Source organism: Rattus norvegicus, chromosome 4, assembly GCF_036323735.1.
Source record: "Rattus norvegicus strain BN/NHsdMcwi chromosome 4, GRCr8, whole genome shotgun sequence".
In the NCBI taxonomy this organism is placed as follows: domain Eukaryota; kingdom Metazoa; phylum Chordata; class Mammalia; order Rodentia; family Muridae; genus Rattus; species Rattus norvegicus.
In genome coordinates, this window is record NC_086022.1 from 95986011 (window position 1) to 96130189 (window position 144179).

At 40.4% G+C, this 144179-nt stretch overlaps 1 protein-coding gene and 1 long non-coding RNA gene across 2 annotated transcripts; both read left to right on the top strand.

The window, feature by feature from the left end:
- Positions 1 to 22123: 22123 nt before the first annotated feature.
- On the top strand, positions 22124 to 100790 carry Qrfprl (pyroglutamylated RFamide peptide receptor like). The gene is made up of 6 exons (NM_001109239.1): positions 22124 to 22624; positions 81987 to 82145; positions 90117 to 90178; positions 95874 to 96109; positions 97345 to 97442; positions 98588 to 100790. The coding sequence occupies exons 1-6, from the start codon at positions 22288 to 22290 to the stop codon at positions 98941 to 98943; spliced, it is 1248 nt and encodes a 415-aa protein (NP_001102709.1). The 5' UTR covers positions 22124 to 22287; the 3' UTR covers positions 98944 to 100790.
- Positions 100791 to 131873: 31083 nt separating this feature from the next.
- On the top strand, positions 131874 to 140032 carry LOC134486777 (uncharacterized). Its single transcript, XR_010066170.1, has 2 exons — positions 131874 to 136246; positions 137994 to 140032. It is a non-coding gene; the product is annotated as an uncharacterized LOC134486777 (long non-coding RNA).
- The last annotated feature ends 4147 nt before the right edge of the window (positions 140033 to 144179 follow it).

A 144179-nucleotide genomic window follows, 5' to 3' on the forward strand; every position in this document is an offset into this window, starting at 1 on the left:
CTCCTTTCTAATTATACCACACACACACACACACACACACACACACACACACACGCACGCACGCACGCACGCACGCACGCACACAAACACATACACACACATACACAGATACATACACATGTGCAGACACCAACACACACACCCGACACACCCCATGCGATTGTAGATAATTGTAGACTAATTTTAACTCTAGGTTCCACACATAAGGGGGAAATATTTTAGTTATCCTTCTGAATCCAACTCTTTCACTTGACATTGTGATCTCCAGTTCTAGCCATTTTCCTGTAAATGTCATGGTTTTATTTTCGTTTACCTACTCACAGTTATCTACTGATGACTGTCTAGGTTGGTTCTATTTCCTGGCCTATGCAGATGTGTAAGTGTGTGCTATATTGTCTTGTGGGTATACTCAAGAGTAGCACAGGATGAGACTGATGGCCTGCCTGGCTGCCTGCCTTCCTCACTGCCTCACTGCCTGCCTGCCTTCAATCCATCCATCCATCCATCCATCCATCCATCCATCCATCCATCCACCCATCCATCCATCCATCCATCCATCCACCCATCCATCCATCCATCCATCCATCATCCTTCCTTTCTGCCTGCCTGCTTGCCTTCTTTTCTTCCCTTCTTCCTTTCTTCTTTCCTTCCTTCCCTCCTTCCTCGCTTTCTTCCTTCTTTCTGTAAGGAACTTCCATCCTGATTTCCTCAGAGGCTGCAGCTGTTCACGTCTCTCCTCACAGAGAACATAGATTCCTTTCGGCTCACATTCTCACCAACCTTTGTTGTCATTTGTTTTCTTAATGATAGCTCTTCTGATTGGAGTGGGATAGTATTTCAAAGAGGTTTGAATAGGTAGAATGATGCCATGCTGAAACCCACTACTCTGTGTGCTAACCTAAAACTTAATTTAAAAAGGAAAATGAATTCTCCAGCAATTTGAAAAGTATTAAGTGATTTGCAGGTCTAGATTTGTTTAAACTATAAACATCACTTGAGAGAAAGAAGTTTAACACTCTTTATGTGTAAAAGACTCTTGGTATAATCCTATTGGCCAAAGGAGGTTTCCCTCCTGTTTAGTGAATGCAGTGGTAACTCACTTCACACTTAATGAAAACAAATTATAGAAGATTTTCTGCTCATTGTCTGCTCATTGGTCTTTAAGCAGTATATAATTTCTTGACAGTTGTTTCTATCCAAAACGCTGCAACAGATTCTGGCTGTGTGCCTAGCTAAACTCAGAGGATATGCTGGTATGTGCTCTACATGGAACATGGGTTATAGGGCTAATCAGTGATGGTGGTCTCTTTCTCAGATTCAGCTGTGATAATGGGCGAAACATTTTTCCTTCCATTGGACAATAGAACTGTTCACTATCTAGACTCCAAATTGGAGACAGATTTCTTATTTCATGACATTCAACATTTTCAGGAAAATGTAGCATTAATAACTATTTTTATAGTGGTGCCTCCAAAATGGCAGTGGGGAAGAATTTCTGAATAAGCCAATAGTATTTAGGCTATGCTATCCTAGGGATATCAGCAGTTATGTGGTGCCCTCATGATAAGCCAACCCAGAGGAATAATAACAGCTTATGATTATAATCTTTACATGGGGCATATACATTCTGAATAGAGCAGACTTACCGTTGTGGTTTCAACTGATCTTTTGTCCTGGTGCAGTGGCCATTATCTATTAGTTTACGTGGTTTTGTGGATATTCCCATAGGATGAGAATCCATCAAACAAGCATCATGGATTCAATTCTATCACAACCTAAATTGAAGCCTCTGATTTCTCCCACTTAGGAGTATATCTGAGGTTTGTTTAGGTGTCATTAGTGGATTAAACTCATCTATGACTTTGTTATATAATTGCCTGTTTAATCAACAATACCCCATTATTACTAAAATCAAGGGAGTCATTGTATAAGTGTTTCTCAAACTTGATTACCCATATGTCTTCAGGGGGAACCTGATGCCCACACTCATCCAAATTGACTACATTAGTATCTCAGAGGATGGGAGCCCAATTTCATATGCATTAACATTTCCCAGGTGATTCTAACATGTAGCTGAAGTTGAGAAGTACTTGAAACAAACAGACTGTTAAATGAAAGTGTAATTTAATAATATTTACAATAATAAGGAATCACCGTGTCCCTGCTTTGTATCATGCAACAGTCTCTGGTTCTCATAAATTATTTTGCTATTATCTGTTTTTTACCAATATTATTCATATCCCTCTGATACTATGCAGATCTCTATGTCAAAGCTGCCAAAATAAGGCACAGAAATGAGCTTGATTGAAGTGGCACACATTTTAAGTGAGTCATGATTCTTATTTTTGCTCCATCAGTTTGTCTGTGAAGCTCTATTATTGTCCCTCTGTTCGTATATCTCCAGGAGTGTAGTTGTGGCTGGGGTGACAGCAGGCACTCCTGAAACGCTTACATTAAAGGTTAATTCCTTGTTGCTTCAAACACAGAAATGAGTGGCAGATACGGGAATCCATCTGCAACAAGCAGCTCTGATTAGAAACTGCTTGGCCTAATACCATTTAGAAACTGTTATGCTCTGTGAATAAACCTCTTTACTCCTCACCTACAATCTTGGGGTAAATTGTAAATTGCTTCCTAGGAAATCTCTTTGACACTACTAGCATGTTTTGTCATACACTAATTGAACATTGCTTTCCAGCATTCTCCATGGGCCTCCCATCTGTTTCCTTGACCACTGGACCTTAAGACACTGAGAAGAGATCTGGTTTAAAAAAACCCAGATGTGTGGAATGAAACAGAAAGGGGCTCTCCTAGTTGTAGACTAATAAGTGGGCACTCTGACTGCCATTTCTGCTACGAATCTATAGACTTCTTTATTCTAGAAAGACACTGAATTCCTATAAGTTCATTGTAAGTTTACAACATTGCATTCAATATGCCTACTAGATGCCACTGGTTAGCAATGCAGCACACTGTAAAGAAAGGGTTGCTAATTTCCTAGATTATGAATCTCATGAGGAACCTTGACTAACTGCACTTCCTGAGATCCTGGGAAGACAGCACCACATGTTGTGCGTCTGGAAATTAAAATACTGTCTTATCTGATTGGGGCTTGCTTTCTCACATCAGGGCAACCATGTGCAGGGACTAACTGTCTATTCACAATGTCTTGAGTGACTGACTGGCTCCCTGATGTGGAGTCCCCTCTGAGGACTTCAGCTGATGTCACTGAGATGCTGCTGAACTGTTGCCAGCTGTGATAACCTGGAGTCAGTCTTCCGTGAGGCACACAGAGCAGTTCCTCCATGTAAAGCTGCACGTACACTATGTCATTCTTGATTGACCTTTTCCTGTATTTCCAAGTAGCTTGTTAACTTGTTTCATTGCTATACTTTATATTTCAGTTTTACGAACTGGGCCTCTGTTTCCATTTTCTTTATACTTACCTTCATAGCCAAGAATATGACATACCCCTAACTCAAGGCAATGGTCCTTTCCAATTTTCTTAAGTCCCATTGGATTCTGTCATGCCTAATGCTAGCTCCCACTCTGAACTTTCCTCCTGCTGCCTGAGGCCTATAATATCCATTGCTTCATGGTCCCATGTAGGACTATCACCAGGAAAGCCATTGTCCTACGGCCATCTTTCTATTGCTGTCAATGGCATTGTTTCATGATCCCACATCTATTACCAGGCTGCTGTGATCATCTGAGACCTTCTGGAGAGTTTTTACTTTATTATTTCCTGCTGTGTTTTCTTGCTCTGACTTAGTCTACTTTGAGATTCTGGGGTATTTCCAAATGTCATTGTTCTCTATCCAGACCTATCCTGTGGGTCACTTCAGTCCGAGGTTCGGTAGATTTCTCTGCACTTACACTAAGCTTTGTAATAAATTATTTATATTCATATAGAATTTGGTTTCCACTGAGCTATGTTACATACTTTTATTTCTTCTGCTTCCATGGGGGGGCAATAGATGTAGCTGATTCCTTTATTCAAGGGTCCAGATATTATTTATAAGTCATACAAGCACCTTATTTAAAATAAAAAAAAAACCTGAGAAGCTAAAATGTCTCAGTGGGTAAAAGAACTACCAGAAAAAACAAAAAACAAAATGCAAACATGACAACCTTGGGTTTAGTAACCAGAACCTGAAACCCACTGTAGAAGGACAAAACCAACTCATGACGCTGTCCTCCATATGCACTGTCTGTGGCATGCTCAAGTTCATGTGAAAGAAAAATTTAAAGAGCAAATCTTCAGGCATACATTAATCCTTAGGGCACCAATAGCACAGATTGTCATTTTTCATGCACGCTGCAGTCCTTATCCTCTCTCCAGGATCACTGATGAGTCTTCAATATAATACAGATTCATTATTTACTTTACCATATAATACCCCCACTCTTTGTCACGGCTTTGTCAATGCCACTTGCTAAGCAGTATTCATTCTTCAGGCTGTGGCAGAGAACTGGGGTTGCACTTGGTTCATTCTAAATTAAATCCAAATGCAGCAGGAGAGATTGGACATTGATTGAATAATTCTAATGAAACTTTCAGCTTGGTAATCTTGGACTTAGAAACATTCAGACTTCTTCATTTCACAAGAATGTTAAAAAAAAAGGCTCAGCCACCTAGAATTAGCTACTGTATCCTGTTATTCCTAACACATAACATTCTATGTACCATATTTAGGGAGTACTAATAAAGGACAAAAAATTCACTACAGGTCCATGGAGAGGGGCTTTAACAGGAGCAGAGATAGAATACATGGATATGGGGAATTAACAGTGAGGCATAAAGTGTGGTACAGGAGTAGAATGCTGGGAAAAGAGAGGGACTAGGAAGGATAAACAGAGCTCTCTCACTCTCTCTCCCCCTCCCCCTCTCTCTTTGTGTGTGTGTGTGTGTGTGTGTGTGTGTGTGTGTGTGTGTGTGTGTGTGTAGTCTCTGCAAACACCGGGACAATACATCTCAGTAGCCAGTGTTGGTTCAAACTTCAAAATGTGAAAATAGACAGTTTATTTTAGGCATACTTAAGCATAGCACAATTCTGGAGAAGTTTCCTGATGAGAACACAAACCTGTTTGTACAACAGTGCTTGAGCATTTACATTGAAACTCTTTATAAACTGCATATGAGCTCTCCCATAAAGATGGATTCTATTGACTGAGAAACAATTCTCAAGATAAGATTCTAGGGGAAAGTGACCAAGATAAACCTAAACGTTTGTGGGAGTTAGGTATAGCCTGGCCCCACAAATAGCAGAGAGGGAATCCGGACTCTGTTTCATTTGGAAAGTATGTGTGATATATCCCATAAAGATGTGTTCTATTCACTGAAAAACAATATTCAAGATAAAGGTCTAGGATGCAAAAATCTGGGATAAATATAAAGGTCTGGGGGAATTCAGGTGTTGCCTGGCCCCACAGATAGCATAGGTCACCAGGCCACTAACTGTACCTTCAGTGCCTTCTGGGTAGAGAGCAGGTTATAAACCTCTTCTGTTGAAGAGATGACTCTTGCATGTTTAACATTTTTTTTCTCTAAGAGCTTGTCTGTGAGAACAAGGATGTTGTGCCCTCTGCATAGAGATTTTTCAAAAGAGCTGTATGGGGACACACACTGAAGAAGCTTCCTAAAATATATCTATACATATATAAAAATATTAAAAATGAAATTAGCCAATAGTGAAGTAATAATGTCCCCACCAGAGACCAGAGACTAACAAGTATAGGGCCCAATACCTGAAATGCATTACTTCTTTTGGATTTACTGGCCAATAAGGTCCCACTGACCTCTAAATATTTGAGGCAATGGCCAGTGCTTCTGGCTGCCCTCCAGAATTTGACAGTAAGTTAACCTCTTCCTGAAGATCTCACATACTTGAGTGACAGAACATGGAGAAATCAAGCTGCAACTGACATAGAGGCTTCATCCTTACTACGAGGTCTCATGGTAGTAGCAGGTGTTGTGTGCACTAATGGAGAGGGGGAGGAAGGAAAGGGAGAGAAGGAGGGGGAAAGCCAGAGAGGCATGGAGAGGGTGAGGGAGAGGGAGGGGAGAGGGATAGAAGAAGGGGAAGAAGGAAAGGAAAAGGGAGTGGAGAGGAAGAAGGAGAGTTGGAAGAAAAGGGAGGATGGAGGGTCAGGGAGAGGCGCAGGGGGAAAGGGAGGGGGAGGAAGAGGGCAGAGAGGGGGGAGGAGAGACAGGGATGGAGGAAAAGAAGGTGATGGGTAGAGGGAGAGAGGGAGGGAAGGGGGAGAGAGAAATGGGGGAGAGGGAGAGCAGGAGTAGAGCTAGAGAACAAGATCAAGAGCAAGGGAGAGGGAGGAGAGGGAGATCTCTGGGGAAAATGTCACTTGGTCCTTCAGTTAATGTGATGGATCAGTCTATTAGAGTTGAATTCAAAGTCATTGTTTTAAAATACCCGTTTTAATTTTTTTTAGGGGAATTTAAAATTTGGGAATATGTGCACACCTGGTTATTCTGGACTTCTTATTGCCAGAAGATTTTTAGAGATAGCTCTTCAATTGTATAAATTTTCTTTATGCTTTACTGTTTCCCAACCTATTTCCATCTCAATGTAGAATCAAGAGTTTACTTACACAATAGGCCAACCAAGCTTACTCTCTTAATTCAGCAGCAAATCTACTCACTGCTGGACAAATCTTGCACAGAATACAAGGATCTCATTTTAGTAATCAGCGGAGCTTATGTCACTTATCTCAGATAGAACACAATTCTTGGGTCAAAACCTGGGAATGACAATTCATATTCGGGGCTGGTAGTTTGGGACGTGAATGGTTTCATGTGTTCTAAATTTTCTCTAAATGTGTCAAACCATCAGAAAGCAGCACGGCCGCTGTAGTTTGACTTTGAAAAGTCCCACTCACATATTTGAACACTTAATTTCCAGCTGGTGGCAGTGCTTTGGAAGGTTATACAACGTTTAGGAGGCAGAGCCTTATTGGAGAAAGTAAGTCTTTAGAAGTAGGCATGGAGGTTTTATAGCCTGACTTCTTCTTTTAAGTTGCTACTGGTTTGCTATTTATTTATTCCCTGGGACAGGGAAGTAATTATTGCACATTCTTCATGTTATTCTGCTTCTCCACAGAAATATTTTTTTTCAGAAGTATGATTTGAATTAGGCCATCAGCTTACAAAACAGAATGTTTAATCTTAGAAATAACCACTATAGAATCTTTACTCCCATTATGTACTTCATAGTTTCTTATACAAAAAAATAACAAGGTAAATTCTTTCCCGAGGTCAGAGCTAGAAAAGCTGGCCTCTTCTGGCATGCTGGTTTGTCTCCGCGGTTTTCACATAGTGAAACCTGTGCTGTTTCTTTATATTTCCCTTTTGGTCAGAGGTTGGAAGCTGTTGTATGCTATGTCCCCCCAGTTTGTAATAATGTCCCCCCTAAACTTCCTCTGTGAGGGAAGGAGATGCTATGCTACTCTCAGGAGGTAAGCAAAAGGAGAAAACTTGGAAGAATCTCAAAGGGCCCTACCAACACGGTAAAAACAAGTTAAACAGTTGCTTGGGGTGGAAACTCTGACCAGCTGAATTTCAGGAAGAAGAGACGTTGGGAGAGCTGAGCTTCCTGCATGCTGTATACATAGCTCCATGGTTGCAGTTTTCAGTCTGCAGGTTGCAGTCATTGGTGTTGGGTGGGTTTTCTGGTGATGCCTGCTCCTGATAAGTAACAAGGCACCCGTGCTCCTGTTAGTAATCATAAAATAAACATGGATTCACAAAATTGGACATTAGCAAAAATCATTACTGTGGTCTGTCACAGGTTCCCTTTCAGGGGGAGAGTAGGCTGTGTATTGTGCTGCCCCAGGAAAGGTCTGTTCCAATGATAGTTAAGCCCATTACTCAGTTGCTATAGCTCCCTGTAATCTACATTTACAGGTGCAGTTGCCTACTTCGCTTTTGGACCAATCTTAAGTCATCTTCCTCTTTTTCTCTTGTTTTGTCCTTTTATGTTTTTAAAGTACTTTGCTAGAAGTCAAGATTGGCTGCAATCTTAAAGGATGGATTACTGCTCTTCCATGTGTAATCTGAAGTAAAATCCAGTTGAACCATGTGTTTATCTGTAAGATGAAACCTTTTCATCTGTAAGGTAAGATGGTAAAAGCTCATTCCCCCTAATGTTTCTCTTTTTCTTTTATTTACTTCCTTCCTCAGTGTTAGATTGTTTCCATTTTTACTCCAATTAAATATTCTTATAATTACTCTTTTGAATTCATCTTGGATTTCACCTAAGTCAGTCTCCTCAGAATTCATTTCTATGGAGATGGTATTTGGTGTGGTTTTTGCTTGTTTGTTTCTTGTGTCTCCTCCCTGGGGCTTGCATGTCTGGGATCATCTCACTGGGTTGTTTTTATATCCAACAGTCTCATATCATTGACGTACTTGTAATTCTCGTTTTAGATTATATTGCAGTGGGGTTGAAGTGTCACCCCCTCCAAATAATCTAGAATATTGAAGAAAGAAAACTGAATCAAAGGATGAATTTGAGATATTGTTATGATCAACAGTGATTAAAGAATATGAAAGTTAACGACTCTGGAATCAGTCTGGAGGTTCCTCAGAAAATTGGACATTGCACTATTTGAGGACCCAGCTATACCGCTCCTGGGCATATACCCAAAAGATGCTCCAGCATACAACAAAGACACATGCTTCATTATGTTCATAGCAGCCTTATTTATAATAGCCAGAAGTTGAAAAGAATCCAGGTGCCCTTCAACAGAGGAATGGATACAGAAAATGTGGTACATCTACATGATGGAATACTACTCAGCTATCAAAAACAATGACTATGTAAAATCCATAGGCAAATGGATGGAACTAGAAAATATCCTGAGTGAGGTAACCCAATCGCAGAAAAACACACATGGTATGCACTCACTGGTAAGTGGATATTAGCCCCAGAGCTCAGATTACCCAAGATACAATCAACAGACCAGATGAAGCTCAAGAAGAAGGATGACCAAAGTGCGGATGCTTCACTCCTTCTTAAAAGGGGAAACAAAAATATTCATGGGGGTTATGGAGGCAAAGTTTGGAGCAGAGACTGAAGGAATGGCCATTCAAAACCTGCCCCAAATAGGTATGTAGCATATATATATATACATATATATATATATATATATGTATATATATATATATATATAGAGAGAGAGAGAGAGAGAGAGCGCCACCAAAACTAGATAAGATTAATGAAGCTAGGAAGTGCATGCTGACAGGAGACGGATATAGCTCTTTTCTGAGAGTCACAGTCAGAGCACGTCAAATACATAGGTGAATGCTAGCAGCAAACCATTGAACTGAGAATGGGATCCTCATTGAAGGAATGAGCAAAAGGATTGAAAGAGCCATAAGAACAACAGTGCCAACCAACAGAGATCTCAGGGACTAAATCACTATCCAGAGACTACACATGGACAGACCCATGGCTCCAGTTGCATATGTAGCAGAGGATGGCCTTGTTGGGCACTAAGGGAAGGAGAAACCCTTAGTCCTACCAAGGCTGGAACCCTTAGTCCTACCAAGGGGAATGTCAGGGTGGGGGATGGTGGGAAGGGGGGTTGGTTAGGGAAGGGAACATTCTTATAGAAGGAGGGGAGGGGGATGGGATAGGGGGCTTATGTCCGGGAAACCGGGAAAGGGAATAATATTTGAAATGTAAATAAAAATATCCAATAAAAATAATATGAAAGTTATTAAAAGTCATATTTTTGTAAGAAATGTTCATTTTCACAAGGCTGTTTGGTGGTCTCTCTCTGTTTTCATATCCTCAATCTTCATTTGTCTAGTTTCAGATCAGGTCCATTTCGATGCAATGTAATATCATGAACCTATTTCTTAGTTTCTACATTGTTTTTGTCACTAGTTCAAGCCAATGTGGGGATTCCTGGGGTATCACTTCAGGTGGCTGGGGAGAATCTCCCTCCAGGCTCATGGGTCACACTTTCAGTGTCACCTCTACACTGGTGCTGATCCTGTGTTTCTCTGAAGACAGTGTCTTATATGTGTAGAACCAGATCCCTCTCTCCCTAGCACTTCCTGTTACCCTCAACCTGAGCTCTGTAATGCACATGGACACTGGTTTCCTCCTTGACCAGTCTCTTCCTTTGTGGACATGTTACCTGGCCTATGCTTGGTTTTCAGTTATTTCTTACAGGACCCTAGAGACAGCTCTGCCTTATGCTGACAGTTTTATTCATGGCATCATGGCATGTGGGGGCTTCTACCCTACCATCTTACCCACAAGTCCTATTTTAACCTGTTGGCAATTGTAAATCTAACCCATGAATACAAAGTGTCCTCTCACTTGTCTCTTTAATGTCTTTCAATAAAAGTTCGTACTTATCTGAACGAATCACCGTGTTCTTGGTAAAATATAGCCTTAAGTATTTTATCCTTCCTGGTGTCTTTGTGCAAAGAACTACTTTTCTGTTCAGATTGTTCATTGTCAACACACAGATATGCAGTTGATTTTTGAATTGCTTTTGTATCCTCCAACTTGCAGAACCTACATATCAGTTCTACGACTTCATCCAGTAGTTAGATACAATTATTTTTAAGCAAAAACCACCTCCAGTTATCTTGGGGGCAAACTAAAATCCTCACTATATACGATTGAACAGTCTTCTTTCCCCCTCTTCTGTAGGCACTTTCACTCACTCAAACATACAAATTATTTTATACTATCCGGAAGTCTTTATTTCTAGATATTTCTGTATTTGCATATGTGTTTATAAGTATAACTCTCTTATATTGGAATAAATATTTGTTCTCCAGCAGTATTGATGATGATTTTATAAACTTTTCAAGTGCCAGTGGATATAATGTCATCATTGTTTTTCATTGTGTTCTACTATGCTGTCAGTAATCTAAATGCCCGTGCCCTTGTATCCTCATTTGTCAACTTCCATTGTGGAAACTGCAGCCAAGGAACCACTTATTCTTTTCTTTGTCACCAGTTTGGCTCCTTGAAGCTGGAAACTCCTATCTGGAAATGTGTGGTGCGATCCATTTGATACTTTCTTGGGCTTCTATCAGTCTCACTTTGTCACTGAAAACTGGACTTCCTACGACCTCACAGTACATGTGATCTTTACTGAAAGAGTTCACATAAAACACACAGAGTATAAGTAGTTAATTACATAATAAAATGCAACAGCTTACAACCATCTGTAGCTCCAATTTCAGAGGATCCGATAGTGTCTCTTGGCCTCCTCAGGCATCAGGGCCATGTGTGGTACACAGAAACATGTGCAGGCAAAACACCCATATTTGAGAGTGGGGCAGGAGCTATCTCTAGCTTAACTGATGTGCTGCTTGAGTTGACTTCAGGATCCTCCTTAAAGAAGAGTTAGACACTGTGAAAGTCCAAAAGTACTTACTGGAAGAGGTTAGCAATTAACAATGCAACAATTGCCTTTCTTAGTGTTTAGGGCACAGTATTGGGCCCATAAAAATAAATAATTCTTATGCTGAGCATAAAAAGGCCGAAATAAAAGGCTGGCCAGAAGCAGTTACAGAGAATAAAGCATGGTTTCTTAATGAGGGAAGAACAAACATTAATACATCATTTAACTGCTCATTTAATCATGTATTTAAGGTTGCTTCTGTGTTAATTTCCCCAAAGGTTTGTGGGATGTATTTCTAGGGTATTTTCCTTCTAAATTCTAACAGAGGATTGATAAATTCAGCCCACAAGTCCTAGTATGGACTTGTACAGATGCCAGGAAGGGATCCTTACACAGAATAATTAGTTGTTCCTGAGGGCCTTCCTGTGAATTCTAACTAGCATCTGTCTTCTCTTTACAAAAACAATCTTCATGCTCACCAAGTGAGTAACACATTCTCTGTTAATATCAACTTTGATGGCCTGTTAGAATCCACTGAATCTATTGGCAAATTGGTTTAAAGATGGATTGATCACATCAGGGAAGAGACTGCATTTACAAAAGGACATCCATTAAGCACCTCAACAGGTGTTAGGCTGAGATTCAAATGAAAGCTAGTATGGACTCTAAGGGGAGGTAGGAAGAATTGCTTGACTAGGCTTCATTTATGCATGTTTTCTAGAGACTTTGTGAACCACAAGGTTGTTACAAATAGCCCGTCCCTCAGTTTAGTGAATGTTCCTTAGAGATTTTTTGGTTATGTTAACAGGCAGAACACTACAGGTAGAAAACATGCACTGACAGAATAGCTTCAAAGCCTTTAAGGGTCTGTATTATAGCACATGATTCATGTTAAACAACCCTCTCTAATGTTACAAAATGTCTGCACGGTACCAAGGATCGTTAATGTGACTAAAATGGAGATGTTTTATTCATTACGAAGCTCATGCATTACAGAAGTCAAGATTTTCTTTTCCATACTTCAGTCTGAAATGTATTTGAAAAAATTAAGGATCATTGATTATAACCAACAGAATATCCCAATTTACTTCTAAATGATGGGAGACTGATTGCTGCCTTCAAAGATTACAAAACCAAATAGTAAAGGTGAAACAAGTAAAATAAACTTCAATTTATAATGTAAGATACAAGCCTAAAGGCATATATAACTTTTATACAATTATATGACTTGAAGACTCTTCTAGAAATGCTTGCTTAAGTTACTTTTTATACTCATGAATTTATCAATTACCACATATTGAGAGATATTTTTCTTCCCTACAATAGTGATAACTGGTGAATATTATCATGTCCCATGTGGCATACGCACATTTTTCAAGAAGATAAATATCCTATATTTTCTCATCTTTTCTTAGTTCTTCTAGGATTTCATATATAATGAATAAACTTAAGTCGGATTAGCATATTTCATCTCTCAGGAGGAATGAGGTCTTCAAAATGAATGAAGATAATATCTAATTCCCAGAGGTTTAACTGTAGCTTGAACTATCTGGAAAATCAAGGAAGGACCATTATCACTTTGATGAGATCTTTGGAGGCCAAATGGAGGAATATTCATGTGAAGAACAGCCTGAATAGCTTCAGCAGCTTTAAAAAAAAAGCTACAGTAATCATGTTTTTAGTTCTTTGGTTCTCAGGGTTACTTTATGGTATAAAATCTGGTAATATTTTATTGAAATAGGGTGAAGAACTAGATGGGCTCAGAATCTAATTCTGGACTTTATATGATTGCCAGCTAAGATACACACGTATGGCTAGATGCTGTAGAAATCCACTAGCTACTTTTAAAAAATATATAATGGCTGCTATAGTACTTAGATTCTGTGTAAGTTACTCTCAAATTGCTATATAGACACCAGGACTAAGGCAAATTACAGAAGGAGGAGTAATTGGGACTTACCATTTCAGAATGTTAGTTAGAGCTCATGACCATAATTATATCAGGGAGCATTGAGGAAGGCAGGTATGGCACTAGTGCAGTAACTGAGAGTTTACATCCTCGTCCACTGAGAGATAGCTAACTGAGAGATAGCTAAATGGTGCAGGTTTTAGAAACATCAAAGCCTGATCCCAATAACACACTCAATTCAACAAGGCCACACCTCCTAATCCTTCCCAAGCAGTTCTACCAGCTAGGGACTAAGCCTATGTGAACCTATGGCATCATTTTCACTGAAATCCCTACAGAGTCCCTTTCAAAATATAGACCAGTTCATTGATTCGTTTTGTTTTGTGTTATTACCAATTATTTCATGGTATGACTATTGCCTACTATTGGGTGTTTAAGACCATATGGGTGGCTGGAATTTAAGGACTGTGCTTTGCTATTTACCCAGAGTTTTGTAGGGTCTTTTAGGTTTTTGTCATCTGTTGTTCAGGGTCATGCAGACCATATAGCTTCAGTTGGTAGTACTGAGGAAATTTCCTTTTGTAATGACTGTCTTCTTTTTAGAATGTGTCCTGGTTAGAATACAACCTCTGATGTCTCCAGGACCTCTCTAACCAAAGGATGGTGACTTACTGGCATCTAGAACCATTTTAGAAGGGCCCATTGTCCTGAGAACTGGCAACTGAGAGCATAGACCAAAATATTGGTTGTCTTTTCAGCTCCTTTGTCTTCAGAACAGATTTTGGCTTCCAAGCATGGTTTCTGAACATCCAGAAAGCCATTTTTTTCTGTCCTGACAAAGGAGCTGTGGCAAGCGGCTTTTAAAAAAGATTTATTGGGGCTGGAGAGATGGCTCAGTGGTTAAGAGCACCGACTGCTCTTCCAGAGGTCCTGAGTTCAATTCCCAGCAACCACATGGTGGCTCACAACCATCTGTAATGAGACCCGATGCCCTCTTCTGGTGTGTGTGAAAACAGTGACAGTGTACTCATATCATAAATAAATAAATAAATAAATAAAAGATTTATTTTTGTTTTTTATGTTTGTGTGTTTTGCCTGCTGTATGTATGTACAGTGCATGCATACCTAGTGACCAAAGATGCCAGAAGAGTGTCCTGTACTGTAGTAGCAGAAGATTGTGAGCCTCCCGTGGGTGCAAGGACCTGAGCCTGCATCCTCTGCAAGTATAGCAAGAACTCTTAACTGCTGAGCCATTTCTTCAGCCTGAAAATAGCCTTAAAATACATCTTGGCTTTGTAAACTCGGTTTGTTTGGTAGTTAAAAGTCTATCAAAGTCAAGGGGAAAAAGTATTTATTTTAAAAAGATCAAGTTTTTAAATGTTAATTCATTTTTATTCTTTTGTGTTTGTTATTTTTGTGGTTTTGTTTTGTTTTTGCAAATGTCACTAAGAGTGGATCAATATTTTTGGAAAATATTACTATAAATAGTGAGTTTCGTTTCAGGGATTCAAATATCAATTTATCATACTTTAACATGAGGAATTTTAAGTAGTAGTCTTATTACAATCCATAGCAACATCTTTCAGAGCCTTCTTTCACAGCCTTTAGCTAGTTTGTTTGCTTTTTGTTTTTTCCCTGTTTAATAGTTCTGTCTGTCCTGGAACTTTCATTGTAGACCAGCTTGGCTTCAAACTCACAGAGATCTGTCTGCATCTATCTCTCAAGTGCTGGGATTAAAGGCATGGGCCACCATATCCTACCATAAACTTTAAAAAACAAAACAAAATATGTTTTGACCTTGTGACTCATCCTAATTTCTATTTTCTTTTTGGAGTATTTCTTGACTTGTAGAGCAAAACTATATTTTGCCATGTAAAAATGTTATGACAAAGCAATTTTTTTTTGTTTTTTTTTAAAGATTTATTTATTTATTATATATGAGTACATTGTAGCTGCCTTCAGACGCACCAGAAGAGGGCATCAGATCTCATTACAGATGGTTGTGAGCCACCATGTGGTTGCTGGGAATTGAACTCAGGACCTCAGGAAGAGCAGTCAGTGCTCTTAACCTCTGGGCCATCTCTCCAGCCCCGACAAAGCAATGTTTTAAACCAGAAATGTATCTATCTAGCTTTAACTGTTAGGTATCTTTTTAATATTTCCTGGTTTCTTTCTGTCTTTCCTTTACAATATTTTTTGGTGTAAGTTGAGTTTTTAAAACCACCAGCACCTATACATAGGGCATGTCTGACCAATTTTTTCTTTTCTTTTTCTTTTTTCATTTTTGGTTGTTTTATCTAGCTAGCTACAGAATCACTGTAAATTTTAAAATATCAGTTACTAGGACTACTCTAACACATAGCAGTCATTGCATGGCCAAATTGTCCATAATCATCAGGAACTTTTATATTACTTGAGATAATTTCTTTAGTAACTTACAAAAGGGATAGAAATAACAACGTTTAAAGTCAGTTAAACCGTTTTTTCTTTTAAAATTTAGAATTTGAATTGTCCTAATCATGGGGAACACTTATGAATGGTGAGTTCATGGGCACATCAAAGGGGAATTAACAACCTAGTAGAGAAAGAAAAAATACAAGGTGCTCATGGAGGAGGCAAGCAGGTGATCTGAGGCACATAAAAACAAATACAGGAAAGGGAGAGATCTCATATCCAGGTATAGAAGTTCATACACAAAGGACCTCATAAACATAAAGGGACAGATAATTCCATGACCTCGCTCCTGTAGGGTTGTCCTACAGGTGAAGGCAGGTACAAGATAGAAGGAGGCCTTTCATTGGATGAGAAGGAAGGATGGGCGGGAGAAAAGTTTGAGGGATAAGGAGGAGACTGGAATGGAAGGAGACTGGAGGAGACTGCGGAGAAGCGGCGGAGAGAACATGGAGGCTGACGTTAAGACTCTGTGTATTTACAGGTTGTTATGAATATTCTTAAGGGATGGATGAGTACAGGGCTTTGTATGCTTAGGTGGACAGTTATATCTTATCGATTGGATCAGAGGTTATTGTGTTGTTTGTTCTTTCATGTAGCTATTTATGTTTAAGAGAGTGTGTGGCGTCTAGAGACACTGGGTCACCACAGAGTTGGGATGTGTGTTTCTGGCAAGATGTCTACCAGATATCTTGGGGCACTGCAGTGCTGGATCTAGTAGGGGAAAACGAAAGTCATTTTTAAAAATAATTTTACAGCAACACACCCCAAAGAAAAGGAGACCATAGTGTGATAAATGTAGAAAAACTATGGCCAGTACAGGAAAGAGGCTCCAGTGGGTGTTTTTGAGGACTCATTCTGCTCTCCCCTTGGCTCCTTGCTCTTTAGCTCTTCATGAAACATCTGCAGACAAAAAACACACTGTGCAGACGCAAATATAAACAGAGTCTATTGTAATGTGGTGCCCAGTGGATGATGTTGAATAATGCCCAATAAAGCACTGTATTAATCTATGCTCTAGACAAATATAGGAAAATTTCTAAATTCTTAGTCTTGTCTAAGTGATTGACAGGCCCATTTGATTTGAGTGTTACAGGAGGGGTACTGTTATGTCCTTAGCAGAAAGCTTCCTGATAGACATCCTTTAGGGCTCAGGGCTCCTGGAATCAGGTGTAGATAGTTTTCTGTCTTAGTGTTTTTTCTATCAGTGATCCTCCAGGTAGTCCAAGATGTCACACCTCTTCCCAGAATCAGAAAGGAGTAAGGTCCCATTCCTGTGATCAATAATTAGGATCCTGTTGTTTCAGTCATTGATTATGAAGGAGGGACCCACCCCCACACCCTCCAAGCCTGATAATACCCAACAGCTCACAAGCTACAGTTATATCATCAATTCTTTATGTGCTGATCAGAATTCAGAACAGAGAACTAATTCTTCTATGGGAAATAAGTATCCTTTCTTTTACTCCATCTTCCTCCTAGACCAACTTATAGTATACTCTGCTTTCTCTAAAAAACAATTTATGGTTATGATTACTTTAGATTCTTAGAACACAACTTCTCTGCTTACTTGTTGAGCTAAGGATATTATGGATATATAACCATTCTGTCATACTGACAGGATCAGAGGCTGTTTCCTATAAAGTATCAAATAGGAAATATTTTTTGCTTTGGGGTGATTTCACAAATGAGCAGCTGATATGCAACTATTGTATAATAGCAATATATGTGTAGGTAATATATGAATCAATGGGCAAGATTATCCTAGTAAAATGTTAAAAGTTTTATAAACAATGAAAATTGAGTTTTATGAAACAGCAGAGAGAAATTGATCTCCACACTCCCAAAGCTGGATGGAGTCTTAGATCCCTCTGGGAATATAATGACACTTGACTTTTATATCACCATGAGACCAGGTAGGCAAAAGGTTATGTATACCTGAGAAACTAAGAAAACTGAAGATGTAGCTTGGCACTTGCGCTTCCTGATAGTCAGGATGCCCCCTTGTGGTGTCAAACTCAAGTGCTAAGAGAATTTCCTCAGTTGCCCCCCTCCCCCCCCCACACACACTAATTTAGGCTTTGTAGATATGGAAAAACTAGCTTGCTGTTATATATGTATGTATGTATATATGTATGTATGTATGCATGTATGTATGTATTTTGCTTTTTTCTTTGAGACAGAGTTTCTCTGTGTAGCCCTGATGTCTTGTAACTTACTTTGTTGACCAAGATGACCTTGAATTCAAGAGATCTGCCTGCCTCTGCCTCTGCCTCTGCATCTGCCCCTGCCCCTGCCCCTGCCCCTGCCTCTGCCTCTGCCTGTTTTGGGATCAAAGCTTAGTACTACCATGCTTGTTGCTAAGCTTTATTAGAATTTTATTTGCATTGTGAGTACTGATATGCCTCAGAATAATTTCAAATGAGATATTAGGGGAAAGTACTCTGAAAGGGAGAACTAATTCATGATTGGGGTGGATAAGTCATCTCATAAATAATCATTAAACACCCTCTTTTATCAATAGCCACCTGAGATTTCTTACTGTTACCTGTCCTGGCTCAACTGTCTGGACTATATTGTCACTTTGCTGAATGAACTGGATTCCTCACTTCAAGAAGATAATAAGAGAAAAACTGTAATCCTCCAATATTTAAAGTCAAGGAAGAGAGGACAAAGAAGACATGGCTTAAAAGGGGATATAGAGGGCTGGAGAGATAGCTCAGCAGTTATGAAAAACTTTTGCTCTTCCAAAGGACCAGGGTCTTGTTGCCAGTACCTACAGTGGTGGTTTACAACTCTCTATAATTCCAGGATATTGGATGTTGCTCCCTCTTCTGCCTTTCACTGGCACTAGGTACTTCTGTGGTTCACATCCATGCATGCAGACAAAACATTCATTCCCATAAAATAAAACTAACAACTCTAAAAGAAATTTAAAGAATATGAAGTAATAAAGGCTAAGATGTCTTAGATATAGTAAAAAAACAGGAGTTCTGAATTCAAGACCCTCAGGAAATCCAAAATAAGGTAAGCTTAAGAAGTCAGCATGAAGGCAGATGCCCTGTAACTGCTGTGGCAGGATGGAGATATTTTTACAGAGAAACACTCGTGTCCCTCAAGCTGTCTATCTGACTACTGAAACAATATGCCTCAAGAAACTAGAGTTCCTCCAGTGAGAAAACCAAAATCCTGGGCTAGCCAGAGATTGACAACTTGATGACAATTTTCCACGAGTCAAAGATGGTCAATGGAGGTTAGGACAGTGCACGGACTAGAGGCTACTTAGCTATGTACTACTCTGTCTTTAACATCACATCAGGATCCTGAACACAGACTGGGGCTTCATTTTCTTTCTTCACAATTGGATACCATTGAATAAATCCCCCTTTTCCTTCTTTTCAGTATTACTTGGCTCATTTAATTAATTTATCTAGGACAGGTGGCTAAACTTAGCTTGTTGGGGCATAGGCTAGAACCCCAAGTCTGGTAATATCAGCAAAACTTATGAAAGACAAGGACAATAAAGTCTTAATACCAAGAGATGACATCACACCTGCAGAAAGAAACAATCCAAGTAACAATAGGTTTCACCTTAGAGACCACAGAAAACAGACTGAAGTCAGAAAGTCTTTTTCAAATATTGGGAAAAAAAATAAAAAAACCTTCCAATCCAGACATGTCCATAGCAAATGTTCTTCATATACAAAGGGGGAAATTGGGGCATTCCTTACTAAAGAAAAACAATGAGAGATTTTGATTCTAGCATTCTTAAGTAGAATGTCTAACTAAGCAAAAAGAAAATAATAAAAAGGATTATCTAGGGTTAATCATGCTTATTAGGAAGAAGTAAAGGCCTTATAACCCAAGTTTGATCACTAGATCCCACAAGGAGGACTGAGAGAACAGACTCTTGAAAAGTTGTCCTCCAACCTCTTTGTGTATGTTTGTCAGTGTGTCTGCTTGTGTGTGTGTGTGTGTGTGTGTGTGTGTGTGCATGTGTGTTTGTGAGTGTGTGTATGTATGTATGTGCATTGTGGGTCTGCACGTATGCGTGTATGTGCGTGTGTGTGTGTGTGTGTGTGTGTGTGTGTGTGTGTGTGTGTGCTTTAAAAAGAAAAGAATTATTCAATAGGAAATACTGACATAACAAGAAGGAACAGTAGAAACAAGCAGAGTAGGAGTAAATTCAATAGATTTTCCATTTCCTCTTAAGGATTTTGAGCTTTCTTAACAGGTGAATATAAAATTGCTACATTAATGGGTCATTCTAAATGGCTGTAGAAGACATATTTGAGACAGTTATACTTGGAGAAAGCTAAAGAGACGTAAAAAATAAAATTTTTACATTTGGCTCAAAGTAGTACACTAACTTCGCAGAGTGTAATGAGTTGTGTATATTTATGGTCATAAATAAACTATTGATATACTTTTGGGTCCTCTAAATAGTCCCATTGGAGGGGGCACCCCAACTTCAATACTCAAACACTCCCCTCAGCTTTAAAAAGCCAGATAAATCAACATTGCACTTTCTTAAATGTGAGTCAAGGTCAGAGAGGAGAAGGCTGAGAACAGGGCATGGCAGCCAGACAGGCAGTTAGTGTAGGGATCCGTAAGCAGCTCTGTCAGAAACATCCTCAGGCCTCTAGTGAGCAATGCAGCCAAGAACTCTTTATCTTCTGGATGAGTCACCTATCCAAAGTCACCTATCCAAAGAAGGTGGGAACTAGAATGCCAGTTCAGTCACCAAACTCATCTACTGAAAAGCTAGTTATGTTTGGACCAGATCTTTAAGTTTTCATGGCAAAATATGTTGTGTCCTCCCCAAGTTTGGGCCATTTTCCAAAAGTGCACACATGTGTGTAGCATTAGAGTTTTATTTTGAACTATAGGGCTCCCAGAGCTTCTTTCTGAATTTCTTCTTCTCATGAAGCTAGAACACAACTGGTGACCCCGGTTTCAATGGTCCAGAATCACCTCAGTAGGTACAAAACATAAGGACGAAAGAAAGCTGAGGAGAAAAGGGTTTATTTTAGTTTCCAATTCTCAAGTCATACTCCATCACTGAGAGAAGTCAGGGCAGGAACTCAAGGAGAAAGCCTGAAGGTAGAAACCGGTCAAAGCATGAAGCGGTTCCACTTACTGGCTTGCTCTCTCATGGCTTGCTCAGCCCGTTTTCCTATGTCATCCAGAATCACCTGCCTGTGTTGGCACTGCCCACAGAGAGCTGGGCTCTCCCACATTAGTCTTTAACCAAGAAAATAGTCCCAGACTTGCTTATAGGCCAACCAATGTACGAATTTTCTCAACTGTGGCTTCCTCCTCATGTGTGCTAACCTGATAAAACAAAACAAGACAAGTAGCCAGGACAACATCATAGACTAGACACACTGCTTGGTGCTTCCTATAATAAAAGTGCAAACTATATCCATACAGGAACCAGTCCATGTTTCTTCAGGGATAGATCAAAGCCGGAGACACCTCAACTGTTTTACAAGGAGGGAACAGTTAAATAAACCAGTTCATGTTAGCCATATATCCCATAACTTGGGTAGATTTGCAATACACCTCACAACTTGGATAACTTTATAGCATATTGTGTCAAGGGGGAGGAGATCACATATAGACAAAGTATTCATTATCTGATTCTGTTGATATTATACTCTTGACAGATGTGCAGAGGTTAGAGATGATGAAGGGAGGAGTGTCACAATGAAGTTCCAGAGTGAGATCTGGGTGGTGATGGAGTTTTGTACGTTGATTTAGGTGCCAGTTTTAGGAATCTAATCCTGTTTATCATAGTGTCTTGTCTGTCTGTCTCTGTCTCTGTCTCTGTCTGTCTTTCTCTGTCTCCTTCACTCAATCTCCACCCCCCTTTCTTTGTTTTACACACACACACACACACACACACACACACACACACACACACACACACACACACACAGTGTCTACGTCAAATTTCTAGATTTGTACTGTCTCATACTCAGTTATGACACAACAGAGAAAACTGTATGTATGACAGCAACTTCTCTTCTGTAATTACTATTTCAGTGCTGAAAAGACTTAAACCCCATTTTGCCATGGGTAGTAGTGGCACATACACGATTTTACAAGAGGAAAACCAAGAGGCTTTCCAAACCTCAACAGCAGTTTTTGTCTTAGCATCATCAGCCTGGGCTGGGGCAGCATGGCTCTGGGTGGCTACAGCAAGGCAGGACACTCCATGCTGGGTGCTTTGCTGCAGGAGGCGGCCCTCCAGGGGCTGGGGAGTGTGCGGAAGGGCGGGGTTCGGCTCCACTAAGGTCCAGAAAACTGGACACTGAGCCTCGCGTGGCGCTGCGAGGTTTCTGAGGACCGCAGCGCCTGGCTGGGAACTTTCTTAGAACTGCAAACAGTTTGGCCGGCAGCTCTGACTTTGCTTTGGTCACTGCTAGCCTCTCTCCCGCGGCTCGCACAGAGGCGCAGCTTCTGGCTTCTCTCCCGTACCTCCCGGACCTCGGACGGCCCCACGCGCGGTCAAGGCGCCTACCGAACCCAGCATGTCGTGGAACTTGACCGCGGAGCAGCTCTCGGCGCTGCTTCAGCTGCACAACCTGACGCGCGCGCAGTTCATCGCGCGCTATGGGCTGCGGCCACTGGTGCTCACCCCGCAGCTGCCTGCACGCGCCAGGCTGGCCCTCCTGCTTGCTGGCCTGCTCATCTTTGCCCTGGCGCTCTTCGGCAACGCCCTGGTAGTCTATGTAGTGACCCGCAGCAAGGCCATGCGCACCGTCACCAACATCTTCATCTGCTCCCTGGCACTCAGCGACCTGCTCATCGTTTTCTTCTGCATCCCTGTCACCATGCTCCAGAACGTCTCAGACACCTGGCTGGGGGGTAAGGAAGTCCCCGCTAGGCATTCTCCTTTCTGGTCACCTTTTGTTTCTCCATGGAGAGAACCCCTGAATTGTTGGAACTTCTCTGCAGGGCTTACTTGCTGAGGAGGTGTTTGTTTCTTTGTTTTATTTTCTTTGCTTCTTCTGCTTGGAGCCAGCATCTCTCTTTGTCCCATAGATATATTGATTGTGGTAAGCTTTAAGTACAGTCCAGGGCAGCGTGATTCTTCACTCATTTCGACCTCTCATCATAATTACAAGGTTCCCCTCACACGCTGTTTAAAACAAACCATTACAGTTTTAACATAATCTTTCAAATAATAAAACATTCCAAAGGTCATTTTTTTCTCCTTTCTCCCAACTTCCAGGCTTCCTTTCCAGTTATTTATGTGACTCCCAGACAGGTTTTTGCATGTATTAACTAATAACACACAGAGTTAAATCCTTTCACAACAAATATACATTGGAGTAAACATGTCTTGGTTTAGTAAAGGATACGCGGTGAAATTGCTGTTCAGTAGAACAAGGGGTGGGACTGGCAAAGAAATCACATAGACTGGAGGTAATGAGAGAGGCAGTGCGTTGAACTGAAAAAAGGTGGAGGCTGTGTTCTAGGGGCCTCTGGACCAGTGATAATGTTTCTCCCCACTGCTCTCAGAGCACCTTAGGAGGAAATAACAATCCTACCCTTGCTTTCTGGAGGGCTGTATCCTGTGGATACATTGACATCCTTAGAAAGTGGTTATAAATGTATGAGAAATGGATCCTTATGCTTCCTTATGCTGCCATTTCTGTCCCTAGGCTAATGTATTTAAACTACTGCAGGCTCTATCGTCCCACCTTACCTACTACCACTAGGGAATTACCAGCGAATACCTTCAATATTGCTGTTTTTCATGAACTTGAGTTGCACTAATTGTTGGGGATAAGGATACTAAATTGCTGTCATTTCATCTATCATATATTTTCTTAAAAGCATCAAATATTGAGTACATAGCTTTGGCTTGAAAGTGACCCAGAGTATAGAGATCAGTGTAAATAGATTATTGGCTAGAAGCATTTTATGCTCACTGATAAAATAATTGCATTTGGCATTCTAGAGTTACCTGAGATAGCTAATATCATCAATCTAATGGAGGGTTTCAGATTATCAAATACTACATTTTAGGAGAAGTCATAGAGTTACTTCTTTTCCTGCACATACATGTATTTAGAAACGTAGTTGTCCTCCTGAGTGGTTACATCACCACCGTGACACTGACCACAAGCACTGAGGATCTCTGCTGGCCGTGGAAAGACCAGGTTTACTACTTTGCTCGAACACAGGCTCGTTGAACATGTCTGGGCCCTGATTTTTAAATAACATGATAAAATCTGAAGAACTTGGTGAGAAGAGTGAGGCAGATCTTCTGTGCCAGGCCAGGTTGAGGGATGTTGTCCAGGAAGGTCACAGATCTTCCCTAAGAGGGAAGTCTGAGGATTCTCTCAAACTTTCTGCTTCCCTCCTACTCTGGGAAAGATATGTCATTCTAGATTCCAATTATTAACCAAGGGTCATATGATATTCTTATATTTTATAGAGATGGTGCAAGAATAAAATGTGTTGGAAAAATTGGTTTGTAAAACGTGATTATCCCCAGTTGAGCAGAACATATTTCTAATTTCAGTACTGAGAGAAATAGAGAGGCAGCAGGATTTTATGTTTCTGGCCAGCCTGGGCAGCTTGGTGAAACTCTGTCTCAAAATCCAGAAACAAATCAAAAAAGTTGTCATACGTATTAAGAAGTATTATGGATGGCTTCTTCTTACTTATCTAGAATAAAACTTATAGAATAAATAATATCCCATATATTGAATGACCAACAGCAAAACTTTAGAGGAGGAGAAATTGTCTTCAGAGTGACTGGACAAGGATATGAAAGAGAGGTATCTTGTATATTATACGTTAGGATAGTATTGCAAATTTCCTATGATAAATTAACACAGGTCAACCAAAACTAATGAGAGCTGAAGCTAACTCTTAATTTATTCATCTGATAAAGTGATTAAGATTCTGCTACATGGTAAAGGATTTTTCCTTGTGATCATAAAAACAAAGAAGCTGATATCATCTCTTGCAGGGATTCTCAGAGAATAGAATGTAGCCCAAGGGAGCCAAGACAGTATTTAATATTTAGAAGAAGATCCAATTTGCTCTTGGACCATGGGGGAGTTGGGAAGGATTTCTGAGGCTATGTCATTTGAACTGGGTCTTGAGGAATGATTCCGATCATTTTCCACAGAGAAGAATGATCTATGCTGTAAGCATGGTCCATCCACAGTTTGGGGAGAGAAAGGTCTGATGTTCTAAGAACACTGTGTAAGGTGATTCAGAAACACACAGCTGATATGTGGAAAACGGTAGGAAATAAGGAAAGAAGGCTACTGTAACTGGGGAGGAAAATGTTATATAAAAGTGAAAAATATAAATACCTCTCAGATGCCTCCAGGGATAAAGTGGGGCGGACAATAGGAGGAGGGAGGCTGCTTCCTGGATGGGCAATGAAGCCTCCTCCAGAGCTGTGGGCAGGGCTGTCACATTTTCTAGTGTAGTCACTATTTCCAATTCTTTCCCCCTTTCTTTTCCTAAGAGAAACCATGAACATAGTTTTTTTTTTAATGATACTGCATCTAACTCAGATTTAAAGAGAAAAATGCACTTGAGCAAAAGAAAGCACCTGTGTATCCGTGGCCATACATAACCCATAAACTCTGAGTTCATGAATTTGCTAACCATTTCTCTCCTAACCGTTTTTGACAGCAACAATCTGTGGATGACTACCTTTCCATCTAGTTCACTTCTCTCCTGTCCAGTTGGCTTTCCATTGCTGGAATACAACAACTCTGAGAGGAAAGGGTTTGTTTGTCTCACATATCTGGGTCTCGGTCCTCCATAAAGGGAAGTTGGGACGAGAACTCAAGGCTGGAGCTTGGAGGAAGGAACTGAACAGTGGGCAGAGAGGAAAACTGTTTCTTCCCAGTAGGCTTGCTCTCTCTACTTGCTTATCCCACCTAAGAACACCTTTCCAGGATGGCACAGCCCCCAGTGGGTTGAGTCCTCACATCTTCCACTACAGGAAGTGCCCTGCAGACTTGCCAGCAGGCAGTCTGACGGAAGTACTCTTTTCTTTTTTTCTTTTTTATTAACTTGAGTGTTTCTTATTTACATTTCGAGTGTTATTCCCTTTCCCGGTTTCCGGGCAAACATCCCCCTAATCCCTCCCCCTCCCCTTCTTTATGGTGTTCCCCTCCCCATCCTCCCCCCATTGCCACCCTCCCCCCAACAATCTAGTTCACTGAGGATTCAGTCTTAGCAGGACCCAGGGCTTCCCCTTCCACTGGTGCTCTTACTAGGATATTCATTGCTACCTATGGGGTCAGAGTCCAGGGTCAGTCCATGTATAGTCTTTAGGTAGTGGCTTAGTCCCTGGAAACTCTGGTTGCTTGGCATTGTTGTACTTTTGGGGTCTCGAGCCCCTTCAAGCTCTTCCAGTTCTTTCTCTGATTCCTTCAATAGGGGACCTATTCTCAGTTCAGTGGTTTGCTGCTGGCATTCGCCTCTGTATTTGCTGTATTCTGGCTGTGTCTCTCAGGAGCGATCTACATCCGGCTCCTGTCGGCCTGCACTTCTTTGCTTCATCCATCTTGTCTAATTGGGTGGCTGTATATGTATGGGCCACATGTGGGGCAGGCTCTGAATGGGTGTTCCTTCTGCCTCTGTTTTAATCTTTGCCTCTCTCTTCCCTGCCAAGGGTATTCTTGTTCCGCTTTTAAAGAAGGAGTGAAGCATTCACATTTTGATCATCCGTCTTGAGTTTCATTTGTTCTAGGCATCTAGGGTAATTCAAGCATTTGGGCTAATAGCCACTTATCAATGAGTGCATACCATGTGTTTTTTTCTGTGATTGGGTTACCTCACTCAGGATGATATTTTCCAGTTCCAACCATTTGCCTATGAATTTCATAAAGTCATTGTTTTTGATAGCTGAGTAATATTGCATTGTGTAGATGTACCACATTTTCTGTATCCATTCCTCTGTTGAAGGGCATCTGGGTTCTTTCCAGCTTCTGGCTGTTATAAATAAGGCTGCGATGAACATAGTGGAGCACATGTCTTTTTTATATGTTGGGGGCATCTTTTGGGTATATGCCCAAGAGAGGTATAGCTGGATCCTCAGGGAGTTCAATGTCCAATTTTCTGAGGAACCTCCAGACTGATTTCCAGAATGGTTGTACCAGTCTGCAACCCCACCAACAATGGAGGAGTGTTCCTCTTTCTCCACATCCTCCCCAGCATTTGCTGTCACCTGAGTTTTTGAAGCACTCTTCTTAATCAAGGCTTCTTCCGACCAGACGACTTTAGCTTGCATCAAGTTGGCACAGAACTAAACTTTCACTTCCCTTCCTAGCGACCACGGCACCTACTGAATAAGCCTTTCCCCCAAGTCCTCAGGTCATGTCTGTGCAGCTGTAAATGGCACTGTATGAAGCTATTCTCAGACCTGCCTGAGTAGAGACTCTTAGAAATTGCTCAGTGTCAGTCCAAGTAACAGTAACTCTCAGCTCACATCCAGCTTGCTCTGACTTTTCGAGACTGTGGTAGATAACAACTATATGCAGGGATCATGTCAGGATGTCTTGTTGTGGGCCTGAAATTATCTGTAGTGGGAGTATTTACACCATAGATATCAACAGCCACAAATTAGGCCTGCAGAACAGAGGGCCAAACAAATGAAAACACCAGTCAGCCTCTTCTACGGAACCGTGGGGCAGAGATGTTGTTTCTTTTTGATATTACCAATGACAGCTGAGTCACTAAATCTGTAAACATGAGACAATTTGCCTGAGTTTAGGAGATGCACCTGATTTGCAGCAGTTACATTTATGTTCAGCGGGAGGTGAGCTGCTGTGCAGTGCCGTTCATCAAACCAAGTCCCATGCTGTTGTCTTTGGCCCACTCATCACCACAACCCGCCCACCCCCTGCCCCAATTCTCAGAGCTAGCAGGAGAGGAGCTTCTCTGCCTTGGGGTACCTTCAACAGCATATTTTTATATCTTTTACTGAGATGGGTTCTGGGATGTTCTGTCTGCTTTCCTTTGAGTCTGTTTGGTCAGATATCAGGGCTGAATTGGCCTGTGACTATCGTGGGACTATGACATTTACCTGACCTCCTTTCAAGACTCTCCACGTCACCTCCCTTTTCCTTCCCTTTGTATCTTGCTTTGCAATGTGTTGAAGACCAGTTTCACTAACCAAAAGTGTTTCGTTTCTAGATAAATTCAGAATAACTGATTTTGCTCTCACCAATTCTCCAGGGTACTTTCTTCTGGCTTCCTATTGTTCCCTTCACATTTCTATAACCCCTTACTCTTAACACATCTGTCTTAATGCACGAGCACGGAAGCAGCGTGGAATCTCTTCCTTCATATCTTGTCCTTCCGACCAGTCTCAACTACAGTCACACAGTCTGAATCACACAGGTATTCAGCGTTTTGGCAGGTGTGCTGTAGATGCGAGAAAGCAGTGTTCTTGTAGAATATTAAGAAGGGGAGGGAAGTGTTCAAGGAAGAGCTGGGGGAAGTGGGGTGAATTTGTAGCGCTCAGGGTTCCTTGAGTGCACAGCAGGACTCAGCAGGGGATGTTCAGAGCCTGAGGGGCTGAGACTGGGGACAAGGGTGGGTTTAGGAGAGAGAGGTAATAAAAGCTTCAGACACTGCTGGGCTGTTTTGAAGATCTTCCAGAAGGAAGCAGAAAATAGGTTCTAATTCTAGCTACATTTTAAATGCTAGGCATTAATAAATTGAGACAGGAGTGTTTGGGAGAAGCCTGCAGTGGCCTGTGCCCATTTCTTGCTACCATGGGTACAGCGCAGACTAGGGTCAGGAAACGTCTTTTGAACACAGAGCTCAGTGACTCCTCCCACCCTCTTGTGTGGGGAGTGACATTAATTTTTCGAATAATGACTGGAAAACCAACCCAAATCAATTTCAAAACTGAAGACATTTCACAAAACAAAACAAAACAACAACAACAACAAAACAAAAACAAAAACCTAAGTGGTGGTGGCAAGCTCAAGAGTACTTATCCCAGACGGTTTCCTTTTGAAAGGTGCTCGTAGGGAAAGTAGAGGTAGGACATTGAATTTCCCTATGCCTGATCTGAGGATTCTCAAACAAGGAATGGTTCTTACTTTTGACAACACAGAACACCTTGAGTTTTACAAGATCTAGATATACTGGTTCCTACCCCTACACATACTGAACGAACTGGCATGAGTGTAGATACTGTTACTATGCTTTCAAAGTCTCAGAGATCAGAATTATGATTTACAGCTAAGACACAGAACCACAGAGACAGCGTAAATGCCTATAGCACCAACCCTGTCAAAATAGTGAAATGATAGGTGCAATGCTTTAAATAGCCCAGTCCTGTCCACATGTACCAGCTACATTTTGATTTTAATTTACTTAAGGAATAGAATTAATTTAAAACTGCTTACAAAATGCAGACGGTGGTGGATATAAGGAGCCCAGCAAAGATTCACGGCAATTGCATCACATGCAGACTGTTCTATCTTTACTGAAGCCCTGAACCATTTTGGAGTCTTTCAAGATGACTTTACAATACTCAACTCAATCTCTGGCCACACGCATACATGCACAGGTGAGCATATTCTGGCACACATGCACACATACCACACCACCACACATGCATCATATATACATACCACGGGCCACATATACTTCAGAGCGCACGCACACACACACACACACACACTCACATACACACACACACACACACACACAGAGGGCAGGGTGGGGAGAGGGAAGAAGATAGAGAGAGGGAGAGAGAGAGAGAGAGAGAGAGAGAGAGAGAGAGAGAGAGAGAGGGAGGGAGAGAGAGAGAGAAAGAGGTTGGAATTCAAAATACAGAGTAGAATAACCTCCTTTCTAGAGAACTTAACTTTATAGTAATTAGCCCACCTCATATCAAGGTTTCCAGTCTATTTTCCCTACAGGTGGTAGTGTAGGTGGATGATGCAGGAGGATGCTTCTCAGCCTTCATCAGAACAGTACCTGCATTTCCTATTAACAAGCAGACCTTTGCAAGTGATTTCATGTGAGGTATGTAATAAAATTTCGCTCAAAATGGGGGGAGAGAGAAGAGAGAAGAAGAAAGTCTAAGCCATACACAGAGTATATTGTATTCAACTAGTTTTTAGAAAATGGTATTAATTGGCAAGACCTGTTCAGAGCCAATTTCTAACTTCATTACTTGGAGAGGTGTTATAAAACATCAGGTATGCTTGTTATTAGTTCCCCTTTTTCCTATGACACTTTGCAAATTCACACATGATGACATTGTTGTAATATCAGAACAACCGTGGGTTTTCCTTTTAAAATCTGTTAACAGGAATGACGGCAGCTATTGAGAAACAGTCCTGTTTAAAAAGAAGTATTAAAAAGGGAGCAACGTGAAGGACAGCAGCAGAGTTACTCTTGAAGTGAAGGGAGGAACCGGGCCATGTGGTGAGCCTCTGGAGGCTCTTGGCCACCCTCACATTTTGCAAGGCAATGACACTGTAAGTCAAGAGTCACTAAGTTTTCCCGAGAGACGGAAGCAGCACTAGCAGCCATCAGTTTTTCTTTGGGAAGGCCTATCCACCTGGCTCAACTGTAGTTAGGGTTACATCATGGGAGAAGAGGGCAATGGCCATCTGCTGGAGGTGAGCTTGTGGGGTCCTGTGAGGGCCATCTGCTGGAGGTGAGCTTGTACAGAGGGCTGGACTCACTCCTACCTGTATAACGTGGCTAGAATAGGTAGTGTAGACAGGGTTTCTCTGCCATGGCACTCTGGCTGACTTACAAGTTTTCACCCAGACTTCACAGCTTGCAACGTCCAACCCAAGTCTTCACAGGATTTCCAGAGATACCTCCAGGAGCAAGACACTACTCAAGATTGGTTCTTGTCCCTTCCTCTGGGAAACTACTTTCAGCCATCTCCCTACTTTGGTTTCAGTTGCTTTGAGAACTTCTCACCTCAATGCAGGCTGCACAGTGGCGTGGACTACTCGGCTTGTGACTGTATTACCTCAGGTTTGCTGTCTTCCACCACAAACCTGCTGGGGAGGGATGCTGGACTGGAAGAGAAGTTTCGCTGGAGGATGAGAATATGCAGGGTCGTCCAATGTGTTTCCTACGGGAGGTCACATGCATCCTTGGGGCTGAAGATGGTCTCTAAGATCCTCGAACATACATCCTCTGCCTTTGATTTCTTTGATGTTCTTCTTCATAGCCCAAGTCCCAAAGTAGGCTTTTTGAGATCAAAATGAACCCCTGCCAAACTCTCCTACTCTGGGGTGGGTAGGCTCTCTGACACTCCTTTTCTGTTTATGTCCTCAGTTGTGGACCAACTCCTCTGCTCAGTTTCCCTCACTGGCTTTGTTTGCTGAAGCATCATGGTTGGTTAGTGGATGGAGTTCGGTACCTTCTCTGGCCAATTCCCTTTCAGCCTGTGGTGTCTCTAGAAGCTGTGCTCACTTCTATTCACATCTGAACACTCACTGCAGGCTCCTGATGTATTTGTACTGAAGTACACAGATAAAGGTTTATTGTTTGATGTGATTTCACAAAACTAAAATTAAACAGACTACATCTACTCTTTCTATGACTATGTTTTTAAGAAATGTATACTCATACCGACTAGACTGCAAGTCATTCATACAATGGAAATCTAAAAAGATAGTCTGCACCTTTCCTGGGAAAAAGACAAATACGGTGTGGGGCAGAAAAACAAATGTGTCTTGTGGGATCACACAGCCTTGGCTGTCAATTCTGTTTCCCCACTTATTGCCGTATTAACTAGATTCTACACGCCTGGCCTTAAATCATTCCCTGTTAGAGGACAATGCAGAGACGATTTGTAAAATGATGCTCAAAGCTGTCCCCACAGTGCCAGATGAAGCCGCAGAAGAGTTGTATGGCAAAGATGTAAGTTGTACAACTTGCTGAATTTTAGCAAAAAATTCTAATGCGTATCCAGTTCTTAGCATTTTCAGCTTTAAGATGAATGTAACATTTACACCTCGGAGCTGGAGGGAGGAATTGCTCAGTGGTTAGGCTCACTTCTTCTTTCTCTCTCTCTCTCTCTCTCTCTCTCTGTGTGTGTGTTTGTATGTGTGTGTGTGTGTGTGTCTGTGTGTGTTTATTGGATATTTTATGTATTTATATTTCAAATGTTATCCACTTTCTTGGTTCACCCCTCTCTCATCCCCCTCTCCCTGCTTCTATGAGGATGCTCCTCCTCCCACCCATGCACTCCCACCTCAACATCCTGGCATTCCCTTATACTGGGGAAACAAGGCTCACTTATTCTTACAGAAGACAAGAAGTGGGTTCTAAGCTACCATGTTAAGCAACTCACAAACACCTGTAACTCTAGCTCCAGGGGATTTAACACCCTCTTCTGGCTTTCAAGTACTACACACACACACACACACACACACACACACACACACACACACACACAGAGAGACATAAACATGCACACACACACACGATTAAAAATTAAAATAAATCTTAAAATGTTATTTGTATTTGTCACCTTATAGCTCTTTCAAAGCCGAGTTTGATGGCTCATGGTTACAATTCAAGTATTTGGGAGGCCGAGGCAGCAAAACTGATGCAAATTTCAGGACATCTTGAGTTATTGAGTGAGACATTGTGTAAGTAAATGGGGGGGCTGAGGGCTGGGGGAATCTTCAGTATATGCATGAGAAGAGAGCAATATTTTTTAAAAATTCCTTGTGGGACTGAAATACATTTACAATCTGTTAACAATAGAACTTGGCAAAAGCCCGTGTTTGACATTGAGGTAACTATTTAATAATTTTTTAAATATTGTTTCTTCACCTGTACTCTTGGGAAAACATATGCACTTGGAAGGACTGATATGAGAGAAAAGGATCTCATGCATTAAAAGGGCTGAGCACTTATGAACACCTCACTGAAGGGAGACTATACTAGTTACAAAGTCAAAATGTTACTTTGTATCTATTTGGTTTATTTTTGTGTACAATAGATTTTTATCAAATAAAATGATTTTTAAAAAGGAACGTGGGACAAGGATGAAGCTCAGTTGGAAGAATGTTGTTCCAGCATGGTTAAGGCCCTGGGTTTGACCATAGCATCACATAAATCAGGTACACTGGTAAACACCCATATTCCTAGGAAGATCAGAAGTCTAAGGTCATTCTCCACAACATAGTGAGTTCTAGGCCAGGATGTCTAGGCATAAGAAATGGCTCTGTAGTTAAGAACACTGACTTCCAGAAGAGCCAGGATCAGCTCTAGCACCTGTATAGTGGTCACCTCCAGTAACTCCAGTTCTAGGGGACTCAACAGCCTCTTTTGACTTTCCTTAACACTGCCCAAACAATCATGCAGGCAAAACACCCATATACATGAAGACAAACCTCAAATAAAATAAAATGACAAGAGGTTAAAAAACTGTCACTATATAGTTAGTAATTTCTTAAATGTGTACATTATATATTTGTACAGAACAATTGCTTTAATCCTATCCATCTACAGATAATTTATATTAGCATATTGAATACTTATACAACAACCATCTCTTCTAGTCTGAAAGTATTAGGATCCCAACTGGTCCTTTTTACTTAGAAAAAAGAACATAGTGCCACTTTCATTTATAGCAGAGGCAGGGACAGTTCCCTAGAGCAGGATAGTGGGGTGGTGCTGTGAAGGCTTGTTGGGGTTCACATTGCTTCAGTAATACTTGCAAGACTTCTGTAGCTTTCCAGACTGTAACTGATAATGTCGACACACCAGATGAGCTGACTTGTTCTCACTCTTTTAATTGAGGAAAGTCACTTGTGACAACACTGCCTCCTCCACCCTGACAACACACACTAAATCTTCCATTAAAAAGGTACAGGATCATTTTTTTTTTTTTTTGTGAATGTTCTTGCCACCTGATTCATGGCCTGGAGAGGGGAGTAAGATCTGCTGTCTTTGACCACCCGGTCTAGGCTACTGTGAAACAGTACTGGTTCCACGATGTTGACTGCTTCTCCCCACAGTGCATAGGTTTTCTCCATCTGGACAGTCATGGGTGACCTGACTATGCACAGCAGAGAAGAGATAGTAACAGTGAAAGAATATCCAGCTCAGAGCAGAGCTTACCGTGTACTAGGTACATCATCTTCATTAGTGAGGAAGGGGGCGCTCTAAGGTACTATGTGAGTAATTACATGTCCTGTGTAAAAAGTCACTCAGAAGTGGGTGATTTAAGAAACCGTTGTTCACATTCTGAGAGGCAGCACATTCATTTTGGCTAAAATGAAGGCTTTTTACACTGTTCTCTCTGGAATCACTCACGACACTACATTCAAATAATGACCTGTTTGGCACTCATTATACTTGTCACAAGCAAGGGGCAAACTATCTCTGCCCTAGGTAGTTTCCTTCATCAGGAGAACCCACAGTTTTTTTTAATAAAGATTTATTTATTTTATTTTATGTATGTGAGTACACTGTCACTGACACACCAGAAGAGGGCATCCAATCCCATCACAGATGGTTATGAGCCACCATGTGGTTGCTGAGAGTTGAACTCACGGCCACTAGAAGAGCAGTCAGTGCTCTTATCCACAGAACCATCTCTCCAACACCCCACAGTTTTTTTTGAATGGTACTATTTCAAGCAGGTTAGCACCAATGTTTTGCCTCCCAAGATTTGAAGATGAACAGTGTTAAGCTGGGCATAACTCCTTTGATCCCACCACTTGGGAGGCAGAGGCAGGTGGATCTCTGAGTTTGAGACCAGCCTGGTCTACAGAGTGAGTTCCAGAACAGATAGGAGCACACAGAGAAACTCTGCCTCAAAAGACAAAAACAAAACAAACCAAAAAAATGACCCCCCCAAAAAAAACCCAACTAAACCAAACCAACTAAACAAATACCAAAAAAGAAGTTGTTTCATGTCATCCGGTGACAGAGCAAGTCATATTCAAAGGTCTGAGCAACCTACTTCTTCATGAGAAAGGTAGTCATATCTATAGAGGGGAGGGTGGAATTTGTAGCCTTCGGTTCCCCGTCTTATAGTAAATGATCTGTGCTCACTCAGGAGGGAAGTATGGATGCCAGGATATAACCTGAAGAATGTGCTCCAGTGTGAGGTTTTTTTTTTTTTTTTTTTTTTTTTTTTTTTTTTTTATTGAAAACCAGTATTTTTATTAAAAGACTGAAAACAAAAGCAGTACATTTAACAATGTTCACATCTTGAAAAACAATGTCAATTTTAGAATTTGTAATCATTACAAATATTTTTCTTGATAGAGGCTCAACTGAAAACATCTCTTGATACATAGTGCTTAACACATGTTTTTCAAAGAAATTTTCAAAGTATAGGAAAATATGAAATGATTCCAAACCCTTGGTTTGAGATAGAATACAAAATTATAGGCAAACAATCTATGAAAAATAGCATAATAATAAAGACTAATAATAATTACTAATTAATAATAATATAATGATTTTTTTAAATAATAAAATGATGATGATGAGAGGAAACCTTTAATAAAATTCAAAAGACAAGATGAAATACTGGAAGACAATAACATACAAGATTGATGATTAGACTTGATGCCAAAGTAACCTTTATTTCCTCAGAAGGAGGGAAGAAACAAATACAGTACACAAGTTGTGAGAATACATGGCTTGGGCAGAACCCAGAACATTTTTTTCATCTTCTCTAACTCTCACCCTGTCTTGTCCAAGAAGCTTCTAGCCATCATTCATATGTTCTAGGCCTAGAATGTTTCAGCTTCTGAGACTAACTGCTGAGTACACTGACCGTTTCTAGTTCTTTCTGAACTCTGGCTGGCTGGTTCAACTCAGCTGTTCTTTACTCAAACTCTTCTTTAAGCTGACTGATTCAATCTTGCTTCTGTCAGCTTCTCACTTAATTGCTCTGCTTGACTAACTCTGGCAGTTTGTTCTAATCTTCTGGATTCTTTGTAGTCTCTGGCTCCAATTACTCCCACTGACCTGCACTGAATTGAATAAACTGACCGCAATTGACTGCCTCTTTTCCCTGTTCTGCCCCTCAATTAGATGTCATTTTAAAACAATGGTTGTTGATGGATATTGATCACACTGTGAACATGATGAAGTGTTATTTACTGAAAAAAAACTATTTCTAGTTATGATATTGTTCCTTATCACACACCTTTAATCCCTCTGACTGGAATACTGACATACAATTAGTATATACTTTTAATCCCAAATGATGAAGGTAAAATTAGTTTGTAGACAGAAGCATCCATGTTTAAAATAATATCCAATTGAGTGACAGACAAAATGATGAATCAGGAAAAGTCTTGACAGAATAGGATATGTCCAATTCTCATGAGAAGAAAGAGGAAAGGGAAGCTACTTAAGAGAGAGCAGCATAGAAAGAGAAGAAAAGTAAAATCCACTTTTACCAGAACAGTTTTACAGAGTCAGGTTGAAGAGAGAAAAAGCTAGACACAAGACAGAATGAACCAGAGAATGAGAAGGAGCCAGAAAATTACAATAGATTGCTAGAGTTCAGTAGAGGCTGAGAAGCAAGTTTGAATAAGTCAGCTTGGAGAAGTGTTTGAACCAGAACAGTTGAGTTGCACCAGACAGACAGAGTTCAGAAAGAACTAGAGAGAATGAGCTTATTCATCAGTAAGTGTCAGAGCTGAAACGTTCTAGGCCTAGAACAGATTATATAATGGCTAGACGTTTCTAGGACTAGGCCTAGGTTAGCAGATAGAGGCAATAAGCCTCAGAGATGACAATTGCCTCAGGAAAATAAAAGCTACTTTTAAATATGTCTACTGCCTTCTACAAATTAAATTTACCTTAAAGTTATGTATGTGCCAAGGGAGTGTTTGTATTCCAACCAGAGTATTAAAGGTTTGGAGCATGCCTGTATTCCAACCAGATTACATAGACATAGTTCTCAGCCACGTTGCTGGCTAAAAAATTTGTCTTCGCTTGAAATATATGAAAATATTTATTTTATGAGATTGTTCACTCCTTTCTTGAAATTTCCTGATTATTTGCTTTAGAATGCATTGCAAATAGCAAAATCTATGGATGCTCAAGTCCCTTAAGCAAAATAGTCAGTATTTTTAAATTACCTATGTACCAGGAGATATATTCCTTGAATTAATATCTGGGTTTCTTATAATGCTTAATACCATGTAAATGCTATATAAATAGGTTTTGGTACTGAAAGGTTTTATGGATTTATAATCGAGAAAAAGGTACTTTTTCTGTATGTCCTAAGAGATGGTGAAATAGAAAGGAATCGTGATTCTGGGTAAAGTGTTAGAGTAGAAGCTGTATGTCTGGCCTGGTGAAGGGGACTCCAAGCTGATCACAACTTCAACTCTGCCACCCTCTTGTATGGGGTAGCATATGGAGCATACACAATCATCAGTACTGGTGAAAATGGAATGGCATGTCTACCCTCAGAACAAACCTCACAAGATGCAGTCAGTTACAGGGTTTGACAAGACAGCGAACCCTTCAGTAATGTAAACCTAAAGAGAATCTCACTGGGCCAGTATGAGGTTTTAACTGTAGTGGTTGTACTAGAAAGTTCTCTCTGTGGCTCATCACCTGCTGCCAGCGCTACCTGTAACAGCTCTTCCCTTGCAGTTAGGTTCTGTGAAGTGAAATGTCCACATTCTTAGAGCTTTTATGAAAACAACATTTCTGTTAACTAACTTTCCTTGGCCCAGCATTTACACCTGTGTACTGTACACATGCTCTGTGTTGACTCAGGACATGGGTAACTGTAGCGCTGCCCAGTAGATGATACTTCATGCATGGTTTTAAATGTTTCTTTACTGCAACAATAAAGAATGTATTTTAATAGCAAGTATTTTATTGAAATAAAAGCTAATCTGAGTATTAATATGAGCCTGACTCAACAGTGACTTCACCAGCATGTTCTGAGGAAGAAACAGGAGTAGAATCTGAGACTTTCTTAATGGTAAATTAACAAAGCCTTAGCAATTAGTCATAGCTTCTGTTTAAATAATTAAATCAGTATTTAATGAAATAAAAGAAAACTCCAGGAGAGAAGTACATTCAGTTACATTTATATTACAGAATAATCACAAAGTATAATCTGTTGGCAAGATGGTGGTTGATTTAGTAAACACATTCAAAATTCAAATTAAATGTATATTTTTAGCATTGAGAAAATAATACATCTGGGTAATTTTATGACATTGTTATGACTTGCTTATCTAGTTTTCATCCCACCTCCCAGTGTATAAGTACTGTAAGGTCAGAAGCAGGTATTTATAATCTAAAATAACCTGTTGAACAGTTCTTAGCATAGATTTTAGACACTTGTATGAATGAATTCATGAATATCATTTTTCCATTGTAGTCATATTTGAAGCTTTTGGAGGGGGTCAATATTCATTTCTATGCTGACCTATGGAATTGTACCTGCTTTTTCTGTATTTTCTATAGGCTTTATTTAGTTGCAAGGAACAAGGATTCAATTTACTTCAAGTAGTTGATGTTATGAGATGGCTAATTTTGTGTCAGTAATGAAGGAGGGTAATGTTTTTTGAATATGAGGCAAGAGGTGTCATGGAAACTGAAATAGAACAGCTCTGTGAAGCTCAGCAGAAGGAATTTGCCATCTTCAGGCTCAACCTCGAATGCAATTTTGTCCTACTAGGCAGCGAGCAAAGGACAACATATTAAAGTCTATCGCTATTTATCACCAATTTCTCTATTTTGATTTCTTCTGTCTTGTTGGATTTCCTAGCGTCTGCATTCATGGAAGGGTGAGTAAATCCTTGGCCTCAAGAGTTTGCTAAAGCACAATGTAAAATTCAACTGAAGTGTGGTTCAGTGAATAGCACTATGTAAATGAATTTTACTGTTTAATTATTTATTGGGAGGAAATTTAGAGGAATTTCAATTTGTTGCTCGTCAGAATCCTAGTCTCCCTCTCTTACTTGAATATATTCAAGTCTTTCCTGCCATGCTCAGTGCCACCCTGCAGCTCCACTTTGTAAGGCTCAAAGCTCATGTGTCTTCTCAACCCACCAGTACAACACAGAGCTGGTGTTCCGACTGGGGCCTGCCTTGATTGTAGGGGGACCTCAAGGACCCACAGCTCCTTAAAGCCAGCTCTGCTTTTCATCCTATTTGAATCCCCTTGATTAAACAAGCTCATTAGGTCATCCTTTGGACTTCTTGGACATCTGATTTTTCCCCTCTGCTATAGTACAGGACATTTTCATTCCCCTCCCTTTGTCCTTCTCTTTACTCTTGACCTCTCCATCCCCAGCTTCACTCATCCAAATATCCCTTCCTGCTTTCTTGACATCAACTACCACTTATTCCACCCACCTGGTTAATTAAATCACCAGCACAGGGAAATCACCATCAAAGATTTCCTTGAGTTAAGAATGACAGGAGGAAAAGAGGAGGAAACCAGAACTACTCAGACCATGGTGTTAGACTTCGAGCAAATACAAAGGAAACAGTTTAAAGGCACAGACTCCATTTTGCTGCATGGTTCCTGTGCTCTCGTCCTACCCCAGAGGGAGAACTTGACAGCTCAGAGCAGCTTACAGCAGCTTAACTGGCTTCACAGTGGCCACACTGCAAAAGAGATCGGGAGAGCTGTACTGTGGCAGTTCTATTCCACACCCTGCCCCCAGCTTATGGGGGTCCCATGTGGTCTTTGAAATAATCCTCCCTAGAAAGGCTTTCAAAGATCACCAGAGTGTGCCTTGATAATCTTCTAGGCACTTCTTAATCTGTGCAGTTAGCATAATGATTAGGTATCACAGGCCTTAATGAATGTTTTCTGTCTCTGTATTACTATTTTCTCAAATCCCTTTGGCACCATTCATTTTCTCTACATCTTTATGAATTCAGCTTCTATTGCAGCCTCATTAGTTTTTTCTTCTTCGTTTCAAGAAAGACAATTATGAAATGATGGAACCGAGTTTTCAAGTTGATTGGACGAAGAGAGCTTCACATCAAGTTTGTGTTGAGGGTGTTTACCATGTGGGGGCAAAACCCAGAACCATCCTGCATTGCAGGGGGGAGCCCTAATGTGGACTACCGTCTTGGATGCATAAGGGAGAAGTGAGAAGGCAGTGTTAGCCAGCATGCTTCTAGGTTCTGAGTGACTCTGAGTGTCCCTGCTGCTCCTTCCAAATGTCAGACTCCAGCTTCTTCAGCCCTTCACCACACATTCCTTACTTACCAGTGAGTGACTCTCTGCAGAGCCCCCATGTTTTCAGTGTCAGATCAGAACTACTGTGGTGTCCCATTTCCAGGGCTGGAAACCTGATTCTCGGCCTTAGAACCATTGAGATGGCATTGCTAGAATGCTTTGCTCAGTTGTATAAGTCAATGCAAAGAAATCCTCTTTGATAGCTGTATTAGGCAGGGTTCTCTAGAGGAACAGACAGAATGAGAGAGAGAGAGAGAGAGAGAGAGAGAGAGAGAGAGAGAGAGAGAAAGAGAGAGAGAGAGAGATTTGTTAGACTGACTTATAGGCTATGGCCCAAATAGTCCAAAAGTATCAGGCTCCTGATGGAAAATTCAAGAGTCCAATAGTTGTTCAGTCTATAACGGGGTCCTTAGTAATTTCAGAATCCTAAGAATTTGGCTCCTTTAATACAAGTGAAGGAATACCTCTTCAGTAGGATGTATGAGATAGCCATGAGAATGAGGAGAATGAGGGCAAACAGAAAAAAAAGTAAAAGCTTCCTTCTCCCAAGTATTTCAGGTGCGGCCCAGATATAAGGTGGGTCTTCCTACCTCTAGTGATCCAATCAACTAAAAATGCCCCTCAGGTATGCCCAGCCAGTCTTCGTCCACCTGAGTCTGAGCTAAAGTCTTGTGACTAATAGATTAAAGCCTTTTAAAATCTATTAACTGAGCAGATGACTTCTGCCAACTCAGACAGCATCTTGTTGCTGTAGAAAAGCTCCCCCACCCTGACTTGCTGTACCTTCCTCTCTGATGTCAGTCAATGTATTTTAAATTGCCTTGATGTATGACTTTCTTTGTTCTGTAAAACTATAAAAACTTTGTGAAAACTGCTTCCATGTTGGATCAGGGACTTTGGAGTAACCCCAATATCTGTTCCTGGGCAATGGTGACTCCAAGTGCCTCCAGAATAACCTCTCTATTACTCCCTTAAAGGACATCTGTAGTCTCAGCACTGACATAACAATGCCTATGTCAACTGTTACTACTTACCTAAACTGGCTTTACTGCTCGAAGGGCAGTATGTGCTGAGCTACTCTTCAGGGCAAGGCAGGAGGATTACTGGCACTCAGGAGGTAGAGTTACAACACAGTGCTACATCCTCTCTCTCTTTTCTCTCAGAGGAGAATTGGATTTGCTTCACCCTCATGAGATAATCTGAAAAGGGAACATGTGTTTGGGGTGGGACTCAAAGGAGAAAAGACACTAAGGAAAGGGAAGGTGCTGTCATGATGAAACCATCTCATCTCAGTTAGAACATATAGAATGCCTTCTCCAACATGGTTTAAAAAAACAGGTTTTTTTTTAATTCTGGGACAATACACTTTGGGGAGTGGGTAGGTGTTTGGGGGGATGAATGTACATTATCAGTTGGGGCTGAGGTGCTAGAAATTGTTCATTTACATGAAGAGGAATTTCAGGTGCTTGCTGGACATATCCTTATAGGGAGAGAGGAAATTAAGTCTTAATTTAGCCGAGAGTCTACCTCAATGGTGGTGGAAGTGGAAGTCACAGGGATATGTACACCAGAGGATACAGGCCCAGAACAGGGAGGGAACAGTCTTTACTCCTGCCAGTCTCAAGATGAGACTTCTGGGGTTTGGACACATCTTGACTTCACTCCGGCTTTAGGCCAGTTCCTCCAGTCACACTTGCCCTACATATCCCCCCACCTTTTTTTTTTTTTTTTATAAAGAGAAGATGTCATCATAGTCATCAGACGCTATGCCGGCAACAGTTTGATATTGAACCAGAACCCAATTGGCAGTGATATTTACAATGCTACTTATCTGCTGTTTTAGAATTTGGATGTGGCAAAGTACCAGGAAAAGTATGACTCTTATGGCCTGTATGGGGTCAAGGAGGGGGAGAAGCTAAGCTATCAGAAGGTTTGAGTGCCATGGGGTGTGAGTGGTGGGCTCATAGCATGCCCAGAGATCTCACCTGAGATCTTTGAGCATTTGTCTTGTTCCACCAGCCCAGATTGATTGACACAGAAGCAATATTCTTCCCTCAACACAATGCAAGTCCCTCCCTGTTCACCAATCATTACTTCCGAGGCCCTCCAGTTTTGGAGAACAATACCCTCTAGAGATCTGTTGTTGAAAGGATTCAAGACTGTCCATATTGGAAGCCACAGCTTGGCCAAGCCTGCCCTGGAGTTCGATGACCAGAGGGCATGGATGAAGGCTGCTCCAGTGGCTTCGGTGGTGCCCAGTCTGATGAGCAGAAGGATGGAGGTCTCTCTTTCCATTTCCTCCCAACTGTAGAGAGAATTCTTTGGGATAATAGAGATAAACCTGGGGAACAATCATTATGGAGGTGCAGAAACCTTGAAAATGGGATTTAATGCAAGAACCAGTAGTGTTGTTGCACCAGAGAAGCGGGGATGGGCATTAGTACATATTGGCTTCATGACAGGGATCATATAGGATGAGAATTTGAAGAATGTCCTATAAGGAGAAAGGGGAAGGGTAGATTGAAGAGAGAAATGTTTTGTGATTTTCATGGGGGTAAATATCCATTGGGTTCACGGAGTGAGATGCTAATGAGAAAAGCTGTCAGTAGTGGCCAGGAAAGTATAGGAAACATTGAGAGGAGTAGGGTGGGAGGTCTAGGGGAAGGCGATCAACTGTATATTGGACATATTACAGTCAGGAGCAAGTAGCTTAGATCTCCTTCTCAGTTTGAATTTCCTGTTGAGGAATGTTAATGTGGGTAACAATTGATTTGGAGGCAGGGTCAAGCTGGCAAGACACATGTTGATTGGCTGTCGGATATTTAGCATAGCCATTACATAGAGCTTACCCATGACTTCCGTACTCCATTGTTCATCCCTGGGATCGTTGATTGAAAGCTGAAAATGAGTTTTAAGGTTGGTGAGCATGGTGACATCATGACTGGTGGATTCAGTTTGGCATCCTCAATGTCTGCAACCTCGATATATGGATGCCTCCTGGAGGCAGTCACCTGTACTACAGTAAGAAAAGCAGAAGAAAGAGCTGGGGATAGTGGAGATGGAATTGGAGTGCAGAGGAATTTCAATCCTAGTCTGGCATTTTTCAAGTGGACAGTCCTGGGTTCTTATGATTTTGTTGTGTCCATTGTAGGCCTTCCTAGGAAAGAATCTCCAGTGGTGGTTATTGGGAGGGTTAGGGGAAGGCTGGGCAGTAGCAGAATTAGAATGAATAACAAAGGCAGTCAAAAGGAAAGAGGAAAGGGAAGCCTGTGGAGGCCACATGGATTGGGCATCGGTCACCGGATCATGGGTTTCGTTCTAGGAGATCTTGTTCTGTCAGTAGTAGTGACTCCTCTACCTCTTCAGGCCTTTTGCTCTGAAAACATAGAAACCTTTATGAGTAACACTGTAGGTATATTTCTGCATTAACATGTGTATAGAATGTATGGTGTGTACAAATCAGCTCATGATTGCTTTCACTCTAAGTTTGAGCAGGTGATAAGCATCAAACTTTGTAAGTTCATTTGAACTGCATTTCTTGGTAACTTTTAAAATGGACTGTAAATGATCTGACCTCCATTAAATTTATTGAAGACTAAATAATAAAAGCAAAATAAAAGAGGTCAAAACATATCTCCCAGTTAATTTTTGTACCAAGGTTTTTCTGAAGTAACATATTAGGTAGATTGGTAAATAAAAATGAAATAATCCATAGTTCATTTGACCTGTGCAAGGTAGATCCAAGATGATTTTTCTGAAGCTTCAAATATTTTTTAAGTTTACTGAAACCTATACAGTAGGGAAGGCAATGGATTTAAAAAGAACTTTACAATCTCCCAGTTATGTTTTTATAATATTAAAATAAAGTACTTTTGAAGAGTAAAGTCAGAGCATAGCTGTAATGTTAGAAAGCAAACTAACCAAAATACAATTGAGTTCTGGAGCCAAGCAAACCATTTGAATGTCCACTGGCCTTTAGCTGAGAGGCAGCTAAGGAGCAAGTGTGTGCAGTCTGCCCAGGGGACACTGGGTGGTTTGTCCGGCTGTTCAAGTGACCCTTTCTGTTATCACCCATGCCTGGCCTGGATCAAGGGTCTGTACTACTAACTTGTGGCTCAAGTTACTTTGGTTTCAAAAACACTTGGGCTTAGAAGATGTTTCCTAGGCGCAATAAGAAGTCTCCAGGATGCTGTGCATTTCCCCCCTATTGCATGAAGTCAGTTTCATGGGTCAGAAACTTTGGTGCCACTTTTCACTTAGAACACGGTTGAAAACACAACCTCAGTCAACATCCCGAGTGTGCATGGTTAGGTTTCCCACGAGCACTTGTTTCATTTGCTTCTGAAGACTATGGGGCAGATTATTGTTTTCCCATGTACAGGTGAGCTCTAGCTGCTTCTTTTGGCAAATCAGTGTGGCTGCATAGTTCTCATGCTTCCACACTGTACCCGCAGCATGGCTACTGAAGTCATTAGAACTTTTTGTTGGCAGTGTCTATAGTTCCACATCATTATGCCAACAGTTGGTATAAACTTTAGTACACTGTCTGGCTGGCTGTCGGCCTGTCTGACTTATTTACTGACAGACATTTGGATGACCAAAGTTAAGTGTTACCTTTCATATTGTTGTGACAAATAAGCAAATTAAAGGAGGAAAGTTTTGGGTCACAATTTTGTTCTGTTGTATCAAGGGAGGATGGTGATTGGTGGTTTGGTCTATGTAGATCGGAATGTGAAGGGTAGTTTGTTCACATGTACGCATATCATGAAGTAGAGAGCTGGGAGTTGGGCTAGACCCTTCCAGGCATATTTATTGTAGGCTGTGTTTGGCTCTAATTTCCAAAGATGCCACAGCCTCCTAGAATGTGCCAACAGCTACAGACCAAGTGTCCAGCCGCGTGAGTCTCTGGAGAATTTTTTCACATTTAAATCTTAGCAGTAAATAAAAATGTCTTCAAAGCAAATGTAGCCTTTATGGAATTTTTTACTCTGGTATATTTGTTCACTTTTCATTGCTACAATTAAATACCTGGGTCTCAGTGGTGTTTTATTCAACTTACCATTCTGAGGTCCAAGGACCCACATTTAGTAATGGCATTCTTCCTGGTAAATTCTCCAGATAAGGCAGGGTATGACATCACAAGATCACAAGAGTCAGGGAATGGGTGTGTGTGTGTGTGTGTGTGTGTGTGTGTGTGTGTGTGTGTGTGTGTGTGTGTATGTGTTCTATGATCTTTCTTTCCCTCAAGCTATCTCTTCTCGGTAGTCATGGAGACCTTATGGACTTGTAACCACCTTGGAAGGCCACACTTCTGCGAACTCTAGTCAGATTTGTGGCAGAAATATTGTAGTCAGATTGGTATCCAAGAGATATTGCAGAATTCATTCTTCTGGAGAATGCCATAATCTGAATAAAGGAATTTAAAGCTAGGAGTTATAATCTGGTAGTGAATTAGGAAGTATTTTGGTGAGCATTAGCCATTTAAAAAACTAAGTATATTAAAACAGAAAGCTTCAAACAGCATAGTCATATAAACTTTTAACTGCAAATACACACTGCTACACGTTTGCTGTAATTTGAACCTCAAATATCCTCCAAAATTCTGGTCATGTGTTAAGGGCTTGGTCCTTTGATCATCACTGTTAGGAGATTTTTGAACCTTTCTGAGGTGGGCATTAGGGGTAGGTCTTGGGCCACTGAAGGCATGACTTAGAAGGGCATAGTGAGAGCTCAGCTCCCTTCTTACTCTGTAGCTCACTTCTTGGCATGATGTAAAATAGATTTTTTTCTTCAACATATTTCCCCCATAATGGGCAGTCTTGCCCCCAAATCAAGAACCCACTTCTTCATGTACCAGAAGCTTCAAAATGAGGCAAAATTAACCTTTTTTATTTCTGTTAATTATCTTAGGCTTCCGTTAGGATGATGTAAAATTGGTGAGTACTCCCACTTATACATATACCATGGTCATAATCAAACCCCTAAAGGAATCATCAAATGCACTTGATGTAGGAAATTAAACCTGTCTTTGAAGACTAGCATGAGACCCAGCCCAGAACTGCTGCCAGCCGGCTGGAGGAGTCCATTAGCCTATGTGGACTTCCAGTCAGTTACAGCTGCATCCTCATTTGATCACAAAAAGGAATTTCAGGACAACTTAATACAAACAGATTTGGAGTTTATTAGGAATAAAGTTTGACATAGATTTAAGCATAGGGCAGTTAATAGGAAGAGAGGCTCTTTGGGGACCCTCTCAAAAGCCTGGAAGAAGGCTTCTCAAAGGGCAGCTTTTTTACTGAAGTCATCAGTTATGGGCTTTGGGAATTACAGTGCTCCAAGGGTCTCTGAAGGACACCTCTTTCCATGTGTGTGTGTGTGTGTGTGTGTGTGTGTGTGTGTGAGTGTATGTGTGTGTGTGCATGTGTGTGTGTGTTTGTAGTGTTTGTATGTATATATATTACATATATTTACAAGTATTTTTGCAGATATCATATATTCTACCAGAATGCTAGTAAAAGCCACCAAAGCATACGTTGAACTCTGCCATAGATTTGAGTATGCATATCTTTGAGACCTGATGACGTGGTCCTGGAACTGCAAGGTATACGTACCCAGATCTCTAATAATGCCACAGGTTCTCTCTTATGCTGCTGTCAGCATTTCAAGGCATTTGGTTTTGTACTAACAACTGCCCTTATCTTGGCATTTGCATTTAGGTGTGGGATCTCTTGAGCGATAAATAAACATACTGATGGCTGTGTATTGAGAATCTGCCAGAGATGAAAAGCATGACTCCAAACAAGTAACCAGTGGTGAAATGGACAAAAAGGAAACACAGTGTTAGATTTTAATTATTGGCTATATAGTATGACAGTAGTGCTTAAAAGGGAAATAATGAAACCAACACAAACACAAAGCAAGGATACAACTGATAAGTTTAGTAAGTGAAGCTTCTGTGACCCTACCAACATTACAGGCAATTGACCCTGCTGCTGGTGCCTGCCAGCACTGGGTAGTAGGACTTCATTGCTGAACATACCACATACCCAGTTTGCAGGACATGGAATGGTCAAACTGGAATTAAGCTGGAATTTTTATTCTTTCTGGTTAGCCCCCATATTGACAGGAACTACTCTGTAGGATATCCATCAGCAGCAAGGTTACTTAGCTGTGGTCCCTGCACAGTACATTGCTAACCAGTTTCTAATTGAATGTGAGGCGACTCCAAAGGAGAGACTTCCTATCTGGCACTATAAACCTGACCCAAATCACATAGCTAAGAGGCCACAGACCCTAGTATAGAAGCCACTGCTGCCAGTTTGTAAACCGGCCATGATAAACCTACATGTTCATAGAGGGGCTGCTGCCAGCCAGCTTCGGTTGGAGAAGCTTCTGATTGCGGTGGGCAGTGATACCCAAACAGATGCATAACTTGTGGAAGTGCTGAAAGTAAGTGACTGCTGAATACTTAGCCATGAGTGAGGCATCCCTGTCACTTCCTGCAAGGTTCAGAGGACATCATGGAAGAGGAGGCAGAAGGAAGGTAAGAGCTGGATGAAGGGATAGTATGACAATGAGTGCTGTCTCCTGGGCACAATGATTTCTTTGTATTCGTGAATTCTTGGAGTCACGGATTTAGCATTCTTTGGACAAGATCTATTTAAGAGTGTGCCCACCAAAATCCTGCCATGGAGAATGGTAGACTCACGAGAACCCATCCCTGCCTGGACACCAGGAGGCAGCTACTGGTTGCTGGTGGAGGAAGAGACATTTTCTTCATTGGCTTAGCTACTTTGAAGCTGCCCAGGATCCTGCAGATAAAAACTCAAGTCCTTATAAATAACCTCAAGGAAACACAGAAAAAAAATAACAAATAAAACCTCATGAAAATAGAAAGATGGGGTAGTTGGGGGAAGGAAGGAAGTAGAAAGTGGACGAAAGCGGTTAGCGTGGTGAACATGGTTAAAGAGACCATATACAGGAATGAAAATGTTACAACAAGACATTGTGTGGAATTAATATATACTAAAATACTTTGTAAAAGAAATAGCTTGTTTTGGAATAAAATCCTTATCAAAGTGTATAACCAATGTAAAATGTGCAGTTTAATATGTTTTATGATTACAGTGAATTCTGTTTTCACATAAACAATCTATATTCACAGCAAGGTATTTTAGATATTTATTGTTTGTGTAAAATACTTGCTTCAGAAGATTAGCTATGTGGAGTAGCTAGCAGACACTCCTGTGTGCAGTCTCTCTGGATGTTGAAATAATAGGTCCACCAAAAGGCTCTCTCCAGTGATCTTTTCATCTGTGTGGACAGAAAATGTCAGAAGACATAAGAGAGCAAGGATCTGGCTCTGGATAAGGAGTGGCCAGGATAGGAAGGATGGCAGGAGAAATAGAGACTGGATAGGATTTAGAGCTGAGTCTAAAGAAAAGTAGAAAGCTATAAAGTACAGGGAAGAGAACCCACAGGCCCTGGTCACAAGAGGCGTTTGAGAGAACTGGCAAGTCTCCAGCTGTGACAGGCACTGCTACCAAGAGCTTAGGAATCACAACTTCCAGACATGGGAACAAGCCGCAGCACCAAGCATTATTACCAGCTGCAACCTAGCTCCCGGAGCTGCTACCTTGTGGACTCAGGGTACGAATATCCTCTGCCTGGAAATCACCTGTAACACTAAAGGCACCATGTGCTGCCACTCACCTTCCTGAGACCAGCACTTGAAGAGCAGCTGATAAACTACTGCAAACTCCACATCCATCCTGCTCTCATTTGAAAACAGACATCTATTTTTTTGTCCTTGCATAATTGGCATCAATGGAAGGGGAGGCCCTTGATCCCCATGGAGGCTCCTTGTCCCAGTATAGCGGGATGCTAATAGGGGTGAGACAGGAGTTGGTGAGTGGGTGAGTACCCTCTTAGAGGCAAAGGGGAGGGGGATGGGACTGGGAAATGGGGACAACATTAAAAATGTAAAAAAATAAAATAACCAATTAATAAAAAAGTAAACAAAACAAACATCTGAAACAACCACAATAATAGATAAAATAAAATCAAACATATCAGAATAGGACAAAACAAACAAAAAGAAAAACAAAGAGGCAAAGAAAAAGCACAAGAGACACATAGACATGGAAATACATACATTGACACACACAGAAATCCCCTAAAACCACAAAATTGTAAATCAGAATGTATAAGTAAATATCCTATGGGAAGAGAGAGAGGAAGGGAGGAAGGGGGGAGAGAGAGAGAGAGAGAGAGAGAGAGAGAGAGAGAGAGAGAGAGTAGAGAAAAAGCCTGAACAAAGCTCTTAAAACAAAGAACCTCAGGAGGAGAAGCTCATGGTCCTACCAAGGCTGAACTCTCCACTCCCCATCCCTCCACCCCCTACCCCCTTGACCCCCTACCCCCTCCACTCCCCACACTTCCCACTCCCTGTAGGAGAATGTCAGGGCGGGAAGGGAGAGGTTGAGGAGGGGAAACATCCTCATAGAAGAAGGGGGAGGGGACAGGATGGGAGAGGGGCTATTGGGTTGGCCATCTACTGCTGGGCTTGAGGCCTGGTTTGCATAGCGAAACTCTACAAAACCCAGTGATATTCTGTTGGAGAAAACTGATTTTTAATTTGTGAGTGGTTATCAATTGGAGATAGCTTGTACTCCACAGGTTTCTCTGGGCTGTGAGGGGATTAATGACGCTCTCTCAGGACTGAGAGTTACAATGTCTCTCCTTGTCCAGCTGTGGGTCTCTGATTCTGTCTACTAATGGAGGAAATGTCTCTGATGATGGCTGAGCAAGACACTGATCTGTGAGCAGAGAACATCATAAGGGGTCATTCATTACTATTTTCCTTTAGCAGAACAATAGTACTTGGTCTTCTCTAGGTCCCTTGCCCGTCTAGTCTCAGGTTCTGGGCCACCTAAGCAGGTATAGATTCTATCCCATAGAGTAGGCCTTAAATCAAATAAAGTATCAGCTTGTTAGTCCCACAAGCTTTGTTCTACACTAGTGCACCAGCAGGTAGGTCACTAATGTCGATCAAAGTATTTGTATCTGGGTTGGTGTATACCTTTCTTCTTTGGTATCTTACAGAATACCTTCCAATATCATGAAAACTAGTCAATAGGAGTGAAAGCTGTAGGTAGGCATCAGCTCAACTTCTCCATGTTCAGTGAGTTATTTAGACACTGTCTTCAGCAATAGGGCCTTACCACTAGTTAGCAGAAAGAGGCCTAGAGTCTTGGCAATAGCGGGGGTGGGGGGAGTTAGGGTTCCCATGGGGCCCCTTTGACCAACCACTTGATTAGATGTAACCCATGAACAAGAGGTGTCATTTGGTGACCATAGATGTCTAATTGGGCCTCTGTCTCCTCTGATATTTGGAGATTCAGTTTCATAGATCACCTTCATATCCATATGCATTTTAGGAAGCTTCTACTATATTAGTCTTCTATGTAAGACTTCAAATGGCCCATCATTTTAGCTCTCCCTCACTATTCCCTTCCTAGCCACCCTTTTACTTACCTCCCCTTCTTTGATCCTCTCCTTTCAGTCTCCTCCATTCATGCATAACTGTACTATTTCTCCTTCCTAGGGTGATTTGATTCACCCCCAGTCCTTTACTTTATACCCAATTTCTGTGCTTATATGGATTGTAAGCTACTTATCAACTACCTAACAGCTAACATCCACATATAAACTACTATGCATTATGTTTGTCCTTTGGGGTTTGAATTACCTCACTCTATGGTTTTGTTTTCCAGCTCTACCCATTTACCTGTGAATTTCATGATTTTATTATTATTATTTAATATTATTAACAGTTAAATAATATTCTATTGTGTAAATGCACCACATTAAAAAAATCTATTCATCTATTGATGGATATCTAATCTGTTTCCAAATTTAGGGTACTACAATTAGGTCAGTAATGAACATGGTTGTGCAAGTGCCTCTCTAGTAGGAAATGGAGTTCTTTGGGCTTACAAATGCTATAAATGGATCTTGACATAAATGCATTCCCAGCTTTCCAAGGAACCACTCTATTGAGTTCTATAGTTACTGTACAAGTTTGAATTCTCACTAGCAATGTACGATTGTCCCCTTTACTCCACATCCTCTTCAGTGTGAGCTGTTATTTTTCTTATTGATCTTGACCATTCTGACTGGTATAATCTCAAATCTCAAGGTGGTTTTGATTTGCATTTCTCTGATGAGTAAGGGTTTTGAACAGTTCTCTCAGTACTTCTCATCCATTTGTGTTTCTTCTTTTGAGAACACTGTGTGTAGATAGGTATCACATTTTAAAGCACCTTGTTTTGTTTTCTTAATGTTGAGGTATTTTTTTAAGTTCTTTATATATTTTAGATATTAGGCTGTATTTGATGATATTAGATGATAGATTAGATTAGGTGATAAAAAATATCTTTTCCCATTTAATAGACTGATGCTTTGTCCAAATTATAGTATGCTTTGCCTTTCAGAAGCTTTTCAGTTTCTTGAGGTTCCATTTGTGAATTGTTAATCTTAATTTCTCTGCTGAGAAAGTCCATTTTGGTTAAAGGCCAATGAGTAAAAAGCCATTCCTCATGTTTACTTCTATAAAATTCAATATAATCGCCTTTATGTTGAGGTTTTTGATCCATTGGGAGTTGAGTTTTGTGCAGGATGATAAGTATGGTTCTATTTTGCATTCTTGAACATGCAACCATCCAATTGAATAAGCACCATTTATTGAAAGATGCTGTCATTTTTCTAGTTTGTATTTCTGATGTGTTTCTAAAAATTCAGGTGTTTGCATACGTGTAGATTTATTTCTGGGTCTTCAATTTGATTTCATTGATCAGTATGTCTGTTTTTATGCCAATACTATACTGTTTTAATTGCTATATCTCTGTAGTACAATTTGAGATCAGCGTGATATCGCTAGTAGTTCTTTTATTATTAAAGACTGCATTAGTAATCCTGTGTGTGTGTGTGTGTGTGTGTGTGTGTGTGTGTGTGTATTTCCATATGAAGTTGAAAATTATCCTTTCAATTTAGGTAAAGAATTTTGATAGGGATGGCACTGAATCTGTACATTGCTTGTGGTAGGATGGTGATTTTTATTATGTTAATCCTACTGATCCATGAGCATAGGAGATATTTCCCTCTTCTTCTGATATCTTTTTTAATTTTTTTCTCCAGAGACTTGAAGTTTTTATTATACAAGTCTTTATTTGCTTGGTTAGAGTTACCAAGATATTTTATCCTATTTAAGGCTATTGTGAAAGCTGTTACCTTCATGATTTCTTTTTCCTTGTGTTTGTTATTTGTATATAGGAAGACTAATTGACCTTTCTAAGTTATTTTTGTATTCAACTTCTATGCTAAAAGTATGGATCAGTTGTAGCAGTTTCTTGGTATAATTTTTAGGGTCACTTATATATACAATCGTATAATCTGCAAATAAAAATACTTTGACTTCTTCCTTTTCAATTTGTATGCCATTGTTTTCCTTCCGTTGTCTAATTGCTTACACTGAGAATTTAAGTACTACTCTATTGATTAGATTTAAAAAGAGTGGAAAACCTTGTCTTGTTGATTATTTTAGTGGAAATGCTTTGGATTTCTCTCCATTTAGATTGGTGTTGGCTGTGGGTTTGTTGTCGATTGACTTTATTATATTGAGATATATCTCATATCTCTGATCTCTCTATGACTTTCATCATGAAAGGGTATTGGATCTTGCCAAGCCTTTTTTGCACCTAATGAGTTGATCATGTTTTTTTAATTTAATTTGTTTATATGATGGATTACATTTATTAATTTATGTATTTGAACCCTACCTGAATCTCTAGGATGAAGCCTACTTGATGATGATGGGTGATTTTTTTTGATATATTCTTAGGTTCAGTTTACAAGTATTTTATTAACAAATTTTGCATCTATGTTCATAAGAAAAATTGGTTTGCAGTTATTTTTCTCCTTTGTGTATTTTTAGGGTTTAGGTATCAGGTTAACTGTGGCTTCACAAAAAGAATTGGGCAGTGTTCGTTTTGCTGTTATTCTGTGGACTACTTGAGGAGAATTGGTTAATCCTTCAATGAAAGTCTGGTAAAATTTGCACAAAAATTCTGGCTCTGGGAATTTGGAGAAGGCGAGAGACTTTTAATTACTGCTTCTATTTTACTGGGTCTATATAAATTGCTTATTTGATCTTGATTTAACTTTGGTAAGTAGCACATATCAAGAATCATTTCTGTTTCTTTTAGATTTTCCAATTTGATGGAATGAAGGTTTTAAAAGTATGTCTTCATGGTTCTTTGGAGTTCCTCAGTGCCTATTATTATATCTCTTTTTTCATTTCCAATTTTGTTATTTTGAATCTTCTCCCTTTGCCTTATGGTTAATAAAAGTTTGTTAATCTAATATTTTTCAAAGAAGTAACTCTTTCTTTAATTGATTCTTTGATATTTTTGTTTTGTTTTTCTATTTTTTTTATTTCAGCCCTGAGTTGGATTTTTCTTGCCATGTACAAGGACATGATTTTCTTTTTCATTCTAGAGCGTTCAGGTGTGACATTAAATTACTAGTATGAGATTTTTCTATTTTTTTAAAATAGTCACTTAGTGTCATAAACTTGCCTCTTCAAAGCACCTTCATAATATCTTATAAGTTTGGGTATGTTGTTTTTTATTTTCATTCAGTTCTAAAACAATTAATTTATACCTTGATCAAATTTTTATTCAGTAAAGAGGTGTTCAGTTTTCATAAATTTGTAAGCTTTCTATCTTTCTGTTTTTGTTGATATCCAACAACAGTCCGTGGTGGTCTGATAGGATACAGGGGCTTACTTTAGTTTTCCTGTATCTGCTGAGATTTGCTTGTTTTGGAGGATGTAATAAGTTTTAGACAAAGTTCCATAAGGCAATGAGAAGAAGGTATATTCTTTGGTGTTTGGATGAAATGTTCTGGAAATTTGGGTTTCTAGGGTGTTGGCTGGTAAGAGAAAGGTCTGGGGTGAGAAAGGAAAATGGTGGGAGAGGATCTGCATGGCTCCCTGGGTGTCTGGCAGAGAGGGAGGAGAAGCCATATCTAGGGAAGGTCTACTCCAAGATGGGGATTAGCTCAGGGATTAGGGGGTGGGAAAGAGAGTGAATATCATCTACCTGGCTGGAGAAGTGACCAGTGGGATTCCAGGGAGGGAGTACAGCAATGAGAGGATTTACACTTCCAAGCAGCTGGATAGCAGGACAGCCAGGAATACATACAGAATGTCTGTGTGAACCAGAATGCCTAACGACATAGACGAGACTTACAGGCACTTCCTTCTTAAGAAAGAAACAAAATGAACAAATCGAAAAAACTTGGAAGAATAATTACAGAGGACAAAAACTTTTGGAAGACAAAGGTCCTTGTGGTAAGTTCAGTTGTTAATGTTAAAAATAGCAAGCAAAACCAAACCAAACCAAACCAAACCAAACAAACAAACAAAAACCCAAACAAAAACTCTGAGTCACAGTGGAGAAGAGGGGAGGGAGATGATGCATGTTCATGGCTTCCTGACAGGACCTGTGTCCACATGTTGCACATGCATAATTCCCTAGCAGGAAGCATGTCCTGCAGTTTGCTTGTACCAGCAAAGCTCAAGAGAGCTTCTGTTATATCTTCTAAGCAAGCTAATGAGAATCTAATTTTAAGGCTACCTTTGATGCTCAGGAGTCTTTAAAGGACACTGCTAACTTTTCTACAGTTCTACAGGAGCAAACAGTTCTGGTTACTCCCAGAATTCAATCTTCTCAAAAAGAATTGCTGGCAGACATGGTCCAGGGGCAAAGCAGGTTACCCAGAATAAGTCCTTCTATTAAAGAAGAGCAAACAAAGGAGATAATACAGAAAGAAGTTAAAAAACTCAACAGAGACAATTCTTATCCTGACCTCAATTGACCCAGTAATTAAGAAACTTGGAGATGTGTTAAGCCCAGGAAAGTGGCCTGAGTGGCCCAGAACCAGAGAAGCTTTTGGAGCAATGCCAGTACTGGGCTGCTTATTAAAGTGGGATGAATGTGTATATCATCATGCGTTTCATCTCGCTGAAAACAGTGCTTGTTTGTGCATCTACATTATGGTGCAGGGAGCTAAACCAGACTGGCCCTTTATGCATGTGAATAGAATTCCAAGGCTGGCACCAGCTTCTAATGGTCAGCTCTGCCAGTACTTCCCAGCTAGAAGGAAATGGAATGTCCTTCCTACCATTCAAATCACTGTAGGTTTAACACTCATTATCTGATACCAGACTGTACAAATTGTCATCTCACCAAGACATGCCTTGAAAGGGATTCAACTTCCAACCAGAAAATGATAGCCCAGTCCTACTGGCAGATAATCATATAGTTTGAAAGCTTAGCCTGTGAAAGATTCTACAGAGCTTACCATGTTGTTGAAATTTAGAATATATCACTTTCATAATGTGAATTTTATTGCTCTACTTAATACCTAATTTTTCAAGTTTGTAATAGGTTTTGTTCACTTTGACTATGAAAAAGTTTAAAGAAGAAGGAAATTTATGAAACCTTCAAGGCATGTTTATTCATGGTTGTTCAACAACAGTGGTCATTGGTACTTCAGCGCAGGGCAGCAGTGCTGTGGGGAGACCTGTGTCTTCCAAACCAGCATTGCCTTCAATTTCCCCAAAGACGACTTGGTGTTTTCTACCCACCACAGAACCAGCAGTAGTCACAAATGTCAAGGCATCATTGAACCAGCCATTTTGAGTCGCTTCTTAATGTCTAATCAGTTTGTTTTGAGAAACATGGTTAAACTCAGGCCTCTTGATTTGAGTGCTACATCGGCACTCATTTGCTTTCAGTAAGAGACGACAGAAGAGGGACCAAAACCAAAACTGATTTTACATGACACACAAAAATCTAGGGCCATGAAGTGGCTGGCAGGCATAAAGCCCTAGTATGTTCAGAGAGTGGCTATGCTCTCAATGCTCTGTGTCTCAGAAAAGAAGAGGAGATGGATGAGGGGAGAGAGGAAAGGTTGGCTAGAGAGGCGGGGGGACTGGGGTGAGGGACGCCCAAGCCCTCACCTTGTTTCAGCACTAAGTGTTAAATCAGGATTGATGAAGACAACATGGAAATAAAAGAAAGCAGAGAGGCTTGTCTAGGAGCAAAATTGGTCTTTAAATCAGAATGACTGGCCACAGTCTCCATGGAAGTGAAACCATGTGGGAGTGGCATGGGACATTGAAGCTTTACAGGACTGAAGTGGGGGAAATTGGGAATGGAAGAATACACGTGCAGATCAGTTCTCCTGTAGTCAAGGTATTGCTATCCACAGATGATATGATAGTTTAATAAGAGACTCCAAAAATTCTACCAGAGAATTCTCCTAGCTGATAAAACACCTTCAGCACAGTGGCTGGATACAAAATCAACTTAAAAAAATCAATAGCCCTCCTTCAGACAAATGATAAATGGGCAGAGAAAGAAATTAGGGAAACAACATCTTTCACAAAAGCTACAGGTAATATAAAATATCTTGGTTTAACTCTAACCAAGCCAGTGAAAGACCTGTATGACAAGAACTTCAAGTATCTGAAAAAAAGAAACTGAAGAAGATATCAGAAGATATAAAGATTCCCTCATGCTCATGGATTGGTAGGATTAACGTAGTAAAACTAGTTGTTTTACCAAAAGCAATCTACAGATTCAAAGTAGTTCCCATCAAAATTCTAACACAATTCTTTACAGATCTTGAAAGAGCAATTCTCAACTTCACATGGAGGCATAAAAAGCCCAGGATAATGAAAACAGTCCTGAACAATAAAAGAACTTCTGGGGGAGTCACCTTCCCTGATTTCAAGCAGTACTAAAGAGCAATAGTTCATGGTATTAGTATAAAAACACATGGGTAGATCAATGGAATTGAACCAAAAACTCAGAAAAAAAACCATACACCTATAGATACTTGATTTTTGACAAAGATGACAAAACCATACAATGGGGCAGGGAGGGGAGGAAGCATCTTCAATGAATGGTACTGATCTCACTGGGTATCTACATGTAGAAGAATGAAAATAGATCTGTATTTATCACCCTGCACAAAACTCAAGTCCAAGTAGATCAATGACCTCAACAAAAAATTGGATATACTAAATCTAACAGAAGAGAAAGTGGGAACTACCCTTGAATGAATTGGTACAGGAGACAATTTCTTGAACAGAACACCAACACACTAAACACTAAGAGCAACAATTAATAAATGGAACCTTATAAAACTGAAAAGCTTCTGTATAGAAAAGAACCATCAACAGAACAAAATGGCAGCCTACAGAATGAGAAAGGATCTTCACCAATCCTACATGTGACAGAAGCTAATATGCAAAATATAAAGAACTCAAGCACAAACCACCCAAATATCCTCCCCCACCAAATGTTGGAGAAGCACTTAAAGAAATGTTCATCATCCTCAGTCATCAGGGAAATGCAAATCAAAACCACTCTGAGATTTCATCTTATACCCATCAAAATGACTAAGATCAAAAACTCAATGTGCTTATTTTGGCAGCACATATACTAATAAAAATCAAACAACAGCTCATGCTGGCAAGAATGTGCAGCAAGAGGAACACTCCTCCATTGCTGGCAGGAGTGCAAACTGGTACAGCCACTCTGGAAATCAATTTGACACTTTCTCAGGAAACGGAGAATAGTTCTACCTCAAGACCTAGCTATAACACTGCTGGGCATACACCCAAAGGATGTTCTACCATACCATGAAGACACTTGCTCAACTCTATTAATAGCAGCTTTGTTAGTAATAGCCAGAAACTGGAAATAACTCAGATGTTCTGCAGCTGAAGAATAGATACAGAAAATGTGGTTCATTTACACTGTGGGATACTACTCAGCTATTAAAAACAAATGCATCGTGAAATTTGCAGGCAGAGGGAACTAAGAAAATATCATCCTGAATGAAGTAACCCAGACCCAGAAAGACATGCATAGTATATACTCACTTCTAAGTGGATATTAGCCATAAAGTACAGGATGACCATGCTACAATCCACAGACCCAGGGAAGCTAAGTAACAAAATGGCCCCAAGGAAGGGTGCTTGACTCTCACTCAAAAGGAGAAATAAACTAGATATGGGGGAAGTGAATAGAGAGAGGAAACTGGGTGGGAGAGAGGTTGGGGAATGGATGTTGGGACCAGGTATGGGGGGATAGTGTGGGAGAGAGAGGACTGGGAGAGAGAAGAGAAATCGGTGGGGGATAGTATCAGCTTGAGATCTGAGGATATGGGGTGATCCTAACTGAAATTCCTAGCACCAGGGAATATGGAGCCTGAAGTGTCCACCTCCTCTAGCCAGACAAGACTTCCAGTAGAGAGAAGGAGACACCAGGCCATCCACAAAACTTAGACCAAACTTTGCCCTGCCTATAAGATGTGCAGGGATAAAGATGAAACAGATTTTTGGAATGGTCAACCAATGACTGGCCCAACTTGAGACACACCCTCTGACACTATTAATGATACGTTGCTATGCTTGCAGACAGGAGCCTAGCACAACTGTCTTCCTGGGAGGTTTCATACAGCAGCTGATGGAAATGGATGCAGAGAGCTACAACCAAACACTAGGCAGAGCTCAGGGAGTATCATGAATAGTCAGGGAAGGAAGGATTGAGAGGGCTAGACGTATCTAGGATACCACATGAAGACCTACAGTTCCAACTATCCTAGGCCAATGGGGACTCACAGAGACTAATCCACAACCAAAGAACATGCATGAACTGAACCTAAGCCCCTTAAACACATTTACCTGATATGGAGCTTGATCTTAATGTGGGTCCCTCAACAAATGGAGCAAGAACCATCTCTGACTCAGACTCTGTTGCCTGCCTTTGGATCCCTTTCTCTTAGTTGGGCTGCTTTGTCTGGCCTCAGTGGAAGAGCATGTGCTTAGTCCTGATGAGATTTGATGTTCTAGGGAGGGTTGGCATGTAGGTGGTGGACTTCCTTTCTCTAAGGAGAAGGGGAGGAGATATGAGGGAAGGGGATGATATGGTGGATCTGGGAGGAGAAATAGGAGTGGGGGCATAGATTGTGATGTAAAGTGAATAAATAAATAAATAAATAAATAAATAAATAAATGACAATACATTTTTATTATCACATTCAATGTATATATTTTTGGAGAAAATTGACATCTTTATAGTGTGGTGACTGTATGATACTGAGTTAAGTTCATAGTGGAAAATAAGATGCTTTAAGGGTTGTTTCCCAACACTTATGCTAATGAGCATACTCCTTTGTACAGCAGAGGAGGCACTGCTGGTACAATTTAGTTATAGATCTGTTGGTGAGGTATGGATTATCCAGGGGCTCATTGTAACTAAGAAGGACATTTATCAAAGGAAGAGGCTGACAGGGACATGTGAAGATTGTCTGAGAACTTGGGCTGATGAAGAGGAGCAGATGAGATTGTCAGTGTGGCTACTTTTTGACCAACAATAGTTGACATAGGTCAACTGACCTACAACCAGGACCATTCTTGACTTAAGAGGTGACTGGGACTGAATCTCCTACTACCTCTTCCCAACATTTTCAGCCACTAACACTACACCAATGAAATACTGAGTCATGGAAGTGAGGAAAAGACTAATCTATTTTGTTTAATTTGTTTTAAATATGGCTTCCAATGAGGTTTGTGGATGATTAGAGCACTGTGTCTTTATTAGATGCTTGTCTTTTGTGCTGGAATGATATTAATATCACTAATGGTGACACTCTTCAGTGTTGTTTCAATTTGACTCCAAGCACAGAACTTGTTCCTCAAAGGAAACTATTTTGCTTTTAGTAATGGATTCATGGATTGTATATAGGTCTGTGATGAGGGGCCCCAGAAAGCATCGTAGAAGAAAATGAGAAATTTTGGTGGAACTCTAGATGTAGAGTCTCAACTTTCTCTCCTTCCCTCTCACTCTCCCTCCCTCTCTTACCTTCTCTGCTTATTTGAACATACATGTTACACAGTGTGTGTGTGTGTGTGTGTGTGTGTGTGTGTGTGTGTGTGTGTGTGTGTGTGTGTGTGTAGTCAAAAGAAATCTCAGATGTTGGTCCTTCCTTCCCATTTTGTTTGAGACAGGGTATCTTTTTCAGAGATTCTGTTTTTGTCTCCCATCTTCCTGGAAGACTGGGTTATACAGTGCACTGTTGTGTTTGGCAATTATGTGGGTTGTGGGGCTTCAAGTTCAGTGCTGTCAGGCTTGCACAGTAAGAGCGTTACCCACTGAGCCATTGCCTCAGCCCTGGATGCCTTTTAAAAACTAATTTGGAGGATTACAAGATGGCTCAGTAGTTAGTACTTGCTTGCTGTTCTTGCAAAGAATTAGGCTGTGTTCACAGCATCCCCATGGCAGTTCACAACCATCTGTATCTTCAGAGCAACTGAAGCCTTCTTCTGATTTCCAAGGGCACTGGACACACTCATGACATACAGATATACCTGTAGGCAGAACAACTGTATACATAAAATAATATATAAATCTTTAAAAATTATTTGGACTGAGGCATAGTTACCTGTTCTGTTTTTATTTGCTTTGTTTTGTTTTATTTTGTTTTTCTTCATTTTGGTATGTATCAGATCTTCTGAGCTCTCAGGAGAAAATGAAATCTGCATACCAACTGTGGCTAGAACTCTGGTTGGATTTACTTCAGTAACAGAAAAGTCCACTGGAATTGAATGAAATAATAGAGCCTAGGAAGTTTTCTTACAGTGTACCGTGCTGATTTGTCTGCTAATGTTTCTGAAGACGGCTTGATTTCACTCGCCTGGTGTGCTGTGAAAAGCCCATGCCCACAGTGTATTGGCATGGCCATAAGTTGTAAAGATATGCTTTCTGAGAAACATTGTTGATATGCACAATAGTTGTGTCCTGTTTACATCCTGAGGCACCACTTATTTCCTATTCTTGTTTGCTTGCATACGTGTTTGGTTGGTTTTGGAGACAGTCTCATCAGTCTCACTAGTAGGACTAGCTGGCCATTCAGTAGGACTAGTTGGCCATTCAGTAGGACTGGCTGACCAGGAACTTGTGATGTTGTTGCCTTGGACTCAGTGCCAGGTTGACAAGTATAAGCCACCCAGCCCAGTTACATTGCCAACTCCATTTCACAGCTGCTGGAACTCAACAAGCCATTTGATGTCATAACATCAGATGTAGCTTTATACATAAAAAAGTTATACGTTCATGTTTTGGCATGTATTTTCCTTACGAAGAACACTTGCTGAAACATAGGCATTTATGGATTATTTACTAAGCTGATTTTTCAATTAATTAAAGTTATTCTAGCTTGTTCCTTCATGATTAAATCATATTAATTTGAAAGTGGAGTTTTTTCCAAAAACACAATAATTCTAATTATATAGCTTCAGTTATAAATAACTATAGCCATACAAGGTCTTACTCAGGGGCTGATAAATGGCTCAGATGGTGTGTTTGCCTTGTGAAGACCCAAGTTCAGTTCCCAGAATCCACATAAAGAAGGTTAGACACACTGGCACACATCTGTTATCCCGGTATCCCTAAGATGAAATGGAAAGTAGAGTCATTACAACCACTCTGGAAATCAATCTGGAGGTTCATCAGAAAATTGGACATTGCACTACCTGAGGACCCAGCTATACCTCTCTTGGGCATATACCCAAAAGATGCTCCAACATACAACAAAGACTCATGCTCCACTATGCTCATAGAATCCTTATTTATAATAGCCAGACGCTGGAAAGAGCCTAGATGCCCTTCAACAGAGGAATGGATACAGAAAATGTGGTACATCTACACAGTGGAGTACTACTCAGCTATCAAAAACAATGATTTTATGAAATTCATGGGCAAATGGATTGAACTAGAAAATATCATCCTGAGTGAGGTAACCCAATCACAGAAAAACACACAAGGCATGCATGCACTCACTGATAAGTAGGTAGTAGGCCAAAAGTTGGAATTACCCAAAATACCACAGACCATTTAAGCTCAAGAAGAAGGATGACCAAAGTGTGGATGTTCCACTCCATATTCATAGAGGGGATATGGAGGAAAACTTTGGAGCAGAGACTGAAGCATTCAGAGCCTGCCCCACGATGGGTATACAGCCCATATAAATACAGCCACCAAAACTAGATAACATTGATGAAGCTAAGAAGTACATGCTGACAGGAACCGGATATAGATGTCTCCTGAGAGGCACAGCCAGAGCATGTCAAATGCAGAGGTGAATGCTAGCAGCAAACCATTGAACTGAGAACGGGATCCCCACTGGAGGAATGAGAGAAAGGATTGAAAGAGCTGAAGGGGCTTGCAACCTCATAAGAAGAACAATGCCAACCAACCAGAGCTCCCAGGGATTAAACTACTACCCAAAGACTATACATGGACTGACCCATGGCTCCAGATGCATATGTAGCAGAGGATAGCCTTGTTGGACAATAGTGGAAGGAGAAATCCTTGGTCCTACCAAGGCAGGACCTCCCCAGTGTAGGAGAATGTCAGGGGGAAATGGGGTGGTTGGGGAGGGGAACGCCCTTATAGAAGAGGGGAGGAGGATGGGATAGGGGGCTTATGTCTGGGAAACTGGGAAAAGGAATAACATTTGAAATGTAAAGAGAAAAATTCAATAATTAATTTAAAAAAGAAGGTAGAGTGAGAAGAATGTCCCAGTAGCTGATGAGACAGCTGGCTTAGAGCATACAGTGTGGCAGGAACAAGAGAGACCATATCTTCAAAATGAGACAGACAGAAAGAAAGTTGTCTTCAGATAACCATGTCAGAGCCTGTTACACAAATCCATGATCAAGTCATACACATTTGTACGCCTGCATGTAACTAAAATATGAAAGTTTAGGTGGAACACTCAAGTAACACTGTTCCTAATATTCATCTCTTATAAAGATTTTGTCTTTCTTTCCTATAATTTAGGTGGCTAGTGATTTCTACTCTGTCTTCAACTCAATTCTACTTTAAAAATGATACTTCCTATTACTAAAAATTTAGAAAATAATCCAGAAGTGATAATAATTCAGCATTCTTGTGGAGAAAAAAATCACTTTGAATTGTGGAGCTCAATCTCTGAGATTATTAGATATTAGATATTAGATATTATAGAGTAATCTTATTTTACTGAGTATGCTTGGTACTGCAGAAATGTTTAAATTGTGTATTAAATGATTTATTAAGAACCCCTAGGTCTTGTACATATTTAAATTATGTAAATAAGTAGGTAATAAAGAAAGCAATAGAAGATAGTCGTCCCATATTATCATTCATTATGGCTAAATAGCACATTGATTTCTTTAATTCGAACACATTATGTTCCCACCCCCATTTTATTGCTTAAGGCCCAAGTAAGCTAGATTTCCTCTGATTAAAGAAGTGGCTAGCTATTCTTTTATTGTATCTTCCCTGAACCACCAACCTAAGAGCATGCAGGGATTGGACCTAGGCCCCGACACATTTGTAGCAGATGTGCAGCCTGGTCTTTTAAGTGAATCCCCTAACAATTGCAGTGATGGCTGTCTGTGACTCTGTAGTCTGCCATTGGATTCCCTTCCCCTACCTGGACTGCCTGTTAGGCCTCAGTGATAGAGGATGTGCTTTTCTGCTGGGACTAAATGTGCCAGGGTAGAATTATTCCCAAGGGTAGAATCTTCTCTTCTTGGAGAAGGAAAGGGTGTAATGTGGGGAGGGGTTTGCAAACATATGACCAGGAGGAGGGGATGGAGGGCTGACATTGGGATGTAATATGAATAAAAAAATAAATTATGAAAAAAGAGAAGTGGCTATTTTTCCTATATAAACCTGAAAGCAGTTATTTGTGTGGTGTGGAGTTCTCTGGGTTTGATAAAACCTTCCTTACTGAAGGTGACAGAACAGTCCACGTGACCATGGAAAGTTAAGGTTTATTTAAATATGGAACTGCAGCATGGCTGTCTCTTGAGTAATAGAAAGAGGATAGCCAGAGGCATTTATGGAGACTAAGGCTGCCTTGGTTGCCTCTTGGAGACAGAGAGGAGCAAAATGAGGAGAAGTTTTGCCAGTTTTAAAGAGAGCATTTGGGGAGGAAGCTGTAAGCCAGAACAGCCTGGGAACCAACTTAGCCTGGGAGATGAGCAGAGCTGAGAGGCCGGTGGCGTTGGGGCTTTGAAGTGTGCTACAGGTATTCATCCATAGGGACTGAACAAGCCTGAGGGTGAGCATGGAACATTTATGTAAGCAAATGTCCACTTATGTGAGATAGGAAGAGATAATGGGAACAGCTTGGCAGACAGAGCCCCTTTTGCAGGTTTGTAAAGAATGTTTGAGTGTAGGCTTTTATCTCATCACCAGAAACTGTCAGCCGAAGCAGAAACCAGACTGTCATTTTGAGACAGTCAGTGACACTGACATCTTGGAGTTTGGGACCTAACACTTCTTATTTCTGACATAGAGGAGTTTCTGTCAGTTGTAGTAAATGTTCAGTTCACTCAAAGTTGACTCTCCAGAGGAAAATCCCATTGCATCTCCACTGTTAAAAATAAATAGCCCTTGCACAAGAGCAAATCTGACTCACTAACACTTTAATTTACATAGTCATTCTTTGACTTTTGACATTAATTCTGTCTACACAAAACTACAGCTCCCATCTTTAAGAGAATAAGAGGGAGTTTATTCTGGACCCATCTTGAGGAACCATGGCTCAGACACAGATTTAGCTTATCCCAAATTCCATGTTCCAATATGGAAGCAGTTTCATGAAGTTTTATAGGACAAAGAAAGCCATAAATAAGGGTAAATTTAAAATACATTGCTGTGCACATCAGAGTGATGGACACAAGCAAGATGGGAGAGCTTTTGCTCTAGGTCCAAGATCACATCTGTAGCTTTTGGATTGGTAGAACCTGGTGATCTGCTAAGTTAAAGGCTTTTTCTCCATTAGCCACAAGATATCAGCTCTGACACAGAGGTGGCCAGGGAATGGCCATTCTGGAGGGCTAGAGCTAAATGCTACTGCAGTTCTCACCAGTCAGTCTCTGCAACATAGAGAGCTGTGCATTTGGTACATGTACATAATGAACTGCATAAAATCCCTATATGTCCTGTATTTAAAAGACATTTTGAAGGTCACATTATAATACATTTTGTTGACTCAACAGCTTCTTTCTAATGCTTACTCTGAGCATTTCTTTTCATTTCTAAGTATATATTAAAAGCAAACCCCCACCCGACTACTTCACAATGAGTTACTTTAACATTCTCAGCACAATTAAACCATTATTTCTGATTTTTATATTATTGTCCTAATGTTCAATGCATGCTCATTTTAGTCCATTATTTGAATGGTCTAATTTCTTGTCATTAGTGGGAACTAGAAAGTCAATTCAGTTACTTTTAATAGCATTTTTAGGTCTTAGAATAATAAAAATTAGAGGCTACTATTATATTTTATTCTGGTGTATTAGTCTTTTGGCACAGATACACCAAAGACATTTTTTTACAATGTGATTGAAGGAGCATCCCAAGGACAAATACAGAATTCCTGTGAGCTTCAGGCCCACTAGGTGTGGAATCCATGAGGTCCTTAGGATGGGTCCATCTGTCTAGACCGAGCTGCTTAAGCCACTCGTTCCCAGAGAAAGATACTTCCCTACTCTACTCTTAGATGCTTGAATTTTACAGGTTTGTCTAAGTCTGGAGGGCAGGATCTGAGGACAAAGTGGGGACCCTGCAGTGGTGAGCCAAGATTTTGTAGTGAATCTGTTATAGGTCATTAATATAGCAGACATATTCATATAATGTTCATATAATGTGAGCTTTTCTAAGCATGCTCCTTTGGTTGAATGAGGTCTAGGTAAGGAAGGGCTTCCAGACATTTTTGGTGCTGCTGTTTGTATGTTAATCCTTGGAACCTTTCCTTCCTCCACATTTCTTGTTCTGCTGTCTCATGTGGGCAACCAGGAACTGTTGGACAGTGAAAGTAACATTTCAGAGTAAAGGACTACCAGACTGATGTATAACATTTAGAAAGAAGAGCTTTTGTTTGTTTTGTTATTTTTTATAGAAGGGAATTTAGAAGCAAACATTAAGTTGTAATTTTACTTTAATGAGATATTTTAATAGATATTTCTTCACTTGCTATGTTCCCCGTGGGATTGTTGTCTTCTGAGAGGAATGTGTCATCCACTGTAGATGAGTATATAAAAAGAAAAATGGGGCCAGCAAGATGGCTCAGAACGTAAAACTCACTGACAAGCCTGAGTTGGATCCCTGTAGGCACCTATAGTGGAAGGACAGAATGGACTTCCTCACAGAAAATGTTACCCTCAAACTTAATAAAACATTCTGAAAAATTCATACACACACACACACACACACACACACACACACACACACACACACACACATTCTCAAGCTGTCTTCCAAATGAAATTGGAAGAACATCAAGATCACAAGTAATTGCCTTGGAAAACATGGCTGTTATTCTCAAAGGGAGGTCTGTGCTAGGGTTAATGATACAAGAGTAGGATGCAGTGTGCTACCTCATTTGACTCAGTGTGAGATGTTCCCTGCAATTGTTACTTAATAAAAAAGACTGTCTTTAAAGGAGCCAGGAAAGATGCTAAAGGGTCGTTTGGTGTCATGTTGCGAAATCAGATGTTCAACTTCATTTAGAAAATTGGTCTGCAAAACTTAGGCACAGTGATAACCTGAAATGTGTCAAACAAATGGATATCACTTGTAGGCTACAAAGCGAGAGTGAACAAACTTGACCCTGAATGTTGCGCCCTACAATAGCTTCATTTTTCCTGTACCACTGTGCAAAGAATTCTGTAAGCATAACTTGAGACTGAAATGAGGTGCAGCTCTTTAGTTTTGTAGCCTGAAATGACAGCTACGTCTGAAAATCCATCTAGAGGATCCTACCAGGATGTAAAGAAGATAAGGAATGTACCAATTTACCCCCTTCGATCCATTCATCCATCACTGCCCTTCATGCTTACTGTGAATGAAGATATCTTAACTCGTTCCTGCTTCCCCTTTCTCAAGTCTTCAGTTTTCTCTCTTTTTCATGAATTACTGGTCACCTGTTTCCCTATTTCTCTTGCATATTTTACCTGAATCTCTTTACCTGTTTATTAATTTGTATGTGCTAGCTACTTCTGCTTTGTTGGAAACATGTTACTAATATAGAGCAGACGAACACAAACTGTTTAATATTTTTTAAGAATCTTGTAAGAGTTTTGTAACCAGAGACAATGTCAGGTCCAAAGGAAACTCCAACTCCCCTTAGTTCTAAAAGCAGTCCAAATATCCAGAAAGTGTTCCGCTGGCCTACAGGAGGATTTCTGGGGTTTAGAGAGGAGACAGCATTCCTCAGGAACATGTTAAACTGGTCCCTACTACTAAAAGAAGTCATTTTTCTTATCTCTGGCAGAAGGGACATATGGCTACCTGTGGGGCCTATCAGCTTATCTAAGCCCATGCTGGCCTCCTGGATCCCTCAGTGTCACAAATACCTGTTACACAGTTCAAAGTCCATGCTAGTATCCTGCCCTCCTTTACCCTAAACTCTCCAGCTCACAGGCTTCTTCCCCTAGCTATTTATTGTCCTTACCCTGCCATTCTTGATATTCTCTCAGTATCTCTCTCTGTGTCTCTCTGTTTGTCTCCGTCTCTGTCTTTCAGTCCCTGTCTCTGTCTCTCTCTGCTTCTGCTTCTCTCATGATGTTGTCTCCATTCTCTATCCCCTGCTGTTCTCTCCTCTTCCACAGATTGCCTTGGCCAGGTCCAGTCTGATGCTCTGTTCAGTCTACTTTTTTCTTTCTCTGCCATGGACTCTTCTAGATGCCTCTGGTTGTTCTCTCTCTCTTATCGGCAATAATCTTCCCTTTAACTGTAACATGGAGTGATTATGCTGTCAGTTTATACAGGAAATTATTTTAAGAATATTACATATAAAATGATAGTCTTTCTGTGCTTTGATTATACCCAATAGAATCTATAGGGAATGGGATATTTTAAGGGATCAGAACACATTTTCACAGAGACTGCCACACTTTCAGAGATAGGTTACTAAGGTAAACGGCTGTTGCTTGCTTCAAGAATGTAGTGACCTTGCAGATCAGAAGCAATCTTCATTGAAAAGACTTTTATGAGCAAGAGAAGGTGCTGATCAGTGAAAATACAGGTGCTGAGAGTACCTATAAACAAGAGGAATCAGAAGACAAAGGCAGCATTTCTATACAAGGGGATTTATTCTGTAAACATAAAGGATCTGATTAACAGGAATGCCATGAAAACTACAGGAAACTGGCTGCTAGATGTGAAGGGATCACTAGGGCTAAGAAGAAGGAGAAAACAAACAAAACCCCAAATTAAACAAAAAAAAAGAAATTTGTATGCTTCTGCATGCCCTTATTTCAGAATTCTAATAGTAAAGAAATCAATAAAGGCTTCCTAGTAATACACCAGTAGGGTCATAAAGAAATAAAAAGCAGGGTGACAATGCTTACTCATTAGCACTAGGAGTGCATGCCAAGAGGGAGTGAAGCCAGGCCCTCCACACTCTCATTTAAAGGGAAGGCAATATTGAGTATTCCATTATAATAACCATTTTCAAGTAGCTTATTTTGCTCATTTTTCGAAAGTTACTTAGAAAAGACTTGTTAAGAGCAAGAGTAAAATACAAGAAACACATTCACCGATGCAAGGACTGCAAACTGGTGCAGCCACTCTGAAAATCATTGTAGAGAATCCCCAAAAGGCTAAAAAGAAACCTGCCACACCACAGAAGCACACATGGCAATCAGCAGGTTGTTAAGGGCAATGACAAAATGTTTACGCTGTTTCTCCAGGTCACTCTGTTTCAGGGAGCAAGTGAAGTCATGATTAACAAGTAAGTCATACAAGCAGTGCTCTCAGTAAATCACCAAATAAATGAACAAATCAGAATGATTGGTGTTTTCTACCTTATTTAACTTCATTAGCTCTATCATTCCTTGCCACATGCCCAAAAGACTTGACATTCTACTCCAGATATTGGCTCAATTATGTTTATTGAAGCTTTATTCATAATAGCCAGGAAATCAAAACAACCTAATGACCTTCAGCAGATGAAAGGATCTGATAGGGCTTAAGTCCCACAGCTCTTTTTTGTTTTTTAACCTTACTTGTTTTTTTAATGGTATCTCTCTCTCTCTCTCTCTCTCTCTCTCTCTCTCTGTCTGTCTCTCTCTCTGTCTCTCTCTGTGTCTGTCTGTCTATCTGTATGCATGTATGATTAAATTTCTTGTGATTTTTTTCTTAGTTTTTTTTTTGTTGTTGTTGTTGTTTCGGTTTGCTTCATTTTATTCTGGTCATTGTTTATTTATTGACTTGTCTGGCCTGTTTGTTTTCTGAAGAGAGAGAAGAAAAAAGGCATGGAGTTGGATGGATGTGGACATGGGAGGATCTAGGAGGAGAAAAGGGAAGAGAAATCAGAGAAGGGAAATCATGATCAGAATATACTATATGAAAAATATTTTCAATAAAAGTATTGTATATAGGGAATACTATTCAGCTATAATAAAAAATTTAATAACAAAATTTGTTTATAGTGGATTACAGAACTAGAAAAGATTATATTGAGTGAAGTAACTCAGACCCAGAAAAACAAATGTCTCATGTTTATACAATATGAGGTTCCAAGCTACAAATGTGCAGATGTGATCATATAACTAGGGAGACTGCAGAAACCAGGGAAGTAAAGAGAGTATATTGGGGGGTGTAGGAGTGGGAAGCAATAGAGAGGGAACTATCATGGTACAAGTGATCTAATTTGGGGAAAAAGAGCCCCTCATTAGGGAGGGAGGAGATAAGTACAGAAGAAGTATGGGGGAGAGTAAAATAATAGTAACATTATCTGAGAAAGTCATAAGGAATCACATTATTAACTACCATCTTAAAATATCTATAATATATACAAGTGTATATATTATATAATATATAATACATAAGTATTTTTGAATGAGATTTTCCCATTTGGGTTCCCATTGGTAACTAAAAAAAATCAAACAAAAACCTCAATCCAGAACAAGAGAGTTGTTGGTCAGAGCTGTCCAAGAGATGCCAGAAGCATTACAGGTTATTGCTATCACCTTTGGTTGCCAGGGGTAAAAGTTAAATTCCTATTGGTAAGGACTCCATGCACTTCAGAAAAAGGGCCCAGAGGCCCTTGAGCTATAATTGACTTCAAAGACTTCTCCCTGAGGGCTATCTTTACTGTACCAAAAGGTACCATGCAGGCTTCCTGAAGGAGGGAATCAACCAACAGAGCTACACATCAACAGAACTCTAACATCTATGAACCATATCAATGAGCAGCATGCCATGAAAACTCTACAGGTGCAATAGTGGCACCACATACTTTGCTAGTAACCAACAGCTCTCTAACTACAATTAAGAAAAGCTCAACAAAAGTCTTCCATTAGCAGCCTTTATGTAGAACTCTCAGTTCTGCCTGTACCGTGCTTGCCTAAATGCTGCCATGTCCTACCTTGATGATAATGGACTTAACCTCTGAAGTTCACTCCCTGCTACTGACTTTTGTGAAGTGGCAGGAAGCCTACTCCACAAAAAATACTTTAAAAATCCAGAAAACAGATTTATCTTTCTACTCTCCATATGTGCCCCAGACCTAACCCTGTGGCACAGACCTTAGGACTCAAATCCTGCCCAAACAGAGCTGGTCTCACAGGAGTGCAGTCACTCATAAATTCACAGTTGAGACCAACACTTTTGCTCCAATAATTGGCCAAAGAAGGACCCATCAGGAGATCACTGGACATAGGAATTGTGGAACAGCCCAAGACAGGTTGTTTCCGGTCTCCATCAGCATCCCAGAGCTAACCCTGTGACATAGGTCTCCACACCCAAATCCCACCAATAGAGAACTGGTCTCCCAGAAGTGCTGACACACCTAAGATCAAGGCTCACAGGCTTACAGGCTCACAGGAGGGATAGGCTCCAGTCAGAGACAGAAGGACCACCTGACACCAGAGATATCCAGATGGTGAAGGGCAGCCAGAAAAATGTAAAAAACAGAAACCTAGGCTAATTTGCATCATTAGAACCCAGTTTGCCCAGAACAGCAAGTTCTGGATACCCTCAACACATCAGAAAATCAAGATTTGGATTTAAAATCATACCTCATGATAATGTTAGAAGACTTTAAGAAGGACATAAATAAATACCTTAAAGAAATACAAAAGAAGCCAGGCAAACAGGTAGAAGCCCTTAAAGATAAAACACAAAAATCCGTTAAAGAATTACAGGAAACGACAACCAAAGAGGTGAAGGAATTGAACAAAATCACCCAGGATATAAAAATGGAAATAGAAACAATAAAGAAATTGCAAAGGGAGACAACCTTGGAAATAGAAAACCTAGGAAAGAGATCAGGAGTCATAGGTGCAAGTATCATCAAAAGAATACAAAAGATAGAAGAGAGAATTTCAGGTGCAGAAGATACCTTAGAAAACATTGACAGAACAGTCAAAGAAAATGCAAAACAGAGAAGGCTCCTAACCCAAAACATCCAGGAAATCCAGGATAAAATGAGAAGACCAAACCTAAGGTTATAGGTATAGAAGAGAGAAAAGATGCCCAACTTAAAGAGCCCATAAATATCTTCAGCAAAATTGTAGAAAAAAACTTCCCTAACCCTAACCTAAAGAAGATATGCCCATGAACATACAAGAAGCCTGCAGTACCTTAAATAGACTGGAGCAGAAAAGAAATTCCTCCTGTCACATAATAATCAAAACACAAAATGAACAAAACAAAGGAAGGCTATTAAAAGCAGTAAAGGGAAAAGGTCAAGTAACTTATGAAGGCAGACCTATCAGAATTACACCAGACTTCTCAACAGAGAGTGTGAAAGCCAGAAGATCCTGGGCAAATGTCAAAGAGACCCTAAGAGGACACAAGTGCCAGTCCAGGCTACTATATTCAGCAAAACTCTCAATAACTGTAGATGGAAAAACCAACATATTCAATGACAAAACCTAATTTACACAACATTTTTCAACAAATCCTGCTCTACAAAGAATAATAGATGGAAAGCTCCAACACAAGGAGGGAAACGACACCCTAGAAAAGGCAAGAACACAATCTTCTTTCAACAAACCAAAAAGAAGATAGTCAGGTAAACATGATTCCCCCTCTAACAACAAAAGTAGCAGGAAACAATAATCAATATTCCTTAATATCTTAACATCAATGGACTCAATTCCGCTATAAAAGGACATAGACTAACAGACTGGATAAATAAACAGGACCCAGGATTTTGCTGCATACAGGAAACAGACCTTAGTGACAAATATAGACACTAATTTAGAGTCACAACTGGATAGTGTGAAACTTGTAAAAGGCTGAGAAAAAATTTTCCAAGCAAATGGCCCCAGAAAGAAGCTGGAGTAACAATTCTAATATTGAATAAAATCAACTTTCAACCAAAAGTTACCAAAAAGCATAAGAAAGGACACATACATTTCAAAGAAAAAAATCTACCAAGATGAATTCTCAATACTGAACATCTATGTTCCAAATGCATTGACAACCACATTCACGAAAGAAACTTTACTAAAGTTTGAAGCACCCATTGCACATCACACAATACTAGTGGGAAATGTCAAGACCACGCTCTCATCAATGGATATATCATGGAAACTAGAGCCACAATGAAACTAGCAGAAGTTATGAAAATATATATTTAACTGATACCTGAAGAACCTTTCATCCTAAAAGAAAAGAATATACCTTCTTCTAAGTACCTCATGGTACCTTCTCCAAAATTGACCATATAATTAGTCACAAAACAGGCCTCAACAGACACAAGAAGATTGAAATAATCCCATGGATCCTATCAGATCACCAAGGATTAAGGGTGGTCTTCAATAACAAATCAGAAAGTCCATATACACAAGGAAGCTGAGAAAACTTCTACTCAATAATAACTTGGTCAAGGAAGAAATAAAGAAATTAAAGACTTTTTAGAATTTAATGAAAATGAAGGTACAACATACCCAAACTTATGGGCCGCAATGAAAGCAGTGCTAAGAGGAAAACTTAGAGCTCTGAGTGCTTTCAAAAAGAAACAGGAGAGAGCATACACTAGCAGCTTGACAGCACACCTGAACACTCAAGAACAAAAAGAAGCAAATACACCCAAGAGGAGTAGACTGCAGGAAATAATCAAACTCAACAAGAAATCAACCAAGTAGAAACAAAAAGAACTGTACAAAGAATCAACAAATCCAGGAACTAGTTCTTTGAGAAAATCAACAAGATAGATAAACCATTAGCCACTAACCAAAGGGCACAGAGACAGTATTCAAATTAACAAAATCAGAAATGAAAAGAAAGACATAACAACAGAAACTGATGAGATTCAAAAATGAACAATGACTTTATGAAATTCGTAGGCAAATGGTTGGAACTGGAAAATATCATCCTGAGTGAGGTAACCCAATCACAGAAAAACACACATGGTATGCACTCATTGATAAGTGGATATTAGCCCAAATGCTTGAATTACCCTAGATGCACAGAACACATGAAACTCAAGAAGGATGACCAAAATGTGAATGCTTCACTCCTTCTTTAAAAGGGGAACAAGAATACCCTTGGGAGGGAATAGGGAGGCAAAGATTAAAACAGACACAGAAGGAACACCCATTCAGAGCCTGCTCCACATGTGGCCCATACATATACAGCCACCCAATTAGACAAGATGGATGAAGCCAAGAAGTGCAGGCTGACAGGAACGGGATGTAGATCTCTCCTGAGAGACACAGCCAGAATACAGCAAATACAGAGGCGAATGCCAACAGCAAACCACTGAACTGAGAATAGGTCCCCCGTTGAAGGAATCAGAGAAAAGACTGAAAAAACTTGAAGGGGCTTGAGACCCCATATGAACAACAATGTCAACCAACCAGAGCTTCCAGGGACTAAGCCACTACCCCAAGACTATACATGGACTGATCCTGGGCTCCAACTGCATAGGTAGCAATGAATAGCCTAGTAAGGGTACCAGTGGAAGGAGAAGCCCTTGGTCCTGCCAAGACTGAACCCCCAGTGAACAGGATTGTTGGGGGGAGGGCAGTAATGGGAGGAGGATGGGGAGGGGAACAACCATATAGAAGGGAAGGGGGAGGGGTCAGGGGGATGTTTGCCTGGAAACCGGGAAAGGGAATAACAATTGAAATGTAAATAAGAAATACCCAATTTAGTAAAGATGGAGAAAAAAATCATCAGATGCTACTACAAAAGCCTATATTCAACAAAACTGGAAAATCTGGAGGAAATAGACAACTTTCTAGACAGTTACCAGGTACCAAAGTTATCAAGATCAGATAAACCATCTAAACAGTACTATAACCCCTAAAGAAATAGAAGCAGTCGTTTAAAGTTTCCCAACCCCCACAAAAAACACAAAAACAAAAACAACAAAAGCCTAGAAACAGATAATTTGCGTGTAGAATTCTATCAGACCTTCAAAGAAGATCTAATACCAATTCTCTTCAAATTATTCCACAAAATAGAAACAGAAGGAACACAACCCAATTTGTTCTATGAAGCCATAGTTATACTGATACCAAAACCACACAAAGGAGAACTTCAAATCAATTTCCCTTATGAATATCAATGTCAAAAATACTTAAAATTCTCACAAACTGAAGCCAAAAACACATCAAAATGATCATCCATCATGATCAAGTAGGTTTCATCCCAGGGATGCAGGGATGGTTTAATATACAGAAATCCATCAACGTAATCCACTATATAAACAAACTAATAACGATTAAAAACCACATGATCATTTCCTTAGATGCTGAGAAAGCATTTGACAAAATTCAACGCCCATTCATGGCAAAAGTCTTGGAAAGATTAGGAATTCAAAGCCCATACCTAAATATAGTAAAAGCAATATACAGCAAACCAGTAGCCAACTGTAAACTACATGGAGAGAAACTTGAAGCAATGCCATTAAAATCAGGGACTAGACAAGGTCACCCACTGTCTCTTTCTACCTATTCAATATTGTACTTGAATTCCTAACCAGAGCAATCAGACAACAAAGAGGTCAAGCAATACAATTTGGAAAAGAAGAAGTCAAAATATTACTATTTGCAGATGATATGATAGCATACTTATGTGACCCCAAAAAGTCTACCAGAGAATTCCTGCATCTGAAAAAATCTTCAGCAAAGTGGCTGGATATAAAATTAACTTGAACGAATCAGTAGCCTTCCTCTACTCAAAGGATAACAGGCTGAGAAAGAAGTTAGGGAAATGACACCCTTCACAATAGTCACAAATAATATAAAGTATCTTGGTGTGTCTCTAACCATGCAAGGGAAAGATCTCCATGACAAGAACTTCAAGTCTCTGAAAAAAGAAATCAAAGACAATCTCAGAAGATGGAAATACCTCCCATGTTCATGGGTTGGTAGGGTTAATGTAGTAAAAATGTCTATCTTGCCAAAAACAATCTACAGATTCAAAACAACCCCATCAAAATTCCAACTCAATCTTTCATAGAGTTAGAAAGAGCAATTTGCAAATTTATTCCAAATAACCAAAAGCTCCAGATAGCCACAACTATTCTCAATAATAGACAACTTCTGGGAAAATCACCATCCCTGACTTCAAGCTGTATTACAGAGCATTCATGATAAAAACTGCATATCATTCATACAGAGACAGGCAGGTAAATCAATGGAATAGAAATGAAACCACATACCTATGGTCACTTGATCTTTGTCAAAGAGCTAAAACCATCCAGTGGAAAAAAGCAACAAATGTTGCTGGTTCAACTGGAGATCAGGGTGTAGAAGAATATAAATCTATCCATTCTTATTGCCCCATACAAAGCTCAAGTCCAAGTGGATCAAGGACCTGCACATAAAGCCAGATAAATTGAAGCTAAAAGAAGAAATAGTGGAGAAGATCCATGAGTACATGGGTACTGGGGAAATTTTCCTGAATAGAACACCAATGGCTTCTGCTCTAAGATCAATAACTGACAAATTATACCTCATAAAATTGCAAAGCTTCTGTAAGGCAAATGACATTGTCATTAGGACAAAACAGCAACCAAAAGATTGGGAAAAGATCTTTACCAATCCTACATCTGATAGATGGCTAATGTCCAATATATACAAAGAATTCAAAAAGTTAGACTCCAGAGAATCAAATAACCCTATTAATAAATGAGCTGCAGAGTTGAGCAAAGAATTCTCAACTGAGGAATACTGAATGGCTGAGACGCACATAAAGAAATGTTCAACATCCTAAGTCATCAGGGGAATGCAAATCAAAACAACCCTTAGATTCCTCCTCACACCAGTCAGAATGGCTAAGAACAAAAACCCAGGTAACATCAGATGCTGGCAAGGATGTGGAAAAAGAACACTCCTCTATTGTTGGTGGGATTGCAAGCTGGTCTAACCACTCTGGAAATCAGTCTGGCCTTTTTTTCAGAAAACTACCTGAGGACCCACCTGTACCACTCCTGGGCATATATGCAAAGGATGCTCCAACATATAACAAGGACACATGCTCCTCTACGTTCCAGCAACCTTATTTATTATAGCCAGAAACTGGAAAGATCCAAGATGTCCCTCCATAGAGGAATGGATACGGAATATATGATATATTTACACAATTGAGTACTACTCAGCTATTAAGAACAATGACTCCATGAAATTCATAGGCAAATGGATGAAACTAGAAAATACCATTCTGAGTGAGGAAACCCAGTCACATAAGAACACACGTGGTATGCACTCACTGATAAGTGGATATTAGCCCCAAAGCTCAGAATACCCAAGGTACAATTCACAGGTTATACGAAGCTCAAGAAAGAAGACCAAAATGTGGATGCTTCAGTTCTTCTTAGAAAGAGGAACAAAATATTTATGGGATGGGAGGGTTTGAGAGATTTGAGAGGAAGAGAGGAGGGGGAGGGGAAAAGGGGGGTTAAGAGCAGATATGAGAGGATAAGGGGATGATAGACAGAGGGTCAAGAATTTGAAAAGAGGTGTGTAGCAATGGTTGCTGGGGAACTGGGAGTAGTCACCAGCAAGTCCCAGATGCCAGGAAAGCAGGAAGCTCCCAGGACCCAATGGGGATGAGATTAGCCGAAATGCCCACAAGGAGGAGGGAGAACCTGTACTGACCATATCCAGAGTTTAGACAAGGGCCCCAGTTGGGGATGCAGCCACCCCCTCATCTCCAATTTTTTAACCCAGAATTGCTCCTGTCTAAAGGAAATATGGAGATAAAGTGTGGAGCTGAGACTGAAGGAAAGGCCTTCCAGAGACTGTCCCACCTGTGGATCCAGCCCATGTGTAGACACTATTGTGAATGCCAAAAAGTGCTTGCTGACAGGAGTCTGATATAGCTGTCACCTGAGAGGCTCTGCCAGAGCCTGACAAATACAGGCAAATGCTCACAGCCAACCTTTGGACTGAGCACAGGAACCTCAATGGAAGAATTAGGGGAAAGACTGAATTGTTTGTAACTGCATAGGAAGAACAACACTATCAACCCCCCTCAACTTCACCCTTTGAGCTCCCAGGGACTAAACTACCAACCAAAGAGTATACATGGAGCAACCCACAGCTCCAGCAGCATATGTAACAAAGGATGGCCTTATCAAGGAGAGGCCCTTAGTCTTGGAAGGCTGGATGCCCCAGTGTAGGGGAAAGGCAGGGTGGATGTGTGGGAGTGGGTGGGTGGGAGTGGGAGCACCCTCTTAGAAGCATGGGGAGGGGTGATTGGATGGGAGTTTGCAGAGGGGAAACCGGGAATGGGAATCGCATTTGAAGTGTAAATAAATAAATTATCCAATTTTAAAGAAAAAGAAAGAAAGAAAAGTTCAACAAGGTAGAGACCGTGCCTGGTACTCAAAATCTAGATAACTAACCAGTGCTAATAAAATCATGATTATTGGAAGAGAAACCACACCAATAGTTTACTAAACCACATAATCCCTTACAACAATCTATAAAGATTTGTCCTTTTACCCACAGGTCTTCAGCCTTCATCAAGAAAATTTCTTATTGCAATACAGGGAAACTAACATAAAACAACAACGAAAAGCAAAAACATAAACAAAACCCACAACCCATCAATACGTAAAGTTTTGGAGCCAGATTCCAATGGATACATGTAGAAAATACTTTTCACACCTTTGGCTCAAGGAACATTGTGGAAGAGAGGATGAAGGGCTTGTAAGAGCTAGAGTCTCAGGGAGTTTGCTGTGATATTGTGTACCCTAGTAATTCCAGAAGCTACACCTGTTAAAATTTCACCAACATAACCACTCAAATGTGAGCTGAATAGGACACCACGAACATGCCATGTGCATAGGGAGAAGTCATTCCTACAGAAAGAACTACAGGCAAGTGAGTAAAGCTGGGAGCAGCTGGGGTAACCCTCCCTAGGGAAGATCACACCAACTGGTTTTCTAGTGCCAAATGGTCAGCCCTGAAAACATACATATAAGTTATATTGCATGGATTCAACAGGTTATATTTGGGAATATGTATGTTTATAGCACTACATTTATTCGTGAAACAACAACTGCTGAAAAGAGAGGTCATGTATTTGAAGAACAGGGAAGGAGGAAAGAGAAGAGAGAAATGTTGTAATTAAAATATAATCTTAAAAATAAGCCAAGAAACAAAGAAAAAATGTGCAGTGATCTATCCACTACAGAAAAGATGCAGCAGCTTTTAAAAAACCAAAAAACACAGTCACTAACAGGGTCACTAACAAGCTTAGAAATAGATTTGGGATGTTGATCTTAAAGAAGATAGCAGTGGAGTGGGACAGTTCCATTAAAAATTCTATTGTTAATAACCAGGACAACATATGCTCATAGAAACAATAGTGATACAAACAAATATTATGGAGATAACCAACTTCTCTCTGTTGGATTTCATGCCTGCTACTTCAAATCTGAGTAAGAACCCATGGTTGGGGAGCTAACAAGGATCATCCTAATACTGTTTTTATGCTAAATGGACAGAGTACCAAACTGCCCTCTAAATTCATATCTTGGTTTATAAATGAGTCAAGCTCTGAGCCTTCATCAGAAAAGTTTCTCTGTACCTCAGATGGTGGTTAACACGGAAATTCACGATTGTCAAAGTACAGAAAATAAGTAATAGTGGAGTGCTCAACCCAAGATGGGACATCTGTACACCACCTTCCACCCTGAAGTCTTAGCAACCTTCAGGGGAAAAGAAAGACTATAAAAGCCAGAGGTCAGGTAGGACTGGGAAAGGTAGGGCACAGCAGGGTCTTTTCACCCTTGAATTCATAGCAACTGTCATTGCCCTGTACAATGTTTGCATAATATCAAGCCACTCAAAACTCCAGCCTAGAGAGAGTAGTTCCAGATCCCCCACTCCTGACTAGGGGAACTATGAACAATTGTTGGCTTCTGGAGAAAAGATAGCCAGTTTTCTTAGAGGTGCAGTTTCTGATAGGTCACCACAAACCCAGGAGTTTATACCAGGACAAAATGGTCCCAGTGGGTTAATTTTTTTAAAAAATAGAAAACTAAGTTGGGGGATGTAGAGAATACAATGTATCTTGAAGGAGGGATAGAGTGACTATGATTAAAGCACATTATAAGAATTCTCAATAAATTTTAAAATTAAGAAAATATGTTTTGTTGTGAAAGTGGTTGGCTTCATTGTGAAGAAGAATGCAGTGTTGTCCAGAGAAACAGGGAGAAAAACAGTTTTAATGTTGAGAGGCAGGCTCACATTCTCATTCAGGCTGGCATGTTCCATTATCTGCTCTCTGTAATCAGGACGCTCAGGAAATCTGGTGGTGAAGTTCCAGTACAAACCAGAGGGGCTGAGAACCACTTATCTAAGGAAGGGGGAGAGGGATGTTTCAGAGAGCAGTTTTGTTTCTTCAACCTTACTTTTTGTTCAAGTACTCAGTAGATTAGATGTTGGCTATCTACACTGAAGAGAGATGATCTTTATTTAGTTCATTTATCAAAAGGTTAATTTCTTTCAGAAACACATCGCTAGTTATAGTCAGAAATGGTGCTTCACCAGCTGTTCGAGATATTCATTATCCCAGTCAACCTGACATACAGAATTAATCATTATAATGGCACTTGAAGAGAGATTTCTGTGAATTATATGAGGAAGTTATTTTAGAAGGAAAATTTCAAGTATAGAGAAATGCCATTCAAAGGCTTCAGATGGATGTGTACAAAAAAGTAGGCTGCCTTGGAGATGAGAGTAATTTGTAAGAAATTCTTAAAGAATTATGAAATATCTTTAAAATTCTGTGGTTAAAGTGGATTGACCTCATTGTGAAGGTGATCACAGGAATCCAATGTTATTTGGAGAAGCAGAATGGGTATAGCATGAGTTTGAACTACAAAAACTTTCAGGTCTCCTCTGAGTTGCTGGATCTCTGACAGCAAATAGTTAGGAAGAGATAAGAAGGTTACATGCTGCTGTATTCAGTCAGTGCTGTCAGAGCAGGGTTCTCAGCCTTCCTAATGTTGTGACACTTTAATATAGTTTCTCATGTTGTGGTGACCCCCACCCATAAAATTATTTTTGTTGCTACTTTATAACTATAATTAATGTAAATCTCTGTGTTTTATTAGAGTCTTAGGAGACCCTGTGAAAAGGCCATTCAATCCCAAAGGGTCATAACTCACAAGTTAAGAACCACTGCTCTAGAATAAAAGAACCTATAGAATAAACCTTTCTGTGTATCAAAAGGGAAATTATTAGAGTGACAAACAGGCTGATCCAACAATGGCTGGATGTGAATGAAAGTCTCAGAGTCCAGTTATTGCTCAGTCCATGAAACTAGATGTCTCAGCTGGTCTTAAATATGTACCAGAAGAATTGGGCTCTAATGACAGTGAAAGAATGGACTTGCTAGCAATGTGAGAGATAGCAAGCAAAGAGAAGGTTCTTCTTTCTTCCATGTCCCTTATATAGGTTTCTTGCAGATTAGATCTGGCTTAATGGCATGTTTTTCTACCTAAAATCTATAGATTAGTGGTGGATCTTCCTATTTCAAATTAAACAGAAACTTCTTATTTCTTAATTCCACATGTGGTCAAGTTGACAACCAAGAATAACCATCACAGACACACCAAAAATAGCAGACATGACAGAATACAGCTTACGACCCCAATGATAAAGGGCCAGGAGGGACAGATAAATATCTAACACGTTTAGCAATGTATTTAAATACTTAAAAATGTTCACACAGATCAAATGATGTGTGTTCCCAGTGTAGCATCATGCTCAGTCACAGCAGAGAAAATACATTCAAAAGAATAGTGCTAGGAGACTTATATAAAGCATCGGGCAGAAGTCCAAAAGAAAAGTAAAAAAAACAAAAGCTTCATTTTGGGACTCTGGTAGCAGTTATCCCATTGCTATGACTTCGCAGAGAAGCTATAGGGGAGGAAGCAGATGACTCTGCATCTAAGACCCCTTCCTTAAACAGGAGTCATCGCTGTTGTCTTTTATTTTATTTTTGAGTTGAGGTCTTACTGTGTAACTCAGGTTGATTTGGACTTCAATATGTAACCCCAACTGAACTCAAACTCTGGATCCTTCTGCATTTATCTCCTGAGTGCTAGGATTGTAGATATGTTCCATCATCTCTACCTACTCATATGAACTTGTTCCTGCCTATTATCAGTAGCCAGGTACAGATTTGTTCTCTCATTGTTTTGGGAAGCATAATTGCTTGACATTTAGAACATGAAAATCAGTCAGAGAAAGAAGATATAAGTCCAAATACACTTTTTCAATTATGTTGTGTCTGCAATGTTATTATAATTATGAAGCCTCATGCAGAGAGAGGTTCAGAATTAATCTATTGTGACAACTAATAAGAAACAGACTGAATGTCATTGTTTTTCATATATAATATTTTTCTTTCTTTGCTATAGGTGCCTTCATTTGCAAAATGGTGCCATTTGTCCAGTGCACTGCCGTTGTGACAGAAATCCTTACTATGACCTGCATTGCTGTGGAAAGGCACCAGGGACTTGTCCATCCTTTTAAAATGAAGCAGCAGTACACCAATCAAAGGGCTTTCACAATGCTAGGTATGTTTGTCATTTTGTGTCACTGTCACAAAGCACCTGAGTTGAAGAACTTAAATAAAAACAGATTCATCTTTGCTTGTCATTTCAGTCTATGCTGTCTTGGCTCCGTTGTTTCTGGACCCTTGTGTGGTGAGGTAGATCATGTGATGGGAGCATTGCCAGAACGGGGTTCATACCCCATGCCAGTCAAGAGGCAGAAGGACAGAAAGCAATGGACTAGGGAGAACAATGGCTGGTAACCTATACCTTGCATCCAGACTTACCTCTCAATAATTGAACTCAATTTTATCAATGGATTAATCTGCCTTTGAAGTTAGAGCCCTCACTTCTGAAGTCTATTAGCTGATAGCCAAGCCCTTACCATAGGAATCATTAATGTGCATTTCAAATTTAAAGTGTAACACTCAGTAAGACCACCAGGTATATCAACTGTATGTTAATGCCACTACAGAACAAACCATATCTAGGCACTTTTAGTAGTAGCTTCTCACGATGTATATTAGGATGTGATTTGAGGGTACAGTCTTTTCTTTTGTTTTTTTCATTTTTATTAACTTGGGTACTTCTTATTTACATTTTGATTGTTATTCCCTTTCCCGATTTCCAGGCCAACATCCTCCTAATCCCTCCCCCTCCCCTCCTTGGTGTTCCCCTCCCAACCTGCCCCCATTTCCACCCTCTCCCCAACAATCACGTTCACTGCGGGTTCAGTCTTGGCAGGACCAAGCGCTTCCCCTTCCACTGGTGCTCTTACTAGGCTATTCATTGCTACCTATGAGGTTGGAGCCCAAGGTCATTCTTTGGGTAGTGGCTCAGTCCCTGGACGCTCTGGTTGCTTGGCATTGTTGTTCATATGGGGTCTCAAGCCCCTTCAAGCTCTTTCTGTCCTTTCTCTAATTCCTTCAACAGGGGTCCCGTTCTCAGTTCAGTGGTTTAATGATAGCATTTGCCTATTTATTTGCTGAATTCTGGCTATGTCTCTCAGGAGAGATCTACATCCGGTTCCTGTCATCCTGCACTTCTTTGCTTCATCCATCGTATCTAATTGGGTGGCTGTATATGTATGGGCCACATGTGGGGCAGGCTCTGAATGGGTATTCCTTCTGCCTTTGTTCTAAACTTTGCCTCCCGATTCCCTCCCAAGGGTATTCTTGTTTCCCTTTTAAAGAAAGAGTGAATCATTCGCATTTTGGTCATCCTTCTTGAGTTTCATGTGTTCTGTGCATCTAGGGTAATTCGAGCATTTGGGCTAATATCCACTTATCAATGAGTGCATACCATGTGTGTTTTTCTGTGATGGGGTTACCTTATTCAGGACAATATTTTCCAGTTCCATCCATTTGCCTATGAATTTCATGAAGTCATTGTTTTTGATAGCTGAGTAATATTCCATTGTGTAGATGTACCACATTTTCTGTATCCATTCCTCTGTTGAAGGGCATCTGGGTTCTTTCCAGCTTCTGGCTATTATAAATAAGGCTGCTATGAACATAGTGGAGCATGTGTCTTTGTTATATGTTGGGGCATCTTTTGGGTATATGCCCAAGAGAGGTATAGCTGGGTCCTCAGGTAGTTCAATGTCCAATTTTCTGAGGAACCTCCAGACTGATTTCCAGAATGGTTGTGCCAGTCTGCAATCCCACCAACAATGGAGTGGAGTGTTCCTCTTTCTCCACATCCTCACCAGCATCTGCTGTCACCTGAGTTTTTGATCTTAGCCATTCTCACTGGTGTGAGGTGAAATCTCAGGGTTGTTTTGATTTGCATTTCCCTTATTACTAAAGATGTTGAATATTTCTTTAGGTGCTTCTCAGCCATTTGGCATTCCTCAGCTTTGAATTCTTTGTTTAGCTCTGAACCCCGTTTTTAATAGGGTTATTTGTCTCCCTGCAGTCTTAACTTCTTGAGTTCTTTGTATATTTTGGATATAAGCCCTCTATCAATTGTAGGATTGGTAAAGATCTTTTCCCAATCTGTTGGTTGCCATTTTGTCCTAACCACAGTGTCCTTTGCCTTACAGAAGCTTTGCAGTTTTATGAGATCCCATTTGTCAATTCTTGATATTAGAGCAAAAGCCATTGGTGTTTTGTTCAGGAACTTTTCTCCAATGCCCATGTGTTCAAGATGCTTCCCCACTTTTTCTTCTATTAGTTTGAGTGTATCTGGTTTGATGTGGAGGTCCTTGATCCACTTGGACTTAAGCTTTGTACAGGGTGATAAGCATGGTTCGATCTGCATTCTTCTACATGCTGACCTCCAGTTGAACCAGCACCATTTGCTGAAAATGCTATCTTTTTTTCCATTGGATGGTTTTGGCCCCTTTGTCAAAAATCAAGTGCCCATAGGTGTGTGGGTTCATTTCTGGGTCTTCAATTCTATTCCACTGGTCTATCTGTCTGTCTCTGTACCAATGGCATGCAGTTTTTATCACGATTGCTCTGTAATATTGCTTGAGTTAGGGATAGTGATTCCCCCAGAAGTCCTTTTATTGTTGAGGATAGTTTTAGCTATCCTGGGTTTTTCAGTCTTTTCTTTGAAGACACCCAACTGGTTCTGTTCTTTCTGTCTTAATCCTGGAAATGTGTCATTTTGAATATTTAGTTTAATCTATAAGCTTTTAAGCATTTATTTCATCTAACAAATGCTAATATATCAGGAGCATTGCTACAGTAATATTCATTAGACCAGGAGGCTATTACTTTGAGGTAGCCTTTAAGCTTACAAAAGCAAGTAGATTTTGCCAAAGAGAAAGAGATGTGCTTTTTTTAAAAAAGAAATTGGAAAAGTAACTTACTTTCCTGAGAAGTGCCAGGTATTCAGTATGTGTTACAGAAGGTAGGGGGGGTACTTGGAAGTCACGTAGACTCCTAGAGATGCCTGACAAAGACCAATGCATTCCTCTTCATAATTTCATTACTGAAGATTGGAAATGTTTAGCTTACTGTAGCTGTGCCCAATGTGTAGTGACAAACAACAGCTTTAAGGATGTGTCCTGAAGCCTAGCACAACAGAACAGAAGAGTTTACTACTCACTGATAACAAAAACTCAATGTGCAGATGTTCATCATTGTTTGGCTCTGTCATTTCTAAAGGCCCAGAGCTGTGATGAGAAAAGAGAGGAACTTGACTAATGTTCATGTGGCAGGAATAAGCAGAGTTATTCTAATTACAAGAATGGACCCAATAACAGAATGTAGAATCATAGAAAACACTCCTGAAGTCTTTGTAACCCAAATTTTTCTTTTTAAGCAGTTGGAAGTGAGCAGACAAATCTACAGGAAAAAATGTCATTAGTTACTGTAAAATTTATATCGTATCTTATTTAAAATTAACTCAAATATCTCAGGGCTTCTAATAATTAACAACTTTCCAATATGCCAACACCAGTGTATAGGTGTGGAAAGAGTTTAAAGTAAGGAATACATGGAGAAGGAAGGGTATTAAAAAGGAAGAGAAATAGGGTGAATCTCAATGTCACAAAAGCGAAGATGGTAACAGGCAACTAAAGCTGTTCCAACTAAAATAATTCAGAGAAAATAGCAATGCTTGAAATCCAGGTAACTCATCTCCCTGTGGGGTCTGCTGCGCACTCTTCCCTGACACTTTCTGTCACTTAATATCACGGACCATGCCTGCCAGTCACACATTCTGTGCTTTCTGCCTAAAACTGCCTGGACTCCAAGCTTATGCTGAGGGAAGCATCCAGGCTTTCTCATCCTGATAATGTAACTAAGTGCATCAGTAACGTTCTTCTCACCCAAAGGGTTCTCTATCTGGAAGGTCAGGGGCCCAGGAGAGGCAATGAGTTTCATTCAATTAGACTCAGTCCCTTCAGAATTTGATATATTGGAAAAATGATTGGGCAAAAGATATGCAAGTGGAGTAGAAGAAAGGTTTTATTGATGTGGAGACAGAGACACCCAGACTTAAAAGCCTTTAGAACTGACTTGGATCACTGAATCATGGTGACATTCTATGGGTAATGTCAATTTGTGTATGTCTTTCTAGGAAGCTCCAGTCATAGATTGAGTTTCAGTTCCTTGAAGCTATAAGTAATATCCTGTTTTCTAAACAATACAAAAACAGTTATAAAAAAGGACAAATAAAAATTTATTCCCCTCTTACTCTGTTAAGATTCATAGCCTGAAATGGCCTTTAGTAGTTAATCTATTTTTCTTTGCCAATGGCACATAATTAAAGTAATTTCTTTCAACAGGCTCACAAAGGACAAGCAACATGCAAAGAATGCTGTTTTTCGTTTGTGTTTGTTTTATTAATACCCATTTTCTAAGTAAGTAAAATGCTGCCATATAATAGTGCCCAAGAGAAATTTATTTTTACGTTTCTGAGTAAGATGATGACAGAACACAGTAGCTTCTTTTTCCACAATATCAAACTTTGCAAGAAAAAAGAGAGGGAAATGCTCCACTCACACACTAGCTTCAAAAATGTATCATGGAATAAACCCAACCAGGGAAGTGAAAGACCTCTAGAATGGAGCCTTAGAAATGCAGAAGGAAGAAACTGAGGAGACACTGGACGTGGGAAAGGTCCCCATGCTCATTCATCCATGAGTTAATATTGGGAAAGTGGCTTATATTATCAAAAGCGATCCATGCAGTCTATACAATAATTCCCATCAAAATCCCAATGACATTTTTTCAGCGAACTAGAAAGAGCAATGTTAGAATTCTTATCCACAAAAGGTGCAGACTAAAACAAGCAATGCTATGGGTATCTCAATATGTGACCTCAAGTTATATTACAGAGACACGATTGAAACAGCCCAGTGTAAGCAGAAAACCAGGCATAGAGACCAGTGGCACAGAAGACCCAGATATAACCCACATCTCTTTAGGCACGTAATTAAATTTTTATTACATTTAGTTATTTCAGCACACTGCGTGTGTGTGTGTGTGTGTGTGTGTGTGTGAGAGAGAGAGAGAGAGAGAGAGAGAGAGAGAGAGAGAGAGAGAGATCATAGAATCATTTGCAGAAATCAGTTCTCTTCTCCTTTGTGGGTTCTGGAGCTAAAACTCAAGCCATCAGACTGAACAGCAAGCATCTTTACTTGCTGAATCATCTCTGTGACCCCAGCCACGTGTGAGAGAGGAAAGGTGGCCTCTATCAAATGATGTTTGGAAAAGTGCTTTCTATATGCTCAAGAGTGAAACCACACACACACACACACACACACACACACACACACACACACACACACACATTACACTGCTCAAAAATAAATTAAAATGCATTTAAATAAGTAAGAATAGATCCTGGAACTTAGGAATTGCTGAAGGAAAACATAATAAACCTTTGCTTGCAACATAGTCCAAAATAGTCCTAAGAGCTGACAAATGTGGTTATGTGAAATAACATTCACCAGAGTCTGTATGGCAGCCTACAAGATGGAAAAAGCCTGTGCCATGTACTCATCAGATGGGACTAATATCTACAACATATAAAGAGCTGCAATATTTAAACACTAGAAAAGTTATCCACACATTCATGGGCTAAAGACCTCAATAAACAGTTTCCAAAAGAAACAACACTAATAGCTGATAAATACTTGAAAAGGTATTCATCATCCTTAGCCATGGAGAAAATGAAACTTTAAATTGCCTCAGATTCCATTATGCTGCACTGAGAATGGTCAGCATAAATAAAAAAAAGTGCACCAAACAGTGATGAAGATGTGGGTAAAGGAACACATCACTGCTGTGGGATGTGAAACTGCAGTCACTAGGAAAATCAATCTGCAGCTCTCTCAAGAACATATAGCTAACATGTAAACAGAGTTCTCATGTGCCCCAGCTATGCTACTCAGCCATATTCTATATACCCGAAGGGCTCCAAGTCAACACCCCACAGGCATGCATCCATAATTGCTTTCATTCACCAAAAATAGGTTGTGAGAACAGCCCAGATACCCATCAACACATGCACGGATAAAGAATATGTACATTTACATTTACAAGGGGAATTTTTCAAATGATGAAAATTAAGTTATGCTATAAGGAATGTAAGATTTAATGATTATGTTAAGATATCTGCTTTTCCTTTTATAGCCACATTTCCAGACTCTCTTCTCCTCTCTCTGTACGTGTGTGTTTCTGTTTCTCTCTCAATCTCTTTCTCTTTCTCTCTCAATCTCTCTCTCTCTCTCTCTCTCTCTCACACACACACACACACACACACACACACAGAGAGAGAGAGAGAGAGAGAGAGAGATATTTTTCTTTTCTAGTTTTTAATTTCTATATATGAGATGAAGAATACATTACTGCTCTGGGGTGTGAAACTGAAGCCTCTAGGGAAATCAATCTGGAGCTTTTTCAAGGGAACAATACCATGTGCCCCAGCTCTGCTGTTCAGCTATATTCTATATACCTGAAGGTCTCCAAGTCAACATCCCTTACAAAAGTATTAGGGGTCTTGCTGTTGGGGTATGGTATGCTAACACTGGGTGTAGGAAGGAACCAGCTGGAGTGGAATAGAATATTGGGGACAGCAGTTGGGAGTGGACCTGATGTACAATGACAACTAAGCCTAAATAATGTAAACCTCATAGATTAATGTAAGATACATGTTTTTGGATGCTAAAGAGATTGCTCATCAGTTAAAAGAACATTATGCCTTTTGAGAAGACCTGATTTCAGTTTCCAGTTCTAGGTCAGATGGCTAACAACTGCTTGTAACTCTAGTACCAAGGAATCTGATACTTCTGGCCTCCAGAGGTATTTGCACACATGTGTCATTCATTCACACACACACACACACACACACACACACTACACATAGATACAAATAATAAAAAATAAATCTTTTAAAATGATACATGTATGTTAGACTTGAAGAATAAAGAAGGTAGTCTGTAAAATGTCTAAAAGTTTTTCATTTCAGCACTGGAGAGATGGTTCAGGGGTTAAGAGAACTGGATATTCTTTTAAAGGACTGGGATTTGATTCCCAGCATCTACATGGTGACTCATAACTGACTTTAATGCCAGTCCCAGGAAATATAGCACTCTTTCTTGGGTGCCCTGGACATCAGGTATGTACTTGGTTGTACATTCATACAAAATACCTATACAAATTTATAAATTTAAAAATTTAGGAAATTATTAATTGGTCCAACAAACATGGATCAATTCCTACTAAGGGATGAAAATTTTCCTTAGATTCTCATTTGGAGAAACAAAAATGTAAGTGGATTGTACTTGCCTCCATGACTTTAGGGGAGGTTGAGAAGACATGAGTAGTGTCATAATGTGGTAGACCCAGAGTCACTAACGAAGTAGTTCATTAAGAAATGACAACAACCTTCAAGTCACCTAGGGAAGGTGACTTCTGAGTTATCTTGGAAACAGATGAACAGTGATGATAGAGTAGCCCATCCAAGGTATAAATATGATGTGGATCAGGACAGGGCATTCTGGGATGCAGGAAGGGACGTGAACCATACATGTCCTTCCCCAGTAGAGTCTAGGTGGGAAGACATGCTCTGGTGACAGGAGAGAATAGAGACCTGGTTAGGCTGTGCTATAGAATTTGGATTCTTACCTTCTAAACAATACAGTCATATAAAAGAATTTTTAACACTTGAAAAATGTAGGGGCTGGAGAGATTGCTCAGTGGGTAAAGGTGTTTGCTGTGCAGGGATGAGGACCTGAGTTTTGATACCCAACACTGACATAAAAAGACAGGCATAAAATGTGCTTGCAATTCCACATGCGATAAGGTGGAAAGTGCTAGATCAGCAGACATGATGTTCTGCTCTAGGATTCTCACACACATGGGAGAGCACACACATAGATGCACAGTACATGCTCCCCCCACACACACTGAAAGACCAGAGATAACTGCTGTACTCCATGACAGAGAAGATGGGGACACTGGAGACCAGTTATTTTGATGATTGGAGACTTAACCCATACAATGCCACACTTTATAACTGTCATATTTTTTGCAGGTGTGGTGTGGCTGGTGGCCATCATCATAGGATCACCCATGTGGCATGTGCAGAGACTTGAGGTAAACTCAGGCTTGAAATGTATTCTCATGCCTCTTCCTTTTCATTTTCCTTCTTTCAAGAATATTGTGGCAAAATTTTGACATCATCTATTTCACTGGAATCAAAACATGTTTGAAAATTTTTCTTCTCTGTTGTGTAAGTCTACTGGATTGCTAATATTTAATGTTAAATTTACAAAAAAATAAGTTCCAAATGACCTTCTCCATTTTCTTAGCTTAATGTGTTCTTTCTAGAATATCTTAGTCTTGTTAGGTATGACTGTTTTGACTTTCTTTTAATTCACCTAAAATTATAAGAGAGTGTCTCTTTGCCAGCTGATTTTCCTATTGTCCTAACCACTGACAAACTGAAATGTAAATTAGAAACATGTCCAGTTCTTGAGTTTCTCCATCTTTCTTCTATTTCCACATCTTTTGTGAGATTCTTTTCACTCTTCACATGAGTAAAGGAACAGGTAAGGACAGCAGTTCTGGACAACTGAGCCTATCTACTGAGGTGTACGTTAGCATGGCTTGTAGTTTAATACAGGCATCTGTCTTCAAAGAGACTAGGGCACCGTCATACAGCCTGGAATGTAATGTATGTATGTATGTATGTATGTATGTATGTATGTATGTATGTATGTATGTATGTATGTATTTTAAATCCAAAACACAAGTCAAACTTTCTTTTAACTGCATAAAATTCAAGCCCCCAAAACAGATTGCTGTGATGTCCAGCCAGGGAAAGTGATTTTAATGGAAGTGGCCTGTGGGGGACTTTAAAGAGAATGATACTCTCAAAAACAGTAAAACAATTAGAATTTAGAAGTAAACACTTAGAAGGGTAGCTTACCAGATAGCAATCCTGACCCATTATAAGAAACCAGTTATACAGAACACAAACAGGAGTGTTTCTCTCAGACTGAGCCTAAGGGATTCACACTTGTAATCTCAGCACTGACGAAACTGTAATGGGAAGATTCGCTTTGAATTTAAGGCCATCATGGCTGCATAGTGAGTTCTGGGACAATCCTAACTATACTGAAAGACACTGTCTGTAGAAATAAACAAAAACTATAAGCACACACATGCACGCACGCACACACACACACACACACACACACACACACACACACACAAGCTAAGCAGAGATAGGAGTAATGTCAACCACCAGTCTAATTTTAGGTAAGACGATGAAGCAGTTTTATGCTGAGCACTGAAGAAACAGCGCAGCGATGAAGCAACCTTCCCCCATTTCCCCATCCCCCCATTCCTCCCATCACCATCTCAGATAGAAGGTACATATACCCAAGACCGCACCTCCTGACCAACATGTAAGGCTTCATTCTGCAGGGGGAATAGGCATTACCAAAACTATCCATCCAGTCATTAAACAACAAACAAAATGATCTCAAAGGACTGATGAAGTGACTTGGTACCCAGAGCTACTGCAGTAATGGAGAGTCCACTTCTGAACCAACAGAACATTACACAAATAAAACAGCACAGTGTGACACACAGAGGCATGAAACCAGTTTTGACAAGCACAAATATGGTGCGGCTTCTATTTCAAGGCTTACTGCACCAAGTCTGGGTTACCATTGTGTAGTATCGGTATGGTGACAGGCACAGTAAGGTTTAAGTGTGACCTGTGCACAAATAGACCCATGCTTCTAAACATTCTGTGCCCAGCTATGTGCTAACTTGGGAGGTTGTGGCACCTTTCCGAGATGGAGCATGGATGAAGCATACAGATAATGCATATAGATTATGTCCACCCTGTGCCACAACTACCCCTCTGCTTCCTGTCTTTGATCGGTGTAAGCAGCCACCGTGATTCCTGCTCTCACGTCCCTGACAGCCTAACCTTCTCCAGGATGAAATCACGAACCCAAACTGTTCCTCCCAAAAAGTGATTCCTGTCAGGAATTTATTTGTCACAGACAGAAAAGTAGCTCATACGAGGACCAGTGGAACTGAATTGGGACACTAGAAATCAATGTTTCTAATCGGTTGATTTCAGAAAGGATACCATATCCTGCAACAGAAAGAGAAAAGTTTCAAGTGATCCTGCAAAAACCTGCAGGTTCAAGTGAAGGACAATGGCATCCTACTCTGCCCACCATTCAAATTAACCCAAACTGTATTTCAGACAGAACACCGAGCGGTAAAATCACATACAACTCATAGAAGAATGAAGAAGCAGAAACTTGAATTAATTTGAATTTATCTGTAGTATGTTGTTCTAAGGATATGTCAGGGAAATAGCAAGCCAGGGGAAAAGTCCTTACACATTGCCAGAATCTTGCATTTTAAAGTCATATGATGATTGTTGGGGGTAGGGTGGTAATGGGGGGAGGATGGGGAGGGGAACACTCATATAGAAGGGTTAGGGGGATGTTGGCCCAGAAACCGGGAAAGGGAATAACAATCGAAATGTAAATAATAAATACTCAGGTTAATAAAGAAAAAAAGAAAAAAAGAATAGCACATGCAGGTGGAGGCTAGAAAGGTAGCTTGGTGGTACAGTACAGATTTAGCATGAACAAGGCCCTGGGTGTGGTCCCCAGCCCTAAAAAAAGAAACACAATATAAAAATGTAGTTAAGAAAAAAGTCCATGTGCAGGAAAATAAACCTTGGAGATGAGAAAGTATTTACTGACACTAGCACTTTGTAAATTATTTTTAATTAAAACTGTAAAAACACCTCTGTAAGATAATGCTTTTTAATAGAGGAACAACATAAGCTAATTTGAAATATGTGCCAACGTCTTCATTATATTTTAACACAGAGAACCTAGACAAAATTGAAATCTTGCAGAAGGTTTTGATAAAGTTATTTGTCTTAAAATAAGTGGAATGTAATTTATAATGCAATGTGTTCCTTTGTACCTTGTTAAATGGAGATAGACAAATGAATCTTTTCAGGGCACACCATGTCCTTTAACGGGGTGAGAGAGCGATTCCAATGTTAGAGTCCTTGTTCACCAAGTGAGGTGCACCCCCCCTCTCTGTGTGCATGGTGTGTGTGTGTGTGTGTGTGTGTGTGTGTGTGTGTGTGTGTGTCCCCAATATATTGAGCGATCTGGCCTCTGAGAGCAGCAAGTGGCTTTACTCTGTTGCCACCTTTGAAAATGTCACCTGAGAACTTAATGAAATATATATGAAACGTCCAGCAGGCCCTGCAACTCAAGTCGTATAGATGATTAAATTCTTGTGACTTATTTCAGTCACAAGAACAGTATCCACTCTGCCACAAGATGCCAAGGCCAGTGCCGTGGTCACATAAAACCATAATAAGGATCTTGTTAAAACTTGATGATCATGCTGGCAGCACACATATAAAAATTGGAATCACTTAAAAATCTTGTTTTTCCCCTAGCTTGAAATGCTTGTGGGTTCCTGGGTTTGTCACCTCGTCCTCACACCTAGGCACCTCTCTCCGAGAGCAATACAGGGAGGAGAGAGGACTGAGCACAAGGCTGTAGTCCAGGCTGATTCTTTTCTGGGATTCCCGATAACATCTTTGAGGTTCTGAATGTGTCTCCATTCTCCAGCCCTTTACTCATCTCAACAGCCACTGCGGCTGCTTCCTCCTGCTGGTGGCCCACCTATACCAGCAGTATGTTTTATAAATGAAAAAAAAATCTAGTTTCCATCCTGGACTTCCTTTCCTGCACACATAAATTAAACAGATCTTTCATTTTAATAATTTTTATCATATATTCTCCGTGTATAAATCATTTAATTTGTACAAAATGTGTCTGCCTGATCTAATAGGCAAAGCCATGCTTACTGCTAAACACCAGTCAGATCTGATTTGCTTCTTGTCAGGAAAAAGTCAGATTTCAGTTTTGAATTAGATACATTAATGTGCACCCCAGAACCATGCTCATTCCAAAACTCTATTAGAGAGAATGGAATTGAGTGTAGGAGCCAAAGTCTGCTCCCAGAAGACAGGCAGCATCAAAAGCAGCCATTCCCGATGATGCTGTCTTACTCTGGTTTCCCTGGGTTCTCTCAGCAGTGAGTTGACTCACAGCCTACAGGGGTGTAAATGAGAGAATTCAACTAAAATTGTCCCTAATTTTCCCCTCAGTGAATAAATATATGAATTTACAGTACTTCAGACCTTATCAAAATGCTGTGACTCCCTAATTCTGGACTGCCTTGAATAGAAGTTTACTCAGGATAGGGAAAAGCAGAAGGCTTGCTCAGTGGATGTATGATGCCTGGATCAGGACATGAGTCATTCGACTTGTCCTCAGCAGCAAGGCTAAGCTTAAGAGGGATATGGCTGGCTGAGTTGGAGTAGTTGGTGGTGGAAGTGGGAATATAGTTAGAGCTCAAGTCCAGTCACAGTTGTAAACAGTGGAAGATTATAGAGGCGTTTGCTCAGGAAAAAACAAAATCAGGGTCGGGTGCAGTAACTTCTTTGGAGTGCATTTGGCTTGCATGTGTGCAAGGCCCCAAGTTTGATTCCTATGGCCATAAAAAATGACAAAGAGAATATGAAACTGGTTACCGTGAATCCATCTTAAGATGTGTTTGGGGATAATTTGCTTGTCTCTGGCACCATATGAACCCATGTAGAGACCATTTAAGATGTGCTCATACATGGCCTAGGATGTGTCTGTGCATGGGCCATTATGGTCACTAACACTAGGATGTGTCTATGCATGGCCACTATGGTCACTAACCCTAGGACGGGGCATGGCTGCTATGGTCACTGGTCCTTGTGGGTGCTACCCTCATTGAATCAGAAATAATTTCATTTTCACAAATATTTTCATTAAGCTTATTGGTCATAAGTGTTATCATTCCTAGTTGCACTCATGAACAAAACCAACTCAAATCTTCCTAACTTTTGACTTGATGCTGAAGACTGGTAATTAAATTTGCTGGGAGGATAGGCAGAAATCTACCATCTGGAACTCCACAGTGACTGAGATTCAATACGTTCTCTACTCTTCATTCCTGTCCCAGAGATAAGACTTTACTTGGCATATATTTTAACTGCTTACTTTCCCCCCAAAGGAGCCATTAGCATTTGGTACTACCTATCATTGTTGTGGACAGTGAATTTAGAACTTGGAAGATGAGTTCATTGGAAGATTCAGAATATCAGTTATTAAACACATACAATTAAAATATGTGTATATTGGAAATAGGCTAAATCCAGCATCTCATTCACTTCAGTATTTAAATGCTCTGAGCTGCCTTTCCTTTGTAAAGACAGTCTTGTGAGTCTGACATGAAATGATGGCAGAAATACAGCTAGGTTCCTCTTACTCTAAAGCAGATTGGTGCTTGCCAAGGCTATTTTACCAGAAATTAAGAAAGCAAATGTGTCAGCTGGATAAATATTAAACTGGCTAGCATATGATGCACAATATTTTCCCATGTATACTCTCTCAGCAAACTGAAAACTTGCAAACAGTAGAAATAAAAGTTGAAAAAGGTTAAATTAACATAGCAAATGCAGTCCTGGGTTCCATTTAAAATCAAAAAGTAAAAAAAAAACCTTAGTGGTTGAGGAAAGACCTACAATTTTTAGCAGGATAACTATAGAAATTGATTCAAATTTGAAAATTCAGCAGCAGGTAGCATCTGGGAGATCTTAAAAGAAGTCCCAATGGAATGACTTTGGGCTACGTCTTTGCTTTGGATGCTAATTCCTGGGGTTTGTAACTGAATTGTTCTTACTGCAAAGATTAAGTATGACTTCCTATATGAAAAAGAACACATCTGCTGCTTGGAAGAGTGGAGCAGCCCCGTGCACCAGAAAATCTACACCACCTTCATCCTCGTCACCCTCTTCCTGCTGCCTCTGTTGCTGCTGTCTGTCCTCTATGGGAAAATCGGTTATGAGCTTTGGATCAAGAAAAGAGTGGGAGATGGCTCAGTGCTCCGAACTATTCATGGGAAAGAAATGTTCAAAATAGCGAGGTCTGTTTATGCTTTAAAATGTGTTTTATTAATTGTCTTGGAAGGGGCAGTTGCGTGGGTAATTCAGCCTTACCATCATTTATAATTCAATTTGCAAGTAAGGGCTCCTTCGAAACAATGACACTGTGGGGTGGTGTCAAGACCCCCCTGTCCTCCTCCTTCACTGCCAGCAATATCAGTAATATGCAGAAAGCCTTGCTTCAGAGGACCCTAAGAGAACTCACATGTACAATGGCACACGATTACACCTGTCCCTAGTTCCTCCTACTTGAAAACAATATTAAAAAATACTGAGACTGCCTGAAAAGTCTTTGAAACCCTGGAATGGTACGTATTCTAAATGGTTATGATTGGTGCCTGGTATTTTAACTCAAAGGCAGTGCTACCTCATTTTAGTGTCAATTTCAAAAATACTTTATTGCTGTATTTGCAGTTACCATGACACAATCTCTGTCGAATGACTGCTAAAACAAACAAGCAGAACCTTGCCTAGATTAGTGAGTTGATGGTAGTTCATTAATTCTTCAAGTGTGCAGTGACCTCTAGTGCCCAGTTTGTATAAAGAAAACTTTGCTCTCAATATACAATAGAGCTTTGGGACAGGGAGAATACTTCCCCAGAAAAAGAAAGGGTTACCAGACTGAAATGACAGACTGTGAACCTGGACATTTGAGACTGAAAGCGACAAGCAAATGTGTGAATCGGCACAGATGTAAATCTAGTTTCTGAGGAATGAAGAAATTGAATCTATGACTTACTGTATTAAAAAGTTATAGTTCTATACTTGAGGTTCAGCATATTTTATAAGTACTGATGTTTGGCTATCAGAGGTGTGGACTGCTTTAAACACATGCTAAGCAAGTGAAATTCATGTCCTTGAAGAGACATCCCTAAATTCAAACCTAGAGGACATCATTTATTAACCATGCTACTGTGAATTAAACCTCTCTTTCTCAGTTTCTACCTCTGGCTTATTGGGAAAATGAAAGACATACTGTATGTCTGTACTGTAGTAGAGTTCCAGATCTATGCTAAACACGTCACAGGGAAGGGTAAGGTTTGAATACTAAAGATGGGGAATGCTGATAATCTTCCCATAGCCTCAGGAACTCCATTAGTGCGTGAAAACATGTGGCTAAGTGGAGTAGGCTCAGGTAGTTATAATGCATTTGCTATCAACCTGACATGTCTGCGGACACAAAGTTAACCAATGCAATGTTTGTTTGTGGGTCTAGAAAGAAGAAGCGGGCTGTGATCATGATGGTGACAGTGGTGGTTCTCTTTGCTGTGTGCTGGGCACCTTTCCACGTCGTTCACATGATGATTGAATACAGTAGGTCTCTCTCTCTCTCTCTCTTTCTCTCTCTCTCTCTCTCTCTCTCTCTCTCTCTCTCTCTCTCTCTCTCTCTCTCTCTCTCACATATCTAGTTCTTTTTTTCACCAGAACATATGTGAAGTCATTGATTTCTCATTGGCTGCTGTCCACTTGGATAATCAAATGTCAAATACTGAACATTGCTTTTGTACCAGGTCATCACATGCTCGGTGACTGTGCCTGACTAGGACTAAGTTATTAATAATTACAAAAGACAAAGAAAACTCTGCATGTTTCTCAGATCTTCTCCCTCTTTCCCTAAGCTGTCTAGCATTGGAGAGACACCTTCAGAGCCTTTTCTGTTTAGAACCTTGCCATGCACTTTGTGAACTTAATGTATCTAGGATTCAAGTCAAGTGCCTAAGTGCAGTTACCCTTTATGTGTTCTTGGGGGCTCAGCATGATTGTGTTTCTAGGGTTCAGGAGAGCATTTGAAGGGTAACTGAGCTTTTAGGGTATATGAAACTTGGTGTCTTAGGGTTTTATTGCTTGGAAGAGACACTGTGATCATGGCAACTCTTCCAAAAGCATACATTTAACTGGGGCTGGCATACAGTTAGAGGTTTAGCCCATTATCATCGTGGTGGGAAGCATGACCTCTTGTAGTCAGATATGATGCTGGAGGAGCCGAGAGTTCTACGTCTTAATCTGCAGGCAGCAGAAAGAGACTGTTTATCTCTCTAGGCATAACTTGAGCATATATCAGGCCTCAAGGCCCATCTCCTCAATGACACACTTCCTCCAACAAGGTCACACCTACTCCAACAAGGCCATATCTCCTAATAGTGCCACTCCCTGTGAGACAAGCATTCAAATGCATGTGTCTATGGTGGCAATACCTACTCAAACCGCTACACTCGGTATCATTGAGTTGAAAATTGTTGAGTTCTAAAGTATATACCAGGCACCAGCCAAAGCATGGATGAATGAGTACATATTACAGACGTACTTTTATTCAGATGCCAGGTCTCTTTGAGTCATGAGAATGTTTCATATCATTAGCCACTTGCACAAATGCAAATCTTTATAAATATACATGAGACAACTTTAGAGTTATTTCTTGATGAAGTCGGTAAGCATTCTAAAGTATTACTTTATTTCAGGTAATTTTGAAAAGGAATATGATGAAGTCACAATCAAGATGATTTTTGCTATAGTGCAAATAATTGGATTTTTCAACTCCATCTGTAATCCCATTGTTTATGCACTCATGAATGAAAACTTCAAAAAGAATTTTGTGTCTGCAGTTTGCTATTGTGTAATAAAAGAAACCCCCTCTCCAGCACAGAGGCATGGAAGCTTGGGAGCCATTGTGATGCACAGAAGAGTGAAGTTAGCTGTGGGAGAGAATCCTGTAGAGATCAAAGGGGAAGCATTTGGGGGCAGCAACATGGACATCAAGTGGTGTGAACAGCCAGAGAAGAAGAAGAAATCTCAAATGGCTTCTTGTCCTCTTTAGTTCTGAATTCCTGAGAACTCTGCTGTAGACGTGGACACTGACTGTAACAGTGTCTTCAGAATGAGGACCTGTTGTACTGTAATCTAAAGAAAATCATTTCGAGACAAAGTCAGAGAGCTTTTCATATTTAAAATGTTGACAAGCACTTGGAAGTCAGGGGCAGGGAGTTCAAGAGATTAAAGTCATCCTCAGCTGCATGATAAGTTTGAGGACAACCTGGGCTACAAGAGACCCTGTCTCAGGAAGCCATTTTAAAACAACCATACTTACTAATGATAATGACAAAGTATTTTTCCATCGAAAACACATATTAGCCGCAATTTTGAAAAATTATTTAACCACACTTGTGATTAATAGGTGGAGTTTAGAAACAATTTTAATGTGTTTTTATTGTATGTATGTGGGTGATAATCTGTGTACCACATACATGCCTGCATTCCCACAAGGGCAAGAAGAAGGCACCTAGTCCCCTGGAGCTAGAGTTACAGATGGTTGTGAGCTGTTGCGTGGATCCTAGGAATCATGTCCGCCATAGGAGCAGCCATCTCTCATTCTCTCTGCTGAGTTTTCAATATCTTGTGTAAAACTCAATGGTCTTAGATAGTAATTTTCTTCTGTATGGTCAATGTGAAATGATTTTCTCCATATTGCTAAATTGAATGAAAGCATTAACAATGCGCTTTCTTCCTAGAATATTAATCTAGTAGATGAGCATCACACATGACTGTCGAAGTTATGCCTCATTCTTTTGCAAAGAAAGCTTGTACCAAAGTCAGTAAGTCCAAGAAAATGGAGAAGCAGCCAAGCATGAGTGAAGTCCAGCCCTCCATTGATTGGAGCTGCTTACAGCTCAAGGGACCATTTCTGTGGTTACTGGCCTCTCTCTTACCTCCTTTTCAAAAATCTCTGTTTCTGTGCAAATTGACACTGATATCTGCTCTACTTCATGAAGTCACTGTGAAACTAAATGTGAGACACATGGAAAATAATTTTGCAGTCTAGAGCAGTCTTGCATTCTGAAGCATTGTACTGCTCATATCTCCAGCCTCTTGTCTCCCTGCTCTGAGTTTATCCTTGACCCTGTCCAACTTTTCCCTCATATGCATATCTTGTTTCTCTACTGAAAGGAATAGTTTAAGGGGCCTCATGTATTGACAGGGTATATATATATATATATATATATATATATATATATATATTTAAAATATAATTACTTGAAATGAACTCTACTGGTATGAAAGATCTTTCCTTATATAAATGTAATATATTGATGAGGGTATATGACATTTTGCGGTTCCATGATTGACCCAAGAAATGGGTGAGGATACTCAATAGATTTATATACTCCCTGAAACTTCTTTGTTCTTCTAACTCCCACATGTCACAGACTCAGAGGCCACCATCAGAACACATGGCCCTTTCCTCTCCAACATCTAATACTTTCAAAACCTTGTCGTAGCTTTGTAGCCTAAATGTTTCTTCTGCCTCCACTTTCTAGCCTTGACTCTTCGCAGCTGATAACAAAAATGTCAAGAACACTCAGGCTGTTTTGTGGTTTAAGCTTTAAGACCTGGGAACCAAAAAGTTCAAGCTTCTAGCTCCTCAGTACAGACTGTGAGTGTCAGTGAAACATGCATGGAAACAATGAAGATGAAATAATGTGTGGTATTAGAGGAGAGGAAATGCCAACATGACAGAAAAATTAACAAATCGAAGAGAAGGATGGTGTTTTATGTGTGTGAGAATGGGTTGTTTAGGTCATATTGTGAGCTGTGTGCCTGTTCTGCTTAGCTATCCTGTTACAAAGCATTAAAATAAATCTAAATCATTGACTTTTGGTTACCTTCATTGTTGGCCATATCTATTTGACTACTATTCCAAACATGATAGCAAAAATTATGTAAGTCAGCTGGTAAAGCCTCTCCATTATTGAACATTAAAAGGTTCTCAAGTAGAGCAGAGCTGAGTTTTCACTATTTAGATACTAGAAAATAGTGAATATTTAAAATTGTGGCTATCCTATGAAAGTGTCTTATGCCTAAGAATGTCAAATACTTCTTCAGATGTTCACTGACTAGATAGATAATCTGTATTAATCCCCCAACTACATATTTAACCGTTAGTTCATTTATTGATTGGATTATTAAGGATGTTTAACTTGGGAAGATCCTCACTGATTCAGAACATTAATGTCATTTTATCAAAATGGCAGAAAATTAAAAGATTTTTGTACATTCCCCAGTCCTAGAAACACTCCTTTATATTTTTCTAATATGCAAATTGTTTCTTAATTTAAAATGTTTAATTTAAACATTGATTAAAACATATTAATTCTTTTGTCCTGGGAGCATAATTTTCAAAAAGAAAAATTAGACACTTCATTGAATGGAGATTTAAAAGGTGAAGCATTAATTTTTTTTTTGGCTAAAACACAGGGAATTAAACAAAAATAAAAGCTTGCCCTGAAATTGCAGCCTGAGTCATTAAAGAGAAAAATGTTCAGATGAAGTGGACAAGCTAACGAAAATGACCTGGGACTCCAGAGAATTGGCTCCTTTGGAATGAGGAGTGTTGGAGATGATGAAGAATGGGAATCGTGAGCAAGGAAGAAAGTAACAGCAGTTGATCCTAAACCAGGAGGCAAAAAGGCCTGAGATAAGCAGAGTTGCTTTTGAAGCACTAAGCATCCTTCGTCAGAAGGTGGTTTATGGGGCATTAAGTTTCTGTGTTCTGAAACTTTTGAGAGCTTTGAGATATTTCTGCCTTCTGCTATTTACTTACTATCCTGGTTTAATTTTTATGGACATTTCCTCTTTTCCAAAATGGCAAAATCTATGTAATACAAACTGTGCTTTTCTAGCTTACAAATCAGACACCTGGACCTGTAACTATTGTCTTCTCACTCTCCCTTCTCCTACGCCAGCAGCCACCACCCTCACTCCCTTCATATGCCTCTGACTCCTTTTATTTCTTCTAAGGGCTTGTTTAAAGAGACAGGCTTATAAGTGACGCAATTGGAATGCATTTCTTTTCTTGTTGTTTTTCATGTTCCCCTCTGATAGTACAGGTGTCACAAGTGAAAGAATTGTTTGCTAAGAATCTGACAGCAAATAGATGATGGGAAGTCTATACAGTGCCTGGTTTATTCTCAATTTCAACATTTCTGACATAAACGTATGACTGCATGTATTTCTGATGTTTCCTCCAGGTGTTTAGTGTACAGTGTCAGTTTGAGAACTTTTAATAGGCATGCTGCCAAAACAGCCAATTACCTTTTGGATCTCCCCATGATTTTTAACTCTCTACTACCCTTCCTTAAACTCTTTCTGGGTGTTATCAGTTTTCTTCTGGAACCAGACAGGGATCTGGTACCTGTGTCATCTCTCAGTTTGCTTCTGATAAATGCTTTCCCTCTACAGACTCTGTTTGTCCTTGGTTTCCAGAATGCTTCTACCCATCAGTACAAAACGAACTTGATATATGAAGCAATAGCAAGTGAACTGATGGTCTTGGCTGAGCAGTTTCATGTTAAATAAGCCAGAGTTTGGCCTCTGCTTGGTGCTTCTGCAATTTTACATGTACTGGATTGAAAGTCCCACAGTGTCACTGGCTGCCTTTGGGGTCCCTAGACATCTGTTGTAAAGAGGAGTTGAGCCTTCAGCCTCTGAGCTGCGTGTATGAGGTATCGAGACAGATATGAATCCTGTGGTCTTATGGCTGTATGTCTGTCTCTCGGTATGCTTGTGCTGTGGGTTGAGTTGTGCTTCCCCTCTTTAGAGAAATGGGAAAGTTAGAGAGGAGTAAAGGGACAACAGATGATCCATGACATAGTCCCTATGTGCAAGACCATCCCAGTGATGGATTTTCCCATGGGGAGCCAAACTTCTTAGCATGTTGGTTTGCATATTTCAAAATGGTGGTTTTTCTTTTCTTTCTGCCATGCGGGCTTTATCCTCTCACTTTATTGCAAAACATTGTGGGACTTCTTGGAGGTAAAACCCATATTCTGTCTCTCCATCAGCACTGCAGAAACGAGTCATTTCCCGTTTATTTTAGTAGTGTTAGAACATTTAGCTTGTGCACATTTAATAAAATGTCAGAGTGTTCACGAGAGCCACCATGTTCAAAGGGCAACAAATGCATAAAAACAAAGCTTACTAAGAATAAGATTCAAGTTTGGTCTCTGAAATGTGATGTCTAAGCAAGCCAAGTTGGTAGAGACTCAGAATCAGCATAAGTTCACAGTGAACACTGCGGTATTCTCTTCTCTGAGGTGATTGCCAGATATATGAAAGTTTGCTTGTTGTTTGCTTCTTAAGAGAATTAGCCTCTCTGGATTTATTTCTTCTTTAATAGCATCATGCAACATTGTTGCTGCAAGGGTTTACATCACAATGTTTATTAAAATCTATTTGTGTGGTGCTTGCAAATTACGCCTGTCTTAGGCTTTCCATTGCTGTGAAGAGACACCATGACCAAGGCAACTCTTAAAAAGGAAGGCATTTAGTTAGGGCTGGTTTACAGGTTCTGAGGTTCAGTCTATTATCATTATGGCAGGAAGCATGACAGTGTCCACGGAGGCACAGTGATGGAGGAGCTGAGAGTTCTACATCTTCCTTCAAAAGAAGCCTGGTGCAGACTTTCTCACAGGTAACTAGAAAAGGGGTATCAAAGCCCATCCCAAAGTGACACACTTCTCCCAACAAGGCCACACCTCCTAACTGTACCATTCCCTATGAGCCAATCTTGTTCTAACCCCCACAATACCTATATCTGGATTATAAGAGCAGGTTTGGTGCTGGGTTACTTTGATTTTCTACGTATCAGGATGACTTTAAATCATGATCACAGGAAAGAAAAATTCCAGCTCTTGAAAGCATAAACGAGTGATGCGTGTGGATTCACACTCTAATGGGTAAGGCAAATTCATGTGTGTTGAAAAATTTTTTCTCACTAATTTTTGTGATAGAGAAAGGGCATGCATGTGGATCATTAGGGGACTCAGTTCTTTCCTTTTACCATGTGGGGACCAGGGACCACAGTCAGGACTTCAGGCTCCACAGGAAGTGCCTCAGCTCTTGAGCAGTCTCACCAGCCCGCAGCAGCGAAGCAAAGGAAATTGACTGTGTCATTCATCTAACAAGATAAGTGTTTTCTTTCAGGTCACAAGTTCATTTGATAGGTCAGAGACTCTAAATTATTAATAGAACAAACAGACAAGGTAATTGTTTTTCAACTGATAGAGAGACGTGTTTTGATAGAAACAATATTTGAAATAATATGGAATTGATAGCAATGACGTTTGAGTAAGAACAGCAAGTGGGTATAGGAGTAGGCAGAATGAGCTCATTCCATAAGCCACTAAAAACAACTCTGATGACCTGTGCTGGTACTGTTAGAGTGGGAAACACTGACATGACACCCGGGGCCCTGACATTGTCTTCTGCCTTTTTACTGGAGCCTGACTCTATATCTCTCTTCAAGAGAAGAATAATTTTATGAGTTAGTATAACTACTAGGAAGAAAAAGATGCTGCCATAGCCTCACCTCATACAACACACCAATATAAACTAAAGCTTCACTTAAATGATTTGGTGCTACTACTAACCACACTATCCTGACTGGAGGAAACCCTTAACCTTGAAAGCCTTCAGCCAGTCCTGTGGTTGGTGATGGGCACTGTTCTGAGCTTCTCAGATGGGCAATGCTACCCTACCAAGTTTGTGCTTTGTATTCTCTTTCTACCAATAATTCAAAGCCATATTCCTTGATCAAAGTGTGTTTCCATTAGGACTATTTTTCTGCCAGGGGCAGAGACAGGCCATGGTAGGACTGGCAGGGAGACCTAGAAGTTTATTTGACTTTTCCTCTGAGTCATCGCCTGTGGTTGAGCTTCACCAGGAGTTGAGCTTTATTCTGTTTTCATGGTCTTAGCTCTTGCCTAGTATGTGCACTGTGTCCATATTAGACCCTCAGCACCAACAAAAGAAAACAAATAAAAACAAAAGCGTGGAAATAAAATGGAAAAAGATAAAATGATAAAACATCACTACTAAATCTCAAAAAGGAAAGTTATAACAAGCAGCTCCCCTCACACCCGACAGAGCATTGTTAGCCAGGCAGTGGGGTTATGGTAAAAAGCACAGTGTAGAAAGAGAAAACTAAATGTTTCTGTTTATAAAATATTCTCAAGTACACACACACACACACACACACACACACACACACACACCTAGAAGCAAGTAAATATACAGTTATAAGATAGAAGGTTAACATTCAAGTCAATTTTATATTTTTTGCTAATGAGAGAAACATGTGTTTACACAGAGAGATTTACTTCAAGGAAGCTCACAAGATGGAGAGACTTTTTGAGTCAAATCCAAAGGTCATCTTCTGGAAGGCTGGGAGAAGCTGATTAGTAGTTGATTAAATCCAAACAGAGTCTACCAGAGAAACACCTCATGCTTGGTGAGGCTTTTAACTAATGAGATCCACTTGCATTATTGCATAAAGAATCTGGAAATGGACACACAACTGCTCAGGCAATGCTAACAGAGGTGAGAAGGTAGTTCAGGACAAAGAGGAGCACTTCAGTAGGGGCAGAGAAACAGCTGACAAGCCACTTTCAAAACACCAAGCCTCAAGCCTCAAACTGAACCCTGCAATGTGTGCAGAATTTAACTTAAAATGAATTATGGGATTAAATTCAAATGTATAATGATACAACATTAAAAAAGACAGACATACAAGCCAAGAGTTCTTTGATATGCCCCCAGAAGCATGTCTTAAAAGGGAAAATTGGGAAATTGACAAGATAGAGAAAGATTTCATTAAAGAGGATGGGAGCTCCCAGATAGAACAGATATTTAATGTTCTGAGTCATCAGGACATTGCAATTTAAAAGCAAACTTAGTAGCTTTTCTACACATGCATCTCAATGGTTAAATAAAACATAGTAGTAATGCTGTATGCTGATGAAGATGCTGAGAAAGGCATCATGGGTCCACTCCTCTGGGATGCATAGAGCTATACAGTCTCCAAGGGCAGCAGCCTGACTGTGTCTATAAAAATCAGGTTTGAATTGTACTCACTGGTGTCGCCATTTAAAATAAAATCATTTAAAATAGCAAATATTGGGGGTTGGGGATTTAGCTCAGTGGTAGAGCGCTTGCCTAGCAAGCACAAGGCCCTGGGTTCGGTTCCCAGCTCCGAAAAAAAGAAAAAATGAAAAAAAAAAGAAAAAAATAGCAAATATTGGATTGGACACTGAGAAACTGGAAGTTTTGTATTGCTAGTGGTTCCTCCAAAAAAATAACTGTCAAGCTTTCATGAGATGAACATATGATGAACAAATTCCATGCCTAAGCACCAGACACAAAGGAGCAAAAGTAGTGTCTCCACCAGGTTGCTGTGCACCACACTCATGGTAACATATCAACAGCCAAAGGGGAGGGCAGCCTAGCTGGCAACAATGAACAAACGAGCAAATGTCATACACGCTTGCAGTGGTGTGCTGCCCAAAATTTGGAAGGGTGGACTCCTATCCATGATACAAACGAATTAGCCTTAAAATACACTGAATAAAAGGATCCAAAGAACAAATACTGTAGAGTGCTTTCTTCTTCCCCTCCTTCTCTCCCTCCCTCCCTCCCTCCCTCCCTCCCTCCCTCCCTCCCTCCCTCCCTCCCTCCCTCATACCCGTTTTCCATTCCCATTTGTCTTTCATGCTGGGAATCAGATGCAGGAAAATGCTGAACCACTTAGCAACATCCCTAGGCTTGTATGGCTCCTCGGACACACAGTCTAGAATGGGGCAAGGGAGGGTCTGAAAACAAACTCAGAGTCTCGGGGGTGGAGGTGCTGCAGAAGGACCACGTTCTGGAGATGGGCGGTGATCATGAGCACTCAGTAATGCGAGTGAACTTGGTGCAGTTTAACCACATACCTAAAGCGACTAAACTGGTGGACTTTATCACGTATGTTTAGCTGTGCACATCAAGGCAAAAACTAGCCGGGCTGCATCTGTGAGATGACGCAGTGGGTGAATGCACTTACCTGACAACCCAAGTCTGTTCCCTGTGGGCTACATGGTACAAGTAGAGAAGAGACTGCCCCAAAACTGTTCTCTGTCCTCCACACACATGCTGTGGCACACATGTGTCCCCATTCTACACACACACACACACACACACACACACATAAAGCAAGTAAATAAAATATAATGAAAAATCTAAACCAGCAATTATCTGAGACTGAGCAACCCCATTCTGGGATTCTTGAGAACTTGTGCTCAAATGGAACAGCACACAAATATTGAGGGATCCTTCACCAGCAACAGTTTAAACTTGAACTCAATTGTTCTCTAAGGGATGACTGGTTACCTAGTATGTGAATATCCTTAATATAATAAAGGTATGCTACTAATTATAACTATCTATATAAATATGGACATGGTCAACATTTGATACGGAACTAAAAAGTAAATTGCTTCAATAATAACAAAAGTTCATAACATTTATAATCTATTATTAGCTTATACCCAGGAAATGGCTGATGACAGTGAGCAGAGGTGAATTTAAACTCACTTTAGGAACGATGTGTTTTGCCCATGAATCCCTGGCAGTTCCCAAGGTACTCTGTGTTAATTTTGACACAGCAAGGATGGGAGAGTTAATAAACTCCTCGCTAGGGCCTGAAGCTTCCCACCTGTAAACCTTTGACCAGTTTACACTACCAAGCATGTATTCTCTCCCATGGAGGAGGCCTCAAACCTATTTAGACATGGTTGGTCACGGAAGAACAAGTTTTAAAACTGGCACTACTTTTAGGTTTTTGCACCTTTCCCCCAGACCCCAACATAGCCACTAGTCTACATGGAAGCCAAGTTACCACATGCAGAGGACATATAAATCTTTGCTGGCCGAATAGCCATCCATTTATGTGACTGCATAGATGATGTCAGATGACTTGGCCTTGGCCTTGAAGTCATCCTGGCAGTGAATCAAATAGAAGTCTCCTTGGGCAAACATGTGAATAGCTCACCTATTTTCGTTTTCAAGGATGGTGTGGTGTTCACTCTATAGCATTAGAAAATGATGCTGCATCACCCAGCTCTTGATCCAACATGGTGGATTTCTTTTTGCTGTTGCTCTCAGGAAAGATGTTGGGTTTTGATTATTTTCCCCTACATGAAAAAGCACATAGCTCTATTTTGTACCAACAGTCACTCACAGGCACAAACACAGCTTCTAAGTTTTGTATTTGAGGTCAGCCAAAAAGGCATTACCTTCACATGGTCTGTTTCAATACTAAGTAGACAGACCCAGGCTCAGCTTCAAGCTGATGACTAAGAGCCATATCATCTGGAGATTATGCTTGGTGGCAGGTTTGACAAGACCAAGAGATGCCGTTTCCGGGAATCATTAGTATCTTGCTATGACTCACTGTGACTTTGGACAGTTCCTTCACCTTTAAATATCAGAGACAGTTTGTCCACATACTGCAACCTTTGAAGAACAGGTGACTAAGCACGAAGAATGACAAATAGCAATAATTCTTCTGACTGTATTCACATGACCCAATATGATGATATCAACCTTTAATTAAACTCTTTTTACCTGATGGTCCTCACTTTAAATAATAAGTATTTTGCTCCCTCTCTTTGTTGGGCACTATGGTAGGTGTCTGAGTGATAACCTTGCATATGAAAACTACAGTAAGAAAAGGTTTTTAACCACTTGGCAAGTGCTGGTTTTCATGAAGACTTTCCGTGGATTATGGGATCAGAATCCAGACTGGAGGGAAGATTAGGAGAGAGGAATGGGAATGAGGGTGTAGATTGTGTACAGACCAAGATAGGGGTGGTTAGAGGAAGCAGTTTCATACAGTTGTTTTTCTGTATTTGATTGATGGGCCTCTACACTTTATTTTTATTTTGTGTTAGTATTAGGATGGAGACATATACTAAGACTAAGATGTGTGAATGGAGACCGTCGAAGGAAACAGTATAGCCACATTTATACTTTGGAAAAGCACTAGAGAAGCTACATTAGGGGAGGATCAAATGAGCAAAGCTGTTGCTGATAGCTACTGAAGCAGAGAGCTATCCCAGTGACTTTCTCAATGCTAAGCCTCCCTCAGGGCCTGCTTCTTGTGATGATGGCTCTTATTTTTTCATCCATGTGTATCCAGTGGCATCATACACCCTGTGTTAGTCTGTGGGGCCAGCATCTTTCCCCACTGTCTTAGGGTTTCTATTGCTGAGATAAAATATCAGACCGAAAGCTACTTGGGGAGGAAAGGCTTTATTTCAACATACATTCAACATCCATCATTGAAAAAGGCACGGTAGAAACTCAAGAAATGAGCCTGGAGGCTGGACCTGAAGCAGAGGCCATGGATGAGTGCTGCTTATTTGTTTGTTCCTTATGGCTTGCTCAGTTCGCTTTCTTATATGGCTAAGAAGTCTGAAACCCTGAAGAAAGACCAGCAGTCTCAATTATCCTGGACCCCCGAGATCTCTCAGACACTGGATCACCAACCAGGTAGCATACGACAGCTGAAATGAGGCCTCCAACACATAGACAGCAGAGGACTCCTGGGTCTGGGTTCAGTCAGAGAAGATGCACATAACCCTCAAGAGACTGGAGTCCCCAAGAAGTTTAGAGGTCTGGTGGAGTAGGGACATCCTTGTGGAGATTGGGGTTTGGGGAGAGTTGCAGGGAGGAGGTATGGGATGTGGAACAGTCAGTGGGGGGGAGTGGATCGGGAGGGTAATAAAATCTGAAGTGTATAAATAAATAAATAAATAAATAAATAAATAAATAAATAAATAAATAGACAAGAAAGAAAGAAACAAAGAAATGAAGAAAAGAAAGAAAGGAAAGAAACCCTGATGAAACACCAATTAACAAAATGAACCCACAGGTTTGCTTATTGACAGAACTAATGGAGGTATTTTCTCAGTTACTTTAACTTGTATCAAGTTGAAAAACAAAACAAACAAACAAGCAAACAAAAACTCAAACAGGACAGGACACCCTTCCCTCCAGAACCCATCCAACTGACTCAACATTCCACTTTCTCCCCCTGCCTTTCATTTAATTCTGTTAACTGTTTTGAATGAGGAATGAAAAATAATTTCCCTGCTGATTCCACAATCACTACTTGTGAGACAAGCACAGATCACAACAGCCCATTCCTCCTGAGTAGCTATCAGTCCCTGAGCTCTTCAGGACGGGTAGTCACTGGAAGTAGACAGGATTATTCCCTGTAAAGCGCACCAGATTTTCAAAAACAAATTAGGCAACTTAGTCATAATAGTACTTACATAGGGAGCTGTCCTCAGTAAATGCCTAGAAACCAGACACTCCACTTACACTGCAGGTCTTCATTGCAAAATACAGAAGGAAGCATAAGCCCATGGGCTAGGTTTCACTGTGAGTGAAATCTGTTGCTAGCACTTAATATGCATATGGCACAGCTTATGATAATTAGTCCCCCGGAGTGCTAGATGGTTACCTCCTGTATTAGTTTTGAAGATCAATTAAAATTATACATGTAAATTACTTAGTTCAGTGCCTGGCCTGAGGTAAGCAGTTAAATGATGTCAGATGTGATCAAGAGTTTCAAATATTACAAGCAGCGTAGAAAGACATAGGCAGAAAATAGCCTTTCAAGTTAGCTGAAATGTGAGCAGCTTATAATTGACATGGATACATTGTTTCAACTCTGAGCAGGAGACCTTATGTTCTCATCTGGCCTATCATGTTCTCAAATATCTGGCCCCGAGAGATGTATCTCTAACCTGATGCAGAAGGGGAATAAGGCAGGAAGAAATCTCAGTAATGTGGTTTTGTTCAGCATCTTCAATGAGCCAGGTTTCATGAACTACATGCTATAGGGCCATATTCTCTTAACCCTCAGGACTGCTGTATATAAAACACAGGATGGACTCTTGTTTTGCTGTGTTGAAATTCCTAGTATTATTTGATTTCTGCCCGAGGAAAAAGAATACAACTGCAAATGCAGGTATCAGTTCTCATTCATACATTTGGATGAGAAATTATAAATTCTGCACAGTTTAAAAGATCTTTAATATTATAAAGAAAATCAGCATCATTTTATTACATCTTTGCCAAAAATATACATGTAACACCTTTTGGTAAAATTTTTCGTGGCATAGTCTGTAATCAGCCCTTAAGTTTTTATACTTATTATTTATGCGGTGTTCAAAATTGTTCCAATTTCATTCCTAACTATATTGGCTTTGTACCTTTGCATGATCTGCATTTTGACTGTGGGCTCAGCCATCTAGAGTGGGTCAGGTGTTTGACACTAGCTAGAGTCATCTGGGAAGAGGAAATGCCAGTTGAGAAGTGTCAGCATCAGATTGCCTCTAGGCAAAGCCTATGGGCATTTTTTGATTTAAATAATTGGTACAGAAGGACACAGTCCATTGTGGATGGTGCTAGCCCTGGACAGGTGGTTCTGGGTATAAAAAATAAGGCTGAGCAAGCTCCGGGGAGCAAGCCAGTAAGAGGTATCCCTCTGTGGTCTCTGCTTCAAGTTCCTTTCCTGGCTTCCCTCAGTGATGGATTGGAACCTGTTAGCTAGATAAACCCTTTCCTCACCAAGTTGCTTTTGGTGATGGTCTTTATCTCAGTAAGATTACTGGGGCCAAGCAGCTATATTTGGTTATGGATGAATCTGAGTCAAGTATCTCACTCGAGTGATACTGTCCCCGCTGTGCTGTTCTCTTGAAATTCTGCTTTTATAGCTAGGATATACCTAGAGGAACCTGGAAAGGCATGCAAACCAGAACCCAGTCACTCTCTTTGTCACAATTGAAGCTGGCTAGCAAGCCAGGACCCAAAAAGCCAACTAGTCAATTACCCTTTAATTCTATGCCCAGAAGCTGGGATTATTATGGTTGAATGTCATGAGGAGTTACAGCTTTATAATACATAACCTTACTGAAGCCGTGGACAAATAAATTAGATATTATTTCAGCATAGTTAAGTAACAACCAACTTTTATTATTGATTTAGAAAAGCTCACAAGGAAAACTATGGGCAATGCTAGTATTTTATAATATCCTTATTAGAAAAGGAATTAGTTTTGAACTCTCAAAGACGAGAAGTTGTGAAGATGAAAAAGAACTTCAAGTGACATAATAAAGAATTTTATTGATTTCTACTAAGAAGTCTAATATCTCCAATTCTTACTAAATTTAGATTTCTCTGTTGACCAAAGAATATTTTAACGCCTTCATCAGAGACTTCAATTTCTCATCTTATATGAGTTTCTAAACTCACAATGAAGTTGCATTCCCTTGTAAGTTGAAAACATTATAAGTCAAAATAATGCTTTTAGCAGAGCCGACAGTCATAGCTCAGTCCAGACTAGCTTACATACTCTCCGAACCCGAACTTTTCATTGCTCTAATGTTGAACAAACTTGTCTGGCACAAAACCTATTTTATAATCAGTTTTAAATATCTTTGTGAAAACTATTGAAAAGGTCAAGACTCAAACTTCAAAGTATGGTTTCTACTAAATATGGACAGCTTCATGATATCATTACAAAAAAACTCTCCAGTTGAGTCATCATGACCCAGTGACACTTTGTAGTCATGCTTGCTTCTGAATACTCATTAGATTAGGTTATCTCATTTTCAATAACAGTATCTCTAAGTGGCCTTATTCATACATTTATCATGATAATCTGTCTTAGGCCAAATTCAAAACAGAACTTCATTCCTATAAGAGAACTACACTGCTGTGGTGATTATGTTTACTCTACTGTGGAGGATGTCGTGCACACTTGTGTCTGATGAAGATTTTAGACTGAGCTAGTGAACATCCCACAGTCAACATCATCCTCACAGTCAATGTTGCTGTTGCTCTTAGAGTCTCTGAGCCTGCACCCATGATTTCTGACTCCAGCACTAAACCACACATGTTCTCAGGAGACAGCACCAAGGCATTCTATCTCTACATCGACAGTGGGCCATAATGTTTATTCCTTCAAAATATTATTTTATATATATATATACATATATATATTATACATACATGTAAGTATATAAGTATATATATAATATATTATAATTATAATTATAATTATAATTATAATTATTATATACTTATATAAGTATATAAGTATATATATATAATAAATATATAGCTAAATTTGTGTACTGACATGGTATTTTGTTTTAGGTGAAATGGAGACATACCTCTGCTTTTGTTGCTTTCTGTTTAGATTGTAACATTTTTATTTTCTCTTAGGAGAAAGAGACCTAAGGTCAAAGGGAAACTGAGTATAGGCAGCAGCCTAAGTGATCTCCTTTATCCATTGGCTTACTTATTTGTGTTGTGGCCTTTGTCTTGTGAAGTCAGAGAGGAATAAGGTCTCTCTCTCTCTCTCTCTCTCTCTCTCTCTCTCTCTCTCTCTCAAACACACACACACACAGAGAGAGACAGTCAGTCAGACAGACAGACAGACAGACAGACAGATACACACACACAGACAGTCAGAGAGACAGACAGGCAGACAGACAGACAGATACACACACACAGACAGGCAGAGAGACAGACAGGCAGACAGACAGCAGGCACACACACACACACACACACACACACAGAGAGAGAGAGAGAGAGAGAGAGAGAGAGAGAGAGAGAGAGAGAGAGAGAGAGAGAGAGTTGTGACTATACGGTTCACTTCTGAAGCTTTGAGACATCATTAAATCACGATATGAACCGTGCTACTGTAATTCTGAGAAGAATTTCAGCAGATATCTAAACTTTCAATTGTGTTTTCCAAAGAACACTGAACCATGAGATTGACAGTGGCACAAAGAATTCAAATCAAACAGCTTTCAGGGGAAATAGCTTGTTATCAATTTAGTGTGGGTTAGGTTGTGTTCACTGTTATGTGGAGACATAATCAGAGCTGCTTGTGGGTATCTTCACTGTCTATTGAGAATAAATCAACCGGATTGGAGAGAGGTATTTTTAATACAAAACTCTATGTTGCACATTTTCCATTACAAGTTATTTTAAGTTTTACAAAATTTGTACATAAACATGAATGTTTATTTGTTGGCACAATAAACTGCTGTAGGGAATAAGGTGTGCATTATTGTTGGTATGTATACAAAGAGGTTGAACATCTGTGCTGTAAAAGACACTTATAAAAGATGACATAACTGAGCTTAAGTCCAAGTGGATCAAGGACCTCCACATCAAACCAGACACACTCAACCTAATAGAAGAAAAAGTAGGGAAGAGTCTCGAATGTATGGGCACTGGAAAAAATTTCCTGAACAGAACACCAATGGCTCATGCTCTAAGATCAAGGATCGAGAAATGGGATCTCATAAAGCTGCAAAGCTTCTGTAAGGCAAAGGACACTGTCACTATGAGAAAACAGCAACCAGCAGATTGGGAAAATATCTTTACCAATCCTACATCTGATAGAGGGCTAATATCCAAAATATACAAATAACTCATGGAGTTAGACTCCAGAGAACAAAATAACCCTATTAAAAATGGGGTACAAAGAATTCACAGCCGAGGAATACTGAATGGCTGAGAAGCACCTAAAGAAATATTCAACATCCTTATTCATCAGGGAAATGCAAATCAAAACAACCCTGAGATTCCACCACACACAAGTCAGAATGGCTAAGACCAAAAACTCAGATGACAGCAGATGCTAGAGAGGTAGTGGAGAAAGAGGAACTCTCCTCCATTGTTGGTGGGATTGCAAACTGGGACAACCTCTATGGAAATCAGTCTGGAGGTTCCTCAGAAAATTGGACATTGAACTACCTGAGAAACCAGCTATACCTCTCTTGGGCATACACCCAAAAGATGCCCCAACATACAACAAAAACACATGCTCCACTATGTTCATAGCAGTCTTATTTATAATAGCCAGAAACTGGAAATAACCCAGATGTCCTTCAACAGAGGAATGGATACAGAAAATGTGGTACATCTACACAATGGAGTACTACTCAGCTATCAAAAACAATGACTCCATGAAATTCATAGGCAAATGGATGGACCTAGAAAATATCATCCTGAGTGAGGTAACCCAAACACAGAAAAAATACATATGGTATGCACTCATTGATAAGTGGATATTAGCCCAAATGCTAATTATCCAAGATGCACAGAACACATGAAACTCAAGAAGGATGACCAAAATGGGGGTGTTTCACTCCTTCTTTAAAGGGGGAACAAAAATACCCGTAGGAGGGGATAGGGAGGCAAAGTTTGGAGCAGAGACTGAAGGAATGGCCATTCACCGCCTGCCCCACATCTGGCCCATATGTATACTGTCACCAAAACTAGATAAGATGAATGAAGCTAAGAAGTACATGCTGACAGGAACTGGATATAGATCTCTCCTGGGAGATGCAGCCAGAACATGTCAAATACAGAGGCGAATGCCAGTAGCAAACCACTGGACGGAGAATGGGACCCCGGTTGGAGGAATTAGAGAAAGGTCTGAAGGAGCTGAAGGGGCTTGCTACTCCAGAAGAACAACAATGTCAACCAGAGCTTCCAGGGACTAAGCCACTACCCAAAGACTATACATGGACTGACCCTGGGCTCCAACTGCATATGTAGCAATGAATAGCCTAGTAAGAGCACCAGTGGAAGGGGAAGCCCTTGGTACTGCCAATGTTGGACTTGGTACTGCCAAGTGTAGGGGATCATTGGAGGGGTAATGGGGGAAGGATGGGGAGGCACCATATAGAGGGGTTAGGGAGCTGATGGACAGAATTCCAGGAAAGGGAATAAAATTTGAAATGTAAATAAGAAAAACCAAATTTAATAAAAAGTAAAGAAAAAAATGACATAACTGGTAAGACTCAGAACCCAGGCTTGCTCCAAGTCCTTTACCAGTGACCTTCCTATGTAGTATACCATTTTCAGTATTTAATACATACTTTCATTTTGAGGACCTGAGGTTCTAGAAAGACCACCTGTCTCCCTGTTAATTAATTTTGAGAGATAGGGAAAACCTTTATTCCCATATCAGCAGCAAATCCAAAATGTTACTCCCTCAAACATCATTTTTTTAACTTACTATTTCCAATATTTCCTTTCTTTGACTCTCATAAATTAACTCACTATTTTCAAACCCTAAACCACTAAAGGGCCAAGAGCCTGATGACTAGCCAGGATTCAGGCAACATTATTCACACTAACCAGTCCCAAACTGCTCACCTTACATTGTCCATTTCTCCTACAAAGGAAAAAATCATATATAAAGAGATGGAAGAAAAAAGGAAGAGAAGGAGGAGATGGGAGGGAAGGAAGGAAGAAAAGCCTTCTGTTGTCTAATCAGTAAACTAGTACCCAGATCTTGCATCAATTTTTTGAATGCTTATTTTTTTGTAAACCACTGAATGCCTTTAGTACTTCCCAGATGTGCATGGGTGTGGTCCTTGAGCCTATGGTTCTTATAATCTTTTTGCCCTTTCGTTCACAGAATAGCATGAACTTTAGGTGCAGGAGGGGTTTTGGATATATTCATTGGCACTTGGCTTTACAACTCTACATTTTGATTGGTTGTGGTTTTCTGTAGTGGTCTTTCTTTGTTGCAAAGAAAAGTTTCCTTGATGATGAAGACCACAATTGTCTTTGGTAGTCATTATAATTAGAGATCATGATTAGGGATTATGTTTAGTAAATTAGTGGCTATAGATTCTCCTTCAAGCATGACTTTGCTAACACTGAGTAGCAAGATAGGTTTCCAGTGCCTTAGGTTCCCAGTGCCAGGCATGATTTCCTTCTTGTTGAGTAGGACTTAAGTCCAATTAGAGAGATGTTGGTCACCATCAAGGTATGGGTGCTACTACTGCTGCTGTAGGATTATTGTGCCATGCTGGTGTGATTCATAGAGATCATAGTTGAGTAGGATCGCTTGTTGCTTCCCTTGTTTGGAAGCTTGCACTGTGACATCTGATATCATGGAAGCTACTACTCAGGAAAGGGGCATTCAGGTCAGTTCTAGTTCAGGGGTCTCTGGGTCCTGTGACTGAAGCACATGATATGTTCAGAAATAGGGTTTTACCTTCCAACTCTGCAGGAGAGCCAGGGCAAAAGCAATAGGCTGTGTGTTTTCGGAGTCTCATAGACAGGCCTGGCCAGCAACTCAAAAGAAGACTTCTTTGTGTCTGGTACTGGGATTTTGTTGTGTGATCTTTGGCTCTTAGAGGAAGCACTATTAGCCCAGATGAGAAAAGTTCACTAAAACTGTATATGGGTATTTATATGCTGAATTACATATATTACAGTTTTTGTAGGTATATAATAGTATGATTACATGTGCATTTTCAGACATTACTATTGCTGTTTTACCTGTAGCCCTCCTTAAACTGTATGTACCTCCCTGCTCCTCCCCTGAAGAGATCTGTAGGGCTCGTGTGCCGGGGCTCTTCCATGGAAGATCTCTCACCCAGCTAAGTTTGTGGGTTGGGGCGAGGGGGGAGAGAACTTGTGCAGGGAGGGGGAACAGCTTTGGCCGCCCCCAGCTGCTGGTCCTTCTTTGCACCACTGCCTCTTGGGTTGCCCAGCTGGGCTGAGCCAGCAGGAGACTGATTAGGGGTACAGGGGAGCTTCAGGAGAGCAGATCTCTTCCAAAGCAGTGGTGTTACAGCTCTTATGACAGAAGCTCTCAGATGATGGAAAAATTCCTGCACCTTTTAGTTCTGAACACGGCACTTAGATACAGTTTTTTTGGATGGTTCTGTGTTTGACAGCAGGTACTTCCTATTGGTTTGGCCTGAGAGCTTGGGAAGACCTCATCTACATATTCAGGGGTGTGGTCCTGTTTCTGTCATCTGTCTTGAGCTATGTAACCTGTGGTCATATCCTCACCTGTGGAGGAGGGGCTTGAGGCATTGCCCTACATGACTGGTCTGTCTCAAACCTCTCTACAGGGGTTTGTGGGGGTGCTGCAGCTAGTGAGGCCCTGATCTGGGAGGCTGGGATGCACCTGCCATCCCTTTCAGGTTCTCCAGGGGTGGGGCGATTCTACCTGTCTCGGTCAGGAGTCAGGGTACCTTTCACTGCCCACCATCCCTCAGAGATCCATCCACTTTTTCCGTTTTCCCTATTTGGTCACTATATTCTCCCATTACCCTTTACCCTCTCTCCACTTTCTTCCATATTTACCTTCCTCCTTTCTCTAAGAAGCCCTTCTTTTTTTCCTTTTCCCTAATCATATTCTTCTCCTTCCCAACCCCTCTCTCATATTCTGGAAATGGTCCTGTTTTACTTTCCTGGTTTCTGTAGTTACCACAGGCTATGTACTTATACCCAACAATTTGGAGCAAAGAACCTCTCAAGACAGAAGGTTCAATGTTTGTCTGTTTGTGTCTGGGTTCCCTCACTCAGTATGATCATTTCTAGTTACATCTATTTTCCTACAAAGTTCATGATTTTATTTTTCTTTACAGATGAATAGAATTCCATAGTGTGCATATATTATCTTTTCATTATCTATTTCTCAGTTGAAGAACTTCTGAATTACTTTCACTTTCTAGCTATTGTGACTAGAATAGTAACAGACATGGCAACTATCTGTGGAGTACGGTATTGCTTCCTTTTGGCATATGTTAAGGAGCAGAAGAGCTGGGTCATGTTGCACATTTATTTTTAGCCATTTAAGAATAATCTACATTAGTTTTCATAATTGCTACACCAGTTTGCAATCCTACCAACAGTGAATGAGTGCTTCCTTTTCCTTTATCTCCCATAGGTGTTCTATTGATTTGGGACATTCTGACAAGGGTAAGATAATATCTCAGTTATTCTGATTTGCGTTTTCCTAATCACTGGAGACAATGGTCATCTTTTTGGATTTTTAATTTATTTTTTATTTCTTAGCCATTATTTTTCTTCTTTTGAGAACACTTTGTTAAGTCTCAGGCTTATTTTTTGAATGTATCATTTGTTTTTTACTTATTTTTCAAGTTTTTATATATTCTGGATATCAATTCTTGGTCAGATTTTTAGGTGGTGAATTTTTTTCTATTCCTTTGGCTCCTACCTCAACCTATTGTTTCTTTGGATGTATAGATATATTTTAGATTTATCAAGTCCAATTTGTCAACTGTTGACTTTAATACTTGGGCAAGTATAGTCTTGTTCAGGAAGTCCTTTCTGACATCTATGTCTTTTTCTAGAAATTGTTTCAGGTTTTACATTAGGTTTTTGATCCATTTGGAGTTAGTTTTCTGCATATGGATATCCAGTTTTCCTAGGACTATTTGTTGAAGATGCTTTTATTTTTTTCCCCATCATTTTTGTCATTCTTTCCAACTACTAAGAGGCTTAAGTTGTGTGTGTTCCTGTTTGAATCTTTAATTTTGTTCCACTGGTCTTCATATTTTTTGTGCCTCTACCATTTTGTTTCTATTACTATTGCTCTGTAATATATCTGAAGATCTGGAATAGTAATTTTTCCAAGTAGTGTTCTTTTCTCTAAAATGTTTTTGGGTAACTCCAGGTGTTGTTGTTTGTTTCTTTGTTGTTGCTTTGTTTTGATTTTTGTTTTTGTGTGTGTGCTTACATATGAATATAAGGGTGTTTTTTCTATTTTTGTGAAGAATGAATTGGGAATTTTGATTGGAGTTACATTAAATCTGTAAATAGATTTTTGGCAGAACGGTCATTTTTACAATGTTATTTGTACCAATCCATGAGCATGGGATGTCTCATTTTCTAGAATCTTTCTATATTGCTTTCTTAAAGTTTTCATTGTAGAGATTCTTCACATTTTTGGTTAGATATTTTTTTCTTTCTGAGGCTAGTATCAACTAAAGTATGACCATGATGTTCTCTGTATGTCTGTTGTTGATATATGGAATATAATTGATTTATTCAAGTTAAACTGTATTTTGCCAAGTTGATAAAATTATTTTAATCATTTCTAGAGGTTTTCTCTTATAATTTTGGAGACAATTAATGTATAATACCTTGTCATATGCAAATAGGAATAATTTGATTTTTTCTCTATTTGTATTCCATTAATTTCCTTCTCTTATGTTATTGCTCATAAAGGCATGATGGATTTTTGCCAATGGCATTTCTACATCTATTGAGATGATCTTGTGATTTTTGTCTTTAAGTAACCTATTATATATAGTGACTTGCATACATTGAACTATTTCTGCATTCAGAGATAAAGCCAACTTGATCATGGTATATACCCTTTTTGATATATGTCTTTACTCTGTTTGCAAATATTTTATTCAATATTTTTGAGTGTATGTCCATTGGGGATATTGGCCATTAGTTTGTTTTTTATTTGTTTGTTTTATATCTTTACATTTTTTTGATATCAAAGTAATACGGGCTTCATAGAGTGTGCACCTCCCCCATGTTTCTCTATTTTCGCATAGTTTGAAAAGGACTGGCTGTAGATCTTCTCTGAAGGTCATGAATCTGTATGGTTCTGAAACTTTTTAGCCAAAAGAATTTTATTACTATTTTAATCTTCTCATCTGTTATATTTAAGTTCTTCTTCATGCTTTGGCTAAACCTAGAAATTCATGTAGTTCTTTAAAGTTTTCCAGCTTAATGGAGTACAGTTTTTTTAAAGATATTAGAAAATTTTAAAGATTTTTAAAAAATATGTGTCCTTATAATATTTTGAATTTCTTTGGTGCTTGTTGTAATATTTCTATATTCAATACTAACTCTGTTGACTTGAGTCCTCTTCTTTTCCTTTGCTTAGTAGGGACAATGATGTTTCAATTTTGTTTCTCTACTTAAAGAACCAGCTGTCATGTTCATTGATGCTTCCTATTGTTTTCTTTGTTTCTATTTCATTGATTTTTAATCTGATTTTTGTTATTTTTTTTGCTGTAAACTGTGTAACAAAGTTTAGATTTAGTTTGTTCTTGTTTTTTCATCTTTTTGAAATGTATAACTAAGCCATTTATTTGTATTCTTTCAGTCTCTTTTTCTTTTTAAAGTATGGTTTCTCTGTATAGCACTAGCTGTCCTGAAACTTACTCTATAGACCAATCTGGTCTCAAACTCAGAGATCCACCTGCCTCTGCCTCCTGAGAGCTGGCAAACACTGGGATTGAAGATGTGAACCACCACTGTCTGGCTTCTTTCTGACTTTGTAATTAATAATTTATTTTTTGTTTTCAGTATATCCTTACCACAGTTTTCCCTCCCTTCACTCCTCTCAGTCCTCTCTCCCCCATTTCCGTTATCTCTTAGATTCACTCTTCTTCCATTTCTATTCAGAAAATATCAGTTTTCTCAGGTATATCCATAGATCACAGCTTCAGAAGATAAAATGGGACCTCATAAAATTGAAAATCTTCTGTAAAGCAAAGGACACTGTCAATAGGACAAAATGGCAACCAACAGATTGGGAAAAGATCTTAATCAATCCTACATCTGACAGAGGGCTAATATCCAATATATACAAAGAACTCAAGAAGCTAGACTCATGAGAACCAAATGATTCTATTAAACATGGGATACAGAGCTAAACAGAGAATTCTTTTTTTTTTATTTTATTTTTTTTCTTTATTAACTTGAGTATTTCTTATTTACATTTCGAGTGTTATTCCCTTTCCCGGTTTCCGAGCCAACATCACCCTAACCCCTCCCCTCCCCTTCTATATGAGTGTTCCCCTCCCCATCCTCCCCCCATTGCCACCCTCCCCCCAACAATCACGTTCACTGGGAGTTCAGTCTTAGCAGGACCAAGGGCTTCCCCTTCCACTGGTGCTCTTACTAGGCTATTCATTGCTACCATGAGGTTGGAGCCCAGGGCCAGTCCATGTATAGTCTTTGGGTAGTGACTTAGTCCCTGGAAGCTCTGGTTGGTTGGCATTGTTGTTCATATGAGGTCTCAAGCCCCTTCAAGCTCTTCCAGTCCTTTCTCTGATTCCTTCAATGGGGGTCCCGTTCTCAGTTCAGTGGTTTGCTGTTGGCATTCGCCTATGTATTTGCTGTATTCTGCCTGTGTCCCTCAGGAGAGATCTACATCCGGTTCCTGTCACCCTGCACTTCTTTGCTTCATCCATCTTGTCTAATTAGGTGGCTGTATATATATGGGCCACATGTGGGGCAGGCTCTGAATGGGTTTTCCTTCTGCCTCTGTTTTAATCTTTGCCTCCCTATTCCCTACCAAGGGTATTCTTGTTCCCGCTTTTAAAGAAGGAGTGAAGCATTTGCATTTTGATCATCTGTCTTGAGTTTCATGTGTTCTGTGCATCTAGGGAAATTCAAGCATTTGGGCTAACAGCCACTTATCAATGAATGCATACTATGTGTGTTTTTCTGTGATTGGGCTACCTCACTCAGGATATTTTCCAGTTTCCTCCATTTGCCTATGAATTTCATAAAGTCATTGTTTTTGATAGCTGAGTAATATTCCATTGTGTAGATGTACCACATTTTCTGTATCCATTCCTCTGTTGAATGGTTCTTTCCAGCTTCTGGCTATTATAAATAAGGCTGCTATGAACATAGCGGAGCATGTGTCTTTGTTATATGTTGGGGCATCTTTTGGGTATATGCCCAAGAGAGCTATAGCTGGGTCCTCAAGTAGTTCAATGTCCAATGTTCTGAGGGACCTCCAGACTGATTTCCAGAATGGTTGTACCAGTTTGCAATCCCACCAACAATGGAGGAGTGTTCCTCTTTCTCCATATCTTCTCCAGCATTTGTTGTCACCTGAGTTTTTGATCTTAGCCATTCTCACTGGTGTGAGGTGGAATCTCAGGGTTGTTTTGATTTGCATTTCCCTTATGACTAAAGATGTTGAACATTTCTTTAGGTTTTTCTCAGCCATTTGGCATTCCTCAGCTGTGAATTCTTTGTTTAGCTCTGAACCCCATTTTTTAATAGGATTATTTGTCTTCCTGTGGTCTAACTTCTTGAGTTCTTTGTATATTTTGGATATAAGCCCTAAACAGAGAATTCTTAACTGAGGAATCTCACATGGCTGGGAATCACCTAAAGACATCCTTAGTCATCAGGGAAGTGCAAATCAAAATGACCCTGAGAGTCCACCAAACACTAATCAGAGTGCCTAAGATAAAAAACTCAGATGACAGCAGATGCCAGTGAGGATGTGGAGAAAGAGGAATACTGCTTCACTGCTGGTGGGATTGCAAGCTGGTAGAACCACTCTGGAAATCAGTCTGGAGGTTCCTCAGAAAATTGAACATAGTACTACCTGAGGACCAAGCTATACCACTACTGGGCAAATAAGCTGCTCTAACATATGACAAGGACACATGCTTCACTATGTTCATAGCAGCCTTACTGATAATAGCCAAAAGATGGGAAAAGCCCAGATGCCCCCCAACAGAGGAATGGATACAGAAAATGTGGTGAATTTACACAATAGAGTACTACTCAGCTATTAAAAACAATGACTTCATAAGCAAATGGATGGAACTAGAAAATATCATCCTAGGTGAGATAACCCAGTCACAAAATAACACACATGGTATGCACTCACTGATAAGTGGATATTAGGCTAAAAGCTCAGAATACCCATGGTACAACTCACGGATAATCTAAAGCTCAAAAAGGAGGAAGACCAAAGTGTGGATGTTTCAGTCCTACTTAGAAGAGGAACAAATAATCACAGGAGGTAGAGGGTTGGAAAGATTTGGTAGGAAGAGAGGAGGGGGAGGAGGAATAGGGGAGCAGGATCAGGTATTGGAGGAGATGGAGGAGATGTACAGAGGATCAGGAAGTTGAACAGAGGTGTGGAGCAATAGGGGCTGGAGGGCTGGGGGTAGCCACCAGCAAGTCCCAGATGCCAGGAAAACAAGAGGCTCCCAGAACACAACAGGGAAGACATTAGCTGAAACACCCAACAAAGAAGAGAGAAAACCCTTAGAGACCACATACAGAGGTTAGGCATGGCACGGGGTTGAGGGATGGAAACACCCACCCACCTCAAAAATTTTAGCCCAGAATTTCTCCTGTCTAAAGGAATTATAGGGACAAAGAGTGGAGCAGACACTGAGGGAAAGTCCATCTAGAGACAACCCTTCCTGAGGATCCATCCCATACACAGACACCAAACCCAGACACTATTGAGCATGCCAAGAAGTGCTTGCTGACAGGAGCCTGATATAGCTGTCTCCTAGGAGGCTCTGCCAGAGCCTGATGGATACAGATGGGAAAGCTCACAACAAACCATCAGACTGAGCACAGGGACCCCAATGGAGGAGTTAGGGGAAGGACTGAAGGAGCTGAAGGTGTTTGAAAACCCATAGGAAGAACAACAATATCAACCAAAAAGACCCCCCCCCCCAGAGCTCCCAGGGACTAAACCACCAACCGAAGAGTACACATGGAGCGACTCAAGGCTCCAGTTGCATATGTAGCAGAGAATGGCTGTATATGGCATGAATTGAAGGGGTGGGGGGAGAGCTTGGTCCTGTGAAGGCTCAATGCCCAGTGTAGGAAAAACCTAGGGCAGTGAGGCCAGAATAGGTGGGTGGGTGGGGAACACCCTCAAAGAAGCAGGCAGATAGGAATGGGATAGAGGGTTTGTGGAGGGGAAACTGGGAAAGGAGATAACATTTGAAATGAAAATAAATAAAATAACCAATAAAAAAAGAAGATACAATAAGACTACATGTAACCCCTCATATCAAGGCTGGGCAAAGCAGTAGAGTAAGAGAAAAAGGGTCTCAGGAGTAGATGAAAGACCCAGATCCCCCTCCCCCACCCCAACGTTAGGAGTCCCACAAAAACATCAAGCTAAGAACCATAACATATATGCAAAGGACCTAGCGCAGACCCATGCAGTTTCCAGGGTTATGGCTTTAGACTGTGTGAGCCACTGTTGAGCTCTCCTTAGTTGATGTCTGTGAGCTGTGTTCTGGTGTTTTCATGAATGTAGAATCTTAGAGCTAGAAATTGCCTTCATAGGACTAATTTCAATGTGTCCCAGAGGTTATTTTGTGTTGTGTTTTCATTTTCATTTAGTGCCAAAAAGTTTTCCCCCTTTGAGCCATTTATCTTTTAGTAATGAACTATTGAATTTCTATGAGTTTTCATATTGATTGAAGGTTTTTGTGCTGTCAATTTTATTGCATTGTGGTCAGATAGGATCCAAAGAATGATTTGAAAATCTTTTTGAACTCGTAAAGATTTGTTTTTCTGTCATAGGATGTGGTCTACTTTAGGAAAGCTTCCATGTGGTATTGAATAAAATGTGTATTCTTTGTTGTTCTCAGTAGAATATTCTGCAGTAATCTGTTAAATCATTTTATGTATGATGTCAATTAATTCTGATACTTCTCTCTTTATATTTTGTCCAGATGATCGATCCATTGGAGAAAGTGGAATACTAGTAGGTTAATGTTAATCTGTGTCTTTTAATCCAGTAGTCCCACTCCCCTCCCCCGTTTTTTGATGAAATAGGGCCCACCAGAATCTGGTGCATATACATTTTCTTGGTCACTGCTCCATTCATTGGAATGAAGTAGCCCTCTTTAGCTCCTCTGATTAGTTTTAATGTGAAGTATATTTTGTCAGATATGAGGACAGTGATGCCTGCTTGCTTCCTGGTTTCATTCCACTTGTATACTTTTGTTCATCCTTTAATTCTAAGGCAGCATCTATCTTTAAAACTAAAATGTATTTCTTGGAGGCAACAAATAGGTGAAATTCATTGCATGCTTCATTCAGTTGGTCTCTGTTTTTTGAGTAGAGAATCGAGGGCAGTTAAATTAGTATTTAAAGTTATTATTCAAATGTATGTGTTAGTTGTGGTATATTGCTGATTTTTGTGTTGTTTGTGTTCTCAGTGGCGTTTTGTGATTTCATGGTTATGGCTTCATATTTCTTTCCACAATCTCCTGTTAGGCTTATTCCTCTCTTTGTTGTGAAATAGTGCTTTAAATTTTTTAAGCTTTGATTGTTGAATGTAAAAATGTTTAGCTGTTCATGCTGTGGAAAGCTTTTCTTTCTTCTTCAATCATGGTAACTACTTTTGCTAGTAAATGATTCTAGGTTTGCCATCACAATTAAGACTATTCCAGGTTTTTCTAGCTTTTCATGTTTCCACTGAGAAATAAGTTTTAATTCTGAGAGATTTTCTTCATATGTGATTTGTGTTATTATTCCTCTTGAAGTTTTTGATATACTTTTCATTATGTATACTTGGTTTTTTTTTAACTATGATATGCTTTAAAGATTTTCTTTCTTTTTTCATTTTTGTCTTGCCTATTTGGTGTTCCGTATGGTTGTGTCCTTCCTTAGTTTGAGGAAATTTCTTCTATGATCTTATTGAAAATCTGGTTTCTGCTATTGACTTGGTGTTCTTCTTCCTCATCTATGCCTATCCCACATTTACTATGTGTTCCTTTCCTGTATTTATTTCTTCATTTATTTGTAAACATTTTCATGTTCCTTGATTATGTGGTCTAGTTCCTCTGCTTCACCTTTGAGGCAGGATATTGTATGTTCTGCTTGATTTTATTCTAGTTGTAACGCTTTCATCTGAGTTTTCTACTTGAGATATTGTATTCAATTATATCTTAAGTCCTCTTCAGTGATTCTCCTGACTAAATTTCATTACTGAGTCTTCAATTATCTCTGTTATTTCCATTAGTCTTATGTGTGCTTTTTTTGGGCATCACTCAGGTATTTTATTCTCCTTAAGTTCTACCTCCTTGATTTCATTGAACTGTTTCTCTGTATTTTCTTTAAACTCATTGACTTCTCCAATGATGTTTGTGATGTCCTTTCAGTTTCTGTGTCTTGTAGTTTATCTAGGTAGTTCTTCTCCTTGGCAGGCATATCTCCAGGACTGGTAGTTTTTAAAGAAAAGATTCCGACTTGATATTCATATTGTTGGTATTCCTACAATGAGATTTGGGCATGTGAACTTTTTTCATTAATTCTAAGTTTGTTATGAATGGAGCAGTTAGGGAAGAAAGAGTCTTATCTAGAGGTCGGAAATGTCTTCAGTGGGCTGAATTCAGATTAACAGAGGGGACTGGGCTGGTGTGCAGAATGTTCTTACTGTTCCAAGTGTGGAGTGTGTAGTAGATCTGCTTGGATAGAAAGGTTTGATGTGAAGTGGAAGATTCTTGGTTTGAGAGGTAGGTGATGAGGATACTTTTCGAGCCTAGAGCTCCTGTTCAGTAAAGGCAGGGAAGGTCAGAGTAGCCTGTGGAACATAGGCTAAATCTGGTGAGTTGAGGAAAATGTATGGATGAGGAGGTCAAATATACTTATTAGGTTAGACCCTGAAGAAATACATAAATTATATAGGAAGAAATATATAGGAAGAAATATATAGGAAGTTGAGGTACATAGCAGGACTGTGGAGGCAACCCAGAGGGATTTGAGGTAGTCACAGGCAGAATAGATGTTGGTGAAAGCCTAAAACTTGGTTGTAGCACAGTTGGGAGTGGTCAAGAAATGTTGGATCTGTGCTAGATCTGACAGATTGTAGAAAAACAAGGATGAGGTGGTCCGGGGTACTCACCAAGGAAGATAGACATTGATGGGTAATGTGGAAATTCTGGGTCTGGAGTGGGTTGGGAGTGGGAGGCAATTAAGAAACTTTTCTTTTTGCCAGATTCTCAGACTGGCCTGGAAGTCACAACATAGGTGAGGCTGGCTGGCCAATGACCTCAAGGAATGCCTTCTCTTCTTGCCCCTGAGATCACAAGCCTAAAACACTAGGCCTGGCTTATTTTACCTGAGTTCTGAGGATTGAGTTTTGGTCTTCATGTCTGTAAGATAAGTTGTCACTTCTATTTTTTAATGGCTCTTGACACATATATAAATTATAGCGTGAAAATGTCAAAACATAGGCTGAGCAGATGGCTCAGCAATTAAAGTGCTTGTCTCAGAAACATGAGTCCTTGAGTTTGGGTCTCCAGTAACCATGAAAAAAATAAACATTCCAGGCATGGCTGCACACATGTCTAACACAGCTGATGAAACATGAACAGAGACAAGTGGATCTCTGGTACTTACTGGTCAGCTGGTGGAGCCCAGCTGATAAGCTCCGGGCTTAGTGAGAAACTCTGCATAAAAAAAATAAGATGAGGAATGGGGGATGGAGAGATGACTCAATCTGTAAGAGCATTTTCTGCTTTGCCAGGGGAATAGTGTTTAATTCCTAGCCTCCATGTAGCTTCTCACAACTATCTGTAACTCCAGGTCCAGGAGATCTGATGCCATCTTCTGGCACTCAAAGGTACCAAACACACATATGATACACAAACATGCATGCAGGCAAAACACCCATATACATATTTTAATTAAAAATGAGTGAGGAAGACTCTCAATATTGATCTGTGGCCCCTGTATACTAGCATATGCATGAAAGCACACATCTCTGCACACACACACACACACACACACACACACACACACACACACATGTAGGCACCCACAAATAATAATGTGCAAGCCAAGTGATGAAGACACCAATGTGGACCTCCACCCTCTATGTACGTGCACTATCTCACACATATAACATATGTACACACATACAAGCATGCACTCACACTAAAAGCATTAGAAATATTTCCACAAAAGGTAAGTTATTTTTTCTTAAATATTCAAAATATGAGAATTAAAATGAAAAATAATGTTAAACATTCACATAAAGAAGTTAGCAAAAATAACACTTTAATTAAGTTTCTTCAATTTTAGAATTCAATATCCATTTGGCTGCCAATATAAAATGTAAGGGAAGGCTCTGTAGCTAAGGTCTTGTTCCCCAACTTGATTCTTGAGTTGTCGATGTAAAAGGAGGGGCTGGGGGGAGTGGGTTAGGGTAGGGGGAGTAATTACTGGCCAGAAGGTACAGGTGGGGCTTCCAGTTCCCAGGAGGAAAAGAGAAGCCCCAGGGAAAGAGAGGGGCTTTTTCTGACATGCTTTGGAGGAAAGAGGGTGCTGCAACCATCTAAGGCCTCAGGGTGTTGGGAGGGTGTAGCTGATACAAGCCACTGAGTTTAGGGTGGAGGGAGAGACAGAGATAGTAAATCATAAGGTCATGTATTTCCGGGTGGGAGGTTTCTGTGCCCAGCAATTGTGCCACGAAAGGCAAGCTGTAAAGTGACAAGCTGAGTGTCCTTCTTTGTCTGCAGATTTAAGGGTCTCAGGAGTGGTCTAGTAACTCGACCCCTCTTGGAGAAAAGGCGGGTAGAGAGAGAGACCTAATTGGGGCTGGCAGCAGCAAATCCAGGAGCCAAGCCAGAGCAAAGTCGGTTAAAAAAGGGAGCTGGGAGGGGCCAGAGCACAGCATCCTCGGGGCAAGGCAGTAGCATGATTTTATTAACTACACGTCAACAATAAAAAGCAATTGTCTTGTTAGAGTTTCATTGAAGAGACACCCATGACCAAGGTAGCTCATAGATGGTAAATATTTCATTGGGACAGCCTTAATAGAGGTTTAGTCCATTATCACTGTGGCAGGAAGCAAGGAAGTGTGCAGGCAGACAAGGTGCTGGAGGAGCCCAGAGTTCTAAACATTCCACCAACAAGGCCATACCTCCTAAAATGGGAGGAGCATATTCAAACCACTACAATTATTCCCTTTAATTATACAATTATACAATTATACAATTATACACATTGACCTAGCTAGCATTAACTCTCAACTGGACACAACCTAAAACCACCTAAAAAAGGATTACTTAGAATATTTTTTTGATAATTTCATGCATCATGAATTTCATTAAATGCATTTCCACTTCCTCCTCTCCACTCCTTTCCCACCACTGGCAACAGTGGTGTCACAATGCCTGGCAAATACTATCTCGCACCAGGCAGTTAGTACCACTGGTTCTCATAATTTTCCCAGCCTCTCTCTGGAGATGATTCAAGAGCAGTGAAAACAGAGTTTAGAATTGAGTAATTGTCTTTATCAGATTGGTCTGTGGGCATATCTGCAAAGGATTGTCTTGATGAACAATTAATGTGACTCAGCCTTCTGCTGTGGGCAGCACAAACCAACAGCAATATCCCTCAGCAGGTATTTCTGGGTCACAGAAGGAAGCTAGCTAACTGAGTCTGAAAGAGTCAAGTCTGCAAGCAGAATCCTTCCTTGTTCCTGCCTTGAGTTCCTGCACTGGCTTCCCTTAGTGATGGACTGTCACTGATGGACTGTCACTGATGGACTGTCACGCTGCTTTGCTGCTTTGGCCATGGTGTTTATCACAGCAAGAGAAGTTACACACATGCTATTTCTAGACCTGATACAGACACACATATACTAAGTGAAAACTGTTTAATTATTTAATATGAATCAAAAATTGTTACTCTGGCTGGAGAGATGGCTCAACCATTAAAGGCTAGGCTTACCACCAAAAGAATTGCTAACCGAGAGTTGTATACAGCAGCTGTGGATTCCTTGGTGATCCACAAAATGTGCTTCAGCCATTCAAATTAGCATAGAAAAGTCAAGAAAACTAACACTTGACTACCAAGAAACAATCCTTAACTGCTCACAGTGTCTGGCACTTAGTTGAGGAACTGAAGACTGTAATTATTTGTATTAACAATAACAAAGGTTATTCGTGGCTGTAGAAGTTTTACTTCTGGTTTTATGGTTTTCCTTTGGTCTGTGTTGCAGAGCTATTTTATGACTAATTTAAATAAGTAATCATTTCAATTTTTCTTATAAATATACCTACGTCTGCATTGTAATCCAATTGAAAGACTAAACGGTTATCAGTAGCTTCTATTACCATCTTCTGTATAAAAACCATCTTTACAGATAAGATAATTATTTTATTACATGTATTTATATCTATATTCATATATGCAATAAAATATATACCTCTATATAGATATAGACTGAGATGAGACAGAGGTAGAAACAGAGACAGAGACAGCAAGAGAAGAAACACACAGGGGAAGTCAGGGCAGCTTAGGCTGGTAGGAACTCACGATGTAGCTGAGGATGAACTTGATCTCTTGATCTTCCTGCCTGCACCTCTAAATCTTCAGATTACAGATCATCACTATGTACAGCTGGTAAAATGTTTAATTCTGACATAGTGGCAGTGTGGCAGGAAGGTGAGTGGTTATGTGGAGAGGCATAATTCTGCCGTTCCAAAAGGGAGTAGCAACAGAAATAAGACCGTTACTATCTTCTCGCTTTTCAACCCAAGGCACCATATCTGTTTATAAGTTAAATACAATGCCTGACACATAAATATGTTGTGAGAATAGGTTTCCTTCCTTCCTTTCTTTCTTTTCTTCCAACCAAACATTCTGTGAACTACACGTTCTTACATTGGGACCCATTAAGGAAACTAAAAAAGGGGAAATGTATTGTAATATTTTAAAATTTTCTTTGACCTAGAAAGCTCTCAAAACCTTAGGTGGCTATGAATGATTACTATGGGACTCAAAAGGCAGAAATCGTGCAGGGGTGGAAAATCATCATCAAAGCAGAGCAGAGTACACACAGCCAGAACATGTCAAATACAGAGACAAACGCTAGCAGCAAACCACTGAACTGAGAACAGGACCTATATGGGAGGAATTAGAGAAAGGATTAAAAGAGCTGAAGGTGCTTGCAACCCCATATGAACAACAATGTCAACCAACCAGAGCTTCCAGGGACTAAACCACTACCCAAAGACTATACATGGACTGACCCATGGCTCCAGCTGCATAGGTAGCAGAGGATGGCCTTGCTGGGCACCAATGGAAGGAGAAACCCTTGGTCCTGCCACGGTTGGACCTCCAATGTAGGGCTTGTCAGGGGGCAGTAAGGGGGGGTTGAAGGAGAGGGGGAACACCCTTATAGAAGAAGGGGAGGGAGAGGGGAGAGGGGGCTTATGGACAGGAAACTGGGAAAGAGAATAATATTTGAAATGTAAATAAAGAAATATCCAATAAAAGAAACCTAGTAGTACATGAAACAGTAAGGAAAAAATTAAAAATAAAATAAAATAAAAATGAATGCAGGCATGCCCATGCACACATCCCACAGCCTCTGCATACAGTGCAGCTATCAGCTGTTACAGGGCTCAGCCACAACTGGCTCTGCTCTTTTCTGACTCAGAGCAGCATAAATGACTTCCTGCACTCTACTGAAATGAGTTCTCTCTCTGCCCACCCAGTACTCTGCAGCCTGAGAACCTACTTCCTCTAAAGAAGTTGACTCACTGCTTTCCTTTTACTAAAAGATTTCTTGATCCAATTTCAGAGGAAAAGATAACTAAGCTCTTTGGCAACTGCAGCAGTCTATAACGTTTGGGGGTCAATGGGATCTCAGTGATCAACTGAGAAAGAAGTAACACATTGTTAGCATTGTGCTTTTTATTTCTTAGCCTGAGGTATCTAGTAGGAATATTATCACCCTGTTACAGGGTAGTCCATTTAACTTTTTCAGTCTCTCTGTCTCTGTCTCTGTCTGTCTCTATCTCTGTGTCTGTCTGTCTGTCTCTCTCTCTCTTTCTCTCTCACTCTCACTCTCTTTGTAAAAGTGTGTGTGTGTGTGTGTGTGTGTGTGTGTGTAAGAACTTCTCCAGTACTAGATTACCCTCTAGAACTTACCATCTTAGTATCCTAAAAGGTGCCAGAGTTCAGACATCCAGACAATAAAAAAAGAGTCTCACTTGTGTCAGTTAAACCGTATTGCTGGCGATACCTGAGTCAGAGAGCATGGACTATCTGGGATTATGTCGGAGACTTCATCCCTGCAGAATAGTTTTCATAGTGCTAGAAAGTTAAGTGCACTCTATCAGAGGAGGAAAGGCTTCACAAATCTTACTCAGCTGTGAATCTTGTGAGCTACAATAATGACTGTCTTTGCACATTACTTGGGTATCATTTGCAATGACTTTTGTTCAATAGTGGCATTACTATTATGGGTGTAAACGACAATTTTCTGATTGGATTAAGTCTGGTTCCATAGGATAAAATCCATACTTGTTACCATTATTGGGCTAAGAACCTGTGGATAGTCACATCCTAAGCCCAAGGGGGAACCTATTACTATAAATAGACTCCTAGTAGCTTGTTATTTTAATAGATTAATGCATCTTTCATTCCTCATCAGCAAAGCTTCTATTTGCATTAGATGGTGATTAACACAGATACTCCACTGGCCTAGGTGCAGAGGATAAGACACTTTGAAAAGTTCAGCCCTAAATGGAGAATGCACACCACACTTCCTCCTCCTAAGACTTTTGGAAGAGGGGCTGGAAAGAGTCTAGGGGTGCTGCATGACTATTATGAGAAAAGATTAACTTCTGGACACAGTAGGGAACTTGCACGTATAAATTCATACTGACTGTCATAAGATGGAGAAGACTTTCACAAGCTCAAGCAGCCTAATTCCCAGTATGGTATGGGGAGTCGGGATGGATTTAGGCACATAGGAATTTATGGATGTCAGAAGAGGACCTCTGATCCTCAGTAATTGGAGTTACAGGTGGCTAAGAACAGGCTAAGAAGCTATTAGTGACTGATAAGTAGAGAGGGGAACATTCAGTGTTCCCCAATAGTGCAGCCCCTGATGAGTTGACCGTGCTCCAGTGGTTCATGTCTAAGAACAGTTGATAAGCAAAAGTTGGAATTGAGGAAATGAAACAAATAAGAATTAAAAAGGATGTAAGCTTGGGTAGTAGGGAGTATGATCAAAATACATTGTACAAATTTCTCAAAGAACTAATAATATATATACTTTAAATGTATCTTAAAAGTTACATGAAGTCTATATATTCCATTTGAGAAGTCCTTTGGTTTCCCCTGTCTAGGTACAATGCCACCACATCTTTAAAGATGGCATTGAAGACCTAGAAAAATTTTTGAAAAGTCATAAGATCAAAGAAAATTAATATAAAAGCCAAACTTTAAAATAAATCAATATTTCAACCCTTTTTACAGGTAAGTTAAGCTATAATTTCTGGTTTGAAGAAAGAAGTAGTATTTCATATAAGTTCATAAAACTATTTCACAAAGCCTGGAATTTTTTTTTACCTAATTACAAACTCTAAGAAAGCTGATGAATGTCGATTAACAATGTGTAAATTAGTTTTATCTCTGGGCTCTATCAACTACTATACACAATCTTTTACTAATTTAGTGTATTTCATCCATTAAAAAATAATTTTCTTAATTAAAATTATAAATTACTATATAGCTAAGCCACAGAAACACTAATGATATAATTTAACACACTTAAAATCAAAAGTCAATTTTGAAGGCTGAACAAATGGATTAGCAGCTAAGAATGCTTACTGTTCTTGCAGAAGACATAGATTTGGTTTCCAGCATCCACATGCCCTGCTCTAACCCCAGTTGCACGGGGATCAGAAGGCCTCTTTGTAACATCATATGCTCTTGCATGCATGTGATACACACACACACACACACACACACACACACACACACACACACACAAAATCAAATAAATAAGAGTCTATTTTGGAGGATGTGTTTAACTTCATTACACTTGTAAAACTCAAAAAATAAAATTGGTATCTCGAAAATTAAGTTGTAATTATATAAAAAAGAGTAATAAGAAATACCCTTTGGTGAATATGGTCATGTCTGATACTTTCTGTCTATGAATTTAGCTCTAGTTTTAAGTAGGTTGTATTCATGTCTCCACAAGTATAGCCCAACAGCCTTGCTTACAGCATGTCTTGGGACCATGGGAAGCCCACAGGGACCACATTGTATTCACAGGTGTGCAAGCTGTGACACATTCTTGACTGATGAAAGATGGGCCAGTGGGAATATTTCCTCTTCTCATACCTTACATGTTGGTCAGTTCTTATGCACAGCATGGGTTCACCATGCAGTCCTACTCCAAGGAGTATCCATTGTCCATAGCAATAACCAGTTAATAGTTGTGTTGGCATTTCTTCCTCCATGCTGTGACTTTCTCTGTTAGTTATCTTGGTGTGTGTGTGTGTGTGTGTGTGTGTGTGTGTGTGTGTGTGTTTGCATGTGTTCTACTAGGAACAGACTACCTACCACAGGCTCTTCAATTTCTAAAGAAAATAATTTCTTCATTAGTTGTGAGACTAGCAAATACAACACAAAGTTGTTACCATCCAGCAAGAACTGCTGATGAGTGTTAAATAGGAGCATTCATTTTCCACTGCAGAATATATTTATTGCCCTAGAACAGACTTTAACACCTTACATAGTCAAGTATCACCTTGAACTCCTGACCCTTCAGTCTTTATCTTGGTGTGGGGATTATAGGCATGTGCTACTAATCTTGGATACTTTGGTCTTTTATCACCAAGTTTTGATGGAGTGGAAGATGGATAAAGCACTTTCATATTTGATGTTGTGAGGGGACTTTATAGTCTACATTGTAGAAAGGCATTAACTGACATATGTTACCACCTAGCATAGCACATACACATTGCTAATGGCTTGTTGAGTTAACTCTTTAGCATGGAGGACTCTGGAGAAATATGTAATTGATACCAGTGGACAATGGGCTCAGTTTCTCAAGAAGTGCTTGAGGTGAGACATTCAGAGAACAGGGATCAGTTCAATAGGTAGAAAAAATGAGAGACGCAGACATCACACAGCTGAGAATATGGCTGAATGCTTGAGAGCAGAGGGAAGATGAAGCCTTTGTTCTCCATCCCAATGGAAGGGGGCTTCCCAAAGCGAGGGTTAGCCTATCATCTTTTCAGGCCATTGGGTCTCAGATTGAAGCACAATGTAAACTTAATTGTTGCCTTCAATCATTAGTATCAATGCTGATCCAGCAATTATTACAACAGAAGATAGCTGAGGGTTGCTAGGAGTATGGATGCCTTGAATTGGGGACTGTGAGGAGCTGTCCGAGGAGCTGTCCTCACAGAGATGTGAGGAGCTGTCCGAGGAGCTGTCCTCACATATGTGAGGAGCTGTCCTCACAAACTCCATTACAAGATGGCACCGGCATCCGGCAGAACGCACCTAGTAAAAAGGGCAATACGCAGGCGCCTGGTAACGTCCCTACTCAAAGGGACACGTACGTTTTGGTACGTCATCTGGCATAATTGGCAGCGACCAGTCAGAGAGTGACACGTCCTAGGCGAGGATAGTTTCCTATATAAGGGACGGTTATTCCTCACTCTCCGTCTCCGCATTGTAAGCTTATGCTCTCCCTCTCAAGACGCATTAAAGCTTTTCTGTAGTAGGATCCTGTGTGTGCCGTGTCGTTCCTGCTGGCGAGACGTAGCGCGGGACATCTGGTGCCGAAAACCCGGGAAAGACCTCACCATCGTCAGCACCTTCGGAGATCCCTTGGCGACAAGGAGGATTCAGAACTGCAGGTAGATACGTTCGGAGAGGCAGCCCTCTCTTGGACTTTGGTCTGGGGTTGTCACCACCTTGGGAAGGATTTGTTGAGGCTATAGTATTTGTCCTGGGAGCCACACTATTCTTTATGTTCTGTTTTCACCGTTTTCGCTGTTAAAAGGACGATCACAGCAGCTGAAGGCGCGTCTCAGTCTCTCGTATATAAGTGAGCTTCGCGCAGCTCCCTTTTACCTTCGATTTTGACTGTTGAGGAACAAGGACGCGATAAGACCGACGTAGATAAGCGGCACCGTCCGGGGAGGCGCGTGTAAGACTCCCGTACATAAGAGAGCAGCGTGTCCGTCTCTACCCTTTCACCTCACGCCTTGTCAGACGGACGTAGATAAGCTGCCAGCGTTCCTGGCCCATCATGGGATCCTCACAGTCTGTGGTCATGGCCTTGGAAACAGTGTTAAAGCAGAGGAACATCAAAATTGGAGGAGGAACACTTAAAAACTTTGTGAAGGAGGTGGAGAGGGTGGCGCCTTGGTTTGCCTGTTCAGGCTCGTTTACGATTGCCTCATGGAACAAACTTGGAAAAGACCTTGACAGAAAATTGGCGGAAGATGATCTGCGCCTAGGGACCAAAGCTATATGGAAGCTGGTTAAGAATTGTTTAAAGGATGAAACGTGTAAGGCAGCAGTAGTAGAAGGACAGGCCACTCTCGAGGTAGTCCGGGAAAGTCTGTCAGAAACCGAACGTAGTGAGAGGTTGGGCGCGCGCAAGAAAAAAGACGTCCTAAGAAAGAAAAGGTGCCCTCCCGGTAAGTCCAAAGACAAGGGAGTGTTGAAATTTTCAGATTCCAGCACTTCCTCCTCTACACATAAACCAGGAAGGGGAGCCAGCCTATACCCTGTGAAAGAGCTAGAAGCGCTGAACCTCGACAGTTCTGAAAGCTCTGAAAATAAAACCTTAGACTCAGAGGAGGAGGCTGAGCTAGTGCTGTTAGTATAGCTGTGGCCCTGGCCTCTCCTTTAGAGGCCGCTAAAGCCTTTCATGGCAATTTCCATGTCACCTCAGAAACTTTACGCCGCCTCTTCTCTATAACTAGAAAAGAGGCACGTGATATAGTCACCCAATGCCAACAGTGCTGCCAGTTCCTCCCAGTTCCTCACATCGGGGTCAACCCAAGAGGAATACAGCCATTGCAAATCTGGCAAATGGATGTTACTCATAATTCTACTTTTGGAAAATTTCAGTATGTGCATGTATCTATAGACACATGTTCTGGCATTCTACATGCCACCCCACTTACAGGAGAAAAAACAACACATGTCATTCAGCACTGCCTTGAAGCATGGAGTGCTTGGGGAAAGCCAAAATGTGTAAAAACTGACAATGGCCCCGCCTACACATCTCAAAAATTCCGTCAGTTTTGTGCTCAGATGCAGGTTACCCACCTGACAGGCCTGCCCTACAACCCTCAAGGACAGGGAATCATAGAGCGTGCTCATCGGACGCTCAAATCATATTTAATAAAACAAAGAAGGGGAATTATGATAGAACTCCCCCCAACACCCCGAGTGGCCACTGCTCTGGCCCTTTTTACCTTAAATTTTTTAAATCTTGATGAAGCTGGACAAACAGCGGCTGAGCGACATTGCTCAGAGCCCAAGAGGACAAAAGAATTAGTCAAATGGAAGGATGTATTAACAAATGAATGGAAAGGCCCGGATCCTGTTTTAATAAGATCCAGGGGAGCTGTCTGTGTTTTTCCACAGGACAATGAAAATCCCATATGGATCCCAGGACGACTTACTAGGAGCATCACAGCAAGTGATCAAGAAGGGACTGGGACTCCTGCACCTCCTCACTCTTCTTCCATGGATGCCAGCAACGGTGCAGGGCGAGCTACGATGGGGAATAATGTCAACCTTTCCACTCCCGATGCCGGTGATGTACCACTAACAGGGATTTAGGGTTGGCCTATTTACCTAAGGATCCACAGGTTGAACGACTAAAAGAAAATAGGACTATTCCCCTTAAGGGCAGCCTTTGTTTTGGCATATTCAACAAAACATCTTTTGATCTCCCTTGCATTATGTTATATAATCAATCTTCTGCTTGGTTAAGGGAGGCCACATGGGGAACTGGTGAGGAGGACATTGTGGCTAACGCCACAGTTCTCTATGGTGGTGGCCTTACATTGGGTTAATGGTAGCTGCACTGATCTTACGCCCATAGCGATGCTACTTGGAGGAAAGGGCGAAAAGGGACGGTTGTCATTTTCCTGGACGGGGAACATCAAACCTGCTGCCTCTGTCTGGACAGCTACTCATATAAAATATCGCAGTAGTTACCCGCATGCCTCGCTTTATCCCGATCCCTGTTGATGCCCCGGGGACCATGACCTTATTTAGAGGAAAAAGAGATTTTGGTACTTCTGCAATTATTGCTGGCATTATTGCTACGACAGCAGTCGCTCCCTCGGTTACTGCCTCGGCATTGGCCTTGTCAAATTCAGTACAGACAACCCAAACTATCAACGATTTATCGGCCACCATCTCTGTGGCTCGGGACAGACAGGCCTCAGCCAATACTCAGATATAGGGAGGCCTTATGCTTGTCAACCAACGTATAGATCTGGTCCGAGAGCAATTAGACATTCTATGGCAACTGGCCCAGCTTGGCTGTGAGCAAAAACTCCCAGGCCTTTGTGTCACCTCCATATAATATGACAAATTTACCCGAGCTGCTAATCTGTCTAAGAGTCTTTCACAGCATCTGTTACAGAATTGGACCTCGGAGTTTGAACAGACACTTCGGGAGCTGAGAGCGACCATCATTCAAATAAATTCTACCCGACTGGACCTGTCTTTGACGGAGGGATTGTCGTCCTGGATCACCTCAGCAGTCTCTTATTTCAAGGAATGGGTGGGAGTGGGACTTTTTGGAGTGATCCTCTGCTGTGGATTAGTGTTACTCCTCTGGTTGCTTTGCAAATTGAGATCTCAAACAAGAAAGGACAAAGTAGTGATCGCCCAGGCGCTTGTAGCCCTTGAACAAGGAGCGTCAGCCGATATCTGGTTGACCATGCTCAAGCAACAGGTCGCCGGCTGGACAGCTCTTGCACTCCTAGAACCTCGGTTCATTGCACAGGATTAGAGTGTCCGGCTTGAGCAGCCCATGAGGGGTGACGAGCTTAGCATCGCACAGGGAAGTTCTACCAAATATGCTCCCTGGAAGGCATGTCATTTTACATGAGGGTTTCTGCCCCAGTTTTCCCTCCCTCGAAAAATGGCAGTGCGACGGGTCGGGAGTGCCCTGGGTCCCAACAACAGCCTAAGGGTATCTCTCTTGTACAGGTTCGCCAACTTCGTACGAGGATATGACCTCTGTCTTCACCCTCCTATATCTGGGTGTCCTGTTTGCTTTAAAAAAAAAAAAACAGAAAGGGGGGAGATGTGAGGAGCTGTCCGAGGAGCTGTCCTCACAGAGATGTGAGGAGCTGTCCGAGGAGCTGTCCTCACATATGTGAGGAGCTGTCCTCACAAACTCCATTACAAGTTGGCACCGGCATCCGGCAGAACGCACCTAGTAAAAAGGGCAATACGCAGGCGCCTGGTAACGTCCCTACTCAAAGGGACACGTACGTTTTGGTACGTCATCTGGCATAATTGGCAGCGACCAGTCAGAGAGTGACACGTCCTAGGCGAGGATAGTTTCCTATATAAGGGACGGTTATTCCTCACTCTCCGTCTCCGCATTGTAAGCTTATGCTCTCCCTCTCAAGACGCATTAAAGCTTTTCTGTAGTAGGATCCTGTGTGTGCCGTGTCGTTCCTGCTGGCGAGACGTAGCGCGGGACAGGGGACTATGGGACCATTTTGGAGATTAGCCACCAAGCTTCCATAGCACTTCTTTCTGAATCCTTGGGCTCACTTCCCAAAAAACAACTTTGCTGTAGATGGAAGGGTTTTGCTTCCCCTGAGATTCATACAGTGATTCTCCAGCCAAAGCAATGTTGGCAGTGGAACTCTCAATAAATCATAGTGATAAACCTCATGACCTCTTAGTGTCCTGGCAAGGAGAGACCTCCTCTCTCTTCACACAGCCAGGAATCAACCTTCCAGAGAGCAAAAAGGGCTTCCTGCATCTTCCCCTCGAACATCCAGCCTCCAGGCTATGAGAAAGTGCATTATGTTAAGTCACAGAATTCTTATTTGCAACAGCAGCCCAGGCTGGTTTTGCACAGTCTTCAATCACAAAATCCTTCCTTGAGCTTAAACTGTACTGGGTAAGTTGAATGATTCTCTAATAACTTTAATGGGGCAAATGAGTGCTTGTAGGTACTGATATGGAACAAGTTCTGAAATATATTATCAAATCCAAAAAGGTAAAATGCAAAATGATTCTATTAGCATGTCATAAAGCTGACAGACTAAAAAGAAAACTTAATGATGTATACTAGTCATGATTTCAGGGAAGAAGATGAGTTTATGTTTCTGATTTTATGTAAGTACTATTTGAAATTTTAAAACACATTCCATGTTCCTTTAGAAAACAGTTTGATTTGATTTGAGATTTGATGCTGTGAGCAATTTTTATCTTCTCTATAATTTTCTGCCTGAAAAATCTCATAGTACTTCAAAAAATTAAATGTACCAAAAGAAAGAACTGAGGACATTAAAAAATAAAACAAAACAATAATAAAAGCAATCCTAAGTGAAGACAGTGTGATATTGTCTCTCCAGGTGGGAGATGCAGAATTAAGCCAATTACTCCATGAACGGAGGCGTGGGAAGGGATGGTAGAAATAGGTACCCATGCTCAAGGACACAGCATACTTCTCGGGACTCGTGGTTCTGTCTGTGAGTCCATTCTCTAAACACCATATTGAAGCCGGATACATAGAGAAATAGCCTGGAAGCATATCTTTGAGACAATCTGAGTTCTGACTTAAAGCTTGGGAAACTGCCTATGATCTTCCTAACAGCACAGACAAACAAAACAAAACCCTCTTGTCTTGAGAAGGTTAAAAACCTGTCTTGTAAATGTTAAAAAACAAAACAAAACTAAAAACTCCTTTTGTCGTAAAAATGAGAGGTAACATTGATAAACCGGGTGATAAGTGAAGAGAAGGTTTTTAGCACCCTCTTTCCCAGTAAGAGACAGTGAGATGGGGGCCTGCATAACCGGAAGAAGCTGTGTAGTTAGTGAAGGTGCTGGAGACAGCAGCCACTAGGTGGCACCAAACTGCAGATGGGAATCTGGATCGATTCTGTTGAATGCACAGGTTTCGGGATCACGAAGGCCAGTTCTGTCACCTGGAATGAAGCTACTCTATCTTTACTTTGACTTTGAAAAGCAGACCTGTGTGCTCATGGCAGTCCATTGCTGTCATAGTTATCAGATAACTCTCATAGATGAGTGATTTCTCACTAATATTAGCACATTAACATGAGGTCAAAATTTACAGTTCTACTAAAGTATTTGTCTTGCCAACTCCATTAAACTATTGTCTTAAGAAAGAGACGAGATGGACCAGATGCTAAATGTATTCTTAAAAATCATTTTTCAGGAGAGAAAAGGTAAAGTTTTAGGAAGTCAAAGCTGTCCTCTAATTTCCCATAGTCCTTATTACGTGGTCCATCTTGTCATCAAGGTAATGGGTGCCTAATCCATTGCATCTCTAGAAGGCTCTGGGCTCTGAGTGTGGCTATGCATCCATTCTGATATTCGAGATATTAGGAAGTCTCACAACACAATTGGCACTGCTGTCTGGACATATATAAAATTAATATTGAGTCAGTAAATGGATTGATACCTACACTATAGCGTCACATTCCCTTCATCCCAACATAATCCACACCCCTGGCTTCATTTCATTTATAGTAAACACAAACACGAGATTAGATCAAAACCTTGTTAAGATGAGGAAAATGGACAAAGCATAATTTAAATAGTGGCAAAAATGAAAAAAAAAAACAGAATAAAATAGGCCTCACTGGTTTAAAAACACAGAAGCCCTCTGAGAGAAGCTGTAGTCCTCAGGACTGGTATCTATCGTTGGGTTTTTATTTGTGCCTTACAGTGAACACACAGTATGTACCTTTCCAAACAGAACTCATGCAGCTGAATGTGCTTAAGACCACCATTGTCAGACAGGGAACATGACCCATAGCTTTGAATTCTGTGCAGACTACTTCATTCCACTTAAAGACTCTCAACTTTTTTCTATAAACTGGATTTAAAAGTAAATGATAAAAAATGTCAATCCGTGTAACTCCTTTCTCCTGCGGTAAAAAGTCTTACTCTTGTTTCGTCTCAACACACTTTTTTTGGGATAAGTGAGGCCCTGTATTTAAAAAAAATACTAAACCATACACATTTATTTTCTAACCCAATTAATTATTTTTAAAATCATCTTAAAATTTCATTACAAAACTCTTTTCTCCATCTCATGTTTTCTTTCTCCCTCAAGTAAAAATAGAAAAAAAAATCTTTTGGTGTGAATGCCTTCATGGCTCCTGGTTCAGAGTGGCCCTTTCTCAGAGACTAGTTTGTCTTTTAGATTTTATCTTTATCTTAGTTATGCTTATGTATGCTGCGTGTGTATCTGAAAGGGCCTGAGAGGGCTCTGCATCCTCTGAAGTTAGAACTGGAGCTGGGAGCTGGGTGCTGGGTGCTGGGAGCAGAGACACAAACACGTCCACCTGCTGAGCCATGTCCTCAGCCTCTTGGGCATCCCTGCCCGTTGAAGGATGGTAGTAATCTAACTGGCTGTGGGTACCACTCACTTATGAAGTCATAGCTCTGGAAATAATTTGTCTGGAGAAATAAAAACATGCTTACTGAACTGTGACCTATGGATATCAATATTAAATATTAATGAGGGAGAAAACATTTTTCCTTAACTTCATCAGAATGTCTACTGTGGGATACTGAGAGGAAGTCTAATGACAAGAAGACATATCGTGTAAGAGTGTAAGAGTGTGGGACCATCTTTCTTTCTTTCTTTTTTTTTTTGGTTCTTTTTTGGTTCCTTTTTTCGGAGCTGGGGACCGAACCCAGGGCCTTGCGCTTCCTAGGCAAGCGCTCTACCACTGAGCTAAATCCCCAACCCGGGACCATCTTTCTTAAGATACTTCATGCCTCTCTTCTTCATCGTCTGCCTGTGTAACCCATCTGCTGTTCTCTCTTCCACCTCCCAATGCAGTCGTGACTCACCTGTGGTTCAGGGAGCTGACACACTACTCTAGTCTTGGGGCTTTGAGTGAGCATATCAGAAGTTTCCTGACCAGCAAAGTACCAGAATAATATTAACCCTGGTATTGATGCCTAAATTGTTTTTCTCTCCTAGGTCCCTCCACTGTGACCTTCACCTTCGATCTCCAACAACACTACTTTTATTGAGATCCCAGATGAGGCTCACACCTTTGCAATTAGAGGGCAATTTTCATGTCCTTTGCATGTCTGGGATATTTACACATGTGGAGTATTTACACAGATCTTCCCTCTTCTTTGTTGTATGATTTCTGGGGCACCAGCTTTGTTCCCCCCACCCCCGACACACACACAGCTAAGTACATGCCTTATTCTAGACTTTTGCTTACTGACCTTTCCTTATCTTTTAACCCTGGAGCAAACCAGAGCTCACTTTGTAGCCTTCTCTTCCTGGATGGTGATCTCTACCCTTGACCTCAGGACTTTCGGATCAGCTTCCAGCCAATGTGTATTTGACCTCCTGCCTGGTGCTCTCTATGTCACATACATGCTTAGCTGTAATGGATTGCAAACTGAACCCGAGGTCTTCCTCTTTAACCCTTCCATTCCTCCCAGCAAAGGTTCCTCATCAGTGACGGACAGCACACTCTTCCATGCACAGGCAAAGCCTTGCCACTCATCCTCCAGGTCTTCTGTCACAGCTCTGTGACCTCAGACAATACTCTCCTGCTTCCTCTGGCC

What these genes read in the sequence shown, in the direction of transcription:
- Qrfprl (NM_001109239.1), top strand. Translation starts at nt 22,288, where the DNA reads ATGTCGTGGAACTTGACCGCGGAGCAGCTCTCGGCGCTGCTTCAGCTG. An exon ending in AAGGGCTTTCACAATGCTAG is followed by an intron (nt 82,146 to 90,116) that starts GTATGTTTGTCA and finishes TATTTTTTGCAG; the next exon opens with GTGTGGTGTGGCTGGTGGCC. An exon ending in GGCATGTGCAGAGACTTGAG is followed by an intron (nt 90,179 to 95,873) that starts GTAAACTCAGGC and finishes CTTACTGCAAAG; the next exon opens with ATTAAGTATGACTTCCTATA.